Below are 130,849 nucleotides of genomic sequence, written 5' to 3' on the forward strand. Positions count from 1 at the left end.
TTTTGAATAGTTTGGGTATACGTTGTTCCTGCGTAAAATTTCATACAGAAAAAATTATTATTTAGAAGAGTATATGAATGGAGCGTACATTTCTATTACAAAAACAATTTTAGAATAAAATGTTTCGCAAAATTTTGATCCAATTTTATTATAAATACACGTGCTACTAAATATGCTGAATAATACGTAGAAGTATTGTACAGAGCTATAGTACGTCAGGTGTAAATAGATTACGCGTTGAAAGTAGCATTAATTATATTTACACTCTGAGAGTTCTAATAATAAAATAAAATATAATGACTATTAATTGTTTCGTAATTATTCATTATTCAATTATTCATTTTCAAAATTATATGCTTCAAGAAATATAGGTCTTTCATACATCATCAGTTACGTATTTAAAATGTGCCTAGCATATATCCAGAATACAATAATACAATATTACGATAACCATAATAAATGCATACAAATCCCCCAGTCATATTCAAAACAAATAACAATATTAAATTACTAAACAGTATTAGCTAACCTAAGTCAGGTACCAACAAACAACGGCAACGTATACCAATAAAGCATGCAAGAAGGTATACTAAATTACCAATATAAGTTGCTACTTCGAATACAGTTGCGCTATCACTACAACTATATTAACTGAAATATATAGTTCGCTTTAACCAGCCTCTAGCACTACAAAAACCGTACCTACCTATTATTTTATATTTTTCTAGTTCACAGACAATAAGTCTCAAGTTCTCAATAATTCTCTGTAAAAACGTATTAATCATAAGTCATTATTAGAAAGTAAAGTGCTATCTACTATTTGTAATTAACTTTACAACTTTCTAATTTCATATTTTCAAAAATTTGATTTAATATTAACAAATAATATTTATAAATCAGCTAATATTTTATATATTTTATAATATTTTCTTTTTCCTAACTTTATCTAGGTATTACATTTTTATAAATGTGTTTTGATTTATTTTAGATTATTAGACTAAAAAACTACTCGACCGATTTTTACGTGATTTATTACCAAATTTATTGTGTTGGCTGGAGAAAGTCCATTGAAATCCGTTGATAACCGATCTACCATCGCCGACAATCGGTATTAGGTATTTTTGTACCTTGGTAATATGGATGGAAAAAAATAGTTTTTAATTATGAGAGTTATTTATTTGGCATATGACAGTTTTGTCAGATTGTATGTTTTAGGTAAAAGCATGTGACAGAGTAAAAACCAGCTTCAATAAAAGAATAAAAATTGTAATGGCAATCAACAAAACTCGAGGGCAGCCACAATGCGTTTTCGGATTAAATTTAGAAAAATCCATATTTTTTACAATGTCAACAACAATATATTCCTGTTCCAAAACAAGAATTCTAAAGCTCTATACATCTGTACACCATATTAGAAAATCAAAAATATTATTAATTCACTCGAGTTACTATAGTAAATGTCAGCATTAGTTTAAATTATTTTAAGTTATTTCAATTATATAGGGAATCGAATAGACAAAATTATTTTTCATACAAGAATGAAGTGTAATTAGCGTGAAGTGTAATTTATACTAATAAAAATAATGGAATCTCATCAGTATGAGCTATCTTCGATTTTGCCACATTTCTATACAATAAATTATAGATACTAGATTATGTACAGATCATCCATCTTTGATTTTAGAGAGGTACATAAATAAAATCAGACGGGACAATAATTTAAATGTACTCTAGAAATAGGAAAGCATTACCGGGTTAGCTAGAGTTAATATATATATATATATATATATATATATATGAAACAATTTATATTATGTTAGAATTGTTAGATAATTGTAATATTAATATTTTCCAAGAATGAGGAAATAAATATATCGTCTAAAATTATGAACTAAATAAACAGGTGTGAAATATTTTTAAAATTAAAACTACATTTATTGAAATATTCACTTTTTTGTATAAGTATATCGTAAAGTAGCGTACGCTGTTTACTGTGGAAAAATATTCTGTATTGCTGAACGCTACTACCAAAATAAAGCAATATATACTGCGCAATATACCTTGGTATATCGTTCCAAAACAGTAAAGTCATTATAATATACTACCAACACGCTACTTCTAACCACGGCTATTGAATATTATATGTATCTATAGTATAAAATAAAATTATATTATGCATCTATTTAATGAATGATGTACCTACTAACTATATAATTAATTAAGCTATATTCATTTAACTTTAAATTATATCGCTTCAAAGGCTATAAGTACAAGTATAGCCCGTTCTGTTGAACATGTTTTTCCGAAAAAGAGAATTAATGCTAAAGATAATTTATTCAAAGAAAAATCGATAAAATAATTTATTAAATGTAATAAATAGCTATACAGTTCTTATATAATATTAATTTAAAAAAATAAAACAATAAAATATGTACGGTTTCATAAAAAAGAATTAAGTCATTTGTCAAATGTATTTCACCCGAGACTAGATCGTATTTTTATAAGATTTACGTTTTATACCAAAAGTAAATCTTTATGAATTATAAGGTAATCAAATGTAAATATAATTTGCTATTGTTCAAATCACTTTCAAAAATAAAATACAGACATGCCAATATTTTCTTATAATCATATTTAATTCGAATTGATAAAAATATATTTAATGCTAATTGATTTTATAGATATTATTATTAATCAACAATATTCTGATCATCTAAGTTTAAAATAAGCAATAAGTATAAAGTTATTAATAATTGTCAAAATCGAAAATATTGATAGGATACATAATGTTCACGTAAAAATAACGTTATTTTTTTATTAATTAAATGAACGAGAACTTTTATTCTTATTTTTCAGAGCAAAAATAGTACTTGATGTCACAGAGTTGCAAATTAACGCACTGGTCAATCCGTAAACATGAACATATTATAGAAATGACGTAGGTTCATATTGGTCCCTACCTACCAAAAATAAATGATTTACTTTATCTACGTGGATTACTCAGTGACCAGTAGCCAGAGTCAAATCCAATTGGCAATAGTGCAACGGTCAAATATTTTTTGGGTCAAGCCGAAGTGGAATTATAAGGTTTTCCTTTTTTACTATTTCTTTTCTATAGATAATATAAACGTTTCATTTCGTAAAATTAAATTCGGTCGACGGCATTTTAAAAACATTTTTAGACACGCAATGGTGGACATAGTATTCTTTCATGGTAGGAGCTATTAATGTTAATAGTTATTCCTAATAATAATCTTTAATTTACGACTTTAGGGTGAAAATAAACTAATAATTTGTGGTTTAAATGTCCAAGAAAATCAGTTGAATTATGTGCAAATAGTTTGTTAATTTTCTATAAATATATGAGCTCCTTTAACCCTTGGTCCACTCTTCATAAATAATCATCATACTTAGCAAGAAAATTAATGTTACTTTTTTAGCACATTAATTTTTTATTAACATATAAGATGTAAAACATGTACCTATATAAATAAACCACTTAAAAATTATAAACAATACAAATACACCTATAATTTATATACATAATAATATCTAAAAATTAAATTTAAATTATCAATATCAATTATCAATAATTCTGCAGAAAATAAAATTTTCAATTATTTTTGGGATGTGGCTGAAATATCAGTGCTAGAATCAAAAATTAAGCTAAATAATTTACAATTTTTCAAGTCTTCAATAATACGGTAATAAATATCTTTTGTAATATTTTCTATATGCGCAATGGAGGTAGAATCAGAGAACTACATTTTTTAATTTCCCATACTATTCGATTTTTATTGTTAAAGAAGTAGCAGGACCATTTTTTTTAGGTACAAAAAAATATTCTTCTTCCTAATTAATTTAAAACATTATATTTTCTTCAGTATTTTTCCGTTTATTTTTCGAGGATACGCCTGCCATAATGATACAAAAACATTCAATATAAAATTATAAATTTATATTTCACATAACTAACAATTAAAATAAAATAAATAAAAGTGACTTATACCAATGCAATTGCAAATTTACAATATAACTAACCATTCATATAATGTGTATCTACATATGAACCATGATCAGTTTAATGATAAAGTGATAAAATAAATCCATACATTTATAAATATTATAAATACCAAAGTCATAATAATTTTTATGGCAATTGCATACGATTTACATTTACATTATATATTTATAATATTAGTTTGGAAATTTATATTTTTGTATCAATTTAATGAATTCTGTTTGGGCTACATAAAAGTCATTGATAGGCTACATGTTGAATATCCCTGCTATAGAGCAGGGGTGGATAACTGGCGGCCCATGCTTTATTTTCAAATTATATTATACAGTTTTAAAGTTTTTCGTCTATACTCTATCTTATCGATATAATAATTGTTATCTGGTATTAAACATCTTTAAATATCTAAATGTCATATGTATGTATAAGCATAGCTTTCAACCATAGCTGTTTGTAACGCATTATTTAACTTAATTAGTTTTTTTGTATTATTCGTGTCGTCCTGTCGTGTGTGTTGAATTTATTATTTTCGTGTATATAAATGCTAATTAAAATTCATATTTTAAATAACCTTTTTTTTTCTGCGCTCTGGCCCACTAGATTTGAATTTTTTAAAAATTGGCCCTCTAGTAATTTTAAGTTTCCCCTCCCTGCTATAGAGTATACATGGTGATATTTGATATCCAATTAATTTATAACACTTCAAAATAAGTTTAATACACAGAATGGTGGGTGCTTTAACACCCTACACACCTTCCCTAAATCCGTTACTGGAGACATGTCAAGATTTTCATAATAATTATGAAATTATCAATTATTAATCACTGATATTTATTATTGGTTAATTGGTTAGTAGTAGCGAAAAAATAAAGAAGATTGATGTTGTTGTGATTCATTTCTTGTTCATTAGGCAGATTTTATTAATTTATAGTTAACGTTTTAAACTGATATCAATATCACATTTCTTTATATTAGTTTTTATACTTTATAATCATCAGTGGTTATTGTAGATGAAACATTTTGACTCACGAGCACATCATTACTACAGGAACCACATTTTGATTTTGATTAAACATTTTTAATTCTTAACTGTCCAAAAATATTCTACATTTGTTTTCAATTTCAATTTATACAATATATTTTAAAATTGAATTCCAATTAATTTTTCAGAAATATCCTATGAAATACATCTTTCATCAAACAACATACATATTAATTGGCAATCATATTCATTACTCCAGTCCATTTTGAATACATAAAATTAAAAAAAAATTAAAAAAATTACTTGTATGATAAATGCTTGCACTTGAAAATTTATCAGTGATTAAAACAGTTTAACTAAAATGTAATACCTAACATTGAAAACTGTCATCAATGTCTTGTCTGAACTCCACTTACATTTTCGTTATTTATGGTATTACGTCAAAGTAACTATTTTGAGTCTTGATGAAAGAATTTAACAAAATTGAAACTTTCAATACATTTTACATGCAGTTTAGACAAGTAATGCATCAAACATCGGTTAATTTTTAAGGAAATTATGTGGCTTTTAATGACATCATAAAAGTAGTCGTAAAATTAACAATGATTACCGAGATGAATACAAATAATTTGAATTAATATAAATTTGTCTAAATACTCTGCTTCGGGGCTGAATCATTTTTAGTCGGAAACATTATCATTGCCAATGATAATGCACCTCTATATAGAAACTATTTTGTAAAACGTTTTGAAAATAAATTTATAAGTTCCCGACAAGGAGTAGCTTGTCAAGAAGGATTTTATTTGTTTCAATTTAAAACGGTGGTGGGTTTCCAGGGATTTAGAAAGTGAAGAAAGGTCGAAAGTTTTTTTTATCTAGTTTGGAGTGTTTTTGAGCTATGAAAGAGAATTTAAAATTGATTTTGAAAAGGTAATAATACAACTTGAAAGATCACCCAACAAAACAATAAATAAATTTTCTTCAAGAAAAGTTAATTCTTTTTTTTTTGTTGTGGGTGGTGGGTTCAACAATATAAATTATTGTTCTTCGTTAGTTAATTAAGTTCACCACACTACTGTCGACAAGTCTCGTGTAAGTACCTTAGATATTCATACGGATTTAAAAAAAGCAATTTGATTTCGAGTTAGTTTAGTTATTATTTATCCCCATCGTCAATCATCACCACGCACATAGGGTCCAGGTACACACAAGCCGAACCAGCGCTAGCAAATATTGATGAGAGGGAGTGGGTTGTAAATATACAAATTTGCCGACTACTTGCTAAAACAAAATTCTACAATACCAATATTACTTAACTCGTTGATAATTATCGACTATACAAATAGGTTATTCAAGGGGGTATGCATGCCCTGCACCCTAAGTCCAAATAATACGTACAATAACCGAACAATTTGGTACTCTTAAATTTCAAGTTGGTATATTTGTCATAGGAAAAAAGAGTGAATCAAAAGATTTAATTTCAGCTGCCTTCGAAGCTGGCAATCGTCCGCGAAGACGCACTACTAAAACTCTACCCTAAATGGCAACCTTGCATCACCCACAGGTGATCAATCAAGTATTCCGCCTCATTCGTAAAACGCTTCTGATCGACTTAGTGATTAATTATAAAATTATGAACGTCGCGACATGCATTTACACCGTAATACGTGATTAACAATATTGAAGTCTTGCACGAATGTGTTTTAGTTTAATTTTTACATACCTATTATTTTTATTTATTTATTTTTATTTTTTGTCGCTCTTACATTATTCAAGCCTGTGATGACTACGGGATTCGAGGTCATTGTCAAGCCATTAAAACACATCGTGCGTATGGTCTAAAATAATAATTAGACAGTGCTGCGGTGCAGTGCATTTTATAAAGAATTTTCACTGGGCGACAAAAAATGTTTTTCTCAAAATAGTTAATGTATACCATAGTACAACTATAGTATTACACGTTTGTTCGCATTATTTTTCCCAATTTTTTAAAATACTGTTGACAGAGTATAATCACTGGGCGACATTTGTGTCACTTAGTTAACTAGTTAAAAAATGCACTGATGCGGTGCGTATTTATATGTATACAGCGCCACATTTTGAAAGGCTGCATATTTTTGCATACATTTTCCAGTCTGATTATGGTTTTGACTCTCGGGCGCTTAGAATTTACATCTAATATGTCCATCCCATAAAGAACATCCATTTTCAACATTGGACGAAATATGTATGTATAATAGTATTATCAACACTCGGCGGTTCTACGAATATTTTCCCGGCGGCCGATTATTCACCTGATCTGACAATTACATTACTAAAAATGAAATAATATCGAAACACAGTTGATTGATATCGCTGACTTTGAAATTTAATTTTGGATACTAAGTACATGCGTGTATGTTTATTCATAAAATTTCGAGCGACGATTTTTCACCGGCCTACAGTGGCGGTACACGTGTAAATACGTCGTGCACAGGTGAAACGGAGGTGGCTTGAAAACAGCTGACACCCGCGCCGTTGAGGTGATCGGTGATCGATTCGTTGATCGGTTTGACCATCGGGAAGTCGAGTCCGGAGAGATCGGTCCGATCGAATGCTTGTGGACTGTATTTAGAAGATCATCATGGCTGACGTCGTACGTTTTTATTTACGTTTCGACAACGATTCGGGTGACTCAGCGTTATCACAGAAGAGAAAAAGAATAACGTTGATCGGTCGGTCACACATTATCACATCGCGGATGAACGCCCTCTTATCATACCCAAGACTCGCGGAATGATAACGTTTTTTTTTTTTTTGTTAATTTCTCTCTCATGTTCGACAGCAAAATTATTACTATTATTATTTGTTTATTTTTTTTCCCAGCGCGTTGTACGTGTTAACGCGAAAGCCCAACGGTCGCAACAACACCCGTGTAAACGATAAACAGTATAAACAGGAGATTACCATGTTTAACTCGCCGCCGCCGTTACTGTAGTGTGATTGTGGTTGCGATGCGCTTTCGGTCGTACGCCGCCGCAACGCAATCGTCGTCGTCGTTGTCGCCGCCGCCGTCATCGTCGTAACAATACACCGTAATAGACAAACACATTACGTCCGCGTCGTGCCCCGCAGAACATGGCCACCTGACGCTCTGTCAACACACAGTGGTAATCGCGCTCGCCCATCCTCCACCCGTTCGCCCGCCGCCCGATTCCTCGGCCATACATAATACTTGAATGGTGGACGCATAGGCAATCCGACAAACTGGACAAGTTACCCGAGTATCTCCGCGACACCGTGGACTGGTTCATGGGGTAAGTGTATCAATGTCATCATTAACTTCTGTTCAACCTTCCTCAGTCCCCTCCCCCAGTAAACTCGTCCCACCGATCGACTGGGGTTTTTCTTGTCACTGTTAGGTTTGTTCTACCCATCGGATGGTCTAATATTTCTGGTAATAAGCATAGTTGATGACTAATGAATTGCAGGTGTTCCATTGTTTTTATTCATGATTTTTGTAGAATCTGATTGAGACAGATGATTCTTCTCACTGCAAATGTAATAAAAATAAATTTTATTTTATAACAATGTTGGAACCTAGCAGATGTAATCTTGTATTAAATTTATTTTCATTATTTTTATCATACTTTGCTTTGGATACAACTGAAATAAGCATATTAGTGAAAATTGGATTTATTGCTTAATAATTATTTGTTATAATTACAATACTTTAATTAGATTTGCAGTATATTAAAACTAAAATAAGATATATACCTGTTTCAATTATATGAAACTTATAATTTAGTTATATACCTAATTATACTTTTTTTTGATTAATTACTTATAAAATTACAAAATATTTACTTATTTAAAATTAAGTTTACTTTTACTTTAAATTGTATTTTTACATGGTTGGTTCAAATTACAATATTTAATTTAATTCACAAAATTAGATGTATAACTTATTGTTCATTGTTTCACAAAATTGAAAGTACATATTAATTATCATTTTAGGACAGTTAACCAACTAAAATATACTTTAAATTACCCAATTTTTGTGTTTTATGCCTAAGATATACATTTGTTTTTCTATTATAATCCCATTATACATATTAAATTTAGTATTTGTAAATTTAAAAAGAATTGTTATCTTAATCTTGTAAGGTAATTTTTTTTATAAGCTTGAATTATTTCCTGTTATTTTTTGTTGTATTAAAATTAGTTTTAATTGTATGGTTATAAGAAATATATTTCCCTTTCTCATTAATTATTATAGTAGGTTACTAAGTTTACTGACTTTTAAGTTCCATATCATAACAATTATTTAATTTTTTAGATGACTGTAGTTTTTATACTTATATTTTTTTAGATAAATAAGTAATTTTATGTTTATATTCTTAACATTCTTTATATGTACAATATATATATATATATATATATATATATGTACCAAATTAGATGAATAAACTTTCTTTACATTATGCCGTCATAATATTTACATCAAAGTAATAAAACATACTATAACAATAATGATCAAGATATAGTGGCTTTCATAGAAACTTTTTAATGTTGATTTTAACTTTGAAATAAAAATGTAACCATAATCTATACCATAAATTAATTTATGAAAACCTAGCCATGGTGTACACAATCACTGTTGATTTATTGTATTATTAGATGTATTTCTTATAACTCGTAATAACAATACTATAGGTAATAACTAATAATTTAATTAATAAATAATGTTTATTTATTGACTATATAAATAGCTCAATGTTTAAAGATTGAAATTAAAACAAACTGCAATTATTAATATATCATCGACAAAACATTATTAAAATGTATCAATTATTTACTACCTATATTTTTTTTTATAAAATGTGTATGTTTATTGGTATATTTTCTACTTAATTATTTTGGTTTTCTCCTTTAGTAATTATAATTCCTAAAATAATAGTCATGGTAACAAAAACCTGATAAAAGATTAATTATTTAGTATTTAAGTATTATGAGTTATGGCAGACTGTTTATCTCTTATTTGATTTTTATGACAGACTTCTTTGATAATATAGTTATTATTATTGTGTTTGAAATTAATTATTATTTTAATTTTCTTAAAATCTAATTTTAAAATGATCTGACATTTGCTTACACTTTTTTTTACTTAAAATGTATGATAAAAAGATATTTAAATAGATTTAAATAGATTTAAAATAAATGTGTTAGTAAAAAATTAAATTTGGTAGACTAAATGTAAATTTAAAAATAAAATTAACAAAATTTAGAACTCATTATAATTTTTATATTGTGTAACAATATTGATTTCTTCATAGTTTATTGCTTAGCATTAAATTAAATTGATTTTCAAAACTATAAACCTATATTGATTATGAAATATTAAATACATGAATGCCTAAATACTAAGAAAAATTGCTCATATTGTTATATATTTAACATAATTTTATGAGCTTTAAAATATTGGTCATAAAAATAGTTATCTTAATAATAATTTAAAAATAAAAATTCTATATGCATTAGTCAAATAATATTGTATATAATTAATATATTATATATTAACTAATATATTAATCATTTTCATATCTATTAATAGGAAAGGCCGCAAAACTAAAGACAAGGAATCATTATGTAGTGATGATAACAAATTGTATTTAGAAGAAGCTGTGTTGGAAAAAAAGTTACCAGATATTGATCTTAGGATATTAGTTGAAATACCGAATGGAATAGATTTTAATGAGTGGCTTGCTTCACATAGTAAGTATATCACCTGATTAATATTATTTGAAATTGATTAATATTTTTATTTCATTATAGCAATTTCAATATTTGACAATACCAACCTAATATATGGCACTATATCAGAATTCTGTACTATTTCGGGATGCCCTGATATGGTTGGACCAAATTACAGGTACTTCACGAATTATAGATAAATTGAGATTAATTATGTAACATAAGATTTTTAAGTTATTTATTTCGTCAATAAATTATTGAATTTTTGAAATAATTACATATTGAACATATTATTAATCAAATAAAGAAAAAGTGGTCGATTATTTATAAGTATTTAAATTTAAATGAAATAATACAGTAGGTACACTAATAGTTTGCTAAGTATCTTTTGTCACTCCATTCAGCCTTCGTAGGAAAGAATGATAAGAGTCCAGAGAGACTTTTGGATAAGCTTCTTTTTTTTTTTAGTCAAAAGTTTTGATCACAAATGAGACATTTTGGTTGTTCTATGGTTTTTTGGACAAATGCATAAGTATTACTCATTTCTTAAACTTCTATTTCCTCTTCAATTTTAAGCTTTTTGTTTATAGACATTTTGTTCACAATATTGCTATGTTTTTATATGGTGGAAAATTTATAGAAATTAATAATAAATATTATGGGGAGTCATTAAAGATAAAATTTTATTTTATTTTTACCTGAAATAAATATCATTATTAAGAAATTCAGGAAATATTATCACTATAGTAACATATAATGTAATTTATATTTTACGGGTCTCGATATTGATGCATTTTCCAAAGAGCCATAGATTGTATGTTAAGGTGTAACAGGTTCCTGACTCCTGCTCTAAACTGTAATTATTTATAATATACTATTGATTTAATATTTGTAGTATATTGAAATATAATAATAATAATTTTAATATTATTTTATTTAAATATTAAAATCATTCATATTACCTATAAATACATAATTGTATATACATATATATATATATATATATATTTGTTTCTCATAAATTTATTAAATACATTTTTTCTGTGAAATTAATCGTGTTGCTTAAAACTTATATAAAATTAAATTTAAATATTTATTTTAACTATAAACATTAAAGAAGGTAATATGTCTTGTTAACTTATACAGAGTCTACAGAGTAATATTTTATTGTTTATTACTCTAAATAAAATAAAATATAGTATGATAATCTTTATAACTTGAAGTTCAAAACATTTTAATTCTCTATGATTCTAATAGCAATTATACCAATTTTAAATTTTTAAATAAAAAAAATAGTACATTTGAATGTTTTGATTTAATTATTAATTATTAATAATTATTTTATTTGAAAATGTATAATGTTTATATTTTGATTTTTTTAGATCATATTTGTGGTTTGACGAAAAAGGAAAAAAATCTCGAGTAGCTGCTCCTTTATACATTGACTATGTCATGACATATGTTCAAAAAACTATTAATGACGAGACTATTTTTCCAACTAAATATGGTATGTTTGTTAGTAATAATTTGTGAAAATATGATTTCTTTTAAAGAATTATAAATATATTAATGCATAAATTATATACATTATTTCAGCTAATGAATTCCCTGTCGGATTTGAGGTTGTTGTAAGAAAGATCTTAAGGTTGTTATTTCATGTTATAGCTCATCTTTATCATAGTCACTTTCGCGAATTAGTACTTCTAAATTTGCACTCACACTTAAATTGTGTGTTTGCTCACTTGTCAGTATTTAATCATCGTTACCAATTAATTGAACTACGTGAAACTGAAATTCTACAAGATCTTGTGGTAGCATTAAAAATTTTAGGAAATGATGGAGAGACAACTGCTGACGATGAATCTTCTGATGAATATAAAGGAGTCATCAACAAAGAACCTACTATGTCTTATGCTGATCCACCTATTAATATGTTCCCAAATCCTTCTCCTACTAATACACAAACCTTAGCTACTCATATTGATAATTTCTAGTCTATTAAATACAATGTCATATCACATTAAATATGTTTGTATAGTGAGGTTAGAATAATATATATGTATCATTTATATTTACATAAAGTTTCTAGTTAGAATATACAGCTTGGCAAACAATACACTATTGTAAAAGATTTGTAGTAAATAAACTCCTAGCTAAATTTAAAAACAAATATTTACTAAAAAAAAAAAAAAGATTTTTATAATACAAGAAAATTCTATGAATAATTGTTCCTGTATTAATATTATTCAAGTTTTATCCTAATAGTAGTAAACATCTTCTATTACTTTTATTGTTTGTCACTTTTTCCTATAGCTGTTTTAAACTTTTAGAATATATTCTAATTTTATTGTGAACTCAAAGATTTACATTGTTATTTTACTAAAATTTTATTTGATTATCTAAATTAAAATTATTTATACATAGACATGTTATTTTATTTCCTTGTAGATCTTATAATACAATATTTTAAAAACTTTTCAGCTCAAATATTTTTATTTTCTAATAATTAAAATTTTTAAACGTCTCTGAATATACTCAGATCTATGTGTATAGCTTTAAAAATGATATACAAATGCTCTTAATAGACAATTTGTTGAAATTTGTAATTTTTATTTCGTCTGTCTTTGTGATGTATTTAAATATTGTGATAGTAAAATTATACCCTTTAAAAACATTATTTATTTTCGGAAATTGTACTTATTATAAGTGATTGTTTTAATGAATTGTTTTAGGCCACAGGTAAATTGTAAGATTATATACAACCATTTGTGTAGAATATAATAATAATACATGTGTAAGCTAACAAAAATAATAATAATAATAATAAGTATTAATTTCAACTCATTTTTATTTTATTTTTTCATAGAAATTTAGGAATTTAAACTACCAAAAATTTGAATATATTGTCATAGCATGTTAAAATATTACTATTGTTTGTTTGTTTTTATTTATAATGGCCAATTATTTAACCGTCCAATTTTTTCATTATAGAATACTTTTTTAGTAACCTATATAGGATTATGTTAAATGTTATAATTTACTTTGTTATTAACTTTGTAATCTTCATTATTCTACCTTATTTTAATTTTGTGAGATAATGTATTTTCAGGTTGTTATATTTCTAACCAAAAACAAACAGCACTTGTTTATAATAGATTTGAGTTACCTAATTTTTTACAATATCATTAACCTTATTTATTTTTATTGGAATAGAATCCTAAAGAAAATTGGTATGTCAAGTGTAATACTATGATAATAAGACAATTGTGATTTTTTTTTTAGATAACTAATATTATTTATTTATTTATTTAATTAATTTTAATTTTCGTGTAATTTAGGTATATATTATATTTAAATTAAAAATACCTGTATGTTAGTAGTTTACCACTTCTTGTTTCGGGTGAAATGTTTATGAGTGTTAAAAAGAAAAAATATATTTTTATAAGAAAGTATTTAACAAAAAAAATTCCAAAAAAAAAAATTATTTAAATAAATAGTTATATAAATATTCAAAAAATGTATTATTTTAATTATTATAAGGCTGAATGAATGAATTAAGGTATTTATGAAGTTAAAAATTTAAATAATTATGTTTTTATGTTTGAGAGCACTATTATATGTAACTATGGTATATATATTATGTAATTTGTCGCTTCAGTGCTTTATTAGGTTATATCAATATTGTATGTTAAACATTTATTGAATCATATTTATATAGTTTTTTTTTTTTTTTTTTTTTTTTGGCTATTTTAAAAAAAAAAATTCAAATTCATAAAATTCATGCAAAATACTCATCAATTAGTATCTAATAATTTTTTTACCTGATTAGCATTTTTCTTGAGGTTGGCAGTTGCTAATAGTTTTATTTAAATAATTCTGGGTTAGTGTAACTACCAAGTTCCTTTAATATGTATCTTAATAGGACCTATATCATGTTAATGTTCATGATATTAAATAAATATATTTATTTGAAACTTAAATAATAATAAAACATTGTTGTAATGTTAAGAATAGAAATTTGTTAACTGTGTTATATTTGTTGTTTAAATTAAAAATATATTTAATGTATACATATATATCTTATATGTATATTTAATATGCTATACAACTATATTGTTTTTACTTTTCTTTAAAAAAGTATACTATTTTTAATGAATAGTATATTCATTAATTGTACTATGTAGTAGTATAATAAGATAATTAAAATGTATATACATAGACCTGAACTAAATGTAGTAACAATTATTTACAAATTATTGTAACTATTTACCAAGATAAAACCCGTTATACATTGAATTGGTTAATGAAGTCTGTTGCCTATTAAAAATGTACATAAGGATTACTCTTTAATTTAAAAATTTCACTACATATTTGAAGTTTTAAATATAAAGCTTGAACTAAATTATTTAATATTAATATGATATAATATTTTATAAAATTATTTGATATGAATGTACATTGATCTATCAATGAGCTCTATTTCTAGTAACTTTCTAGTATCACGTTTTGAATTTGGTTTGATTGTTTTCAATTGATAAAAATTAATTATTTATTTTAGCTAAAAAAGTATATATACTATATTAATATGATTTTCAAGTTTTTTTTTAAGCTTTTTACAACACATAATGTCCTATAAAATATCAAACAGTAAACTTATTAAAAATAATTAATAATTTATTAAATCTACTTTAACTTAATTATATGTTAAATGAACAATATTGCTGAAGCTGTTGTATCCTGATATTATGGACATGTATAAATGTTAACGAATATCATGACACAAGGGAACCACACATCACATCAAGTATTTGAATAATTTTTATTTAATCAATATACATTGGCACCAGTAGTATGGTTGCAATAACCGAAATATCGGGGGATAAAACAAATATGCAAATATAAGTCATATTTATAAGTCGATATAATTATCGTCGTTAAATATAAAAGTAGTTATGTGATTCGCAGAAGTTCCTAGGCTAACCACTCAAGCATACAACAGGAAATCAATATAAAAACTCATGCATTTTATCAAAGTGGTGTAATAAATAATTTGGTACTTAAAACGAGGCCAATTAAGCTCTTAGGAAAAAGGAGAACCACAGTTTCACATAAAACTACGTATAGGCCCGAACAGACCAATATTTAACTGTGTCTTAATAATGTGTTCGGGCATAATAAGCACCTTCACGTCGGTTAATGAATTTAAATGTTTTGAACATAGAATATTTTAAAATAATCGGTTAATAATTTAAAATCGAGTTACTATTTGAACACATTTTCATTCATATTCAACTTCAGTAGTGCTAAACTTACGGCACGCAACACTGATAAAAGTAAATTATATTAAGTTAAACGTTTCATAAAAGTTGAATTTTATTAATTTGTTATTTAAACATAATATTACGAGTAGATTATGCACTTTAAAATATGATAATTGAGCAGCGGTTTTAAAACATTTTTGTTTGCGGATCCCTTATCTTCCTAAAAAAAAAAATTGTGGAGTCCCAAAAATCAGGAATTTATACAAAACAATTAATACAGACAATAATAATTAACAGTATTTTATAATTCCATAAATTATATATATATATAATTATATTATATATATATATTATAATTATATTATATATAATATAATTATATTATATTATATTATATTATATTATCCATATATTATAATTCCAAAATTTAATTTTGTCATTCGTCGTGGAAACTATGGTTATTTTACGTTATTGACCAAATATAACCAAATTTTACCAGAAGTCCGAGTTGTAAATTAAATAGATGTCACTAAAACGTACAATTCATTACACAATTCAAGTAATCATACCAGTATTTGTCCTCGATAACTAAGAAATATAATAATATTTAAATTTAATTAATTCAGATATGCCCACGGAGCTCCTAGAGTTATCTCACGGAGCCCTAGAGCTCTACGGAGTACAGTTTGAGAACCACTATAATAGAATATGTATCTGAGTATGTTGGTTTTAAATACAATATATAAACAAGGATTGGCATGTTATTATCTTTTTAACTCATTAAGTTGAGTTAATCTAAGAAAAATTAAGTCAAGTTAAAAGTCAACAGTTAACCATATATATTTTTGTTTGTTAAGTCAAAAATGAATAAATAAAAAAATTAACTTAGTTCATTTCTTATTCAAGTTAAAAATAATTGTTTTTCATCGGTAATAAAAATAGAATTTCTATAGATGATATACATTTAGATACTTTTTAAGTTCGGAATTATCTTCAAATTTAGAAAACAGCACTGAGTGTCCGATCAACTCATCATATGGGTAACTAGAGTTGAAAAAATCTATACTTTTTCAATCATTAAAAAGTTAATTAGTGCAACATTTTGAACAGGAGTATTTTTATAAATACAAGTAGTATTATATTATTAATGTAATGTTTCAATATATATATATATATATATATATATATATTATAAGTTAACATGTTATATATGCTAAAAAATTAACGTATTAAATTAAAAGTTAGTTCCAAAATAAAGTAGCGAATCATCAACTTAGTTAATATTAACTTAACGTTTAAACTTGATTTTAATTTTTAACTCATTAATGCCCAGCCTTGGATATAGATATGTGTTATGAGTATACTGCAGTATACATGTATACACTACACGTGTACCCATTTTATCATTTTCTGTTATAATCGGCTGTTCTTTTGTTATATTATTTTAAAATATGTATTTACCATAATTGAAACAGCTGCATGGGTACACCCAGAGGTGGAACTAGGAATTTTTACGACTGGGGAAAATGTTAAAATTACGCCCTACCATAGACCAATAATCAAATACTTTTCTTGAGAATTTTTTTCTAATAATTAATATACAATCATACTAATTGAGTTTCAACTTAATATCAATATTTAACAAAGTTAAAAATATCAAATTAGATGTTAATAATTACAAAAATTACATCCTCTAATATTTTACGCCCGGGGATGAAACCTCGTTTTTCACTTCCTAGTTCCGCCGCTGGGTATACCGTACAAACTGCACTGTTACGTAATACGTACAATATTTATCTATAAATTAAAATAATGTACCTATGGATATAAAGAGTAAACATTGAGGTTCAAATGTTTGATTTAATTTATATTTTTATAAACAATAATATTTTTCAATTATTTTGATAAAATAAACTATTATACCATAATACAGTTTTAAATCAACGAATAAAAATCCTTGAAAGTTTGAATTTTAAACGAATTTATCAAAAGCTTTACAATTATTATACTAACGTCATAATACTCTTCATACTTAATATGACAATTTTGCAACGGAATTTAAAATTAAAATGTTCAATTGAGCTTAATCAGGTTAATCAAAAGGTTATTGAAAATAAAGACTATATATATGTATCAAATTTATCATATTTATAAATATATAAGTTAAAATATATGATCAGTGGCGTATTTAGACCTGTATTGGGGGGGGGGGGGGGGTAAATTTTAAATAAACAAACTGGATGACCTGAACATAACAATACGTATCATTAGGGTTGGGATTTTGATACAAATGCATTTTTTTTTCTAATAACCCAACACGTAGGTCTGTAAGCAGAAAATGTGTTTCAGGGGATACTGATTAATTTAATGTAGTATTTATTTTAAACTTTTGTATTTTATGACAAATTTAACTTTAAATACATTTTTATGGAATACCTATTTTGATGTTTTTATGGCATTTTCAGGGTTTTAGAGCATTTTTCAGAATTTATTTATTAATTCTTAAATATAAGAGTATTTAATCATGTGTTTATTCGATCAAAACTTGCACATTTAGTATGCATCTACTAAACTGATAAACTAATAAATACGAGCATTTCGGTCCATGTACATATTTTATCAAAAATATAATAAAATTAAAATAGTCGAAAGAAATGTTTCTATTTGTATGAGTTCAATGACGATTAAATTTTAATAATGTTAAATAAAATATAAATATTAAACAAATAGGTACCTATTTTATTATTATTATATTAAATAAATATAATTAAATATGTATAGTAACATGATTTTTATAATTCATTTTTTATTAATTTGAAAACATTTTGCATATTTTTTTTTAGAGCATTAAAATCTCAGCCTTACATATCATGTAATTATTCATTTATTTTTAATTATCATGTCATAAAATAATTTATATTGAAATCTGGTTTTATTAACCTAATTTACTGTTTTATTTATTTAAATAAAAAAAGTATAATTTTGGTAATTTTGTAATAAATTAACCTCACTGTTTTGAATTGATATTTCTTTATTGATATCCAGATGAATTATCTAATCCTTTTAGTCGATTTTCCAACATAGAATATAACTAATTAATTAATTTCAAAAATTCCATTCTACTTGAACACTGACAACTTTAACGGACACAACGTACCATCAATTTTAAAATATTGGTTTACTTTAGGGAACAGTAGGCCATTATAACAATTTATTTTATCGATAAAAGGGCAAGGGAGTATATTTGCGGCTATAAATATTTGTTTCCATAGTAGAGCTTCTTTACTTCAAATATTGTCATATGATCTTATAACAAATCACCGAAATTGCTGAAAATAAAATTAATGGTATTTCAATATAATTGTACACATATAAGTTGGCCTTAAAAATAACAAGGGTATTTAATTTGAATTCAGGAGCTCTAAAGACTTTCTTATGCCCCCTAGTTGCGCCTATGAGTATAGCTCGAGTTAAGATCTTACTTCAGTACTCATTTCTGCAGAGTAGATACATTATGTGTCCTATATAATTATATTATGTCGTTAAATTTTCATCATCGGTGCGCTCATCAATTGTGACTGAAAGCTTTATGCTGGCCGCTCCAAATTAACCCAAAACCAATAAATAAAACTAACAAAAACTAACCTAAAACCATTTTGATCGGTTATACCCATATAAACTTTGGTTTATATGTCTATGGTTGTACCAGAAATAATTAAATGTATCGAGCTAAAGCCATTGATTAACAAATACCTAGCATTCTTATCATTAAACTAGACAGATGTGATATATGGTTGTCATGCAACTCAACTAGCAAAACTTATGGCTAAATTTAAATTGATTACCTATACGAGTAGAATGTTAATCAAAAATTGTGTGTGGACTACAGAATACAAGTAAAGCAAAGAAAAACATTTACTCAGCATGTAAGTTAATGGAAACAATTCAAAAGTATTGTATTTTGAATGCTTGAAGGTTAAATAATTGAAGACTTTAAAAACACAAAAATATTTAAAGAGAGGTACATAGGCATTAAAATACTAAATGTGTACAACACTGCTGGTGAATACTATCACTTTTCAGCATAAAAAGTCGTAAAATTAGTACAGGTAAAAATTATTTTTACTTGTATTATATTAGTATAAACCAACTATAAAAAATATAAAATTAAACGTTTTATTTATTTTGTGTTACAGATACGTAGGCTATCTATCTTCTATTAAAACCAATTTATAAAAATGTGATTTATGGTTAAAACAATAATATCAATGGACAATGGAACATATACCAAATATGGTATTATTATAATGTAGATTAAAATAATTTCAAAATCTGCTTTGTCTAAATAGTTATTGTTTAAGCGTCGAAAACATTAAACTTCTACAATGGACAAACGGCATACAAAAACATACTTTAAAACATTATACTATATAATAATAGTAGGTAAGTATTTTGACTGTTATAAATAAATTGTATGTGCATTGTGCTGGCAATATTACTGCTGTTGACGAGTAGTTGTTCCATTATTACAATGTACGTAGATAACGTAGGTTAGTACTGTTATAGCAATAGGTACCTACTGAGTTAATCTAAACCTTCGTACGTAACACTCCCCATCACTTTTACGGTTAGGTACCGAAATCGTCTGACTGCCGAGTTACCGCAACGTGCGTTATTATAATTTATATATGTAACAATAATAATGGGCTTTATGAGAGATACTCGTATTTATAACTTAATATCTATGTGCTATGCAGGTTGTATAGAGACATATCATAATTTAAATATTCATACTATAAGTATCAACATGAAATATACAATATGACGTATGCTGCGACGGTACACTCGAGCGTTTTATGCGTGTACGAGATAATTATTGACAAAGAGAAAAGGTGAGCATGTTGAATGAAGTGAATATTACTTCATTCAACCTGAAGTTAATATAACTTGAGTTAGTACAAGAACCAAAAATTGGATCCTATTAAATCCAGTCCAAGTGTAACCATTTGAGCATATCAATTAAAAGCAACTAAAAATATTGAAATACATGACTTTTTGTTTTTAAACTATTAACCATTTATTATAACGCGTTTTGCCAGTTACAATTAAATCTTATCACATTACAATAGTTACTACTAATATTAACTTGTATAACTTATTAGTTGGTTATTTTCACAAGATACCTACAGATTGTAAGTTTTTATCTAATTTTGAAATTGTTAGATATTTTATAAAAGTGTATCGTACATCAGACATGTCAAACCAAGGGCGTATTTGGGGGGGGGGCGGGTGGGGCATTCGCTCCCCCCCCCCCCGGGGGGGGGGGGGGGGGGGGGGCGAATGGGGCATTCGCTCCTCCCATTGCTCGTATTTTTGTTGAATATAATATGTACAATGATTTACTTAAAAAATGAAATGTATAAATAATTAAGAATATACGAGTAAATTACTAGTCTATCATTATAATATGTTATCATGATGATAGAAACATAAATTGTAGATTGAACTGTAAATTATTTTTAAATTTGTACATAAGAAAAATTAGTTTCGCCCCCCTATGGGCTCAACTCAAATATGCCTTTGTGTCAAACACACGGCCCGCGGGTCTCATGTGGCCCACGGCTAATTTTTTTTATAACCCGGGGCTACCATATCAATCGAAAAAATAGAAAAATTAATAGTAAAAAAATTATAAGATATTAATGTCAAGTCGCAACTATCTTAGACTCTTATAAGAGTCTATATAATTTCTACAGAAATTGTTATACTTGGTATACGTCATTATGTCTTATATTCTGATAAACTGTAATCGAGTAAGTTTTATTGATGGTTTTATATGTATACATATGTAATAATTTAATATTTTTTTTTCATTACATTTTTATGTGCGGCCCACTTAGTAAACTATTTAATATATTTGATACTTGATACTTGATATTTTTAGTTTGACATGCCTGTCGTACATGATCGAAGGTTGGCCAGCAAGTTTTCAGTTTTCAACACAATTGCCCACCACTTTATGAACGAAAATAATATGCTTGTTCAAGGTTGATAAATGTCAAATCTTCATCGTGTGCAGGTGTGGATATAAAGGGGGAGGTTATAGGGGCTGAAACCCTACTCAAACATTAGGTATAATTATATCAGACGTAGGTACTTAAAATATTAAAAAAATTAGACATAAGAAAGACTTTGTACGAATCGACATACGCAACGAATTATGGCAATAACTCAATTTTCTAGTCTCCCTCTTTTTTCATTTCTAAATTCGCGTCTGAACGTGCATACTTACAAACAGTACATAATTTACCTATTTATAATTATTATCGTATGATGTAGTTTTATGGACCAATATAATTTCCTTGGAAACCGGAAACAGAGTTCTCATGGGTCGACTTCAGTTATAATGGTGACAATGCCGCGCCAAACACATTATTTAGTTAGTATCCGGATGTGCTTACGTGTTGTATGATTGCCCATTATACGAACACTGTTTTGTTCGTTTTTTTTGACATTTTTTTTTATTGGAATTGGAATATAATTTTTATACACCAGATATTTATGAATAATGTTTTAAATTTTAAAACATTTAATCAATCCGTCTAGAATAGTCTAATCTGCAATAGTATTTTGAGACATGTAGACCGTATAGTAAATTCAAACGATATTCGATGCCTCAATGGTTATACTTTACAACAAACTCAACTGAATGAACTACATTGTTGCATAATTGCCAATATCAATCTTATGTGCACGGGTTATGTCTTATTGGTACGACAGTCATATTCCATATTACATAATTACCAACTATCGTATTATATACTCTAATTATATTACGTTTTAATATTCAGTGTATCGTGTTAAACGCACCAACGTACCGCGTAAATACACAATGTTTAATATAATAAATATATAGTTATAATGACTGTAAGTACCTACACTACGTTCAGCCTTGCAATAGATATACGGTTTTGTTGGAAAATTATATGTTGCGTCTGATTATGATTGTTCGTATTTCTTGAAAACTTGAAAAACTATGTTTGCTGAATATATGTAGGTAAAATACAATAATAGACGACTTCAAGTATTTAGTTGCAACATTAAAAACAAAAAACGAATGGTCAAAAGAAATTTACATCCGCTTGAACAAAGTTGAAAAAACATTTCACGTTCTTGTGACATTTCCTAACCTCTAAATTGTTATCTAGAAGAACAAAAGCCAAGCTATATGTAGCTATAATAAAGCCAACACTAATGTACGTAAATTTGTGGACCTATATTAGGTATCCACTCGGGAGAGTGACGAAGAAGATACAACCGAGAATTACAGGATATGTTGAAAATAGAACTGATAATTAACTTTATCAGAAGTCAGACGATACAATAACTTGGACACATAATGCGTCAAGAAGAAAATGAACCACTAAGAGTAGCTCTTGAATGGGTACCTCAAGGGAAGAGGCCACGAGGCAAACAAAGAAAAATATAGCTGGATGGAGTAGAGGAAGACTTGGTAAAGTGTTCACTATAATTTAACGTTTATTACGGTTTTGTTGATTTTTTTAATATCTTTATTAAAAAAATATATCGAATGCATAAATGAAAATTATTTTGCAAACTGCACTTAATTAACTTCTTATAAATTGTAACAAATAAAACGTTCGAATTGAGTGAAATGATTCAAAGTAAATTCAAACAATATTCAGAATCGAAAATATAGTAGAGTTCAATAATTTTAAGTTGTCATATAAACAAGCATAAACATTTACTTTTATTTAATTTCCGTACTCATCTAACGGTCGGTAAAAAAAAGATTATTATTACAAATTAATTTACATTGTGTCATTATTATTATTAAGGATATTTGGTTACTTTTTAAGTTCGCATATTTTAGTAGGTAAGCAATATGTCAGTTACATAATAAAAAATATAATTGATTAGAAATGGATAATGACCCTTCACGTCGAGATATTGAGACTTGAAAATACTCATTAATCGGATAATAGGAGAACTAAATGGAAGAAAAATAATTAATGTAACTTTTTCTATTCCGTAAGTATAATTAGCATATATATTCATATTCAAAGTATGAGTATAATCTAAATATTTTTAAATAATAACATTCGTTATTATGTATGAAATATTATATATAAATAATATACTTAATAACAAACTTCTCCGGATCAACTAGAAACATTTGTTATTAAGAAGCTTGTCATTGATATAACCTATTATATTTAATAATTATTTTAAGTTAACTATTTGGAATAATAATTATTTCAATATATAAAAAAATAAAAATAAATAAATAAATCAATACTAAGTCTGAAGTAGGTATTATTGTTTTAATATGTATATTAATATTATATTTTATCTGTCGTACTTTATACTTATAAGAAAATTCCAGACTAAGATTTATTTATTTTTCTTCTTCTTCTCCGTTAAATCAGCTCTTAGGACCATCCATACAATCTTACCTCCATTTTTTTTAATCCCATGCTTTTGTTCTTTTGTATTATTTATTTATTTCTATATATAAACTATTTGTTTATTTATTTATTTATTAGTTATTTATTTTATATAAGCTTATAGATAATACAGTTACAAATATAATAGATACTTAATTATATTATATTATGTAATTAAATAAATGCCATAACAATTATTGTAAACATTATTTTATCTCTTATAGTTCTATCATTAAATTAAATTTAGTTAAAAATTGTAAAACAATTTATTTTTATTATTTTTATTTTATATAATCATGATAAATAATTTAACTATTTTTATTTCAATTTATTGAATTGTATGCTTAACTCTGTTCTGACTTTAGTGAAAATAAGCTTCTTAAGTTTATAAAAAAAAAAAAGAAAAATAAATTACATTAAATATTATCATTATACTGATACATATCAAAGGCATTGTATTGATATTCGAAATTTGATTAACTATTGAAATTATATGTAGTGTAAATAGGTATGAGTACGTGCTGAATTGATGGGCCATTTTACTGTGCTAGAATTAGTTGAATATTTTGTTTTTTTATATAATTTTTAAGCGTTGAAAACTAAGACGCCATAAAATTGGTTATCTGTTTTTTTTTATTATAGTTATGAAAACGAGAGGAGCATTGCAATTCATTTTTTATCGAATTTATCGTGTACGAAAAATCAGAAGCCAATGATCAAAAGTCCCAATTATAAGGTCATTTAAAATCTAAACGTGATCTGTATTGCCACAATGGTTCACTTAGTTTATGATTAATTTAATTGATTTATATTTAGATTGTGATCGTAGCAAAGAATCTATTAGTTGTGTATTAATGATATATTTTCTGATTTAAAATAAATCGAGGAATTCATTCGTCTGACTGTCTGAGATAGATGTTTTTTTGTATGCAAATTGTTTTCAGTAATAATATGCATTAAGAAATTCATGTATTACCTCGTGAAATATGAATTTGTTTAAAGAACGTTCGTAACATAATCTTATAAGATTTGTAAGAACAAGGCATTGAAAAAAAACTGCAAAATGATTAATTTTTTCCAGCAAATTTGGTTTTTATATACATTTTTTTAATGAAGCAAATCATTTTATGTTTTCAGAATTGTATGACTAGTACATGATAATTTAATTTATCACATTTAACATAATATATTATATTCTATTACATATGAGATATAATTGTATTGTTTGATTTGTAGCCTAAGTAACACACATTTCAATAAAATATTAATAAAACTAGATTATAACTATTAACATTGTTATAAAAATAAAACATTTGATTTTGTGTTTTAATTTATAAATTTTCACAACGTAATGTTTTTGATAAACATTACGTTACGAATAATGAACTAGCTGTTCATTATATAATCGTAGAAACGTAATATTTCTTAATCATTGAAAATAGTAATTTTTAAAATTTAGCGTAAATATATACTATAACATATAAGTAAATATGACAATGATATGTATAGTTTATGTAAATCGAAGCGACCTTCCTTTAAAATTGTTTTTTAAATGTACCTATTAAATATTATACTCGACTTTTCATGGGTTTCAAATATAATCATATTTTATATATATGTTTTAATACAATTCATAATCAACCAAATTTCCCTTTTAATTATTTTCGAATGCATAAAATACACAAATATTTAATCAACACGTCCTAAATGAACAGTCAGCTAGTGTAATAGCTAATGTAGTAGTCTAATCGACCATTTAAATGTCAGTATTTCATACTAATTCTGTATTAATTTAATTAAAGTTTTTAAATTATTGCATGATGCATTTTATTATATTAGTTCTATATTATGAGTTTATTCATAGTATACTGTTATTTTTAAATCTGTGAAAATAACAAAGAAATGCCATATTTATATTTTTTATTAAAGTAAGTAGCTTCGAATTTAGTAAAGTGCACATTGTGCTAAAAGAAATATCAAGCTAACCTATATTTTTTGTCAGTCTCAATGACTATATATTTTCAATTTAAATCTAAGAAAAGGACTAAAATAGCTATATATGTTAAAAATATGTTTAATAATTATAAATTATTTTTAGTCGTGTTATTCAACGTATAATTTTTTATTTTTTTATAATTGAGGTATTCAATAGTTATCGGTATATTATATCATTGGTTATAAATACTAATACTTATAATCAATGATTCTATTTATTATGATTTTCTTTAATCACATGCCTAAAACTAAAAGTTATCGAATAATCTGTTTTATTGATAAAAGTACCTATAGAACCTATACTTATGGTTAGTAGTATCTTTTAGTAATTTCTTAGTAATTTTGTCTACATATAAATTAATAAAATACAATTTCGTATTTAAAAAAGTAAGAAAATTTTAATATTCACTTAAATTAATAATATTTTTAACAGCATTAATATTAAGAGTATGGGCCTTCTTATCTTTCATCTAGACTGGTATTTTATAAAATATTATTATATTTCTATTTTTTAAAATATTATTTTATGCGTTACTAATTTAGGAATGTCATATATTTTATCCTTTAAAGCAGTTATTGTGAGTTAGATGTTCGCTTCGGTATACGCATTGACCGCAGAGGGATTATTTTTAATTCCTCGAATCAGCTATGTGTAATTTTGTCATATCCAATTTTAAGTCCATTTATCAACGTTTTTTCTTTTTGTTGGTGTTATATAACAGGGTTCTAAGACTACGTTCTGATTTTCAGTAAGATGTTGAAGTACGAGTAGACTCTGATTCCTAACATAAGATAAGTAAAACGTCTTCATTACTTTAAATAATTATTTATTTAACTATTGTTGGTTATAAATCAGTGGATAATTTTCATGTTATTTGTCTGGTCAAACAAAAATCATCACGATTTTAAAATTCGATTAATTATATACTGTAGTTACGGGTTTTAGATAAACGATGTGACTGTCTTCTTTCTGGTTACATTTTTTTTCCTGATACAAAATATACAAAATACTATAGAAAATGATTGGTAGTAACAAAGTAAAAATAAACATTGCATAAACGTCAATCATAATGTGTCTGCACTAATTGAAGCCCATAGAAATACGAATAATCTATTAGTTTACGAACATTGATTAAAAATGCATTAAATGTTTGATGTAAGATACCTACTGAGGCACTCACTCAGTTTAAATGTTTTATTCATCAACACAAAAAAACCTACAAATAATGTTTTTTAAAGCACTGAAGAGCATATTTTTTTAATTTCTAATGTTCAATTTAATAATTTCAAATGTTTTTCCGTTAATCGTTTTCTACTCAATCAACAAGAAGGCGAAAGAAATATGTACACCAGATTCAATTAAATGTATGTATAATTAATAAATAAATGCGTAATATGTACGTAATATACTCGCTACAAATAATAAATTCATTTCGATTAAATAATAATTACATACATTGTTATAAAAATGTTCAAATTTCTTAACTCGAATTATCTATTTCTTTTTTCCCCTAGACAATTCAAACCCTCTCCGAATCAAAAAGCTCTTTGAATCTAATTTCGAAATCGATCCCTTGAACATTGAACTATCGAGCCTACCGTACCTATGTTGAGTGTAGACAACGAAGACGCGATAAGATTTGCCCTTAACAGATTTTCGCATGACCTATACGAAGCGTTAATCAATCACGTTGATTGAATATTGTGCACCGCTTGCACAGTACGTTACCGTTACCGGTTTGTCCATTTATCCATGTATCCGTTATCTTATCCGTTGTTTACCGTTTATCGATTGTTTCGGTTTCGCGGCGACGAAAAATGTATATTGTATTGAATGTCGCGCCACGTTAGGTCAAGGCGACGAGGGCTGGGGCGCAATGTCTGAAACGGGCGCGGATCGATGAGAGTCGGTCGCCAGCGGAAGCACGAGCTGCGCGCATTCCGCCCGCCGCCGACGCTCGTGCACAAAAGCGGATTACGACGCGGACGGGTGGGGTACCGTTTGATCGCGCGCGGTGGGAGAAATTTACGACGGCATTGACCGGCGGGCGAGAAGAGGGCGCGCCCGTACAGGAACTTTCCACTGTGCTGCTGTACCACAGGCGCACCACTCGTGCCATGGCGGAAAAATAGTAAAAACACGGTCGTATACGGCCAACCCTTACACAGCTGAATCGTTAACAGCCGCCAGTAGTACATATTCTTGTGGTTTATGTGCACCTGCAGACGAATTCGCAATCGTAAACGCTATTCCAGCACATCGATTTGCGTAACAACTCAACCGAGGGGGTCGCGCGTTCGTCGAACGAAAAACCGCATGTCGGTAGGGTACAATTCCCATCACGTCGATGTTATAATTAACATTAACGGTTTTGCGCATAAACTTCATACCTAGGTCTGGTCGTCAGATCTATGGTAACGATCGTTGATCGCTGTTTGATCATGACTAACATTAGTGCAATGTTTCGCGAGAACGTTATTCGTGATGATTTCGAAGCCGTGAACGGTTTACCGACAGGTAAAATCACGAGAGACGCGCAAATGTGGCCTGCCTATGTGTCGTTAGCGTATGGACTTGTGAAACTTATTTTATAAGTATTTTGTTGAAAAAAAGTAAGAAACACGCTCTTTATTTCGTAAAAATCATTATCACGTTCTTAATTAAATCTTAATAAACAATCGTCGAACGCGTAAAAAATAACGTTATTCGATTGTTTGCTGGAAGCGTGACATCAATCCCTCTGGTCGTATTATAACGGTAGGAGGGGTATGGACACTTGAATTGTGACGATATTGTAAATGGCACTGAGTAAATGTGCTGAAAAACGTGACACACGTAACTTCAGAGCCCAGGTTAGGTTAACCAATTAACTGCTAATCAATTGTTTTGATTTGTTCGCATCGAGTCGCTTGAGTAACACTAAATTATCGATTGTTATGGGACTGTCAAGTTGCATAACTTTAAACGAATTTTTCTCCGTTCGATTTCGTAGTCCCTCCTATTATTATTCGTAATAGCGATGCTTACAGAGGCATAACCTAGTGAATGAAGTGTTGGATCAAAAATCTTCTTTTTTTTTTTTTTTTTAATTTTTCGTGTTCGGATATTCTGTTCAAACACATTGAGTTTTATCGTTGTGCCACTCGAAACCGTATTGTTGCGTTTCGACGGAGGTCTGTGCAGCAATATAGCAGAAAGCATCGTATTTTAATTTTGTCCCGAGCCGAAATAAAACCGCTAAAACTTAAAACGCTTTTCAATCGAAAACATGGTGGTTGCTAATAACTGGTACATCGTACAAATCCGTTTTGTTGTTAAACTATTATACTCTCGCTCCGAGTTGTAGTTGAACGGCGGCGTCCAGTGGATGGACCGCGGTCTATTTCGCGGATGCTCGTCGGAGGAACCACTACAAGATCGGAGAATACGCCGTCGACCTTATCATCGCACGGTGTTATCAATTGCGCGAAATACGTGCACATGTGCAGAATATGCCATCAGCTGTCGTTACAGCAACCGACACCGTTAATTCAGCCGTTATTATGTAACGCGTTCCCGTGACTTTTTCACACACCCCCCATCCCATCCCCACGGCCGCCTACCCTACGCCGTCGTAATGCCGGTACCATCCGCGTCGCGCTCGTATCGTGACACCCTTACAGCACGCAGACCGGCTCGGCCTTCCGTACCGCGAGTATTCGCGCGCGTTCCGCGTTTGGTCATCGGCGCGCCCCGTCGCGGCGTACGTTGCTACCCTTACCCTGAAACGGACGCACATCTACTACTGCTGCGCGGCTGCTGCTGGCTGCCGGCATGGACACGGAAATGCCGCGATCCAGGTACTTACTTGACTGACGTATTTATTTTTGTTTCATCCCTGCGCCCGGTACTTGACGACCACCACCACCATTGACCATTCGTCGTTGAGCCTACTTCGCTTTTTGTCCGCCACCAATCTTTCACGCGTTTGAACTGATCCCTATACCTATCAGCGCTTTTCCATTATTTCCTTAGTTGCATGTGTGTAGGTTATCAGTGGATATGTGTGAGACGGTAAAATCTGCATAAGAAAATCGTTATTCGAATTGTAAAACATTGTAATTTATGTTAACAGGGGGTGGACGTAAAAATATTTCAAATTTGTTCGTTGGGTAAATTAAATTAGTACTGTACTGAATACTTATTTTTAAAAGTTTAAATGCTGTAGTAAATACAATCATGTTCTTTTCAATGGCATTTTCAATAGGTATATAATATACCTAACTTGTTTTATGGCATCTAGTTTAAGTAACTGGAGGTATTTAACTGTAGCATAATTAAAATATTTTTAAAAATAGATATCTATACAGTTTTAATTATATTAAATTTTTCGTAGTAATAAGTTATTTTTTTATCTTAGTATTTCGCATTATTGTAATACATTTAAATACCTCCTATTAGTTTAACAATGGTATTTTCTTAAAACTGTTTGAAAATATATAGCTTTCATGTTAATGATGGATACTTTCTTATTACACTTACTGTTCTTATTTTGAAATAGAAACATTTAATTTCTTTTTTATAGGCTTAAGAATGTTTGACTCTTAAATACACATGTATGTATATAATTAGTTTTTTATTTTAACAATTATATTTTTAACTTACATAACTTTTAAAGTATTATTTTAATTTAAATGAAGTATTGTATTGGAGAAACTTGTATCAAGAACACTCACTATTCATTACAAGCTAATTGAAATATAGTAATTTATTTGTATAATATGAATTTCATAAATTAATTTATCATTAACCTTGATGTCTTACAATTCATTTCAAACCAGTTTCTCAGCAAATTAATTATAAATGTGGTTTAATTTTTATAAGAGTTATGAAAAAAATGTAAATTGATCAAGTTGAGTTAATTTTTATTTATTAATTATTTATATAAGTATCACAACATAATATTTTATGAGCCTTTTGAGCTAAATTTATTTATCTATTTAATTTGAATACTTTTTATAGTATAGAATACCTAATCAAATGTTATATATCTACTCTTTGTATCACTTTTTCCAGAATAGCAGAAAATTACAATTTTCAAAATGTTTATTTTATTTTATTTATATAAAAAATAAAAATATATTTAACAAATATACTTGCATTCCTTTGAAATAATTATGATTAATATGCATTATTTTGTAGTTTTTACCTGATACTTAATGAATGAAACTCATATTACCTTTACTTAAACAATTCTCTTAATAATTTAATTTTGTTTAATATACCTACCTATTATGAATATTTTTCTGTCTTAACACTCAATAAAGTAAAGATTTACATTACAGAAATTAAAAATATTTTGTTAATGTTTATTTATTGTAATAAATTATTTTATACAAAATAGTGTCTATTTCTAATTGGTAAGAATTAGATTATAATCTAAACAACATAGTTATTATTTACATTATAGACATTTAATTTTTGTTTTTTATAATTTTTTTTTTTTTAATTTTAATATATTTTGATTAAGCTCTGTTAATTAGTACCTAGTTAATACTGTGAAAATAGTTATGTTAAAAACATAATATCAATTTAAAAGTACCTATATATTATTCATTATAGTTAAAGATGATACATGATAACCTCATGAACATAATGTATGAATCACAATAAGTATAGCAACAGGAATTTATTAAATTGATAACAATTTCTTTTAACATTTAAGTATGTATTGTAATTGTACATGTAACACAATAATGTACTACTACTAATACCTTTAGGTTTTTTCTTTTTTGAATCATTGACCATTTATGAGGAATGACATTTTGATGATCATATTTTTCGTTATAATTAATATTATTATTTAATAAGTTATGAGAAAATGGTGTTTAAAATATATGAGTCAAATATATTAAATAGTGAGTAGTAGACAGATATTACAGAAGTAATATCAGAACAAAGGTATCTAGTTATTGACAGTTTTAACCAAAGTTTTAATTTAATCGAGTCTTATTTTGTTCCATTTAATTTGCCCTATTTTGTACTCATATTTATTTATTATTTTATTTTGTTTTTAATTTATGACTATGACTTATATATTTTGTATATTTTAATTTTAACTTTATGTATCAATATTTATGATATACTATCTAAAAAAATTAGTTCATTTTGGTCTTTAGAGTTTAAATTTGGCTTATTGACAGTAATATTTTAAAAATATATTCATTCTGTTCAGTATTATAGTACTTAGGTGTATGTTTTATTTTAAATCTTCGTCAACAATCAAAGTAATTAAATCATCTTAAATTTAGTATTTTAAAATATTTTGTAAGTTAATTTATTTTATAAACAAATGAGGTACTCATCCAATAATAATTAGATCTGTTTTTATAAGTATTTTTAATTGTATGCATTACAAAATAATTTATACTAAAATGAAAAAAAGATATTTACATTAAAAAACAATGTCAACGTAGAATTTTCTTTAACGGTTAAGGGACAAATCTATAAAGTTAACAAATGTAATTTTCTCTTCTATTAATTGTGTTTACTAATTTGTTTTGAATTTTCTTTTCAATAATATCAAAAATAAATTAGAACTAGGCTTGATAAAAAATATTTTTATTAGTAACAATTGATTCAACTAATAAGGCTAATGTACACAGCATGTATAACGCAAGTAACTGCCCATGTGATTTTAATACATCAGAAGATGCTTAAATCTATTAATAGAAGGAAATTAATTTGTTATATGTCACTTAAAAAACGAAAAATATAAAATATCAAAGATATGCTTCACATTATATTTAATACAAAAAAAATTACATTCAAACTATTATTCTTTCATATTTTTTTTCCTTCTTCATTGATAATTAAATTATAAAACAATAAAAATTTCTCTACCAGAAAAGTGTGTAGCTATTTACATATTTTAATTTAAATATTTATATAATATTTCAAAAGTTAAAAATATTGAAACTTAAATTTAAACAATTGGTATTATTTAAGATATATTTTTAATTTACTATGCAATGTTTTTAAAGAAAAAACAATTCCAAAATTATATTGAAATAGTATCTTAGTAACAACTACCAAAAATCATTTTTATTTATTTTTAATACTAGATTAATTAGGTTGCACAACTATATGAGTTAAATAATTGGTTGTACTTATTAATATAATACCTATTTATCAGAATTTTTTTTATTATATACCTATCAAATCTGCAATCACTATAAAAGAAGCATTCATCTACTTCTGGTAATACAATACAGTTATAAGATTATTTATTTTATTAAATATAAAATAATTATTTTAGAAAGAAACCATTGCATAGTGAATTGTATATGCTATATATTTAATATTAATAATTTTATGCTGAACTTGGTATTAAAAGAGGTATTAAGTGATTGAAACCCAATAATTTAATTTGTATTTTATTATTTAAGATATTTACATGTCTGTTTTATTTTATGAAGCTTATAATTTAAAAGTAATAATTTAACTAAAACTTTATCATGCACATATGTTCCAGTCAGGGGCGTAATTTCAATGAAAAAATTGGGGGTGCTGAAGCCCTTCTATCGTTTTCATGTTCCTTAATGGTTATAGACACCCACAACCCGTACAATTCAACAGTTACTAAAATCTTTGGTAAATATATGAATATTTCTAAATTTAAATTGTTCACTTTGATTTTATATTTTTATTGCCCGTATAACGAATTACCTGTCTGTAAACACAAATGTTTCATCACATAATCACTTTTAGATTCTGACTAAAGCGAAGGTATAATGTTTTTATAATGATGTTTGTATCTTATTTTTTTAACACTTTTTCGGATAGAAATATTGGACCAAAAGTTTTTTTAGGACCTTTTTTAGATTTTAAATTGGCATACGGTGGTACTTTAGATAGATCATTTTTTAAATCTTAAGAGTTTTTCCAGGCGTGAAAAAAAATTATATATAAAAAAATGTATATATTTATACAATAAAAACTCTGTTTTTTTATACATAATGAGTAATGAGTATTTAAATGTAAATTAGTAAATTAACATAAACACATTTGGAGGTGCTTATTTCGAAAATGGGGTGCTAAGCACACCCAAGTCCCCCCAAATTGCACCTATGGTTCTAGTGTTTTATTGATATTGGAGTGTATTGATAATTTTTGATATATATATATGTTAAATTTAATATTGTAGTTACTTTTTATTGTTAAATGTTTAAAAAGTATTACTTTGTATTATTATTGAATATTCATTGTTTTAATGCGCATATTTAATATTATTCTTGGCCCTAATTTACATATGACTTATATTTATACAAAAACGTTTTGTATATTATTTAACTTATTCTACTCTAATACTTATCAATCTCTAGAATATATTTATTGAACAAAGAAAAATATATAAATATAGTATATATATATTTAATAAGTGTCTTAGTAGAAATAGTAGATAGTAGATAGAAATATAGTTGTATTAACAATTTTTAGTTTTTAATATTTATTTTATAGGGTGGCGTGATAAAATTTTAGGGGGAGGGGGGGGTATGAAAATGTTGAAAAAAAAAACACGAAAAATGAAAACGTTGCCGTTTTCTACGCCGTGCCTTGCCGCTGTGTTAGTCGCCGCTTTGGTCAATTTTTTTTATGCAAATATATTAATTTAATATTAAAAAAAACTTCATTGAAGTCGTATTCTTATTAATCCAATAACAAACGTTAAAGCAGGGACTGGTACCTTTATGTTTTTACGGTTCCGGTTCTCGATTATTTTATTAAAAGTTTCGGGTTCGGGTTCAGGTTATTGAAAAATACAAAATAAGGGTTCGAGTTCGGGTTTGATTTCTAAATAAAATATTTTAAAATTTTTTCCGTAGTATTTTTTGATACATATTTAAAAATTACATACATTTTACCGGTATTATGGCATTATACTAAGCAATATGGCATTATATACTTGTATATGTCTCAAAATGTCTCTCTTCAATTAATTTATATATTTATTTATATATATCGCAATAAGTTTTTTTTAACAGCTATATAGTGATTAAATAAAATAAAATAAAGCAAATAAATAAAAAAATATGCAAAATAAAATTTCATTTTTGAACTTATGTTGTGATTCAAATTTGTATCTATAATAATAAATAATAATAATTTATTTGGTTAAAAACAGAATTTGTACATATTAAAGAACAGTAATATGTATAAATTAAATTAAGTTAACTATACATAATAGGATATGTTGACCAATTCACCGCTGAGATAACTCTCGTAGTGGAGAAATTGCAGTATTAACCTGTTTAGCTTTTAGTCGTTCGTCTGTCAGCACATAATATTAAAAATTAAGATTAAGAATAACATTTTTAAAAAGTTTATAACTCCAAAATTGATTTATGCTTTGACATTTTAAGAATAAAAATATAATTTATTAGAACCGGTTCGGTTCTGGTTATTTGAATATGTAAAAATTCACTTCCGGTTCGGTTCCGGTTCCCAATATTTTAAGGATTCTTGGGTTCTAGAACTGATTTTTTCGGGTTTGGTTCCAGTCCCTGGATTAAAGTATAGTTTACGTATAAATATTATGTATACATAATAAAACATGTAAAATATGTATACATAGTAGGGGGTGGGGCGTGAACTCATAAAATAGTTTTAAATGGGGCGCGGACCTCAAAAGGTTGAAAATCCATGGTTTAACTAGTTAAAACTAGTTTTGATGTAATTTGGTTTTTAACTGTGACACCAACATTGAAATTCTGGTTAATTAGTCAATATCAGTTTTGACGAAATTGATTTGTGAAAACTAGTATTAACTAGTTAAGACTAGTTTTACGAATTTTGGGTTTTAACTGTAACATACATATTGGTGCAACTTGGAGAAAATTCTAGAGGAACAGAATTTTTTAAAATTAAAAAGTTCAAGAATATTATGTATCTTCAGCACTTAGTACATTTTAGAACTATCTGCTATTTGTGTCTTTTGCGAGACCGAAAATGTTCTCCTTATGATATCAGCCTGTTAGACGTTCTATCTATAATTCTATCGATTGAACACTCAACCTCTCTACCCCATTGACATGCCCCTGCCCATAAATATTAAAAATATGGGACATGAAAGACACGACGTCGATTTGTTTGTAGATATGAAATCATCTATAGTAGAACATGAGGAGGAAGTATTGGCAATGACGCAGTGTTCATAGGTTTGATTTTTTTGTAAATTGAATGACAGTTATAAATAGTTAATGAGGTTATTTTACGGGATAGTCTTAATGGCCGATAAACTTCAAAGAAGAAAAAGAAGAATGAAGTTATTTTAGTTTTTGTTTAATTTGAGTGTTTATTACATACATGTAGGTATTCATAAATTAATTACTATTCATCCTTGTTGATAAACGGAAAATATTGCTTAGGGATACTTAATTTATCTAATATGTAGGTATTTATTATAAATATATTTTGCGGCTCATAAGTGTTTTTCTTATTTATGCAGATAATTGCATTATTTTTATTTAATTATTTATTATGAGTATGAACAAATAAGTTACGGTAATTAAAATTTTAGAGTAGGTACCTAAAATATTATTTGATATATCGAGGATATTGAGTTCCTATTATTACGACTCTGCTGCATATAATACACTTTATAAATTATGAGTTAATACAAATGTTTAATCATTATATCAATACAATAATATATTGTTAATTGTTGTAGATATGTAATTTTGTACGTAATGTTTCAATTTTTTCAATTTGTTAGTGAAATTATTTTTATATCGATTTTTTTTTATTTTGTAAATTTGTATGCTTTGTTAGGGTATTATAATATGTATGAACATTCTATAAGAAATTTATATTATAAGTAAATGTATGTATACACATTATTTTGTATATATTTCTTGCAGGTTTTTGATTAACGAAACAATCAAGTAGATGTATTAAATCGTTGTTGCCCATCAAGCACCAATTTGTCATTCTATACATTTTGAAAGCTTTCATACAGATCTTCCAAACATTTTCAACTATGGTCTATCTTACTTTTTGTAATTTGAAGGATGCTGTGTAAGTAAACTATATTTTATTATTTTATCAAATAATCAATTTATTAAAATAATATAATATAACCCGTACTAATTAAGAATAATATATGTGGTTACGTATGACGTATGGTGACGTATGAATTGTCACTAAAATATTCATATAAATAAAGTACCTATACAAATGTTATGTAACACCTATATAGTTACATTTTTACAGTATTATTTTTGCTTATGTTAATTAGTATTGTATTTATCTTAAGAAAACGAAGTGAAACATCTGTAATGGACTTTAATGATATGTAAGTTCAATGTTCAAATTTTAGTTGGTGTAAAAAAAAAATAATAATACGTTGATACAATATTTTTGTTTCTTAAATAGTTAATTATGAAATTTGTATTAACTTACAACGTTAGTGATTTAATGATTAAATATGAAAATATATTTTTACTCTATTTAGATTTGAAATGTCACACTATTATAAAATATATGCGTTAATATATTTTTATTAAAATTAAGTACCATATGTTAGCTTCCTATAAACCAATTATTTATGACTCGTAAACTGTTTTCTATATAGTGAGTAGAAAAATGACCTTTCCTTCATACAAGACCCTTTTATATCCTTTTTAACTGGATGGTGTTTATTTTTAGCTCAATAAAACTAAGTGGTAATTGTCGTTAAATTCATCAAGGTTAATCGAATGAATCTGCAATATCAAAGCTAAAAAACAGGACAGGTGAAGTACTGCTGACTAATATACGCAGTACCGTAGGACTAAATTAGGTCTATATACTATTGAAAGTTCTAGTGTCATTAGTTGTTGCTCAACATTATATTTGTTTTATCTAGTACTTACTGTTAGGATTTTACCAATATAAATTGATTGTTGATAATTAATTTATTGACATTTATTTTATATTTACCATAATATTAGGTACAATATGGTATACAAGTTAACAATATACAAGTTTTTCGTTGGATTAGAATCTATCATTATCATTCGAAGTACTAAATACGAATGGTTTATTGTATAAGACACATTTTGATTAAAGGGTTATAATGCAATAAAAGCCAAAGTATTAAAGTTGTCTGATAGGTACTCTGAAACCTGATCATCAGTTAATATAAGATAATAATTGTTTATTAAAAAAGAACGTTCTTTAGATTATTGAAACCTTTTCGTCATCAAAAAATGTGGACATTTACTTTTTTAAATATAATTTTTTTTTTTTTTTTTGATAGTAAAGTACATACTTGTATTTACATTTGTATGAATAAATGAATTACTATAAATGTCCAAATATCGTAATTATTTACTAAAACAAAAGTGAGTTTTTCAAGTAATGATTTATAATAAAATTAAAATGTATAAGATTTAAAGTATTTTGATTGAAATTTATTCGTAAGTAGTAACGTAACGTCGTCGTACAATGGTCTTGCCAATGAGTTTTTGACACATAGCCAAACGGTTCAAAGTCAAATGAACACATTCAAAATGAAAAATAACATATTTATTTTTAAATATTCATACAATTATTAGGTTTTGCTGAATTTTAAATATAGTTTAAGAATTAGTATGTAATTTTTACGTATTAATATTATTCAATTTTTTTACGAGATTATTCTCGTTTTTTATTTCATGAAATTATAGTTTTATTATAATACAATATAATTATAAATTGGTTTTTAAATAAATTATATAAATATTTATAGCATATGATTATTAATGAGTGAATGCAAAGTTGTTCTAAACAATTAGTACTTTTGAACATTGCACTCTAACCTGCAATGTTACCAAATGCATTATATACTTTTATTTATATTATGAAAAGTTTGTTGTATAACATAATACCTTCGATATTACCTATGTAGTATAAAGGGAGATTTTGAAAATATTTTACTCATACAAGTATTATCTACAAGTGTTGACTTATAGTTATACTGCTTTATATACACTGATAGATATACTCATCATTTTTTTTTTAAAGTAACGAATGTCCAATCACTTATACCTATTATTTTTTTCTTTTTTTTATTAGATCTTTAATTAAGAATCTACATGGCTTATTTTTATTTTGTTAATAATTGTGTCAACTAAGCTTACGTAAACTTGCTTATTACCAATATTCGGATAAAAGTTTTAATTGTTATTTTTATTAATATATTAAAGTATATTTTTCTAAATTGTATCTATAAACAGCATATTCAAAACATTGATGCTTAATTTTAACTTAAATAATTGATTGTAATTTTTTAATCTTTAAAATATTTTGTACATATTTAATGATTGAAATAATAATAGCCAATAGGTATACATGGATATTAAAGTGAAATGATATAAACTATTTATCTATAGGTACATAAATAAAATTGATGAGTCCGAATTACAATTTAAATATATTAGAATTTTATTCGTGTTATTAAAAGTATTATTAGCTTAAGAGTTATTGGTGCAAAAAAGTAAGCAAATGTCTCTCCTATAAATTCAAAATTAGTTTTTCCTACTTAATTTGTATTCCTGTCAGTTTCATTGAAAGATATTTTTCTGTATTATATTTTTTTTAATTGTTATTAATAGAAAATATTAAATTAATTTTAAAAAAATAGTGACAAGCATTTAAAATCGATTACTATTGCCTTTGTAACTTTTACCATCTTAGACATTAGTTGAATCTTTAAAGTCAACCAATTACTCAAAAAAAAAAATCCACTTTTGTAAATTTATCAACTTAAAGGATATGATTACTTAATGATAAGTATGATTTTACAACTTTTAATTGTGTACTATAATGAATGAAATAATGTTGATTCATAAGAAAAAATGAATGATTAAATTAATGAAATAATGAACATTATGTAATTAAAAAGTAAATTAATTTTAAATTATAAAGTTGTTACTATTAATAATTTATAATTAAAATATTTTACTATAATATGATATGGCCACTATTGCCCTATAAATAACCTTATTTTGCCTGAAAATAAATTCATACCTACTAACTAGCTTACAAAAATAAACAATATTTATAATTTCGTTTGCTTCATTAATTATGTTATTATTTTCATTTATCAGTTGGGAAAAAATATTTATTTTTTTCTGTGGATTTTTTACATAATCTGTCTTTAAAATTCAGAACAAAATTATAATCATAAACTTTGATTTATTTTATTTATAGCCTGTAATTTTTATTGATTGTAGGCATACGTATTTATTTTGGTTATAATAAGATCAAAAATAATGGTGGCTTTGATTCTTTGCCCAGAACGAGGAGATTAATATTATTTGGTATATATAGTTTATCAACAACGCGTATGGTCAAAAATGGTTATGACTCGTTTGCGCTTATTTATCTTTTATGATTCGTTTGATCACAATAACGCATTTTCTTTTACACTTTATTTTAGACTGAGAACTATCTATTTTGCAGAGGCATGATTAAAAATTTAGGTGTGCGTTTTTTTTTGTTTTAAATAAATATATAACTATCCTATTCATAAGTAGTTATTGTAGTCTGTGTCAGTTAATTTTGAAATTGTATACTTCTAAATTAATTAATAATATAGTAGGCGTCGCTTTTAAGGCTCAAGGTTCAGCCAATTATTAGACTCAAAATCGTCTGAAACTGTCTGGACGTATCCAAATACATAAAAAAAAAAATCAGTTATTAGATTTAAATTACGTAAAAATGTCATAGAAAATAAACTTTTGTGTTGGTTATTATTTATTGACGTCATAGTTGAACTACTATCAAAGAAAAATATTTTAGAGACTCTAGACCTGTTGAGGAGATCTACTCATCACCGAGTTATTCATTTTAATGTACATTTGCGAGTACGAGCAGTATTTTTTGAAAAATAGTTAAAAAAAATAATTAAAAACAAACTAAAATCACAAATGTTTTTAATAAAAAATATAAATTGTTATAAATAATAATATATTTATTTTGTTATACGTATTATGTAATATTTAAGATTTAGTAAAAGCAAAAAAGCAAAATAAACTAAGTAATTATATTCATATTTTTGTTTATATTTTTTTTTTACTTTGTCTATAAGATTCATTCGGTGTAAAACTAGTTCTTATAATGTTTGTGAAAACTTTCTGCACCATTAGTAGTCTTAGGATTATTAATAGGTTCTCAAGCTTGTAATGTCGGAGGCAAATTACTGTCTGATGTAATTTAATTTTCTAAAATATAATCGGGAATTTTAGAAGTAGTTCTAGACTTGTTACTAGGTGCTATCGATATAAGATCACAAAATTCATCCGAATTTTCTTCAGGGGTTAAATAACTTTTTACAAAAAAATATATCATTCGTTTATCAATTTCAAAATCAGTGTTTTGGTAATCGGTCGTCGCGGTATTAACTAGTTGGGTCTTGAAGACCCTTATTTAGTCTAGTTAGGTTCCAGTGTTTTTCAGGTACTTAGTACACTAGATGGGTCCCACGATTTTACAAGTAGGTACTACTCTAGTTGGATCCATATAAAAAAAAAAAAAAAAAAAAAAAATCGCTTATCATTTTTACAGACTTAGGACTGTCAGTTACTTATAAATTAGAACACATGTATGATTTTTTTTTAAGTTTCTAATATATGGTATATAGTTATTAATTGAAAATATTATATGGTATATGGTAAATAAATAAATAAAATTATTAAACAATTAAAAAATGTACATAATTGGTAAAAATTTAAATGGTAGAGCTTTTACAAACTCAAATCTATTAATTTTTTTAATATTTTCAATTTTATCAATACTTGTAAGTTACAGGTTTTATTGTCATAGACCGAACTAGTATTTTATGATTTTTATAGTGGGACCGAACTCGTATGTTATTGTGTTTATAATCGGATCCAGTTAGTTGTTTATCTTTATCATAAATATTATCTGGAACCCAACTCGGATACGGTCGACGAGTCGTTCTTTTTAGTTTAACGGCGGGTTTCGTTGCGTGCAAACGAGATGCACCGGTCAAAAATATCTAGGGGCGCATGGTACTTGTGTGCTCCTTTCTAAACAACACCACTGACTTGTAAAACGTTTGGTACACCGAAAAAATTCCGGAGATTATGGTAAAATGTCAATAAGAAGAAAAAATATTATAATTCATTTTTTATTGTGTATTAAATAAAACAATGTTGATCAATTACAGCGATACTTAGACAATAATTGTTATTGCTATTTATTGAGTTATTTTATCTATAATATAAATTAATATCGTTTGAGTTTTAGTATTCTCATTCAGAAATAAATAAAATAAAAATAATTAATTTTACAAACCTTTGATTTTCCTTCAATTATTTGTTTAGTGATAGTCGGGTCGATAATTTAATTTCTGACGTAGTTAATAATAATTCATTTTTCATTTATATGTCAATAAAATGTCTTATTAACTGAACAATTTTTCATTTTCATTTTCTTTTAAATTTTACTTTCATACTATCTTATATTCTTTATACTAATTTGTTAGAACTTTTAAGCAATCATTTGAAGTTTAGAAGTATAAATATTAATTTTGACTCGTATAAAATTATTGCATAAGCATCAGTTTTTATGATCTTTAAATATTATAATGAGATACGCTTTTAAAATTTTATAATTATAATCAGTATAAATATTAAATGCGTAGCAAATAAATTGTTCATATTAATTTATTTATCATTATAAACCAAGTTTTTATTGAATTTTTTAAAATTTATGAATTATTTTAAACTTTATAAGATGAAGTATTAGCAAAGTAATTATAATCGCTTTTAAATTTCAAAAACAATAATAGAAAATCTGGTGTGATATAAATTTTTGGAAGTCTGAATAATTATAAAAAAAAAATTTACTCCTAAAACAAATTTGAGTTCAGTTAAATTTATTAGAAAGCTTTATAAATAATTTTATTAACAACTTCTCAATGTAATAAAAACAAATTTTCTTTATAAATACCTAATAATTTTAAATATGTGTGTATTCAAAACCTCGTCCTTGCATCTTAAATTGTTCTCATTGCTTATAATTTATCAGAATTTATATTATTCTCATCAATAATTTCAAGTCTTTCATTGTCGCTAAATTCTTCACTCGATATCAGTATTCTATTAAATATTTGTTTATTGTATTACTGGTATTATTTTATATAATTTTCACGTTATTTTATATGTGTGCAATATTTTCACCTGATAAATTTTTCGTCAATTATGTTGATTTGTTTAATAGTGTAAGCTTGATTTGACAGGTATTAGGTTATTAAATATGTGTATTGTTATATCTTATATTGGTTATTCCATTTAACATTTTTGTTTCTGCTTATAATCATTAAATATGTTTTTTTCATTTTATAACCTAACCTAACCTAGTTTTTAAGTTAATTATTTATGTATTAAATTTAAATCTGTTTTTAGGAATTTATTCTAGTCTTTAGTTGTTTTTTAGAACCTTATTTGTGGCTAATCAGAGTGTTTAATTTTTTTTATATATATCTACTTTATTTAGTATCGTATATGCAAGAGAATGTATATATTATGTTTTTTATAAAAACATTTTATGTACACTTTTTTATTATAATAATATTAATATATTTTTTTAGTTCCCATATTTATTGAGGCCGTCGAGGTTTTGGAGAAAAATTCAGTCTTTTTAAAGAATCATCAATAAGTGTCTACAATTTAAATATTTTTACTGGTTGACCTTTAAACTTTTTATTGATTTTATATTCTTCGTTTTGTAGAAATAATTAATTATATACACTGTATTTTGTTCTTGTTTGATGCAGTAATTATAATCCGTGTACTTTTATTTTTATAATTAGAACTTTTTGCCAAAAATAAATTTTGACCTTAAAACAATTGAATCTTAACAATGGTAAAATTATGCGTGCTTAGTTTATTTGTATAAATATGTACTTACATAAGTAAATATGTTAGGTAGGATATAAATTGGTGAAATAGTTTTAAAATGACAAAATACAATTATTTGTATTTGTTTAATATTTATTAGTGATTTTACATTTATTCATAATGTTCCGTTATGTTTGATATTGAATAATTAATATGACAATCGAAATCCAGTGTTGAGTGAGCAAATTAGTGTTCAACTAACTTTTGTTTATCATTTAAAAAAAGTTTTTTTGGTAAATAATCATTCAAATATTATAATAAAATACAATTGTTGCTCAAATATTATCTTTGTATTTTTATATGTATACTTTTTTCTTTTTTTTTTTTGAATAGTGTTATTATTCGTGGATATCTAGATGAAAGTGCGTTAATCACCGTTTTTTTTTTTTTAATTGGCCATCATAGCTGATGTGGAGGTCGTTTTCCATGTACCACCGATTTCTATCGAAAGCAATTTCATTCTTTGCTTTGACCTTCCCAGTAATTTAATTATATTCACTTTTTTTTTTATTATTTTTACAGATGTTTATAGCATCATTATTGAATTATTAATGTATTTATCGATGTGGTTTTAGTGTATTTTTCTTGTTTGACTTAAGTTGTATTAACATTGAAGCATTTATAACTATTCTCAGTTTTTAAAACTATTCATTATTTATATTAATGCGGATATTATGTAGTTATAATATTCTCTTGTTTTTAAATGTTTGATTGTTGAATGAAACTGGACGATGAACAAATTATTTTAAGTGACGTGAAGTATATTATAATTTGAACGTTATTATACAAACTGGTATTAAATGTTTTTGCGTGCCTATATATAATTCAAGGTTATCACTTGTACCTAAAGTTTAATATTTATTTGTTGATTTTCACGTTAAAAAAAAATATAAAATGATTTTTCATGTACTTCATATTAATATATAACCTGTATTTTATTTTGTTTAGCACTCGTGTGTTTAATATAATAATTATTATATTATAATAATATCGATTTATAATATAATTTATGGTTTACTAATTAATGTGTATTTCAAAAGTTTTAACATGAATTAGTTATGTATATGTATATGTATATTCTGTATTTTTATTATAATATTCACTTAAAGAAAAAGTATGTAACGAATTTTAAGTCACTTGTGTTCAAAACATAATAAATTACGTTTTGTTAATAAAATATTTGAAATTAATTGTAATTTTGAATTTATTTAAAAGTAGTAGCCAGTAGATATTCAATATAAGATACTATAAATAAAATCATTTTAATGCACATTGACGTTATATATTACTTTAGGAATATATGAACAGTTTTGATCCATTTCCCATTACTTTCAAAATAATTAAGCTCTTGATATTTTTTATAAAACTTCCCGTGTATACCAAATTAATTGTAAGCGTAACTAAAATTAAATTTTTAGAATTCTTGAATCTTTAACATTTGGTTATTTTACAAAATTGATTAGTGATTTCTTTTATTTATTTATTTATTATTTTTTTTCCGAAAACATTACAGCAATTCAATTAAAAATATATAAGGGAAAAATATATTAATTTTTATTTAAATTATTAGAAGAAATATATAAAACTAATTATATAATAAAAAATAGGAATGAAGTGAGAATTAAAAAAATTATTTGAGTCTTGAGTGAAATAATCTAGGGAAGATAGACATTTTTATCGTACTTTATTTTTATACATTTACTAATAAATTTTTAACATTTTTCACGCTATAACTCTAATTAAAACTCTATAATTTTTAGTTTTTAAATTAAACAAAAAAAAAAAAAAAAATAAGCGCTAAAATAATATTTAATAAAATATTTATTTGTTATATTTAAAATAGTATCTGTAATAATAATATGCGCAGCCTAGCCGAGTTTAGCTCTATGCCGACGCTCTTTGGCAGGTATTAGAAATAACTAAAATATCTCATTTACCTGTTGGTTGTTACAGTTATCATATTTAACTATGTTTAATATACAATTGTATGACTTATAAAATGCCGTATAAAAGAAAATTATGAAAATATTATAAAATATTATATAAATATATATTTATATTATATAATATAAATAATATTATAAAAATATTGAAATTACTCTTAAACTTTGATTTATTTAAGAATTCTTTGGTTTTTCGCAAGTTACTTAAAAAAAAAAAAAAAAAAAGGAGAAATACAGGGACTGTAGCACGATTGTGCCCGTCCTACCTTTTTACACGAAAAAACACAACATGATTGCGTCCAGCTAATTAGCTCGATAGCACCCGGTTTTACCTATTTATCTGTAAAAAACGCAACACGATTACGCTCAGAAAAGTAACTCAATAGCGCTCCGTGAAATATAAGGTTTTGCTTTTGTAACAATTTTCAAATATACTATTTAAAAATACAGTTGAAGTGTAAAATTCAAAATTTAAATTAGGTAAAATTATCATTTTAACAATTTTCCTTCCCAATTTTACAGTCTTAGGACTGACAATTTTTTGTGCTACGTAGTTCTTTTCTAATTATTTTATTCGGTCTCGTAAAGAAGTCGTTTTCATATTTTCTTTTTATTCTGCAATTTATTATTTGTTTACTGTTTTCTGAAATTATGTTGTGATTGTGTTCATTGAGCACGCTAAGATCTTTTGTCACATAAATACTCGATGGAAAATTTATAATCTAACCTGACTTAAACTTTGAGTTTTGCACTCCGACTGTATATTTGAATAGTATATTTGAAAATTGTTAGAAAGGCAAGACCTTATATTTCACGAAGCGCTATTGAGCTATTGCAATCGCTATTGCTGGGCGCAATCATGTGGCGTTTTTTGCAAGTAAAAAGATAAAACCTGGTGCTATCGAGCTAATTAGCTAGGCGCAATTGTGTTGTTTTTTTTTTATATATAAAGGTAGGACGGACGCAATCGTGTTCCACCGAATACAGGACTAGCAATTTTAATATTCGAAAAAGTATATCAGTTGAAGGTCTTATTTGGACATACTTCTTTTATTGTGATAAATGTTACTAAATTGTTATAAAATAAGTAATTTCAACAAAATATTCTAAAAAATACTTTTCTGAAAAGGTTTATTCATAAAAATCGAATGTTGAAACAGTAGTTACATGACTATAAGTAGGTATTTAAAGTTAAGATGTTTAGAGTAATATATTTACAATATATGTAATGATATATTCCCGAAATGTAACCTTAGTCATTCCACTACATCCATATAAACTTTAATTACTCACAAATATAAATAACTACTAGTTCAATACAAGATTTTGGTTTAACTAAATTTTTAAAAAATTATTCTACTTCGAAGTATGGTATTTAATTTTTTTGTTACCATCTAAAAAATAAAAACACACGTGTATTTTGATAGTAAATACCTATGGTTAATTAATTTTTATTTATATTAGTAACATTTGAAATATTTTATTGAGTTTTGATAATATAACTAATTATCAGTGAAATGTGTTATAAAACAAAGACATTTTATTTGAAAAGTATATTAACTGCATATAGCTGTCATAAATGTAATCGACATAAAATATTATGCAGTATTTTAACCTTTTGTTTAAATCAAATATTTTTATTTGAAGATTGTACACTTTTATTTTGAATTTCACACGTTTTTCTTACTTGTTTTTAAAACTAATCAATATTCACTTCTATTAAATTCAATGGAAATTTTAAATAGATTTATACATTTTATTGTAACGTGTTCAATAGTTGTCATAGAATTTTTGACTGTTTTGGGCCAAAAAATATTTTATGTATAAAAACGATAAAACGAATAACCATTACAGTTTAAAGAATCAAGGACCAACTTGTCATGTAATTTGACACTGCACGGTTTATCATTTGCGCGTTGCATTGTACCTACATGTGTACGATATTGTGTTATAAATTATTTCCTGTAGGGGTCAAAATAACAACTATGACCTTCAAATCAATTCAGAATTTCTATCAGTGTCAATCCGTGATGCTTCACAGATTACTTATTTCAATTTTATTAGATTGTTTGCTGATTTTTTTCTCTACATTTTCAGGGGAGTTATCTAAAGATGACAAATTAGATTATCCATTTATAGTTCATTCATCATACAAATTAGTGACCTCTTGTAGCAGTGGAAAAAATTTAATATGTTACATTGTACCGGAAATAAATAATTGTCTAAATTTTTCCGATGACGTATATTGTTTAGGATTTAACATTACATGCTGCTGTCGTATGACACAATAAAGGTTTATATCAAATGCGAACCATACCCACACCCAACGATTTATTGTTGCGGTTAATATCCTAGAAATCATTGTGTAACACATTTATACTTTAAGTACCAACCCGTACGTTTAACGTGTGGCTAATAAATAGATATGTTGACGATAGCACTTGGAGGCAATAAGGGAATTGGTTCATTGTTGCATATTAATTTTTTTATTTGTATACAATTTAAAACAAAATAGCCATTATTTATTTTTCTACTAGAAGGTAATTTATCATTGAATTAAAAAAATAACGTATTTCAAATATCAACAGTGTTCGATTTAAAATCACATAGCCTAGAACTTATAAAAACCATATAAATGTTCTTAGAATTTGTTTCATATAAAAAAGCATAATGTTGTACTATTAAAATATGCCTTAAGTTAGTATGAGTTTTAATCCTTAAACAAAGTTGAAGCTACCTATGTCAATTTGAATATATGGTTTGCTTATTTAATATTACTTCGTCTCTGTAACTCATTAAAATTGGTATTTGGGATAGTAAATATTAATTATATATTTCTATTTACGCATCTATTTACTTTAATGACGTGTTCAATTTCGTTTAATGTCGTATTTTTGTTCATCGACGTTTTTGGGTACATTTAAAAATATATTTAGTTTAACTATTGTATTTGAATAAATGAATGCTTTTTGGTTTATTTCTGTATTAGGATATTTGAACTGTGTAATGTATATTAAATTATGTATTATATCATTTACGGTAAACAAAAAAAAAAAAAAATAAATAAATAAATAAATAAATAAATAACTTGCTCACGAGAGCTAATAATTTAAACCTTCTTTAATATTATTATACGAGTAGGTACATTTCGTTTTCTAAAAAAAAATATCTGTTTTTAATTTTATATTGTGGGTTATGTAAGTCATTTTCATTTAGTACCAACTTGTGATGTGTCTTATGCTTAGAAAAATATTTAATTTGTTGATGCTCCATGGGTCATGATGACCTCGTCTGATAAATTATTATTTACATCATATGTTCTGTTTTGTTTTACTTAACTGTACCTACTACCAAATCAAAATCCACTTTCAAATATTATTGTTTTTGATTATGTGTATGGCATACATTTCAAAATATTTAGTTGTCAATAGGATATGATTATTGTATGTAAATTCCAATGAAGAACTAACCTATTTGAAACATTTTTCCAATAGAAAAGTTATTTAACAAATATCATTACATGGAGTCATTTCTTTTAACGAAATACATTCATAGTGAATTTTTGTGAATTATAGTGTATATGTGCCTAAATATGTCTGTATAAAATGTATGATTTTACAGATGTTCATGAAGTATTTCGTGCATATGACATAATCATATTATTATTATTATTATTTTTACTATTAAATATTGATAGTATAGTATAATTAAAAGTTAGATAAAAAATAGATATCAATACATTATTCATTCTAGTTTCAAATTATTGAAATGCTTATTATTGAATTTACTTATTGCACAAGATGTAAAGAATGTTAAGTATGGTTTTTCAATAAAAAATAACATTTATTAAAATGTATCGAAATTTTCTTTCCAACTCTTACTGCATCATCTGAAATAAATATCAAGGAAATATTTATCTTTAAATTATGTTTTTTTAGCTAACCTAACTATGTCTGAGTATGGTTACACATTTGTAGTTTATAGTGTCAAATTATTTTTCAAATAAAAAAATACTTTAAATATTTGCTAAAATTAATTAATTTAAAGTGTATATTTTTCCATTTGACTTTATTTAATTTATAAGTTAACCGTAAATTTATGTAATTCTTTAATGTATTACATTTTCAAAGTTTAAATAGGACCAACGTCAATAAGTATTTCCCAGAATAACAAATAAATTGTATACGTAACAAAAATTTTTTTTGTACTTCGACTCTATTTACTTGAGATTTTTGTTCTTTTAACATAATATTGTGTGTATAGTATAACTTTTTGTTTTTTTATTCTCCTCAACTATTAATTTACTTTCAGGTTCATTATTTAACCAGAGGGTATGAGAGTTATTAATTAATAATCACAAATTACTTAGATGTATCTTTTAAGGTTTTTACATAACGGAAAAAAGATAACAATATTAATGTGTAATATTAGGTCACTTAATGTTTTGAATTTGTATTATTTTTGTATAACTTACTAAGAATTTCTCATAAAAACATACTAAAATATATTGTTTTTTAAAATGTTCATTGCCAACGTTAAAGAATTGTATTTTTATTATTAATTATTAGGCATTCATTTATATATTCTTCTCTATCAAAAATGTTTTACATACTTAAATTATGTTTTATTAGCGATAATTCATTTATCTATATTTTTGTTGTAAAAATAAGCCTTTTTTAATTCAAAACTTCTGATTAAATTGTAAAAAAAATTGTAATTTTTCATGCGGAAGTATTAATATTATTACGTGCTTAAATTTCAAACAATGCGTTGCATTATTTTCCTATGTACAACGTGATCAAATTATGGGGCAATATTAAATATGGAATAGATATACTACCCACTGCTTTAGCAGTGACTGTATTTGGCACTCGTCTCGTTTCATACCATTGGGTGTTATATTGTTATTATACATTTGAAATCAATGATAAATCTTGACATTCACAATTATAGGATTTGATTTTCTGTATAGTGTTTACGTAAGACGTTTTTGAAATTCATAGTGTTCATTAAAATTTTAGTAGAGAATAGATATGATGATAACCTTGTTTTAAAATTTCAAGTTAACATAATGTTAATAAAACATGAACTAACTTAATCTGCCCTATCCTTATTAACAAATAACAATGGTTTCATAGATATAATATAAAAGAGTAGAAGTAATTTTTTTATATACCTACCAGATTATCGAAAAATAATTTAAGATATTAAAATAAATTGAATAGAATTTAGTTTTTATTTAATTCATATAATTTCAATTATAATGCGGTTTTATTTTTCAATTTGTTCATTACAAATAGTTATCAAATAGTTATTGCACAGAAATTAATTTTTAAATCACTTTAATTTCTATCTATGCAAAATGTATTCAAGTTAATAATGTTCATTTATTTTATCTTATGCCTAATAAGTAGTAATGGACAATAAAAGTAATACATTTTGATAGTAAGTCTTACATTATATATGAAATCAAATTTTGATGAGCTTGTTGCATAATCGTGCCTAACAATCTATATTATCAGTATTTATTTGAAACAAAAAATATTATTTTTCCCATATTAATTGAAACCTAAAGATTCATTTATAATTCAATATTTATTATACATAATTCGGTATTGTAAATAGTTGAAGTAAATGTAATTTAATAATTCATGTTTCCTCTTATGTTATGCAATTGTGATGACTGTTGCAGTATAATTAATTAACCATATGATAATTGTACATATTACAATATCTATAACTATTTTTATAAGATGCAATATATTACGAACAATCGATAGAAGTTGTAAACGTATAAAGTAACGACTAAGAAGAATTACTTATAAATTAATTAGTTATGCATATATAGTGCTAAATGATATGTGCTATCATAGACTTTTTGTATAAATCCGAAATTCTAATATCTCGTGAACTGAATATTACACAAACATGAAAATCTAAAATTATTATTTATTGAATATCACTAAAATTAGAGCTATGTAATGACTATATATTTTTGGGTTATTACAATAAAATAAAAAAAAAAAAGTACCTATAGATTTTAATAATTTCTATTATGTCAAATATTGAAAATGTAGAAACTGTTAGAGTATATTTATTTGAAATAGTAATAAACTTATATATACACGAAAAAGTTTAACACTTTATAAATTTAAAATTAATTAACAAATATTGCCTTGTAGTAATGTAGTTATTTTATATTAATAATAATTAATTCCTTCAGAGCTTGGAAAGCGTAAAGTATAATTTTAAGTAATATAAGTGTCTAAAAATGCCATAATTTTTTTGACGGTTTATTGATCACAGTAAAATACTGTTTATTTGTTCTTAGGTATTAATGTATAGTTGTTATAAGTATCATTTACATATATTTAAGCATGTTAAAATCGTTAATATTATAATATTAATTTAAATATGTCAGTGCGACATAAGTTTTTATAATTTTATATAAAGAATTAATGTAATGTAATTAACTAATAGTGTTCTGAAATTTTTTAGTTTTTATTAAGGATAATGTTATTTTTGAATTTTTGGATTGACACGATACATTTTGTTGTTGTTGACTTTTTAAAATCATTGAGTTCAATTTAAAAAACAAACAATTTTTTTTTAAATGCGTAGAACTTTTAAATTATTTTAGATTACTTTTAAATTAAATTATTTACAATGATCGAACTATAGAATAATAATTCTTCGTTCGATAAATTCCGTATATAGTAATGAATGATAATAATACACGAAGACAAACAATTGCAAATCATAAATTATTTTAGGTATATTGTATAAACAAAATGATTAAACATTAACTAATTTTGTACGTAATTTTTTTGGACAAATGTATTTTTAATTACTACAGGATGCAATTATCTGAAGTTTTTAAAAGATTTTATAGGAATATTGGTACTAATATAACAGAAATGTATATTATGATTTAATTTACTCAATTGTTTTTCAGTTCACTGTTGGTGTAGAACCTTGACAAAATTCTAGTGTTTTTTTTTTTAAAAAAATTGTTGGTATATTGTTGATACGTATGATGATAATAGGTGTAAACTATGATTACAGCGCAAAACATTTATGAAAAGGTTTATACTGGATTAGAATACTCATTGAAGTTTTTCATTTTTAGTTTAATATTAAATAGTACAAGTTTATCAATCATAGCCTTTGTTGTATACTTGTAGAAAGTATGGAATAGAAAGACAAAACTTAAAAATGTATGATATAATACCATGAATCATAATTCAACTTAATTTAGTGTTCAATATTTATTGATATTTATTTTATTATTTATTTATTGTTATTTGATAGAAATATATTTATGATAGGCGTGCCAAAGTTCAAAATTAAAATACTAGATGTTTAAAAATAAATAATAGATTAAAAATATCAAAATAATCTTTATTCAAATCTGCACTAAATATTTGTACATCTTTTTATAAAAATATATTTATTTTCAACTGTAGTTCAATTAAATTGAACTTAATATTTATGTAATTTATAATAATGATTATTATAAAGTGATAGATTTTTATAAAATAAATAAATCAAACATAATTATACCTTGAACTAGTATAAAATGCACGAAATTAGGTTACTCTGTTATAAAGCGTTACACAGTATAATAATTTAAAAAATGCGGATTACAAGAAAATCGTTTTTCATAAAAAAAAATTTACAGGAAATCAGTACCATAAATGGTATTGGTTTTTCCTTACTAAATTTAACATACATAGCATAATGTACATTATTATTTATTTCCCATAAATGTTGTAGTTTTAAATAAAATAATATATATCAACATATTTAATAACATATTACATCGTCATTCACGGGAATAATCTCCTATGTGAAAAAACGCTACTTTTCAGTAAAGTCATAAATCTTTAACACTTATAGTTATCCCTGCACGTGGGAAATTATTTGATTTATATTTAATTAATCACAAAAAAAAGTAAGCATATAGGAGTTTTAATCATATTAAACCCAATTTTTTCTGAATCCAAAGATACCAAAACCTCAATTTGCCTTTTTTCACATGTAAAATTTATTTTCTTTAACAGCGATATATTATAATTTACTCACGCTGAAAAATAATTTTTTGGAAGAGTTTCATAAATATTATGTTTAATATACATGCTGTTCATTTATATTTTAGGTTTATATTTTCTTGTTTAAATTGTTGCTTATTTTACAAGTATGAGGTAAGTTTTTACTAGAATAAAAAAAATATACATTACATTGATATTTTCATGTTACATTGAGATTGCATTTATAAAATGAAGAGTGACATTAGTTTCATAAATGTAATCAGTTTTTAAATGTAACAAGAATTAATATTAACAATATAATTCAGTAATAAAATTATAATAGTTCGATTCTATTGTATATTTTAAATGATTAATTTATATTCTTTAAAGTTAGTTGCTAAAATAAATATTTATTAATTTCATTGGTTATTTAATAATAAGAATTGGTTAAGAATGTACTAGTTATTAATTAATATTATTTATTTAATTTTTGAATATATTTTTTTATAAATTGCATTAGGTATTATCGGTTAGTACAATTATACCTCTATACTTATAATAAGCACTTATATTCTATACATTATTTAATGATAGATACATTTAAATTTCTTTTTTGTATGAATATAACAACATAAAAAAATTAACCACCTTGTAACATTATAATTCAAGGATTTTATTTTTGTTTTACTTAGGCTTGCATAAATAAAAATCAAAAATTTTTTCATTAGATACTTTATAAAACAAAAAAATTCTACAAACGGGTAAACTAAGGCAGTATGATTATTTATATTAATTGATTATTTTAATCTATTATTTGATTATTCAATTATTTTTAACGAATGATAAATAATCGAATAACCCTTTATCAATTAATAATCGGTTAATTGAATAATCGATTAATCGGTTATAATTGAAAACCATACAGATATTCAATTATTGTGGAAAAAAAATAATTGTGTAGCACTATGGTGAACACTTTTTTTTTTCATTAGTAAAGATAAATATATATATATATATATATATAATGCAATTTGTTTTTTACACTAAGTTATTTTAATAAAATATGTACATGTCATGGTAGCATGTGTAAAGGGTGTAATCTGTGAAACTATTTTTTATTTTTTTATTAAGAGTTAACCATGTGGCAAATTTCGTTTGGGACAACGAATTTTCTTATTGCTTACCATTCGTCTCGGTTTTAAAATCATGTCCCGGTATCCCGGTCAGTTATCATGTCCCGATTAATAGAAGCTAATAGAAAATAATATTTAATATTGTATTATTTAATAATAAAACATAGAATAATATTGTACACTATATCACTATATTATGGTTATCTAATCGGTATAATTTTATACAATATTAATTTATCTTTGAATTAGCAAATAAATATTTAAACCACAAAAAGATATATTTATTTTTATTTCCATATTAGCGTTACATTATAAAAAAAAAGAAAAAAAAGAGTATTTTAATAATTAATATTATACCCCGGCTTTAGGATTTAGAAATCGAGTAACCCTAGGTTAGTGAGAGGAATGAAAAATTACCTATGAGTGTATTAAGATGGTTAAAGATATCTTTGTGATATTTTTTTTAGTGATAGAATGCTGCAATGTTGTCAAGAGACATTAAGGAGTTCAGTATAGGCAAAAATGTTCACATATTGTGCAAGCTTATGATCTTTTGATTCTTATATGTAATGTTTTCGCTCATAGACCTACAGTTTAAAAGATCCATAATATCATTCACTGCTCTGATTCGCTGTTGGGTTTATCCATACTTTATTCCAATAAAGTGCCTTCGATCTGTAATAATACGAATTTATATTTTAAAGAACAAAACACCATTGTTTATATACTATAGATTTTTATATATTTATGCATTCGAGTGAAATGAGGAATTTATTGGTTTTATCATAAAATGTGTTTTTTTATATTAGTGTTCAAGATTTTATCAGGGATGGACTGCCCAGAAGAAAAGAGACAAAGGGGTAGTTGTTTCCCAAGCTCTCGATAATTTAATATTAATAAAAATGATGTATTCTCAATGTATTCATAATGCAAAATATAATAGTAAAACAATATTAATTTAATTTTAGAGTATTTGAATTGAGATGAAGTCAGAACTAAAACTATATATTGATTGAAATGTGATAATCAGAGCTCATCATTTTTAGTATTTGCATAATTTTTTTGGAGAGATTCTAGAGATGCCTATGTGTGATGCCTAGAGTGCTTATAATTTTCACTGAACGCTTATAACACCGTTTGCTTTAGATGATATAACATTTAAAAGATTTTTTCGAGATATTTAAAGAAAATTAACATTTTCATGTTATTTTCATGATTTTTTTTGAAAATGTTAATAAAATAATTTTGATTTTAATTTTAAAAAAAAATTTAAGATTTTTTTGAACATAAAATTTCGATAAAATCCGCAACATTTTTGCTGTCGAAAATTTATTAAATTTTAAATTTTTATGCTTAAGGCTTGAACATTTAATGTAAAATTTTCTTCGTATCAAATATACTGCAAGAACGTAAAATGGTTTTATAAACATTACAAAATTAAATTATTTCAACGAATATCCATTAAGAGATAATAGTGATTCAGATCTGATTTCATAGTTTCAAATTATTTGATGTTTATGATGTTTATAAGCTCTTGAAAATTTAACTTTTTAAATTTTAGATATCTTTGTTTTTGTGAAAGTTAGAATATTGAAAATTTAATCTTTTTTATTTAAAAATTTTGTTCTTCTACCATTCAACCATTTTATGAAAATAAACTAATCCACTCCATCTCGTTTATTCAAAATCGTTTTATCGAGAGTAGTGGTATATTAGTTTTAAGTTTAATAGACCAATACAGCAATACGATTCATTAATTCCTGTAACAACCCCGACCAGGGAGTTCCATCCTTATATTTAGCATAGTTGAACGTAGTTAAAATAATTAGAATATGCATACTTAAAAATCAAAATTTTTTTTGTACTTATAGTGATGTCTTAATATCGAATGTATACGATAGGTATGTAAATAAAATATATTTTCAAAATACTTATTGAACCACCAAATCAATTGATGTTTTTGAATAATAATAATACGATTAATATATTTTTAGTCATTAAAATTGATTGATTTGCTATAAACTCTTGATTACAGATCAGAAATTAGAAAGAGAGGTTTCTGTTGTAATGAATTTTGTTATTTATATAATAATAATTAATTATTTCTTACGTTACATTTTCCTTCATTCTCATTAACTTTTAATCGATCTGAACATCTAACCTGTTTGTTGGATCCAACTTGCATAATATACTGTTGTCACTAACTGCTCCTTATCTATTCAGAAAAGTATTTTCTACAATCAAATACATTTATGATTCTGTAGTTCTAATTAGGACTAACTCCGTGGTAATCAACCAGTGTGTCGCGATACACTATTGTGTCTCGTATTATCGTGGTGCGTGTCACCAAAATATTATTAATTAAAACCGCAAGCTTTCATAATGTTATGTCCCGAATATCTATGGACTAATACAGTTTTTATAATACTTAATTTGAACTAATTAAATTACATTTTTTTTTTTAATACAATTTCAGCATATTAATGTATTAATTTACAAAGGTTGGTAATTCTTAAATTACAAAAATCCATTAATTATATTAAGTATGTCGCCATTTTTATGAATCTAAATTAGGGTGTCGTTATACAAAAAAGATTGAGAACCACAAACTAAAGTCACTAACTAACCCCACGATTCTGTTTAAATTTCTTGGATAGGTAGGTAATTTTTAATTATATTGCCCTTCCAAATGTAGTTTAGCGCCACCACATTGTACATATTGCAAATTTGTCAAGTAAATTATTTTTATGGCTGGTATTCTTAAAATACATATTACGAATTAAACTAACCACTTGATGGGCTAGTTTTGCACTCCTGACACCTTGATGCGGTAAAAATGTTTTATCCTCGACAATACACAGTGTGCATCGACCTAAATAGAAGTATTCCAAGGCTGAATAAAAGACCGCATGGCCCACTGTTTACCGAGTACCATGTAGCTTCAATCCATTGCAGAGTCGTGGGATCGAGTATTGTGTGTAAACGTACTTACTCATTCTCGTTTGTTTCCCATAACCCATACTTAAAAAACATGTTATCATTCGCTAAATTAATAATTGACCAAAATATAAACTAACCTGTTGGACTAACGTAACCAATAAAATTAAGTTGAAATCCCGAAGCATAATTTCCATTTGATTTGAATAATATAGGTACAAAATTTCTTGCCAGAATTGCATTTATTATATAACTAGGAGTGAATTATAACATATTATGTATGATATATGTTACTATATAACACTTTTCCTTGAAAATTATTTGTTTCCTCTTCAAAGTGTTTTATGACAATAAGTAAATAAAAAGCCTAAATAATGGCATATAAGGCAATAAAAAGTATTTGAAATAAAATAAGTTTAAATACGCCAAAATATGACTGAAATGACGAAAGCTCATGTTAAAAATGTAAATTGTCCTTTTAAAATTTATAAATGCTAAAATGTACACTAAAATAAATACTGTAGTATAATTAATATTTTTAGTCGCAACGTTATGAAGTGTAATTTGAACATAGCTCATCGTTCACAGTATCACTAACCAAAATCAATATTCAAATGTATCGTATATAAATTCTTTATCACTATTTTGATCGATGGCTAAAATGTATTAAATAAGTGATGTTTGATTAACATAATTGAAATTAAATGATCACTTTTCATTTGAAATGCCTAGTCAATCTGTGGTTTTTAATTTTACATTTTCGCATTATTTAAGGTATGACTAAATTTGGTAATTGGGATACCTACTTTTTATTTTGTTGGTGTACCTCCATTGTATGATCTCTGTTTCATAGTTAACTTTGTGCCACCTAGTAGTACTGTGTATTTTTAATTTGTATTTTATAATTGAACAATATATTATTATATATAAGTATTATTGAAAAAATGTTTTTTCATTGGTTAAATGTAATTGCCTGCCTTGTTCAAAATTTGTCATTGCAACTCTGTAGTAGAAAAATCAATTAAAACAAATAAATAACAGTGATGATAAACAATTAAAGATATAAAGAGCTTTGTGATTAAATGTTGCTGATATGTGATAAAATAATAAAATAACGTATTGTTTGTATTTAAAATACAGATGATTTGTGGCTTCTTTCATCTAATTTTTAGCGATTTTATATATTTGCACAGTTAGTAAATTTTTTTTTTATACCGATAAGACCTTACTTTTTGATTTGATTCTATTGACCCACATAGGATCAAACTTTTCAACGTAATGGTTCGTTTTATTCATATTGGAAATTTCGTTATTTCTACTTTATCAACAAACGGAAGCTTCGTATTGAGGTCATCTGATTTATTACCAAAGTTTTTTGTGTTTAAAAACTATTGTTTCATCAAAATTTTGCAATTGTATTGTCCCATTCTAATTATACTGTTCTAGCTATTATAATTTAATATTGTGTTGGTCATCATGAACACCTAAAGATATGTTTTTTATTTGATACAGTTTATTCTATATTATCTATACAATTTGAAAAAATGAGAAAAACTCAATTGCTTGTACTTTACTTTAATGTATTTAGTATGTATATGAAATTTAAAACGTAATATAACGTTTTATTTGAACTAAAATGGCAAACTTAGTAAAATATTTATCAATGTAGTTTTTGCTTATCGGAAGTACACGAATTAAATTAATTTTTATTTCACATATTTATACATTTATGGATACTTATGTATAATATGCTAATGTATAACGATTAATTTTTTTGCATATAGTTCTCTATAAAACAGGATATTGTCAGGTTTTTTGTTGACATAAATAAAAACACGCCTACCATTATAAATAATACATAACCCGATAAAACGATGACTGTCAAAAAGCTGTTCAATAAGGATGTCTTACCATACTTATTCATGCTGAAACATTATAATATCTCAGAGAAAATTTAACGATTAATCTAGGACCTTAATTATTTTATAGTGCTTTTAGATTCTCCTAGAGTCTCTGAATTACAATTAAAGCATTTCTTATATTATGAGTAGTAAAACTAATTTATATTTATACACACATATATTTTTTCAATTATTAATACTTTTATCCTTCACAATTATTTGAATAACATCAAGATAAATTACAGGCGTAAATATAAAAAACTATTATATTGAAAAAATGTGTACCTCTTATAATTTATAAAAGTAAAGAAAATTATAAATACAAAATCTTATATAAAAAACGTTTTCTATGTCGAATTGGTCTTATAATTCCGCATTTGTTATTCAAAATCACTTTTGCAACGTTTTAGTCGTTCAATTTTTATTTTAAATTATATTGAACACGCTCGGCTGTAAGAAACTATATTTCTACCTAACAGTTTCTTGTTGACTATGTTGGTATTCACGCCGATAAATAGGTACTCTTAATGCGATATCAACGCGTATGGGTATACGGTATAATTTTCTCGTAGTTAGAGTAGTTTCTCGTTTTGAAGAAATCATCATTAAAATATTCATAGTGTAATAATATTATGGGATTGTACGTGTTCCGAAAACTCTATCCATTGTCGAATCGTCACTACCCCTAAACTAAACGCCACCAAAGAAACTCGTCCAGTAATTATAAATAATAAACGCTTCTAGGCAGGTACCGTGCATGTGCGTGTTTATATGTGTTTTTGAATAATATGATGAATGTAGTCGTTTGATAATCAGTCGGTATTTATACATCGTCATCTCGTTTTCTAGTGTTTTATTTTACTGCAAAACAATAAATTTTTTCACCAGGAAAAGAACTGAACGAAGGCTAAATCGATTTAAAATAACACTCGCACGCGCGAGAACGCGATGTGTGTTGAAGTATGTTTAGCGATTCGCGATACCTGTACTCAAATGAAAATTGGCCAGCGAGAAGTCGGTTATGGGTATTCAACAAAAATAACGTGTGTGTGTCTTGATAGGCACGTGAAATATAACAATTTTGATGCCAGCACTTTCATTTTTGCAATTTACGTATACAACACGTATACTAATGTGTCAGTGCCGCGAGTGCGTAGAAACAATCGAACTTCGGCATGCGTATTCAGTGTTCAGCGTAAGTGCGCCCGACCGTGCGAGTATTCCGTCGTCGGCGACAGTTTGTGGTGGGGAGACGATTTTTTTTTGACCTTGTGTGAACCTTGGGAATTGAGCATCATTATATTACATTTTATTTGTACTGTCGCAAGTTCATTATTATTATTATTATTATTATTATTCAATGTGCTCTCCCTGTGCGAAATTAACCTGCCGTCGCACAATTTCTCACCAATCCATATTTTTTACGGCAATAATATTACTTATTTAATTATTGTCTATGCTTTGATGAATATCTTCAGACACGAAAAACCGAATGGGCAAACTCCGTTGCGCCACCGCCGCATTCATACTGCTGCACTATTCACCTACAGTACAATCTGTTCATTTTTTCGATTTATTGTTTTTCGATTGATTTCTGCCTACTACTGTCTGTTATATTATATGGATTCATTTGGTCTATTATGATTAATGTATTTGATATTCTTCCGACGGGGCGTATACGAGTACAAATATTTTTATTTTCATCTTTAGTCATCATCAGGTTCAATGATTGCTGTCGAATGTGTGCGTGTGTTTTGTTTTTTTTTTGTTTTTCGTATACCTATAGACTTCTTCCTCCAGTCGACATGAGAATTCCAGCGGTGACGAGCATTGGCGTCGGTATGAGAATTCCAGCAGTGACGTTTCCAGTATTGGCGTCGACTTCGATGTAGTGGTTTTTTCGTTTTACAATGTTTTATAGACCTCCTCATTCAACCGTAATATTTCAAACGTACACACTAAATCAGATTCAAGTTATAGCATTATTAAAAAAAATTAAAATAAAATTGATCCTTTATTAATTATAAAATATGGTTCTTAGTTAGGGACTCCATAATAAATGATTTGCCTTAACATAGTAAATTAGACATAATTTTAAAACATATTTTGACTCTCACTCATTTATTCAGTTTAACTTTCACTATCTTAATTAAATAGATTTAATTTTATTAAAAAATCCTAGGGATTTAAATATAATAAATGATTTTGAAAGTCTAGAGTATTGTCATATTTGTAAAGTACGACCGATTTTAGTCGTGATTTTATTGAGTTTGTATATATAAAATTAAAATATTATAAATATACCTGATGATTAATTTTTAATTCGAAACCAGTCGTACTTTACAAATATTATAATATTCCAGACTAAGCATTTCTCATTTTATTTATTTATTTTTATGTTAAACTATTTATTTATAATAAAATAATAAAAAAAATAAAACAAAAATTAAAAATTATTAAATGGGTATTTCTCTCGTAAATTAATTTATAAATAATTGATATTTTATATAAAGAAATAAAAGCTAGTTATTTATAAAATAAAAATATTTATTTATACCTATCTATATTTGGTTTTTATATTTAATAATTATTATTTATTTTTATATTTTTATATTTAGATTCATTTTCTATAGAATTATGTGATAATAAATAATTAAAAATAAAATTGTGTGAACACGGGGAACCATCTTGTTAGATTTTTCGAATTTTTGTAACTGTGTGATTCAATTATTTTGATTCTATTGCATTGCGTGTTGTTTTCCCATGTCATTATATAAATAAACATAACAAATTAACTGCTAATTGCTGATTTAGATTTACGAGTTTCTATTGCTTTTTGTTTTGTGTTTTAATTTATTAAAGAAAAATGTCTTCTCCTTATGTAATGACTAGGGCTAGGAACTTCATTTTCTAATATTACCTTAAGATATGCATGCATTTATGCCCTTAAAAATGACCGTATATGCTCTAAAAATATGCAAATATGCCCTTAAAAATATTTTATTTTTCATTTAAAATACAAAAATTACAAATGTATTTCTTAATATTTATTATTTAAATTGCCTCTTTTTTAAACTGACCTTAAATAAAAACAAAAACAACAAAGTTTCAATTATATATGCATGTAGTGTTTATGATTTAATAATTTTTAAAATCTTACCTAAATGAATTGCATTGTGTGACTAATATTTGTCGTATATTTTCAAATGTAAATGAGCAACGATTATTCGCTTATAAATGTTTGTATTTTGAAAACAAATACTCCACGTCAAAATATGTTGTTGCAACGAATTTATAAATATTATAGACTTAGAAGTTGTTGACTTCCAAGTCTTTAAGATTTTCTATTAAATCGTCTATTCCTTCTAATATATTAGAAATATTTACAATCATTTCAAATTCTTCGCTTTTTAACAGTACGTTTACTAATTTTGTATAAATAGCTTTTCTCTTTTCTCCTTGTAAATTTTGTCATTTTTCTTTGACAGTTTTTACGACGGAAATAGACTCAGATAGTATCGTGTTTTGTTTTTCCAAAAGTGTAATATATGTTGAAAGAAAACTATAGTTTGAAGAAATAAATGTTAAGTTTGCTTTCAATTGTGGATTCTTAAAAATGTCTTTAGTTTTTTTGGTACTACTTGCGTCTTTTTTATCCAACATGTTTAAAATATTTTTTATAATTTCATAATTTTCACAATAATAATAAGCTGTATCTAGCCATGTTTCCCAGCGACTTAAAATTGGTTGTGGTGGCATATCAGGAGCTTCATTTTTAAGTATACTTGTTCAAGATAGCGCTTTCAAAAAAACTTTTTTCACACTAGATATTAGTTGGTCAACTGCGTTAAAATATGAAAGTACTTCTTCGGCCACACTTTGAAATCGATTTACTATACATGTTACATGATCCATCTTTGATTAAAGTGCTTGGATTGCTTTTCTGGACTTTACTATATACCTAATCTAACCTAACGGCACAGTGTTTGATAAAAATAACAAAACATTATCATGTTGTACATAAAATATTCATAGTTTATCAAAAAGTTTAAAAATAGTTTGGTAATTGGTCTTTTATAATTTTTATGTATTTAATAAAAATATTTCACCCGGTCCGTCAGTTAGTAAAACTCCTACAATAACATTGGCTACAAAGTGACCTTTGACGTCGGTCGTTTCGTCAATAAATACCCAAATTTTGTTATTTGATACGTAATTTTGTATTTTTATTTAAGTAATCTTCATAGCCTTTACGAAGAGTGGCCACATTTGAAATTTAGTTTCTTGTATACTCTTGAAAAAATGCTTTAAATCTAACATTTTCTATTATGTTTATAGAAATATTAGCAAATAACATAGCTTTACATGAATGTTTTTTAAACTGACATTTTTTGGTCGGTGTATTAAATTCAAGAAGCTGTTGACTTATTTTTAGCTTATTGATTCAGTTAACTGACTTGATATGTTTTTCGATTTTAAGATGTTGTAAAACAGTAAAACGTTTTTCAGCACTTACTCAAACATCACAAAACTTAAAAAATAGTACTAATTGATCAATTAAAAACACCGAACTACCGAATTCTTAAGCATATGACTGAAAGGGACTATATGTAATTGTTTTTCTTTAGGAATTTTAAATTGATAAAAAAAAAACCGTGCCTACTTTTACTAGAATATTATACTTACTATTTAAAAACAAACGAATTATATATTAACGTAAGACGAAAATAAATACAATTCGAAAATTCATTATTCAATTATTTACAATAATTACAAATTCATTATTCATTAATAAATACATTTTTTATAATATTATAAAAGTAACGAAATCGCAAATAAAATGCATTTTCGAAATTTCGGTTGTGCCTTAAAAGACCCCAGTGTACAGACGAAGGGATAAAATACAAATATAACAAAATATGCACAAAGAGAAAAAGAGCTGAGTCAGTAAAATACGCAAAATAAAAATGATTGCTAAATAACTTGTAGTACTATAAAACAATGTTTTATATTTCTCTAAAATAAAAATAAAACTAAAAATATAGCAAAATATAGCTATGTTTTATATTATTTAGCCATATTTTGAATGATGAAAATTGAAAATGCAAACTCCTATAAGTCTCTAGCCTTAGTAATGACATGTGCGAAACGTAGTATTTTGTTAGCCTTATACATGTTGCACAATAGGGAATACCGATAGTTGATGAAAATTGCCATCAAGTTATTAGTAATTCGTTAGATCTTGTAGAAACATTGAAATAATCTTTTTTTTCTATATCATTATATAATGTATATGGTATACAATATATGTAGTATTTTTAATATACATATCTATGAAATATATATATATATAGAAGTTAAAACCAAATTTTCGACCCTAAGAATATTTATGTATTAAACTAATAACAGTCTAAGTTATAAGGTTATAAAAATTCCAAGCTAGGTATTATTTGTATTTATTTCTTATGTTTCTAATGTATGAATATATATTGTTGATCTATAGTTGAATTAAGCAAAACTATTTTAACTTTTCGATTAACAATGATTATTTTTAATTTTTTATGTAATATTTAAATACAAAATAAAATGACATTAATATATATATTTTTTTTTTTGAGTAGATACATCAAAATTTAATTAAAATTAATTCTGAATTTTCTAATCCAATACATTTCACATACAAGTTATACATGAATTTGTACTTTTGGGCTGTTGGAAATAATTGCGTATATTTTATGTACGTCAAGAAAAGTAATTCATCAAAATTGACAAGAACCTATATCATTTTACCAAAATTCTGGGTTGGACACACATCACTTGGATTTTTTCCAATCACCAAATTGTTAAATTAGTTTGCTTCAATAACTTCTGCCACAATTTAAGTATTATGTTACTAAAACATCGTTTACATTGTTTATCTTTAATAAACGTGAAACGCTAAAATATTACTTCCCTTATAAATATCATTGAAACATGACATCTAAAAAATTTACTTTTTAAATTTATTATGTTTACATTACGATCATATCAATTGCTATTTTATCGGTGCGTAGAAAATATTTCCACTAGGAATTGAATTTGTGATAACACTTCTTCGAAGTTAGTTTATTTATCACTAAAGAGGTGTCAAATGACAGTTAAAATGAGTGAAGTAAAATTGTAATAATACTTTTCATAGTCAAGTACCATACATATAATGTATATCTTTATAAACTAAAAAAAATGTACATGTTATAAATTGGAACTAATTAATATTTGTTTTAAAAAAATTGTCTATTTAGATAAATTTACTCATTTTACTTAAGTTTTTGTAATTCCAAAATAGAAACAAAGTGTACTTTTGGTATTTATTTTATTTTTTATACTATTTGTACAAATGTACATGTATAAAATGTATTTTACATTTTTGTATTCTAAGTAGTTTTATGTTTAAGGTTTAAAAAAATGTTAGCTTTGTTTTCATTTTTTTGTTTAAATTTGGTACTGAATTATTTTACAATTTTGACTTGAACTTAAATAACTTTTAATGTATCTTAAACTCAGTTAATGAGTTATTACTAATAATAATTATGTGAGAAAATATTAATTTTTTAATTTTTCATCCGTAGTTTATATTTTAAGGTGTGCATTCGTTTATACTTTTAAAAATGTTAGGGTATGAGTAAATTAAGTAACGGGGCAATTAGAACTTTTAATACCTAACAATAATAATAAGGTATGATTGATGTTCTACTAAATCAAATATTATTATTTTTATTTTACATATTTTCCATATTTATGTTTTTGTTTTTTCAAATGCATATTTTTAACATTTTGAGAATATAAGTGAATATTTCGGTATATTTTCCAATTTTTTTTAAAAATCATTTAAATTAACGGATATATAAATGATAAATTATCGACTCCTATAATTGTATTTTCCCAAATATTTTTAGATTCAAGTTTAATAAAATTAAAAACTCTTGTATCATATTATAATACTCATACCTATTGTAAATAGTATATACTATTATTAAATAAATATAAAGTATAAAAACAACTAAGGCCGTATCTAGAAATTTTTTTGGAAGGGGTCCAAAACATGTATATTGTAATTTTATTGAATTTAGATTTTAACTTTTGATATTTGGTTAAAAATAAGACAGAAAAAAAATTAATCTTCTTTTATTAAAACGAATACCATATTTTTATATAATATTATGTTATAAAACTAAAAGCAGTCAATGGTTAATTGGAGCTTAAGTCATTTTTGACTGAAAATATTTATATTGTTATTCAAAAAAAAAATAATGATTTTAAACATTCGTAAAATATCGAAGAAATTTCGGTGGGGGGATCCAGACACCCTGGACCCCCCCCAGAAGCTGCCTTGAAAGCAATTGATAAAAATTAAATACTTTTTTTTTTAAATACATGTTTTCTTTTAAGCTTAAATGCATATTTGGTCATTTGCTAGTGTATAAATGTATACTTCACGATTTAAGATTTATAGGTTACTCATCTCTATAGAAATTGGTTTTCAGATTGGTACGTATCGTATATCACTGCTGTTCAGCTGTTCTTTTCAGCTTTTTTGCTGTTCTGCTGTTCAGCACAATGAAGTTGACCGCTAGCGCTCTCAGTGACAATAGTTTTAAACAATATATTAAAAAAAAATTATAATATAAAATTTTAATATGACTGAATAATAATATTATCATGAGATAAAGTATTTAACTACATTAATGACCGAATGGATGCTAGGTATATATCCAGAGGTAGATATAGGAATTTTTACGCCCGAGGAAAATGTTAAAGTTACGACCTCAAAGACCAATAATCAAATACCATTCTCGAGAATTTTTTTCTAGTAATTAATATACAATCATACTTATTGAGTTTTAACCTAATATCAGTATTTAAAAAAGTTAAAAATATCAAATTAGTTGTTAATAATTACAAAAATTACACCCTCTAAAATTTTACTCCCGGGGATGAATCCCCGTCTTCCACCCCTAGTTCCGTCTCTGTATATACCTCACATTCCATATTTGATGACAAACTCCGAGCACCAAAATGTATGATATGTTGAGTAATCTTTATATCTTAAATCGTATGATAAACATATTACATTAATTTTAAGTGCATAAACATAGTTATTATAACTAAATACATATTTAAATAGTCTTACAATTAATACGTTTATAGTTAAATAATTATTTTAGCAAGCATATTCAAGTAGTTTTATTTATATTAGTAGTAATAGTGGAACAAATGTTGTTATATAAATCACCTATTTAGAAACTTATTAAGGGAAGATGATTCAGGAATTTTAACTTAACGTAAACTCGGGGGAATTCCATCCAAACCACTGACTCGAAACCCGAACCGTAGTAATATACCATTGCGGTATTAGTGTGCAGGGTTACATAACGTTAAGAAATCGTGTGTATCTTTAAGTGGCAGTTCAGTGATCAGCAATCGGTCTAAAATCAATACGGAAATTCAACGGCTGTGACTAATCATGAAAATGGCACGACGACGAGCCGATTAAAATAACGAGCTGCGTACGCGGGAACAAACTCTCTTATCATTCACGATCGAAGCCATGAATCGTTGTGCATGTAATACTTCTCCCACTTGTGTTTCTTAGTTATTAGAATTACGACGGCGGCGGCCCCGTAGCCATAGGAAATATAATTAACGTAATAAAGTAATGATATAGTTGATTGTCGTGACGACCATAGTTTTCGTAGTTCGTCTTTTCTATTCATGTTTTTTCTCTTTCGCTCAAACGTTCTTCGTTCAATGATAAGATAAGTTCGTGTCGATGTTGACTGGAAGCGTTCTCGGCGATCGTCATTGGCACTGGTGCGACGGTGACTTTAACATAATTATATGCGCTGTTTGTTTAAGATATTCCAACGTTACACATTTCAACCATATGCTGCTTACTGCTGTCATATGTAATTTTTTTAGCGATTAACCAACACAGTTATCAATTTATAAATTAATTGAACTTAATATGAAAATAATTATAATAGTATAATTATCTCAAAATTATGCATCACGATGTAAGCTTAATGTAATCAAATAACTTCGTCTGAACCAGAAGCACTATTATATTTTTATTGTATATCATTTAGATAAATGAATAAATCGTATACAATTCAGTTTTCCTTCCAACAGTGTAAAATGATTATATTGTGAACGCGTTGACAAAGTTTATTTACTACGGTTAAAGATAACAAATGATTGCGATATCTGATAAGACAAAAATAAAATGTTCGAAATGGTTTGCCCTTGAAAGTGATAGTCTAGTAATTTGGTCGATTTATAACAATATGACTGCTGTAAGCACTTAGGTGTGACGCGACAACAGAAAAAATAGTACGTACCAAAAACAAGTTGGCTGTACAGTAAGTGTTTGCAAAGTAGTTGCGATAAGTTATTTAATTATTTAAAAGGTTATTATTAATTATTTATTTATTTATTTTTATTGAACTTTAGTTTCGATAGCAACGGTCATTAACTTCTCTGTTGAATATTTGCATTATTTTACATTACGTTTGATATTTACAGTATTATTTATTATTAATTTTCCAACGCATAAAAAAAATTTATTTTAAAGAAAACACTGTTTTTTAATTTTTAATTTAACAATTTATTAGGTAGGTGCCGTTTTTCACTTAACGTTCGCCGTGTCTGCTGTAACAGGTAAATTGTAAATCTGTATATTGCTGTATTTTCATGTTTACATAACCACGTATTTTTGTGAATAGATTACCGGTGTATAATAATTTCTTCGAATATTATAAGAGAAAAAAATAACGTAAATAATTAATTATGATAAATCTAATAGTATTAATAGGTATACTATTTTTTTTTTTTTTTTTTTTTTAAAAAGAAAATATCGTTCATTAACATAAATATATGCATATAATATTTTGTTAAGCTATTTTTTTTGTAATGTTAAATTTTTCAATTGTTTAACTATTTTATTATTATTATTTATCACCTAAGGCAGTGTTTTAATAATTTAATGTTAAATACTAATACTTACTTAATGTTAGTGATGACATTTTTTTCGGAGAAAAAATTATGAATTTTCGATTGGTTTTTAAAGGTGTATAAATTTCAGTTCCGTTAGTTATTAAATAATTATCACTAATCCGTTATAAATTTAAAAATTATCACACAGGATTGAATAACACATACATTATAATTAAATAGTAATAAGATCTGCCGTTAAATATCGAATATCTAAATGCTATTAGATTTAGAATATAAATTTGGATTTATCCTCTTTGGTGTTGATTAAACACATTGTTTTATTTTAGAAGCGTATGACAATCCAGTGATACTTGTTGTGATATTATGTGACGTACATTTTAATAATTAATTTCTTAATTAAATTTAATAATAATTGAAGCGAAATATCTTTAAACAGCTTTTCTCAATTGCCTAAAAATATATTTATAATAATGTATCATAATATTGTTATAACCGTGAAATATAACCTGCTTACAATAGTTCTTGATTTTATCGTGTAATATATATTGAACAAGTGTTATGAATGATATACTTAATTTTAATGTATGTATAATGATTGTAAATCATTGTTTATAGTATTTGTTTGTTTTTCGTTAATAAAAAGAATATGATAATTTAAAATGGAAATTTACAAGTTAAATTACTAAGTAGTTATAAGTAAATGTCTTTATGATGAGTTCTGATTGATAAATGTTGTTTAACGTATACGATTTTTAAACTGTCGATTTTATGTAAAATTGTCAAAAATTTTCCTGCACGTGTGCTTAAAAAAGAAAAGGAAGTTTATATTTTGAAGAATCATACATGTTGTTTCCCCAACTAAGGTTAGGGTTATGAGTATATTAGACATATTTCGATAATTTCCAGTTTATAATAATATGTGTAGAAACACTTCAAAAGTAGGTACCAAATATTAAGTAAAAAGAATGACGATGGATATGAATTTTGTCGATTTCAATTATCATATGTTACTATTCTCGTGTTTCTAATTTAGACTTTATATATCAAATTTATCAAATTAAAATTGCTAGCATGAAATCTGAGTTATTTAACCACTGTGTAGGTAGACTAGTGCATACTATAGTATAAATATATTGTGACTTATCTGTTATTATATTAGTTATATATGATTATACTCGTGACTCAATAGTAATAAGTTATTATACTATTAATAATGATAAATATCAATTATAATTTTAAAATACGGATACTTAATAATTAATGTATAATTTGTATTTTAATTTTGATCAGTATTTTTTCAATTTAAGAAGAAAATATTATTGATAGGTGTATGCGAATAATTTTCTTTGTCATTGTATACTCGTATAACTCGAGTTTTTTTTACATCTATATTTTTTATAGTTAATTCTTAATATATTATATTTATTTGTCACTAAAACTATATGCGGTGTAGGATTCATTTAGAAAATGTTTAAAACGTTACCGGAAATTTAAAATTGTTGGCAACACATATGTGCCCAGTTATTGAAAGCATCAGCCTCTTAAATAATTTGGCAAACTATCTTTATCTTTATTTATGAATTATGCATTAAATATTGTTTTAACTTAATATTAAGTGAGATCTAGCTGTACAATTTTGTTTGCGCATAAATTGTCTCAGACAAAATGAATCATAAATCACAATTATAAATATTTGAACCGTTTGAATATTTGTTTAGATTTCCATTAATTTAGAAAATATTATAGATGGTATATATACAAAAAGTACTTAAGCATCATTCAAGTATTTGAAAACTGTCTATGTCAATTGGCTTCTTGTTGACCTTATGGTCTTCTAGCACAATTATCCTCATTATCTTACATTGGTTTTTATCAATCAATGAACGCCGCAATTCACGGTAATTATTTGTCGTACACGTTGTAGACTAGACACGAAAGAATTGAATAAAGTATAGTTCATTAGTTGCTTCCAAGTAATTTTGAAGTCTGTATATTTTCAGTACTGATACTTTAAATGGATTAATAAATTTTTTTTTTTAAATATGTACGTGAATCGTCTTCGATAAATGATAATTCGCTTTACATTCATACAAAACTTCTGGTTATAAAAAAAAAAAAAACGACATAAATATTTTTTATAGTACTGATGATGCATAGTATAATTTTCATAATAGTATTATGCCCATATTTTTTTCACTGTTTCCATTGTGTTTGAAAGATAAATAGCTTCCTGGTTTTGCTACTATATAAAGGTCTAAGAACTCCACTTAAACTTATCTGCGCATCAATGTTGTACATTTTATGGGAGTATCTACGTTATTATTAACGAAGGTTAGGAAAACCATAAAATATTGATTAGTTTTCACTTTCAAAAACACTGTATTATTATTATAACTAGTTATTTTTTTCGTATTAGAATAATAATATTGCTAGTACAACAATGGCTATTTTGAAAATAATAGATTTGATTAAAAATATTTATATAATGATTCTCAAAAACACTTTATAATTGAAATATTTTTTAATATTATAAAATAATTTCTCAATTTCACAAAATACATGTCTTTTTTTATCTTATGCAAGATATTGAAAATTTGTTGTTTTAATCCTTACAGTATATTTTTATTAGGCTTTCTCTCTATCTATTAGCGCTATGCGTGTAATGAAATCTTTTCAATTGCTGAATTTCTTGCCAAATTTTCATGAATAATGAGATTACCTTTGTTTCAATATAATTTAGTTTGTAAATTATAGTATTACTTGTGTTATGGAAATAAAATGAGTATTTACAGTGTTTCTTTAAAGTGTTCTCATCAGTATTTGACATATATTTTTTTAATAAAGAATACTAATTTTTTTTCAACATTTTAAATAATTTACTTTAAAATATTTAATAATTGATGACAACGTATGTACTACAATTAAAATCAAAGTACTTGAATGAATAGTTTATAATAGTTTATTAAATTATCATACATTTTTTCTGGTTACCAAAATAATTTGATATTATTGTTTAACCCTTAAAAGACGAAAAATAAGTGGAATCCAGTGATTCACAATCCCATCCTCTAGTAAGAACTTTAGATGTTTCCTTCTAATTTCAATTTGACGAATAAAGATTATTTGCCAGTAATTATAAAGATGAATATTAGGTATATATATTATCAAAGAAGGATTCTTATATAAGTCGATTACTCTATAACTGATCAATTTAATTATAACTATGTGAGTTATAATTTATTATAAGATTATGTTATATAGTATTTTATGAGATATTTATATAACATGGAAGGAATAGTTAATATCTTAGACTTCTTTGATGGAAGTAGGATAATGAGGATTTTTTTTGTATTTATTATGTCGGTTGAGATGTTTAACTTTATCCCATAGATCAGTGGTTTTCAATTTGGGGGGAGGGGGTCGCGAATCATAGGTTTGGGGGTCGCCAAAAATAATGGATGAAATTATTTTTCCATATTATTTAAAAAAAAAAGTAAATTATTTATTTTGTGAAATTTTTAATTGTCAAATTAATTAAAATTGTTTATCATGTAAATATTTTATCGGTAATTAAATCAAATCTTGATGAATAAAACAACATTTTTTTTTTTTAAATGTTCGCATTACAAAAAAAAATAAAAAATGGAGGGTTGCGATCCAAAAATGGTTGAAAACGACTGTTATAGACTATGACAAATTTAAGAGAGCAGGTACAATTTTTCGCTATTATATTATAAATAAGCAGTTAGCATAATTTGATATTTTAATTGAATTTTTCCTGCGATAACCTTATCAATTATATGAAATTATTTATTAATATGTGTTGAGATATTCTCGTGCATTTAAATGGTGTTGGACTAACAGGAATAAGAAACATAACGAGTGATAATATAATAATATATCAAGTATTTTTATATTGGTATTAATCGATATAATTATACAACATAGTTAATATGTTTATTTATAAAAAATGTTGAATAGGCGTTGGAGTTCTTCGTAAATAATTTGAATAAAAAATACACAAATTATATTCTTTACTGTCTCAGTAAATATAATTTAATGGGGATAAAATTAATTAGTATAACTGTAAATAAGAACAATTTTTGTATATTTTTAATTTTATTTCGAGTTCCACTATATTTGATTCCGACGATAATATCATATTCTGATGTCACGACGAATTTACAATACATTTTCGAGCATCACAAATTTGAATTAACAAACATAGTATGTTAATAAAAATATTTTATAATATTTTAATATTAATTAATAATATTATTTTATATTATATTTTATATGTTAATCAAAACAACTTACATATATTATTTGTAAGTTATTTTTAGTTTGGGCTATTTATGTACGTTTTAGATAAGTTAGTTTTTCTTTTAATTCGAACCTCAAAAGTTGACACTGGTGGCTAGAGTTGTTGACGATATCTAAGATACTGGCTTGAGAATCAGATGCAATAAGGAAATTTTCAGAGGGAAGAAAATCTGATGGAATAATTGGTGGCTTCTAGAATAGCCCAGCATTCCACCGTAAAAAAAGAGACAAAATCAGACAGGTTGGAGAATGATTATTCGGAAAAACCATAGACGAACGCAGTTTATACCTTCAAAATTTACATTTTTAAACCGGTGTAATGTTTTTGATTGTGTAATTAATTTATTTAATTTTATTCTGATCTTATTGATTTTATTGAATATACGAGTAGTACAATATAAATCAATAATTATAATTACATTGAAACAACAATGTTCATCATAAAATATAAGAACTAATTTCACACTCAAGTTAATTTCTTGAAAATCGAACACGCTCATGCCTAGTTCACACAAAATGAGCGCGTTATTCCCCATCACTGTATGTATATATATATACGTATGCTCGTATTTCTATGTACCACGTTTTCATTGAGTTAACTAACCTGTTTACATATAATTTAATGTTGATAATAAATATAATAGGTAAAATATAAACCATAAACTGTGTCTTAATGTCTGACTACTTATTATTTATCTCTTACAAGTATAATAAATGGTATTATAAATTATATGAGACGTATATAGTGTAATATGTAGGTGAATCCGGTTTTTTATATCCACGAAATTAAAAAAAAAACCTTATCCATAATCCTTCTAATAAATAATAATTTACTAAATAGTTTTCAATCTATTTCATTAAATAACAATTAAATGTGCAAAATACAAGCAGTAATTAAAGAAAATAAAAAAAATAAAATGTAGTATAAACCTAAAAAGAACTAATTTGTTGCCTTTGATGATTTTTTTTTTCTACGAACGATGATATAAAACCTTTAAAACATAAGATATACTAAAATTGTAAGCGCGTATTAAGAATGACTCCAAAATAATAAGAAATTAATAAATACGTATTTTGTTATTTATGATAGATTTTGATTGTGTTATAATAATTATAACACATTATATAATTGTGATCTTTGTAATTATTATAAAGATCACAATATTATTTGTTTAAAATGTCTGCGGATGAGTGAAATAATAACATTAATAACTGTATGATATTGCAAATATTTTCACAATGAGTGGTAAAAGTTAAAACGATAAATAGCTTTTAGGTATTTTTGTATTACATACTGTAAAAAAATTAAAGTAATATGTAGAAATTAATATTTAAATTAATATTAATTGATTAGTAATTAAAAATAATTTTTCTTTAGTTTGAAGGTTTTAGATATGAATATTTAAATATTATTTAGTAAATTTCAATGCATCTGTGTTGTAAAATATGTAATGATGGTGAACAAAGTTAAATCATGACTGTAAAATATCACTCGTTTTGCTCAAATAAAATAATATAAAATACATAGGTACTACAAAAATAAATAAATAAAAATAATAATTTGAATTTAATTAGATGTGATTAGATTAGAACTGTATTCGTTGATAATTTAACCAGGACCGAAATTTCAATTTAACCAAAATCAAAATTATAAAGTGTAATGAAATAATTTTAAATTTTAGAGGTTTTTAAAAATATATAAATCTTGCAGAATTAGATGAACAAAAAATGCTTATTTTATCAAAAATTTAAAAAAATAATTCTTCATACTTAATAATAGTTATAAATATTTACTTAATATTTGTTTCTCGGATTATTTACTACAATTTATCAACATTTGTTAGCAAGATGTAATTTATGGCTCAATTGGTAATTATTTTAAATTAAAAGACTATTATTTTTCAACTTTTATAGCCAAATTATGTAAGATTTTTAACAAAAAAAATCTTATTTCGTTCAGATTCGATTTATTAATTTAAATAATCGTTATTTATAATTATTTTTTTATTATATGGACTAAACCGATAATTTTTCTCCTTATTATTGAACGTAATGTACTTATATTTACATTGTTTTATTTTCCGGATGGTTTACTGTAAAGACTATGGGCTTTCTAATAATAAAATAAATGATTCATATAACAGACGAAATCGTATGATTAATAAAAAAAATTATTTTAAACTATAAAACTAAACAATGTATGACCAAATATTGTAAGCTTATGATTAACAATGTATACATTTTATGTGTCTTATCTGAAACGATAGCAGTGTAATAATTTATGTGGTTCTAATGTTAATTCAATTATTTTAATTATTAAATCACAGTTAATCTACTGTACAAAAATAACAATAATATACTTTTTATACGATTGTACTTATCAGGTTTTTTACTAATGTATCTATTTTTTTCAAACTGTTCTTAACAATTAAATGATAAAACGGTGTTTTAATTGTTCTAATCTTTCAGGTTTTGTAACGCTTATTTTTAATATTTATATTTTTTAAATATATATATATATATATATATATATTTTTTTTTTAATGTAAAATTATCGTATTTATTCTACATATGGTAAAATGTTATAAGTACATATATTATTCACGTGTAGGTTTTATGATTTTTGATATGTTTGATATTTTGATGTTTCTTCTATTTAAATAGATACTTGTATATATATAAAAAAAAATGTTTTGAATTAAGATAAAATAAATTTGAATTAGGTATTATGTGGACAAATAAAATTGAAATACCTGTTTACCGAGTTACGTACACTTTAAAATTGATTTTACCTGTTTAAGAAATCTTGTTTTAAATAATAATAATTTAATATCAAAGAATCTAACCTGATTTTTTAAGTTACTCAAAATTATGTTATTCTTAATTTATGTTTTTGAATTTAAAATCATTATATGTACGTTTTTGAATGATTCGCGAAATTACTTTTATTAATTTCTATTAGGTTTGATAATATTTCTTTTGAGCCTATAAGACTGCGTGAAAATATTAAGGTTTAATTGGTTAAATGCTCATGTATTTTTAATCTTATGTTTTGAAATTACCCGGTGCTTATTTTATAAATTCGAATATTGCATCGTGTGTTAAATCATTGGACAAATAATTGATCTATACTCGTGTAAATGAACATAACACTATAACATTACGTAATTCATCAAATATAATTGTTATTTTATTAAAAATATATATAGGATTATAGGATTTAAATTTTTAATTAATAGTATAGCTATAAAACTAAGTAAATTTTCATATATATTTTGTCAATACGCATTGTATCCGTTTATAGTTATTGTAAATCTAATTTTTTTTTATAAAAATATTCCGAAATACACTGTGATCAGAGATAAATTATTGCATGGTAACTTAAATGAGTAATTTAAAAACAGTTTGCTGAAATTTTAATGGTTGAGGCTATAAAAATATTTAAAAAAATTAATTTAACTTTATGGTTGCTTTTTCGTGTTTATATAATATCCATATGTAATTTTAAATACTGTATAAATTGTATACGAACAAATTTATGTCACGATGTTCAACAGATTTTAATGATTTTATTTCTTCGGAGTTTATAGTCGAATACTAAAAAACTTTCATAATATTATTTTAGGTCATATATATCAGAATAGTAGATAATGAAATAATAAATCTTAAATCAATTAAAACAATGAAAATAATGAAATATTTTTTGTTAGTATTACATTTCATGCATATTAAGAACTAATGTATTTATTTGCATTTATGTAAATAAATATTTAAATTAAATAGTTGTATCAGTAAGAAAATAGCACCACAATGTCTAAAATGCACTGACTTTCATTTGATCTCATGTATTTACAATTACTTTATATTATATTTTAATCGATAAAATTCAACAGAAACGTTTTTTGTGTTGTAAAATATTTTTTACTAGTTTAAATGAGGATAGTTGCAGAAAAGTTTCTTTAAAAACATGGTATGTTCAAAGTATGAAATTGGTTGTTTTTTTTTACGGTGTAATGGTTATATACTTTTTTTTTGTATTATTATTATTAAAAATTATATAAATTATAAACACATATCAGAAGTGTAGTTTAAACGAACAGATTTTCTACCTGTTGAACATAAAAATACAATAAATACTAACGAGGCGTGTAGATGAGTTTATTATTTTATTCGGGTCCGTATTACTATATGTTACTCGTATTATTATTTTAAATAATTTCTTTCGAGGTCGTAGTATATACTTGTAGTTCCTGTTTTATTGTATTGTTTTATTTGTTCACCTATATAATGTCTCCGTATCCAAATAGTAGTTTACAACATAGAGCACACGACATTTTAATATATTAGTTGTATTAATAAAACATAATAAGTAAGCAATTGTTCGAAGAAAATGGTATTTAAAGATCTTTAGTTTTTCCTTGAATCTGCCATTGCTTTCAAATATATTTGAGGTCAATCATAAGTAATTATCGTGTAGGCCATATTCAAAAAAACCTCAAAATATGTTTCAAGTATGCATAGTGTGTAAGTAACTCATGGCTATATATTATTATGTTTTACAACACTCGCGACGTACACCTAATCATTTTGAAAATTAATTTTTAGCTCGGTGTACTGATTAAGTTAATACGATTTAACAGTTTTTCTGGTTTTTATTCGTGAAATTCAGTGTCATTCTTTCATTCGTTGCGACAGCAATTATTGCATTTCGTAGAACTTATAATTACAATAAATATGATTAGGAACGGTGAACTATTGTTTTATGATATAAACGGTCAACATTTTGTTTATATTATTATCATTATTCTAAGTGTAACCTGTCGATTACAGTATTGCAGCTAATTTCATTGGACGCAATACATAGACATGACCGAATTTCATCATGTGTCTATGCAACGGAACAATTCACTCCGGTATCTTCTCTTATTATTCTTGGGTAATTCATGTTTATATATGCGCGTACCTAGACGATTTACACGGGTCGACGTTTAAAATGTATTCGAAATGAAATGCGTGGAAGTAAACGAATTAAATATTTATCGTTTACTTATGTTGTGCGGTGCGAGGAGAAAAAAAATTCTACGAGGACTGATATTATTTTTCATTGAGAACTTAAATGGGTCACATTAATGGAGTTTTCGCGTCGATTACGGTCGTAAGCCCGGAGGGTTTTACTGTTTCCAATAAATCGAACGATTACTGCGTTGATAACTATATTATACTATACGTATGCTGTCCATTAGGTCTACAGCGGAATTCCAGTTTAATAGCGTGAAAATCGCGTAACACTGCGTTAATGGTACAACGACATGCATATACACTGCGGGCTGGCGCGTTCCTGTATAGGAATCGAAATCCTCTCACGTCACATCTACTACTACAGGCACACGAGGTCGAGAAACTATTATGCACCGACGAGCGCGTTTTTCACAGGGAAAAATATCGTACTGCGCGTAACCACACTATATACATGTCGAGTACACGTCTAAACGCGAAGGTTCGATTTTTCCGGAAATGCGATCCACACACACACACACACACACATACTAATAGATAATACACATAGAAAATCGTATTTAGGTACATATAGGTACACAAACGTCGCGTATGTTACGGTTGTGCAAGCGAACCGCGAGTGATAGCGGTTACGATAGAGATCGAATAGTTTTCGTAACAGAATGACAAGTCCGTCGAAATACCATAGATATCGTATACAAATTACATGACAATGAATAATAATAATAATAGAAATAACAATTATAATAATCGACCTGTAGGTTATCTGGGTGCGAGATTGAGTCACCGCAGCAGCGTACACGGTCGTCAAGCGCGTACAGTCCGTTTTAGTGTGCTATAGTACCGTGTAGCGTTCGGTTCCTCGTTCACGGTTTGACGGGTTTATTTTTGGCTTGTAAAAATATTAGTTTTAATAAACATCAATATAAAAGTCGACTCGGACGCGCAGGGTATACATTTGTAATATTCGCATCCTACATCTCGTCGATGATGATACACCGTGGGTATGTCGGCATTTTTACGTCAAAACAATTATATGGTGTCTGTACGGATAACGAACGATGATAAGTTATCATCGATAACCGTGTGTAGAATTTACCATACCGAGCGAGTGTGTGTACTGTGTATGTGTGTGTGTGTGTTTGCGCGTGAGCTCGTACGCGTGTATACGTGCGCGCGCGCGTAATTGTAAACGTAAGTGAGAGTATGCGTGTGTACGCGAGTATGTGTGTGAGTGCGCGTGCCAATGTACTACGTATGAGTGTGCGTGCGATTACAATCTCCCTCTAATTTATGCAATGGCAACAATAATAATTCGCGACGTCGGCTGTACGGTGGTAGGGATATTTAGTGAACCAAGGCAGAATGGCGCGGCGGCGACGATGACGGCGGCAGTGGACTCGGCTGTCAGTGCCGATTCTGTGGAGTGTCTGCGCCAACCGAAAAAAGCACAGGTCCACACACAGACGAAATATATAGTAAAACATATATAAATAATTTTTTTTTTTTTTTAAAAAAAAATACACGATTGAAAACATTATTATTTGCGAGTGCGCCGTTGACGACGACCCGGAACCGTGCGCGTGGGTGTCTCGAAATAAATAATAATAATAATATTAATAATAATAATTATTATATTAATAATAATAGTAATAATAATAATATTATTAATATATTGTTCTCTGTGTGTGTGATTTTTGTTTGTTCCGGCGTGGTGTGTGTGTGTGTGTGTGTGTGTGTGTGTGCGCGCGCGCGCATACGAGCACTGTATTTTCTCCACCGGTGGCCGTGGATAACTGCAGACAGAAACGAAAATTCCAATTTTTGAAACGCTCAAAAGTTTATAATATGTACACATATGTTTATTGTGTTGGTTCATAAATAGATATATTTCATATTAAAACGTAGAAGTTTATTGATTAAAATTTTATCGAATTTTATGTCGAAAGTCGATTGGGAAAATAAAACTAATTTCGTCGAGAAGATACACTATAATATAATCGTACTGTTATTATTATTGTTATTTTTGTCATAATTACTATTTTATTAGATTTTAGTTTTTTCTATTCTTTTTCTCATCGCATCGAATTGTCTGCTCTGTTTTCAGGGCTCGAATACAGCCACTGAGTCACCGGCGCGTTAGCAAACTGAAGACACTAGTCAATGTTACTGGAACGCCAGCCGGCAAATCAGCATCAAAGATTGTTACAAGGAAGTAAGCTCTCGAAAAAACAAAAATTTTCATCCCCGTTGGATTCAAGAATATACTAACTTACTTATCGAGGCCAAAAATTAATTTTTTCATTAATTATTTATATAAAATAAAAAAATAATAATTTATATAAAAGCTTCAAATTCATCGTTTTGCTGGGAAAATAATCTTGATCTGTGATAGTGTTATTTTTATTTAAATATCGTATTTTGAGTATTATTACGATCACTTTTAGTTTTTGATTTTTTGAATTTTATTTTTTATTTCACTCCGTTAAAGTCATTAAGAAAAAAAATATATAAAATGCCTCAAAGTGCGGGCGTACTTACAAGTTTTGTTATGATAACTTTAATACTACTGATGAGTTCCTTATACGGATGTTGGAGTTTGGATGCGGATCAACATGTTGCTTTGTCGCCCACATGTGAAAGGTAAGATAGGTCTCTATATTGCATTTTTGTTATCTCCATTAATTGCATCAATTTGACAAAAGCTATTTAGTATAATTGATTTTAAAACTGATGTATATTGTTTTTTTTAAAAAATTTCTTTGAATCAAATCGTTAGATAAATATTATTTATAGTAAATTGTCTTCTATTTCAATAGAATTCCAAAAAAAAAAAAAAAAAAAAAGAACTCGCCTTATAAACATTTGGAGGATAATAATGTTGATTGGCCTTCCTTGCGCGAGTTATTTAAAAAATTTCCATACTTCGTTTGTGTTCCTATACTCTCGCGTAATGTTACAGTAGTTTTTTGCTATCATATTTAGAAAAGTATTCTGCACTACTTGTACTCTCTTCTAACAATATAATTGATAGTAGGTACTTACTGTCCGATGAGATGAAAATAATTGTAAATTATTAGGTATGCACATTTTGAGTTTGATATGGATTCCTACGCTAAAAATTCATATATAACTTAATCGCAAGTTATTTAAGACTTTTGGTCAAAGTCTTTCGGTAAAGTGAAATAATAATATCTTGAAAATTATAATTTATAAATAAAATATGAAGTTATTTCGCAATTTCCAACTATCAATCGCATTTTATTTCCTAATTCCTGCCCGTTATATAGTGTGTTATGCATATCACGAAATTTCTCCGTAATTCTTTGATGACTGACATTTTATTATTTATACCTATCCCTTCTGAGATCGAGTGTTTTAATTCATTATTTTTAACAAGTATAAAATAATCAATATAATTGTGCAGCGGTAATTATCAAAAAACTAAAGCTTCAGGCAATTTTGCCGAATAAATTTAATTCTAATGATAATTGGCCTATTTATCCCTTGTCTGTCTGCTAACTTTTTGTTTCTTTTTTTTTTTTTTTTACTTCTCCTTTCTAGGCGATCTCTGCCTGTACATATTATAACTCGTTTAATACAAACCAGCTCCCGCATTGCAGCATTAAAATATTAATTCAAGGTTCGTGGTACGATATTTATCTTGGCCGACACTTGTTTTTTAGTGTACTAACTATTGAAATTTCAACTCCTCGCAAATTATACTTGAACGTATTGCAAACACGTTCTCGGTGAATTTTATATATAATATATGACCGATTTTTTTATTATTATTTTTTCGTACGATTTTTCAGTAGGTAATTAAAGTCTGGTTGGTGTTATTTTTTTTTTTTTTGGAAAAAATGTCCAATATATTTGGCGATGGGTGCCAATTTAAAGTAAATTAATTCGTACTTTATCTGCTTTTGTTGTCGTCAAAACGTACGCTATAGCGGTTCCCTGACGTCACTAACTAACTATATTGGCTACTCTCGTAACTTGACAATATACATTTCCTAAAATTAATCTTATATGTCAGCTATGTAGAGTAATATTATTTTTCTGTATTTTTCTCTCCCTATTTCTATTTTCGCAATACTGTGTGCACCTACTGTTCGTATCTATTTTTACATTTTTAACTCGACTTATGCGTTATCTCAACAACTTCATAATCAAATTCTAGTTAAGTTTCACCAGAGAATGTTTAAAAAAAAAATAAGGCTTAATGAATATAAAAAAAACACATGTCGATTATTTAATTGCTACATAAATTATCGGTAATTAATCTAATCACGAAATTTTCTTATCGCATAAAATATAAGCCAATGCTAATTACCCATGGCTTATGGACACTATTTACTCATGTAAAGCGTTGTAGGTTCGAAGTATATGGGTTCATAGTTTAAACTTATTACTGTTTTATACTCATTAGTACAATCAATCGTGTTAAATGTTACGCACCGATAAAAAGCTTACGTTTATTAGAAAGTCCTATTAAAGAATCTACGACAAATATTGTCATATTTTTTTTACGGTATCTTTCGGTTTTTGTGGCGTGATTTCAGCACTCGTCTATTTATACCGTTTTACTTTTTTTTTCCTATTCTCGTGTTCACAAATATTTTGGCAAGATTACAAAGATTTACCCTAGTATAGCTGGGTTTTCTTTCAATTTTATGTCATTCAAGGTTTTCGGAGTAACCAAAAGAAGAAAAAACCGTGGCACTTTTATGATAACTAAGCAATAGTAACACTGATCTTGCTGATATGACACTTAAAAATTGCTGTTATTGTCTTTTTTTTTAATATACGCACGATAATCAAATTAAAAATACTACTGCAGTTCGTCAGATTTGGATTCGCGGATTTCGAAGTTTTAGTCGTGAAACAAAATATGAAAGCATACCCTGGAGTAGTAGTGGAATTAGCTGAAATAAAAATACTTATTATAACGCCAGTCATCTGTACGTATGATATTTACTATTTATCAATACAATGATATGGCTATATGGATAATAATTTTTACTTTTTCTCTCTCTCTCTCTCTTTCTTTATCATTATTTAAATTCAATTTAATGCTTGTGAATAGTCGCACAGCATATTATTTGAAAGTGAATTGTGTAGGTCAAATTATTCGAAATCGGTTCCATTGATTAGTCTTCGGTCTATTAGTTCCAGCGATCATAATAAGTTACGTTTATGACTGGCTTTATTATTATTATTGTTATTAGTCATATAAAACAAATCCTACCGGTATAGACTACCTTCACATGTGCCAACGAATCGTTTTCAAATCTGCACGCAGTTACCGTTTGAAATTTATAGGCACATTCATTGTAACGTGATGTATTTTTTATTTATTTTTTCCGATATTATCTCATACGATCTTCCTCCAGACGTTAAGTGCGTATACAACCGATACCTATACGTGTTCTCAATCGTTGCTGTGTTTATTTTTAACGTTATTTTTGATTCACGGACCTAGGATGTGGGTCATGAAAAAAATATAATAATAATAATAATAATTGCATGTGTACATATTATATTCGTATGTACTGTTACTTATTATTCGTACCTGTGTGCGTTTTGTCTTGTGGCTCGCGCGCGACATAGTGTATTCGTCTAACGAAATAGCTGTGTATTGGCAACCCGTCAATTACTACGTGCGTGCGTGTGTGTGTGTGTGTGTATGTGTGTGTGTGTGTGTGTGTGTGTGTGTGTGTGTGTGTGTGTATGCGTGTGTGTGAGTGAGAGAGAGAAATACTAGTTACATATGGCTGCCTGTCGTTGATGGGGTTCTAATTGATGTCAATGTCAATCAAATCCGTTTTTCTTTACCTATTCTCAGATAATAAGCTGGCAAAATTTGATAATAATATCAAAAATAAAAATAGTTTCAAAAGTTTTACCACCCGATCCATATCTTGTAATAATCTGGTCTTAGGATTATTTTATCGATGCGAGAGTGACGATATGATGCATATAATATTCTATATTTTTATATAATATTTACATATCACATATAAATAGTAGCATACATGTATACATATATACGAGTACTACTAATATAAATTATAAAATCGTTACAATGCTTAAACCACACAATTTGCTACTTTGAATGCGCGTGCACACTCGCGAAACCGTTTTCATATATTATTACGTCTTTATACCATCCCCATCGCAAGTGTGACGTGACCTTACGTACATCCTAAACTCATAACCCATGTAGACGAACCATATTATTATGCAATAGCACACCTAGTGCCAATTCGTTGTTATTACTATTATTATTATTATTATTATTTTATTAACAACACAATGTGTAGAAAATATCATAAGAATGTTGGCGGCATAGTGAGCTGAGCGATTAGGACACGTGAAGAATTATACGTTCGAATTAAATTTGAATTATAAATATATGTATTCTTGTGAGTAAATCGCCTTTTAAATTTTATATGTATTTAAGGACAATAACCCTTAAAAATTAAGGTCATGTTTTTAAAATGACTTTCTTGTCATTTCCAGTTGATAACTACTATATAGATATCCAAACCGCGCGACTGATTATGTACATGAAAAATTAGTTGGATATGTCAAGGTTACCTTAGACCTCGAACATGTACAAATTAATGTTGAATTATATTTTTATGGCTATTAAAATCCTATAGTTCTATCATTTTTCAAAACAAAGAGTTTAACTCAAAAAATTCTGTCTAATTGATCATTAGGTATTATATTTTTCTATAAATGTATCTTGGCTAACTTATATAAGCAATACATTTGATGATTAGGAAAACAATTGTAAATATGTTTAATATGAAGGAGCAATAATACAATTAGTGCATAAATAAAATACTTATTTGCTTTCACCCTCAATAGTTTCCAATTTAATTTTTAATTACTTGACTTTCAATATTTATATAAAACTGTCTTTCTGTTTTTAAAAACCTACGTGTACATTTGTTTTTTTTACCAATTTTGCAACAAAATATTTATTAACGTATAATGAAACTATTGTTTTAAAAATGTTTTATATGCGAAATTGTATTCATTAAAATTTCTAGAATTAAACAATAAAAAAAGTCAATTTTTTTTTTTTTTTTGTAAAAATTACATTAGTATTATTTAAATATTTAATTCAATTTAATTTAAAACTAGTTCCTAAGTTGATGGTCAAATATTACTTATCTATTAAAATTAAAATTTTCCATGCGTTTTAGAATGTTGGTTTCAATTATTAATATTAAGTAATCATTTCCGGGCTGCTATAGCTACTGCTAGAATTATTCTTCATTTTTATTTTATTGCGTATACTTAAATTAAATTTTAAAAGTAATAAATTGGTAATTATTGTAAAAAACTTATAAAAAAGGTATTGATTTTTTTATATTGTTTTATTTTTAAATTTTGATTCTAAGTTATCATAAATATATTTTTTTCTTATCACATTAATAAAATATATAATTTTATTCTAGTAACTTATTGACCAAAACAGTTCATGTAAAAAAAATATAGATTATAGGTGTTAATTCAAAATATAAAATAAACCTACTGTAAAAGATAATAAATTTAATTATATACTTTTTTTTTTTTTACTATACTTTTATATTTTTAGGATATACTTATTTTAAGGTTTTTATAGTGGTCATATTATAATGCATATTTCAGTACTTTTCAATGCTATAAAATCCAAACCCTGATAATAATATTTTAATATAGAGTATATTATTATTATACATATTATAATAATTAATTTACTTTTACCAAAAAAATTAAGAAACCTCTATCCCAAATATAAGTTAAAACTTAAATCGTTAGCTCTATTTTATTTTTGTTTCAACCAAAAAAAAAAAAAAAATTATATTTTATGTTTATAATTAATTTTTTCGTGGTGTACTAATAAGTTATAAAGAGCTATTTATATTACATTTTTGAATTACTGTTTACTATATTTTAATATTTATTGAGATGTGAACTTGATAAAAATTAACTTTTTTGTGCATTTAATAGGTAAATTGTATCTTGAAATAACATAAGATTCTTCTTTATTCTTATTTACTGAAATCTTATAAAAATCTTTAAAAATATTGATTACACAAAACCGAAGTAAAATTTCTATATTCATAACTGTGACCCCTACCCCGTGAAAACTGTTTCGTTTATAAGGCCTGCATGAAGTAATTACTATTTATAGTAAATTATATGTAATATATTATTACACTAATAAAGATTAATTAAAATTGAGAGTTTAATTGCAAGACTTTTAAATAAATTGTAGTTATTAACTTTTTTTTTCTAATCGTTAAATTTATGTTTATACTAAAATGTAGTTACTTTTTTTTTTACGTGGTTTTACTGAATTAAATGATTCAAATAATTCTCATTACTTTAATACAAGGACATTCTGTACATTTTTGCACATTTCTTAGCTGTCTTAATCTATCAGAATGAAAAGTGTGACAATACTTTCAATGACAAGTGTCCTTGTGTAATAATATTATAAAACACTTATTAATTTAAACTTAAAGGTATATTACACAAAATAACTAAAATTTGTTTAATATTTAATGATGTTAAAAATTAGCTTAAAATGCAACTAGATCAACTAAAATAATTTAGTTAAATTAAATGGTTTTCGAAAAATAGTAAATAGTGTGTTGAAACGATTAAATTTGGTCTTATGTTAATAAATAATAACTTGATGATCTCATTTCAGTGATATATACTGCTATGGGCCATTACTGCACGTGATTCAAATGTCTAGTATATTCCCGGATTCGAAAACATTTGTGGATATGAAAATGAAACACTCTCCAAATGAAACTATGAGCATATTTTTGGAAATGATGAAGAAAACGGGACAAAGACCGTCTAAATTAGAATTGGAGCTTTTCCTAAACGATACTTTCGAGAGCGAAGGCAGTGAATTTGAAGCATGGGACCCGTCAGATTGGAAGCCTGAACCAAAATTTATTAGTGGTATTAAGGATCCACATTTCCAAGATTGGGCCAGAGGCTTACATTTGCTGTGGAAGCTCCTGGGTAGGAAAATAAAAGACGACGTACGCCTGCATCCTGATCACTATTCTATTATTTATGTACCGTATCCGGTAATCGTACCTGGTGGTCGGTTCCGTGAATTCTATTACTGGGACTCTTACTGGATCGTTAGAGGCCTGTTGCTTTCCGAAATGTATACTACAGTCAAGGGAATGTTGAGTAACTTCTTATCGATCATTAACACCTATGGTCATATTCCAAACGGAGGTAGGGTTTATTACGCTATGCGGTCTCAACCACCAATGTTAGTGCCGATGATGCAGAGTTACATCGAAGCAACGAATGACACAATGTTCCTCAGAGAAAATGTTGATATATTGGAAAAAGAATTCAGCTATTGGATGCTAAACCATACAGTTGACATAGAAAAGGACGGCAAAGTATATACGTTGGCCAGGTATAAAGATTCGTCTACGGGACCTAGACCCGAATCCTACAGGTGAACATGTTTTTTAATTATTTCTAAAATATTATAATAATATAATTATTTATATTATAATATTATAATATATTATACTATTCAAAATATTGTAATTTTAAAGATAATCAAATATTAGTCAGACAAATCCATAGAAAACTATCATTTCATTACTGTAACATCAAATTATTTTTAACATTCTAATAAGATATTAATAAGATATTCAATATTTGAATTATAATACTTAAGTGTAATTATAATATGTATAATCATGTTGTACGTTTTCACAGGGAAGATATCATGAGCGCACAAACATTCAAGACCGATAACGACAAAGAAAATTACTACTCTGAGCTAAAAGCCGCTGCAGAATCTGGGTGGGATTTTTCAAGCCGTTGGTTTATTCTAAATGGAACCAATAAAGGTAAATCAATTACTAGTGTATGATTTTTAGGCAATAATTTCTCTTCAGTTTAAATAACACTAAAAACTATCTTCCGTGTCTAAAAAAATTTCTGTGTTTACTTAATTACTGATTAAAAAATGTCTTGTTTCGTTGCTATAGGTAGTTTATAATAACAAACCACCAATTTGATATCACCTATTAGATAAACTAACTAAAACGCCAAGTCATAAATGTATTTTTAAACAATAGTTTTGGGCTCAGTGTACACTCTATACTGCGGATACTATCTATACTTATAACACTACCGGATATTTTTTCTTTCATTGCTCAAGGTTATATTACGCATTTGGTTTTTCTTTTCTGATAATTTATTTATTATGTTTTTTTTTTTTTTTTATCAAAGAAAAATTTTTTTTATAAAATCATGACTTGGTCAACCATGACCTGTGGTGGTCTCCATTGAGATTTGTATCCAAGAACTTTTACTTTTATTCATTTATTACTCTTTAATGTAGAATAGTTTTCTTTTCTTTTTTTTTATATAAACATATGTGTATATTACATATGAATATAGGTTTCTATGGGAAATTTTTGTTCATATTTTGCCCTATAGAACCTATGCAAAATGTTTGCCAGAAATGTAATAAATAACAATACGTTATTATTTAATTGTAATATAAAATATAAAATGTATTATTTGAAAAATTCACGCTATATTTTTAAGTAAAGGTTTCAATTTAAAAAATTAAAGATTTTTGTTGTAAATACTTTTCCGGTATGTACGTGATAACATTTAGATAAATACTTTCATTGCAGGAACTTAATAAAATTAACTAAAAACATTAGTTTTACAAACAAATTGTCTATCTATAAAATTAATAAATTATCAATTACATGAAAACAACTTTTGAAAAATTGTATTTGACAACTTAAAAAAAATAATTAAAGTAATATAATTTTTATAAATGTAAATTATTTAATTTGTTGGGTTTTCACATTTTATCAAACTTGATGGAAATTAACAATTTTAACAACTAATTTTTAAGAATCTAAACAAAAATGTATTCATTTTAACTCAACCTAATTGATTTGATAATAAAATAATTTATTAAGATAAAGTATGTTTTTAAATGCATTTGTTTTCAGCTACATGATATAAAAACTTAATTTGGATTGTATTTATCTAAAAACAATTAGCATTGTTGACATTTTGATTTTCGATTAGAATTGTTTGGTTAATTTTATACCATTTGTATTCTTAGAATCAAAAAATTATTTTATAATATTATAAAAAGTGAACATAATTTTTTGACAATTGTAATTAATACACCTTACACCTCTACTATCAAAAAATGTCAAAGTGCTGTTAAATAATTTATGTCTACCTCTATACACTATGGTAAAAAAACCTTGAAAATTATTATTTTAGAAATAAAATATTTACACTATATGAAAAAAATAATATTTAATTTAACACTTGAAACTTAAAACATTTTTTTCTTTATGAAAATGACAGATAATTATATGAACAGTATTATATTATAATTAAAATAAATAAGTGTGCTAATTTAAACGCCTGTATTAAATCTATTTTAGTCTTTATTATTTCAAAATTTTAAGTAATTTAATACGATAGTTTAATGAATAAATGAATGAATATCTTTCAATCGTGATTTTAATACTGATCTCGATTACTTAGTATAAATTAATTACATTTTTGAATTCTTTACTAGTTTAATTTATTGATGATTTTTGAAAATTGTATGCGTTGTGGAAAAACTGTTGGTAAAATTAAGTTTATATAATTTTATGACCTTGAAATACACCTTACTGTATATTATTTTATATTATATACTTTAACATATATATAGTGTATATGTTTAATTAAACTTTAATTGCTATTTAAGTCAACAGTTAAATTTGAACCGGTTGCATTATTTTTACTAATGTATGTAAGTATATCACATCTCATTCGTTTATATTATTTTATAATTATCATTATTATTTTTACAATATAGTTTTATAATATTAAAACGGTTTTATAAATATTTTCTGATTTAAAAATAAAGTATTTGTTTTTTGAAAACTATATGTAATTATTTGTAATTAGTCGAAAGAATTATTAACATTTAATGAATACATAAATCTAGCTTGAGAATTTAATGCATTTCTATTTATAATGTTTATTGTACATTTACACTTTAAATTAATTAGCTAAACGTTATATCTCCTTGTATATGAATTAAATATTTATTGTAAGTATCATAGTTTGATGTTTTAATTTGTGAATAAAAACTGTCTATAAAATAAAAAAATATTTAAGCTTAAAATAGTTGCTTGGAGTTTGTGAAACTAATAATGTAAAAATAGTTTTTTCATTTACTATAACAATTTAATATAAGAAACGTTTTCCTCAAATATAGTCAAATAATTTAGTATATGGCTCTGGTCATTAGTTTGTTAAATATACATATAAATGCGTAAGTCTAGAAACTGTAGTGATATAATTCATAATTGTTTGCATATCATTCTTATCTAAAATACTTAATGATTGTTGGGCATTATAAAAAAATCTAGTTTATTTGATAACACTGAAAATACTATGATTATCTGGTTAAATGTAATCGTGAATGAACTACTAAAAGGAGTAATAATTTTCCACGTAACGAACCCCGTGGCACACACTAGAAGGTTCGAGGGTAAAACCTGTTATTCTTAAATTTTTGTAGTTAGGTGGACCCCTAGCCCCAAAATATTCACATCAAAATTCTATTACGTATTAAAATAATAAAAATAAACTATAGAATAATATAGGCATTAGTTTATTACCTTATATAGAGTTAACCGACAAAATACTAATGAGTATTTTATCATCCATAATAACACAGTTAATTTAAGACATTTGCCAATAACAGTAATATTATTATAAAATGCTTTATTATATTAATTTTTATTTGTTTACAAAAGCTTATAACTGAGTCCAAGTATACATAAATTGTATTTATAGTAAAAATGTTGTATTATTAAATATTATTTAAATATAATTATATTTAATAATTACCCAAGAACCTATATTTTATTTAAATTAACATTCAATTTCTTAGTATTAAATTATTTAAATTGAAGATTAAATAAAAAAAAAAAAAAAAATTGAATATTTTATTAATATTATAGTAATAACTATTTACAAGGTTTTGGACCTCTATTTAAGGTGGTGTGGGGCAAAAACCTCTTCGGGTCTGTTTTTGAAAGTGGCTTAGTGGGTGGGTGGTATTTTTTCTTTCAATATACTACAACTATTTATTTTTGAATGTGTGCCACTGAATATACTTGTATAGTGGTGACGATCAAAAAAATCGAAAACATTTTGGAGAACAGGTCATAAATGACTGTGCAAATGAGCTTAGGTATCTGGGATCGTATTGATAAGTGGTGACAAAATATAATTTTCCTAACAATGTGGGTGTGTAAATGTTGAATGATGAGTGTACCTACATACCTCACCATTCAATGTGTCATCAGGTTTAGAGGTGGAACTAAGAACTTTTATGCCCGGAGAAAATGTTAAAATTATGCTCTATTGTAGACCAAGAATCAAATACTCTCCTCTATAAATGTTTTCTAATTATGAGCTTACCATCATACTTATTGAGTTTTAAATATATTATTAGTAATAAAGTTAAAAATATCGAAGTAGTGGTCAATAATAGATTATACACTAGAAAAATTATACTCTCTAAAGTTTTACGCCCAGGCATAAATCCCCTTATAGTTTTGCCACTCAAGTTTAGCTGATCAGGTCTTTAACCGACGTGTGCGTGGTATGATTGCAGGTAATCTGACGAACTTAAAAACGCGGTCGATCATCCCGGTGGACTTGAACGCCCTGGTCTATTGGAACGCAAAGATACTGAGCCAGTTCTACAAGGACCTGAACGTACCGGACAAGGCACTGAGGTACGAAAACATCGCCAAAAAGTGGATCGAAGCAGTGACAGCGGTGCTGTGGCACGAAGAGGTAGGCGCGTGGTTGGATTACGACATGTTGAACGAGATCAAACGCGATTACTTTTACCCAACAAATATATCGCCGCTGTGGACCGGCTGCTACGACCCAGCCAAGGCCGAGTACTTTGTGTCGCGGACGCTCAAGTATCTGGAAAAGACACAGATCATGAACAACCTGGGTGGCATTCCTACCACGCTGGAGCACTCGGGCGAGCAATGGGACTACCCCAACGCGTGGCCCCCGCTCCAGTACATAATGGTCATGTCGCTGGACAGCTCCGGTGACAGCTGGGCCCAAGACTTGGCGTTCGAGATAGCTGAACGGTGGATGCGGTCCAACTACAAGGCTTACAACGAGACCAACGCCATGTACGAAAAGGTGAGTGTTACGGTTAGCGGAACTTACACTCGGAGTACTTGCTGAAGTAAGTATATCTTCAGGTGAAGTGCTAAGTCAGGGTGGGGATGTTTAATGTTACGGTCGACCGTTGAATGTAACAGTCGAAATGGAGACATAAAAAAGTCGACAAGTCGAGGGAAAACGAAGGAATATCAATAGCGATCCATACGGGTTTCTCAGTTGTTCTTTTCAATTGATTTTCAGACAAATTTTTACTAACCCTTGGGCAACGAGACAACGTACTAAGAAAATCAAAATCCTCTTTAGGAAACGTACTATTTATATTGTTCAATCTTAAGTTGTCCTCAATATTATAATTTTTTATCAACGTGATATTATACTGAATAATTCATTTGATGCAGTTGCATGAAGAGTGTATAAATTACGTACAACTTATTTGCTTATACGATGTGTACCACAGGTGTTCTCACGAGGGGGGGGGGATATGGGTTACATGGGAACATAATTTAACGGGCAATACACTAATAAATTATGTATGTATATGCAATTACATACATGTATACATATATTTTTTGCTACTGAATTTAATTTAAAAAAAATTGTTATTAAATATTTTATTATTGTTTATTAAAAAATTGATATATTTTTGTTTGTTTACGATGCTGACAATGTGTTTCAGCAAGAAAGTTTTCTATTTTGTTTAGACAACCCAACATTTCTTCAGAATTTTTTACAGAGGATAATACTTTTCGAATTTCTGTTAAGTGTTGCAAACACGTAAACAAGTAAAATTTTTATTTTTATTTTCACAAACCTAATAAAATTTATCATAATCTGCTAAACAAAAGAGCGTTTTATCCAATAAGATAGAGAAAAACCGAGCGTTTGAATAGGTGATTTTTACATTGATTAGTATAGGAAATGTCTAGGGAACGACAAAAAATAGCGTCTTGTGCGGGAAAACGTCTTAAGCGAGTTTTACTGTATTTGAATATTATAATAGAACAATAAATTGATTTTAGTCATTTCTAACATATGAATGCTAAATAATTATGGTTATAATTATATTGTATATTTTTAATTTTTATAATAATACTGTATTTTATTGGAGATCCATTCTATAGGCACTACTAACAAATTATTAGTTGAGTTACTGAAAATAACTAAAAATAACGCTTTCATTTATTTTTTTTTATACCGTCTGTATAAAATAGTTTTATACCACTGTAAATTTAAACTCACATCTCTAGAAATTGGTATACAAATTACAGATTATAGACCACGGTTACAAATTAATATCTGTAACCTAATATTATATTGATGTAAAATGTAAACAATAAATTAGTTTCACGATACCATCGATTATACAAGTGATAACATATTTATGTTTATCAATTGTTTTTATCTACTTGTATATTGTATTGACGAGTTACGACTAACGACTGACTTGTATTTTTATTTTTGATCAAAATGAAACAAAGTAATTCAAGTATACTAAATTTTTTTTCAAAAATTAAAAAATTAATATTATAACTTCATATTTTTCATAACTTGATGTCATTCATAAAATGGTCTTGACGGATTAAAATTGTTGGTTGTCCATAGAGAAATTCCAATTAATTCTCAAGTTCTCGAAATTATGGTTCAAAAATCAAAAAAACTATGTATTATTTCGTAAATTTAATATTTTAACTGACAATTTATTATTTTTTAATTCTCATTTAATGTATAATGTTTTTATATAAAAAAGGGGGTATGGGGGCTTGGCCTCCATGGTTATCCTTTTAATGTATTTTCATTTCCCCCCTCCCCACAATAAAAAATCCTGAAAACGCCTTTGATGAGTACACTTGATGTTTATCGATAAACTGTCGAGATTTTTTATTTTTGAACGATATTATTTCTTTGATGAAATTCTCGATGTTAGAATTCTAGAATAAATATATACATTTCAATTTGTCTCGGTTAGATTGTTTCTCGTATAAATATTCTATGGATGGATCGGAAGCTTATCTAAAATAAAATGTTCCGTTTGATTCGAACTTAGACCGTTTTTTCGCTATATCACAAATGTTTGAAGGTTTTCCGTCTATCGAAAAAGGTTCATTGTTATGTATCTATATATTTGGTAAAATTTCTAACCGTAGTTGAGTCAACAGAATTAGAAATTTCCCACCTAGTTTAAAACCTAGGCTTTCTTTGGGAAAAAATGTGTATAACTTAACTACTCGCATGGGTAGACGAAAAAACGTAATATGTCAAAATGGGCCTGCGACATTTTACCCATACAGGTTTCTATGTATTAATTATTTATTTATACGTACAATATGCTGCATTTATCCCACATAATTGTTTATCGTTTTATTTTAATATATACATTTGTTGACAGTATGACGCCACCGTTACTGGAGGACACGGCAGTGGGGGTGAGTACGAGGTACAGTTGGGTTTCGGCTGGACCAACGGTATAATCATGGAGTTCCTGCAAAAATACGGTTCGCGGGTCACGGCCGAGGACAAGTTCGTCGGTTCGGCGCAGGTCAGTGCGGTCGCGGAAGAGAGCACCGCTAGCAGCAACGACTACAGTACGAAAACTGTATCGTCAGCGACGCAGGTCATGACCGCCACACTTGCAATACTGGCCACGATATCGGCCGGATGTATAGGGTGAGGTGAGTGTCGATTTTTCTTGTGAAACCTTATAACGGTAGCCATGTAAATGGATAAAATTAGTTTCAAAGTGCTATTATGCGACGGGTGGTGTCGATGTTTTTACTGTTGAATACCCTAACGAGTCCGTAGATGGAACAGTAAGAGGGATTAAGAGTGTACAATATGTCATTTTGCATTTTCGAAATCCGGTGAAAATCAAAAAATTGAATTGTATTTTTGTTTTTTAGCTGACATGAATCAATAGTAATTTATTTCGTTAACTATAAGTTCTCTATTACGGATTAATGAAAGTCAGGATTAATTACATTTCAAAAAATAAATAACTTAAATCGTATTATTTGCAATGCGAAATTTCAAAAGAATACGATTATCCAATCATTTTATCGCTCATAATTAAAAATTAAGGAATCAGTTTACATAGAATTTTTTATACCACAATGATTGTGCGTATTCATTGTAATCAAATTAGTGGACTTTCTGAATTCCATTACAATTACCTAAAACCTCACTGGGCATTGTGTAATAAATATGAGACCGTTGTATTACTTAGTTTTAGCATCACAAATATCCCCTTTGTTTGCTTCTCGTCACACTAAAATAATTAGTTTCTACCTTCATTTTTCACACACCCATAAAACAGTTAAATGTAATTGTTATAAAACTGTGTTAGCGAGATAAAATAAAATAAATGTCAAATGTTATCGATACGATTCGATAAGTTTAATAGGATATTATTTCATCAGCATATAATAATATGATAATTGTACGTAGGCGTCGTTCCGCTAATAATTGTAATGTTATCGAAGCTGAACAATCTCGGTTATTTTTCTTTTCGCCGTGTTCCGTCGGTGGCCATGTATTCTGTACTTTCGTGTATGCACAATAAATAAGTATAACCTATTGTTGTCGTGCAGGAAAAATAATAAGGGCGACACTCACCACCACTTCCCGTACGTGCGTGGAACAGGCGCGTTTGACGGCCATCGGTTTTCTGCGGAACGGCGAAAAATGCATGAGCAGCGTAAAAACAATAGTAGCCGTCGGCTGCGACCGTCCGTACGCCCGGTTTGAAATAAGCGACAAATAGTTTTCGAATAACGAGTATGCCGTTTAACATTCATTCGAATAGTCACCTACCGTTTGCAAAACATTGAATTGTAATCGGACGATAATTACGTTTGACGCGTTGTTCCACGGGCGGACGGACAATTATGTTATTGCGCGTATCACGGTTAGAACGTGTCAAATGCGTCCTATGATAATCCGATCTCGAAACAAGTACGTGCGTTATTCGAAAAATGATCCGGAGAGACGTTTTCGAACCAACCGCGGCAGTTGCTTGATTCTCCAAACACCGCGCGGCTATAATACAATTCATAACAACTCGCGATTTTCTCCAACGTTTTACCGGAAACAATTTGGCTAGCAGACAATGCGAACGAGAATTCAACAATCGGATATCCGCGTCGGTTTTACGTTATTACAAACCATCTAATGACACTCTGCGTACGAGCACTGAATATTTTTGTAGGTACCGGTGCGTGTTTTATCTTTTAGTAGTTCGCGAACAGTTTGTGCATTACTTATTGTACAGTTTGATTTTTTGCTCTCAATATTGTTCAATTATTTCGCACGCCGTTTTATATAAAAAAAAAAAAAAAAAATACTGATATCGTACGCAGCACGTTATGTTAAACTGTATTAAATTATGTACAGTATGTCTGTGTTCTTATAGACTTACTAACGATACCGTTCGATTCGGCTCCGTTATGATATCATTGTTCTATAGTCGAAGATAATGGAGCCACATTGTTTTACGTACGTAGCAACCGATTCGTGAGTGCGTTTCACGTGTATTTCAATATTCATGAAAATATTTGCGCTGTAATCTGCGTTTAAACGTGAACTATAAATCATACAATATATTGATTTGTTAGAATTTTCGATAAACAGTGGAAAATAGATTTAAGTTCCATATACGATGATCGCTAACGTGATACAGAGCTAACGACATTTTAAGAAATAAACAAAAATCATCTTTGTATCATATATGAAAATAAACTTTATATTTAAATTTCTTTGAATTGACACGTTTTATTAATCATTGTTTGAGACTTATTAAATAATATTATTACCTAATTGATTACCTTATTTTGATTGTTTCTTACATTGCTTTTTGGTATTGATGAAGAAGTCAAATTATTACTCATTAAAATTATTTTTGTAAAGAATTCTTACAGTGCTCAGAATATATTTTTTCAAACAACTGTATTCGTGTAGTGGCGATTTTGTAACCAATGAAAACCATGTAAAATTTGATCATTATTATCATTATACGGGAAAACATTGTAATATTTACTTGTATGGAAAAACATAAATCGATTGTTGCACTTAATTTATTTATTTTTGATAATTGTTTCTAAAAATTACACTAATTAAAATGTTTGTATTTTTTTCAGATTTTTAGAAGTTATATTAAATAGTTAAATTATAAGAACATTCCCTTATGAAAAATCGGATGGATCTCTTAACTATCAGGTCAGACGAATTTAACAGAGAGGTTTATTTAGTTGATCATTAATTTCATTTTATGCTATCATATATTAGCCTAATTTTGTTTTTATTTTGTTTTTTTTTTTTGTTTATTTTTTTTTTTTTGTTTTTGTATTTGTGAGTTAGTTAGTGTTTATGCTTTAATTTATCCACACATACAATATTTATGTTGCCAAAAAAAATCATAATAATAACAATAAAATAGGTAAAATAAAATTACATATCCTACGAAAAAAAGAACTTACCAAGCAAAACGAAAAGACCTATGGATAGATTTAAAGTTTATTATCTGAATTTATTAATTTTTTATTATATAAATAGTCTATTAACTATTAATTAATGGAGTTTAAGTTCCTTCGAGCAATCGTATTGCTGTGAATTCAACCAAAATTATTAGAGTTGTTTGCACAGTATATTTGCTTAACATTTTAATTGAAAAATAAAACAAAGTGATGTAATATGTTAAGGTTTTAAATTATAGTTTAGCACGTTTTAGTGAGATTTATACAAATTGCGCGTCTTTTATCTAACGAGTAACAAAATGTGTACATGCCTCGTATAGTCGGTTTGTATGTTTCGTTCTTTTTTTTATTTTCTTTATTATTTTTCTTACGTGTTTGACATTCACTCCAAATAATTTTAAACAATAAGTAAACATTATCTTTCTATGGTCGATTTGTTCACTCATCACCCACTGGGATACACATAACTAAACATCAATATTTATATCCTATCGTATAGATATATTATTTATTATTATATTTTTAAGTGATTATATTTTACATATACTATTATTATGTGTATTATGTATTACTAGGTATATATAATTATTATGACACTTTATTATTTATTTATTTTTTATTTATTCCAATTATGCTAAGCGTAAATATTAATTATTATTTTTCATAAATTTAAAGATAGCATTTAAAACAAGCCTTCATAAACTAAATTTAATAATATTTTTAATGCGTGTTAAAAATCATTGTATCGATAACGACGAATTTTATAGTTATTTTATATCAGTAATAGTTAAAATATTAAGTTTCTTTTGAAAAAAAAAAGTAAAACATTTTCCAATTATTTCGGATGTGATATATAAATATAAATTCATAAAAATAAGTCTATGGTTTCGTGATATTATTACTGCAAACATTGCGCTTATTGGCACATATCTGTTTCTTGATTTTCGGTTGGTCAATGTATAGTATTGTTAAACCAATTATGGTGCTGTGAAAGACTAATCGAAAATGTTTATCTCAAATTAGTTTTATTGTCAAGCATTTTTTTTTCTTGGCACTACCGTTATTATATTCTAGTGCAAATATAGGTTTTTGTCAAAATATACACCGCTTCCAAGTAGTTCCTATGGTAGAATCCTAGTAATTTTAACACGTAATAAATAATAATATTAACTAACACCGTCATTAACATTTTAATTCTGTTGTTATTATACATAACCATATACAACATACATACATGATACACGTACACTATATACATGTAAGACATATATATATGGGTTCTTTTTCACTTTCGCGCTGTAATCGAATCTAGTCAATCGTCAATCGTTAACACCATCATTAACGTTATGAGCTGGATCATTCTGTCATGTATGTTTATACAATCACTTAATAAACCCGTTTTCGGTTCAATATATTATTTTATAGTAGTGCACCACAGAAAAAAACCGGTAGTAAGAGGGACGGAGAAATTATTTAAAACAAACGCGAGCGAATTGCTAATTCAAAAAAAATTCGGAATTTTTAACTGAAGGGTATGAAAAATGCTTTTTATTGTAACACGTACAACGATTTCGTAATTTTTTTTTTATAGTAGTCGTTTTAAAAACACATTTATAAACATAAAATCAATAATATATACATGGTTGTAGAAAGCAGAATGACCATACAAAAACCCTCTCCTTTCGCTTAGATCCAGTTATTACAGCGTAGTTATCTTTGTAATCGTTTTCAATGAGATTAAATATTGAAAGTTCACACATTCTGTTACTATGCAACATATTTTATTCCGCAATGTCAAATACTAATTACGCTATCGTTAAAATTTAACACAAATCAGGTACCGTTACATTTGTTGAATTATTATTTTTTTATAGATTATATTTCAAAAAATTTCTACCGAATGAACAGCAATATTTTATACTGCTGTGTAATATACACACTTTACATCTATACATGTATATATATATATAGTCCGTAATAAAAATTAAAAAAGTAAATACCGTCGTTGTGTTATCTTGACATAAATATTGTTTGAACGTAACTCATAACGTGCCTCGTTGTTTTACTCTATAATTATAAATACGATCGTAACATAAACCGATTAGCGTTACATGTGCTTTAAGATATTTAATTTATTTATTATTTAAATAAATATATACATATATATATTTATAGGACTTTTTTTTAACAAAAGAGATAAGAGAAACAGTAAACATTTTGCGCACCGACTTGTACCTGCTTGCTATGTTACCATTTTTACTTTTTAATTTAATAATAATAATAATAATAATATATTAATCAAATATATAAGTTTGTATATTATTATATATTATACATATTGTTTTATCTGCACGTTTTATTACTGTTGTAGGATTATACATTTAGTATTATTTCCAATAGTTATACGTTAAACGTATAATGTTTTAATAATTTTAAAAAGTTTATCTTGTATCTATTAATTATTGCCCATGTAATGTGGTTTTATCAAAAGCCTGTAATACGTAACGTCTACCCCTTCCCCTCCCTTGTTATTAATATTATTACTATTATTATTATTTCGCTATAATCATTATTCATTTTAATTTAGTTTAGTATATAGCTGTAATCTATTAGAGAACGAACATATTTATTTAACATTTTTTTTTTTTTTTGTACAAAACATGATGCAATCACATTGGTTCGGTGGAGTACGCCGTACAATTACAATAATAATGTAACGACAAATGTTCAAAAATTATAATAATAATATCTACATATCCGGATATACATACGTTCGAGATACATATTGGTACAATATAATACATCATTGAACCGAACCATATTAAATCATTACCTGCTCAGTTCGCATGTATGATAATATGACTCGTTGTGCTTGTATTGTAGAAAAAAATTAACGACGATCATCCACCGAACCAATATTCCCATCGTATTTTGATTATTACCGTTAACCTTTGTAGTATAAAGTTTGATGTGTTTTTTTTTTTATCCGTTTTCACCCTCTTAACATAATAGTGTGTACATAGTGTATGTATATGTGTACACCTATAATAATACCAATATATACATGTAGCGTAGTTTGGTCCGTTAAATATATGCCCAACGAGAGATCGCCTATAATGTTATTTTATACGCGCGACTTCCTGGACATTATGTTTTGTCGGACGATTGTAATAGTCTCACTATGTTGTTTACCAAATAATTTGCATTGTATCATATATTAATAATAATAATAATAATATTATACATATATATATATATATACGTATATTATTATCTGTACATCTTTTTTTTTTTTGTTTTGTTTTAATATTAAACTTATATCCAAAATCAAAAATTATATAATATATTTTATGTATGTGTATGTATGTATACAAATATACATAATATTCCTATACAGAGTAATTTTTTATTATATTACACGTATTATAAATATATTTAATATCTGTTATCGAAATAAAATAATAAGTAGACGTGTTTATACCTATTATACATACATATATACACATAATGTGTTGAAATGGTTAACACATACATGTTTATTTTTGCGTGTTTTTTGCATCACTATCATCATATTACCTCTGCCTACCTGCAATATCAAGTAACGATTTGATCGTAAATAATAAAATATCCAATTTTTCATTCCCTAGAACATTAAGTCTACGTAAAGAAAAAAATCTTTTCATCGTACTTCCATCAACGTATTTTTTACTATTTTTTTTCAAAATACATGTTAATTTTGACAATTCTTGTTTTAGTTTATTACACATAATATGTAATGGTTTTTACAAACTCATTACTATACGGTTTACAAGTATATTATATGTAATTAATTTCATTTTTATCAATACAATATATAGTAATTATGTTTTTAAAATTATATAGAGTATTTACGAAATTTTAAAATCCTATCGCTTGTTTAAATACATTTATTTCACTAATGTGTATAACTATAAATATGCAATAATAACAATGCATATTTTCATACCTAATGATATAGTTTCACGCATGCTTGTAGTTTGTTTGGTGAATAAAGCACCATTTCCGTTTTGAGTCATTAAGGCTTAAATCATTCGTTGCATACAACATCTACATAGCCGTCATAATCAGGTAATGTAACAATAATTAATTTATACATAGTATTTATCTTATTTGTACATTTAATAGTTTGATAAGTATTTCATACAACATACCATCGTTCCCCTTGTAGTATTTACTATACTAGGATAATACGTTGTACAGTGACTAGTATACTAGCATACAAGTGGTATGCTGGCGTTAGCAGATATCATTTTAAACGAGACGTTAGAAAACGAAAATTATTTTAGAATCGTTGCGATTTTTTAATACCAGTTGCATAGGACTAAATAAATGTTTTCGATTATCTACCGAAATCAGAACATGACTTATTCGTCTACCAATAATATCAATACCACTTACGGAAGACTTAAAAATATTTCACGTTCGATTTAAATCAATTATGTATGAGTGGAAAAATTTAGGATTTACCGAAATACGTTCTGGATTAAACTTACCGTAGTTACTAACTTTAACCATCCGTTAAATATTTATAAAGGGTGTATTAGGTATTTAATAAACCATTAAGAAGTTATTGAGTTAACCAAGCATTTATACTTTAAAATTAATTTAATAATAATTAATTTAAATTTAAAATTTGGTGCCATGGGTCAACAAACCGTTTTAGGATGTACAATTTACCTACCTATGAAAAATAGTTTACGTGGATACTAGCATTGAAACTATATAGATTGCGTGGTACAATAATTGATTCCTATTGTTTTTTCATGAAAATTACTTGAATTCCTTCATATACCGTTTTACTACTTTTACTCGAATTACCTTTAGTTAGCAGCTTTAGTTGATAAAAACTTATATATCGAAGTTATTCAATTTTATAGTGTGTCTAAGCATCATCCTGATATTAATAAAACAATTGTTTTTATTCCAATATAATGACTATCAATAGGTATTTCAATCAGTGTTTTTTTTTAATTTAACTTTGAAAAAGCTGGCAAGACACTAGAGTTTGTCCTTCGTTATGTTAATTGAATTATTTGTAAACGTCTGGAGACAATGATAAATCATATTCGATACACGATTTTCAAAGAAGGTCAATGTTAAATATTTAATAACTTATCTTCTATTAAATTAACTGGAACAATATATCGTATAATAAAACAATTAAAATTATATATTAAAACACAAAATTAGTAGCCTACTCAGTGCAACAACTACAAAAAAGGAGGCTCGTGTGCGATAATTATATTAGGCCCTTTCCTAGGATTTATTTTTGTTGTACGTCTTATTTATAAGTATCAATTTTTTAGGTTTTAAAACACGTTTCATATCAGTTAGTGTATGATATATATATATATATAAAATTAAATACCAACAACTGTTGTATATTATACTTCACTACATATTTATGTAGTAAATTTATTTAAGTAGTTTAGGTAGGTATGTTGTATGTCTACCCGAATACTCAATGGACTTATTGTTAAATAAATATTATATTACTCTAAAATATTATGACATCCTTACCTGAATTTTAAAAAAAGTTACTTTATATTACAAAATAATAATATAATATTATTAAATAATTGTGTGTTTGTAAAGTGTAGTTTATTATAAGCTGGAACTAGGGGGCCCTCCAAATGTATGTAAGCCTTGGGGTTCGTGTGCACGGCACACTCTGCACACCCGGTTTTTGCGGAACTGAGCCTACTATAGTTATATTCAAAAATGTTCACAAAAATAATACTTTAAGATTAAAACTAATTTTTAAAAATAAAAGTTTACCGAACGGAATCTTTTATGTTATTTTCAATTTTCTGTTAGTCATGTGAAAGGATATTCGAGTAAAAATAGTAAAATCTAGATAAATAGATTTGAGATTTTAGAATCTTGGATCAGTGAACTGACATTCATCCATATGTATATTAAGAATAGTTATAAATATGTCCTGTCTCAGGATTATAAATGAAGGAATGAATTTTAAAGGAACGCCATTACACCAAAATTCGTTTTCTTTGTCAAAGGCGGAAATCGAGGGGAGGGGCGGGGGATTAGCCCTTTAAAATTAAAACCTTATTCAAAATTAAATTATTACTGTTATATTTGTCTTAATAATTATTTATTCATTCAATTCAATAAAATATCTGCCCATGTTCTTTATACATTACATGCATATTTGATAAAACAGCACTTATACGAATAATAATAGTTTAAATTAACGTTAATAGCTGATAGGATTATTTTAAAATTGCGATACTTTTATTTTTAATTGAAAGAAAATATGAATATTTTATGAATATAAAATTTCAAAATATTTCACATTTAGTCAACCGAAGACTTTAAACTCAATAATTAGTATGCCAACTACACGGGAGATGAACTTTAAAGATAACTTTCGCTTAGGTGTACTATTCTTAATCGGGTGTTTACATGATGTAGTAAACAGTTTCTTATATAATATGTAAAAAAAATATTTCACTTTGGAGTCAAAGTAAAAGAAACTTAGATGCGTCAAAAATGAAAAAAAAAATGAAATGAATCATTTAATTCACTTATCATTGTCCACAGTGATAATATGTTGTTAGCAGGGACGGAAATGTCATTTCGAAATCACTTTCAATTACGAAGGTGTCGAGAATAATAAGTACTTAAGGCGGAGAAAATTAAAAACTTAAAAATAACCACAGATATACAGTTCGTAAAGTGTTTGCAAATTTCCAACAGGTTGTAAAAATGTGTTCTATAAATCCCACTATAAATGTTTCTATACTTCTGATTTAGGCGCATGTGGTGAATTCTGCCTCGATGGAAAAAAAAATATTCGTAATGGATAACAGTTCCGACTAAGTAAAACATTTACACGAACATTGCTTGACTAACAAAGTTAGTCACAATTTTGAGGCTTCGACGATCGATGTATAGTATTTTATTAACACTACGTACTTCCCTTGAAAGTTTGTTCCTCTTAAAATACAGTAATAAGTCAATTCGCGTAATATCCTATTGTTTTAATAAAACGAAAATATTCGATTACAAATGCGACCCCGTGGGAAAAGCCGGATTCGATTATTATTAATTCAACGCGAAAAAATCTGGGTGACAATGGGACTGGGACGCCGTTTTGGGTAAGTACCTAATAGTTTTTACGTCGGTGCGGAATTCACGCGTACCCGCCTAAATCTTGCGTACAAACGGTGCTCGAGGTAGAATTCACGATCACCCGGCTCACGTACAACCCCTTTAATCCCCGTCCCTTTCCATCGTACTCTAATGCCGGAACGGTGGACGTTTCTTTTTGTTTTCGGTCTGTCCAGGTTCGCGGTTTACAAGAAACGGTACCAGATGTATGCGACCGACCGGGCCCTGTGCAAGAAACTGTGCGGTGGTTACACGGAGCTCAAAGACCTGACAAGCGACTAGAACGACTGCCGCCACCGCTGTCCGCCGTTCATCGTTACCAGTTCCGTTCGCGTACGACCACCACATACACGCCCATCAACTCGTCGTGCGTGCGATGCCGTCTCCGCCGCCATCGTCCCTTGCCCTTCCCCTGGTTGTCGCCAGTCAGCTACTCAACACACCGTCGCACTAGTCGACGTACACTCTGCCCACCCTTAATCGTTCCTTCTCATCCCTACCCCCTTCCCACTACCTCAATTTCATTGCTAACCGCTGTGACGTGCTTTCGAAGAGTACCACCGTCTATACGCTGTTCACTACGACGTACCGATGATGGTGTTCGCGCGGTCGACGTACCTATTAGCTATAATATTGTTATTTCCGTCTTCGATGTTAGGTTATGTATTATTTTTGTATTATCATGTTTACCGTATACAGCGACGACGTAGTGTTTCGATTCGCGGTCGCGACGTATACAGTAGTCATATTCGGTTTGGAAAGTATTTTATCGTTTTTTTCGCAATCGATTTCAAAACCCCACGGACTCGGCCAATCTCGAACGTTGTTTTCACACCATTGGTACTGCACTGCCGTGATAGTTACCGCGCAAACGGCCTGCCCTTTGAAACCGGCTGCCAGTCGTTTTCGAAGACCGTTCCGCGGTAAATATATTTTCCAGACTTGTGATGTACCCAACGATACGAGTACTTTATATTTCACTGTGTATTTACTATACTTAGTATATTATAGCGACGATGATACATGTGTTACGTAACCGTAAATTTAGTTTTTCCTATGCGCTGCCCTCGTGTACGCCGAAACGACGACTGCAACGATTTCCTGTTCAGCCGTTAGGTTAGGTGTTTACGCAGATGGATACGATGTCGTATTATTTATTTGATTAAACGATTCATTTATCATGTACGCAAAGATGTTTTCCCATTATTTATACAATACGCATCAACCTTGTTCATAGAGACAACAATAACTGTGTATGGTGTGCAGACTGTTGCGGAAGAGAATCGTGATACCATGTTTACGCGGCGGTACGCAACACCGACCGTGTCAAAGTCGTACGATAACAATACAGAACAATATGTCGTGTACGAGCGATAATCATAGTTGTTATGTAGTGTCGTGGACGTGGGGCGGAATAAAGAATGCACGCACTGTAGTGAAAGTGCAAGGCAAGGGTGCCACGTTTCCGCAATCTTATCAAGTCGAGTCGACTATTATTGGCTAGCGAATATCGTGAGCGAGTCGATTTTATGACGAAATGCAAATAAATACATTACGTACAGTTTATGTAATTCAAATAACAACATGCGTCTCGATACGCGTTATGCTTCGGTGCCTTTGTGAACGTGTTGTTTTTCCACTTTTCTCCTCCTCACCCTCTCTTTCTCATCTTTGGTCCAGATATATTATTTTCAACGTGCGACACATCCCGCTCGACAGTGGAGTATTATATTATTGCGTATAGAAGTGATACACGTTTGTTTTTTTTCTTCCGTTCGCAGTCGGATCGCATTGGTCTCGGTGTTTCCAATCGATATCATGACGTTATTCTGTTTTTCTAACGCGATGACGTGCACGCGTGAGAATTTCGAAAAATGTGCACCAGCAAATCGCTCGTCGACTGTTTCGTGATATTTTAAGTATCATAACGTGAACATACCAAATCATATTTCATACGTACAACTACTATTATATTATTCGCAGTATTATCTCGCTTCTAACGAAATTTCCGTCTTCTAATATCATAGTTGTACAGCTGCATTAAGAATATAATAAAATATTATAGTACGCGCAGTTTAGGAATAGGCATCGTGCGTTACCAATCGTCGGTTGACGATTAGCTGCACGCGTTTCACGGTCGAAGACAATAATTATTGCAACGTCTCGGCTCGTTAATAATAACTATACAGTGTACCACTTTTAATTGTGGACTTTCATTAATCATTGCCTCGAAAACAAATAATCGATTACCATTTTCCAACACGATTTCGGTAATCGAATTTGTTGTACTTTTGTTACATATCTGTGCGCTTGTATTTCGTTTCGAGCAATGTACCACCTATTATTATTCGTCGGTTGAAAAAAAAAACTAAAACTAATAATAATAAAAATAAAAAACCTTAAGTATCTGCCCACGTATAGGTGTTACGTTAACAATAATGTACTGCACGTGCCGAACGTCGTTCCGAGATAACTAATATGTTGCCGTGTGGAATTTACCGTGTCGCGTTCCATGTATTTCCCCCTCCTCTCGTAACGTTATAGGAAACAGTATTATATTATTAGCATGTCGGATGCCCGAAAGAAATATTCGGAACGTAGTCAATTAATAAATGTTTTATTTTTTATTCCCGACTAATGTGAAAATGTGTAATAATAATGCAGACATTATGATACATGAATAATAGTGATGTTTACTGCGAAAAAAAAAGAAACAAAGAGCAATAAGTATGTCATATCTACACCCTTTCGGTATGTAGTTATTTTTTCAACTACACTCGTTCCCCCGATCGATTCTACTTCTACGGTTATGGGGTCAGTCGATTTGCGATCTATTGAAAAAAATGATTTCCATATTGATTCAAGTTTTTTTTTTCCAAAATGGCAAATAACTATCAATAGAAAGTACATTTTTTTAATTCTATATTCCGAAGCCTGATAGTTTTGCTAAAAATTTCGACTCGTCTGCTGCCATTCCACTTTGTCCGTCAAATATGTAAATGAATCGCTAACTGCAGGAAAGAGATTAGTATATTATCATCAACTTCGATTTTATCATCAAACACACGTAGATACAGAATATAGCTTACTGCAGAAAATGTGACATGAGCAATATTTTTACTACAGAAGAAGCGGGATATTTCTGTTTTTAGTTTATTATACCTCTTGAAAAATTAGAAAAATCGAACTCGTCCCCTGTTAGGAACTAAAATATTTATATTTTGTATGCATCGCATTAGTTCGATACATGAAATGAAAAATGAATAGGTGCGTAGTGCCTTCTAAAAAAACGATATAGTAATTTTATAAATTATTACCATGAAATAAACAGTAATAAATACCGTTCATTTTTTTTTCTTTCGCGAAAACGGTTTTACAACTGCGTAACAACGTACGCACAGGCATACGCATACATTGTACACGCTTGTGTAAATAATTTGTATTCGAAACGCATACATTTGTACGGAAACGCTAACGAGAGCTGTTTGACGTCGAAGAATATTATTTTTGTGTACATACCCAATATAAACTCGCGCACGCGTGCGAGTGCGCGTTACGCCTCGCGAATAAGGTACTCGCGGTGGATACGCGAAACGCTAAAATTACTTTCTGTCATAAGGAATCGATTTTTTTTTTTTTTTTTGTATCGCTGCCGACAACGGAGTAGGTAATACACGGTTTCTTTGTTGATGAAATATGATGATGATTCGAGTGCGCGTGTGTATTTGCCCGCAGTCGATATACACATTTGTTGTAGCCCTCCTCGTACGTGTGTATATGTGCGATTTGGGACAAAACGTTTATTACTTTTTGACGTTCGAGGCGAAGTCTCACAAAACGTTCGAATGTGTATAACACGAGTTGAGACTTGTCTGTTGCCTTTGTGTTTCGAGTACAATTTATTATTATTATTATTTCCACATTCCGTGTGCCTACGTATTCGTACCGTTTTAGACTAGTCAGTACGCATCGCTCCTCAATCTTTTTATTGCTACCCCCCCCCCCCCGACTTAAGTAAAAAAAAATAAACTAACCCCTTGCAATGAATACCAACGTAAACCTAACTATTGGTCATGTATTGTTATGTAATAAATAACATTTTTGGTTGTATACTTGGTACGATAAGGAAACGTTACCGTGTATGTAAATCTTTTTTTTTCTGTTAATTATTGAATAAAAGTTTGTTTTTTTTTCGTACATAATCGTTCAATTATTTCTGATCGAAGCCACTTTTTGTCTGTGGATCGCGACTATCGGTGGACAGATGTGACTAATTTCTACCGATTTAGTACTGTGTAACTAATTTAGTTATTCTAGGAAGTATAGGCATTATAGTAATCATTTGACTAATATTTTATTCGACTAATTCTTATTATCTACTCGGCTAATTTTTATTTGATAAACCATTAACTAAATATATATTTTTTGGATTCATTTTAGTAATAATAAAAATCGTACACCAAAAACTGTTTTAATACATTTAAATTAAGACAGTTGAATGATAACTAAGGAATTTCTTTAGGGTATTAAAAATATATTTTCATATAATCTATGTCAAACACTATTATACATAGATTCATAGCGCAACAACATTGACTCCGATAATAGACTTTTGTATATTATAGTGTGCATGTTATTATCGGTATAAATTTTGTATGACCATTTTGATTAGCTTTATATGGACTACGAATTATCGACTACAAAGGAAGCTTATTTTAAATTTCTTAAAATCAGTCGGTAGTTCGGCTTCGGTACTCTGCATTCTGTAGTAGATGCTCAGTTGTTGTTCAGTTGTCTATTTACAAAACGATTAAATTAATTTCGGTCGAATTAATCCGATTAGTTTTTAATCGAATTAGTCGACTAGTTTGATTTATTTATATTAGTTGGTTGTGCAAAATTTAGTCGAATAGTTAGTCGGTAGTGCATGATGAAAACCGTCTAATAGTCAGTAGTAACGAATAGTCGTTTCTGTCCATCAACAATCTCGACCCTTCCCCGATTCGAGCAACGACGTACGTTTTTAGTAACGTAGGTATGCGAAGCACTGCGCAACGCGTGACTGCTGAATGTACGCACACCGAAAGCGATATACAATGTATATTACGCATACGTGCACGTGATTCGCGCCCTCGCCGTTGCTGCCTGACCGTTGTCCGATCGCAGTGTTATTTTATTATTCTGCCCTCGAGATCCGCGACCACGGTTACGTGTACGGTACGTGTTACGTGGTGCGTTCGGTGCTCGGTGTATTTGAACGATGACCAAGAATAAAGTGTGCGTGTATGTGACGTATGGGAACGATGATTATTATTTAGGTTTCAATTGAATTTTTGTATTGCGTGTGTGATAAATGTCGTGATGTTTCGATTGTTATGAATGTTTTGTCAAGAAGTTGTTCGACAAAAGATATTTCCTCGTCATATTTTATTCGGCCAAGCGTTCACTGAGGTACATTAATTCCTAGTGTTGACTACGTATATAAATACGAGATTAGAGTAGTATTTCGTTGGAATGTTTATGCTGCGAGTACGGGTCGACGAGTGAGCTGTATTTAGTGACCTCTCGTTGTCCGCAAGGTCCAAGGGCCTGCTGCGATCCGCGAAAGGGCAAACGCGTGATTTGTCATTTGAAACGGTACGAGTTTCATCGAAGGACATGGCTGACGGGTTCTGTCGCGTAAAAAGGTATTTTCCGCACGACCAGCTTTTTTACGTCAGGAAAATAAGTACACGCGATACAACCGTACACATCGAATTAGGATTGTTATCGAGTGGATTTTTTTTTTTCGATTTCCGATAGGAGAACCGGCCAATATCCGTGGCTTAGTGAATTCTGTTTTCTCGCGCGCACGCGTTGCCAATTCCGAAATAAATCCTACTGTTGTTTTTTCCTTTGAAATATCACATTATATCGTGTAAGAATCGATTCAAAAGCAACACTTTTCCCGAGAAAAGCGGACGAAGCGATAAGTGCCCTGTTGTACAGGGAACAGTTGATGGAATTTCTTTAATGCAAAATAAGTATGTTATGTATGAGCTGCCGGTTTTGTATCCACCGAACATGTTAAATTGAATTTGTTCATCCATCATTGTTCTTTATTTTTTAACCTTTTTAGTTAGATTATATGGTTACTTATACGGCCAAGGTTAACTGTATATTTTGAGATCGGGTTGCGTTTCCTGTCGGGTGCGGAAGAAACTCGCTGGTTCACTTTGGTACGTTTAGCGGTTGGGAAAACAAATAACAAATTTAAAAATCATTTACGTTTGAAACGCCGATGCTGTTGTGTATATTACTTGACACAGACCATACGGAAACAGTATTCGGAAAAGTATAGCTTGAATACCTTTAATAATGTCGTCCCCGCGGCTTGTACCGGATCTGCTCGTATAGACTGTGTATCGTTTATAAACGCGATCTACCCGTTCGCTATGTTAAGATACGAGTAGTATTATCCATGGGTGCACAGCGTTCGGATATTTTTGTACTACATATTATTATAAAAATATTTACAAATCAGATGTATACTCGCAATGTGTTTGTATTATTTATTTATTAATTTTTTAACGAGTAACGATTAGGTATAATACGTATGACGCTTTACAATAATATAGTGTATTATATGTTTTTATTTAAGTACTTGTTTTTTTTTTTTTTGTAAATGACGACTGATGGTTTATTAGATCGATAGAGCGTTATTTATTATTATTATTATTATAATTATTATTATATATCTTAGCATACTATTTTGTGAATTGTTAAAACGTGTTGTTCGTGTACAAGACATCAGTCGTGCCTATATGTAAATGTATTATATATATATATATATATTTATATAGTTAGAAACGTGCTATATTGTTAATTCGTTATGTTTGTTTTATTATTATAATTGTTATTTTTGGTCAGGTCGTCCTCGAGCGCAATATAAAATAATGTGCGGTCTACCGGGCTGTCACGATGGGCCGGCCGAGTATCTTTTAAATATATTTCACGCAACACACTAGTGTATCGTACTCCCGTATATACCCATTCCTAATATTTTATTGTTTCCATGCCGTAGCCCTTCTCCTCGGTTTGACGACCTTTTGCATTAATATGATATACGGCAGGTTCACCTTAATTATGTCATGGACAATATACTTAATAAAAAATATAATATAAATACATATATATATATATATATATTATCAAACCGTGTAAACTTATACACGAACTGGTATAGATTACCTATACATTGTGACTGTTTAGAATATGATGCATGCTAGATAAAATTTGTTCGTACGCAACGTCATAATCAAAAAAGGAACTTCGTAGAGGTATACATGAATAAAGAGTTGAGGGACGGGAGGGTGGTTAGAACAAGCAATAGGGATAGTATTGTTTTTTTACATTTCTACGTTAAAAAAAAAATATTACTGTATTCGGTTTGTTTCAGCTTTATATTACCTTCACGATAATATAATTATGTCAAATCAAATTAAATATTTCTAAAATGCTTTTACGAAGTTATTATAAATTTATTACGTAGTAGCATTCATTACGAACATGTAGTACTATTCGTGATCAATGGTTTTTGATAATGATCGGACGTGCAAAGCCATTAAATAGAATATAATTTGTTGTTCACGTGCTCGTAGCTGATGTATAAAAAAATGATTTTTCCTTTTTCGATAACCTGTCAGCTTTTACGTTTTTATAGTTGTTAGTTCTACAACGCAAACGCATATTTCTATGTGTACCTACTATGTGTCATTTGCACTAACTAACACGAGTGTATTATAAGCGAGCTTCATCGAAGTTTTTATTGATGTTGAATGATTACAAAAATATCGATTCACGGCTACATTTTACGAGGGAAAAAAATGAAGGAATTCAGAGAAAAACGATAATAGTCTATATTCATAAACTGTTTAGTATTGTAATTTTAAAGTTTCAGAACTCAAAAATTGAGACACAAAATACGAAATAACTTTTAAAAAAATGATTGTACTAATGCAACTAATTTTTAATAAAATTAATAAAAAAAAAAATGTATTTACTTTTAAAACCAATGACAAGGTATTTTTATTTTTTGACTATTATCGTTTTTTTCTGTAGACCTTCAAATTATTAAACGTAAAATCAGAGGAGTATTTTACACCATAAGTAAATTTTTGAATGTAAAGAGTGGCACAAAATCTTTACAGAGTTTCAATGCGTTGATTAATCGGAAGCTCAATACTTAATTACGCTTCATAAGGGTTTCGAATTTTTCTTTTTAACCGCCTTTATTGGAACGATTTATTTTTTATTTTAACTGGTGAACCACTGCGGCGTGTTAAACAAGATTTTCCACGTAAAATAAAAGCGTTTGTTACACGTGGAATTACAATATTATATAGCAAAAACGTATATGTATACTATATATCTGTTAAATCTATATGGTAAAAAAAAAATAAAAGTAAAATCGGAATCTTTGTCACGTAATTTCACTAGAAACTACTCATTCGATTATTTCAATTTTTTTTTTTCAATAAACAAATGATTATATTGCGTATCACGTTTTAAGCTTAATTTCAATTTTACATGTTAATTGAATAATAATTTATTTACAATTGTTTATTTTTCAATAACTTACGGCGTGACGCGGCAAAAAATACACAGACGTGTGCTCTCCCCTCAGTCAGGCGTCCCTTTTACTCACCACCGTCTAACAACGCCGCCGACGCCGTCATGCCAATACTTAATACAGAACGTCCGGTGATTGGTGACGTTCTTTTTGTTAGGCGTAAATTAGTCCGATAAATTAATTATGTAAAAACACGTTTTGATGCGCGAACGTTATAGCAGAAACAATTAATTTAAAATGTAACTATTGTCATGCGATAAAATTGTCAAAAGAACTTTCAGGTCTTAGCTGTTCTGGAGAAAAAGTTTTTTCCCGGTCTGAATCGATAAAAATTCTCTTAATCGTTCTCATCAAAATTCAAAACTTTTCGACATGATTCGTCTACAATATTTGGCATTTCAAACGAAATAGTCTGGTGCAACAGAAATTAGGCATGGTAACTTTAAGTCGACATTTAAAGTTCAAGATCAAGATTTGGCTGGTTCTCTATTACCCAATAATCCAGGAGAATCAAAGTTTTTACAAGTATATTTTTTTACATGTGTAAACAGATATTGTATGATTAACAATACGACGATTATATATATTTTTTTGTATTTGCTATAGTACTCTAACCTAACATAAAAATAAGCATTTCAGGTGAAGCCGGGTTAGTGTTATTATACATACCCACACGTACAATAATAATATGTTATATCTAATGAAATTGTATTTTTTTATCCTCCTCCCCTAACCAAAATGTAATGATATATTTAAATTACATAATATATATATGTTATTATCTATTATGTATGGATATTTATTATGTATAATTACGTATTATATATTATTATATTATATATTTCCGATGATGAATTGCGATTACTGTTGCATTGTTGTATTTGTTACTTTTGTTTTGAAATCGCAACACGACGGCGATGGGACGTTGAATTTCAGCCGAGTAGCATGTGAAGTAACACTGACATGGTTCATACACTACATATATATATATATATATATAATCATCCGTGTTATATACATATAATAGATTTATACGATTAATTTAAAAAAATTTAGTGATTTACTTTTATTTATGTTCATCCTAGGGACATTTAACAAATTTGTTTGGTCCATATTACATAACACTGCGTGCTACAAAAATGTTTTATCGAAATTAGCGTAAATCTACGCGTAAAGACAGTTTTGATCACGAACTCGACCGAACCAAAGCGGGGCGTTATTACCTTAGAAAGTCACGAAAATTAATGTCTTTGTTTATTTGCTTTCAAGTCGAATAGACTTGACGAGTAATATTTTTAAGAATTCCATCACACATTACCGTGCATATGTTTACGTTTAGTAGCGTGAAACGAAATTGAGACAGCCAGTTCAAACAATTAGATTTACCCACCAACCTCTTCCTATTTACTACCCATTCAAATACCAAAATATTTTTTTTTTTAAACATCTTTAATTATTAAAGTAAAAATATTTAATTATTTAATATACTATTTTAAATAGAAAATACTTGTCAAGTAATATATAAAAAAATTAATTTTAATTTTTTTAACATTTAAATTTTTTAAGCAGTTCAATTGAACTATCTGAGATCGTGTTCGGCGCCACTGTTTACGTTTAAAAAAGTTATATTTACGATTGAAACGATTAAATGTAATGTTATGGTAAAAGAAAGCTTGAAGCAGCATTTGCAGGTGATCGTAATTCGTGGCATATGTTCGTATTATGTTATTAGGTATTATTAAGTTAGAACATTAGTTGTATTGCACCAAGCTGCTAAAACAACAAACCTACAAAAGTAACTATTAAATATTATATTAGTAACAATCACTTAAACCATGAATGTCCAACTATTAATTAAATATGTTTCTAAAATCGGTAAAATTTGAAGTTATCAACAAAAAAGCAGGTATATAATCGAACGTTCCCCGTCACTATTCTTTCAATTGAGAATAATTGTTGTACCTAAACCATTTTACATAGAAACAACGGATTCCCGATACGTATGAATTGCTGACACACTGAATATATAAATATTCGAATTCTCCGTGATCGCCTTCGTTAACTTCTTGTCTACAACGTTGTATTTACATATTGAATAGTTAACCGTATTCGTGAGAACCGCATTTGACGAACTAAATACGTGAGCATCAAACAAAAAAGAGGATGACGTTCGTAGGACAATTGTGCACTTGGATTTTCAGCAAAGCGAACCGCGAAAATCGAAAAAAATTAACAACCATTTAACCGGGTGGTGTGTCCAATCTCGACGGAACAACAACCGTACATAACGTTCGTAGAAAAGCCAAACGTACTAAACAGACGAACCGGCATGGGCGCAACTAGAGCCCAAATATTGGGGGTGCTGAAATTGCTGAAAATTAAATTAAATGTTATTTAACTGTAATTACTATAGATTATATAGATCTGAAAAAACAAAACAGGAGTGCTACACTTGAAGTGCTAAAACTCTATTGCACCCACAAGCGTCTATGCGAACCGGTCCGCGCGTACACCTTTTTACCGTCGCACGCGATCTTGTTGTACCGACATCGCCGCGCACGATATTTATGCCGAGGCCCGGGTGACATTTACTGCTGTTTCCTTCGAACGCAGGACCGTGCGTAATGCGAGAGGGGGGTTTAGTCAGCTGTTCAAACATTTGTTGATATTTATTAATTTTTGATCACGGATGTTCCCAGACGCGTAATCAAGGGGGCTTTTAGGGATTAAATTTCCCTCCCCTCCCCCCGAAACGCGGCAAAATTATTAAATATGTTCTTACAGAGTAAATGCGGTGTTAAGATTATAAAAGTATGAAAATGTACAAAAAGTTATACGGATTATAAAAATAAACAGCCGACGTCGAGATTCGACGTCTACATAGATGTAATATAGGTAGGTAATGTAATTTTACACCCGATGTTTTCTAGTTTCTTATACTCGTACTGTGTTCTATTGAAACGAAACGTACATTGTACATCAATACCATACAATAATCGTACAGGTATTTGGGTTTAGATACAAACGGCGCGGACGCGTTTACAAACGTTGTAAATCACACAACGATCGGGCCATAAAACAGTCGATGGCATCTGGACGATTTCCATTCCCCAGACCGGCCGCTTTACGCCCCTGGACGTACACGCAAACGTATTGTTAGGTACGTATTACCGGGTGGTCGGGCGCACACCGCGTTGTCCCGCGCACATTCCGAAACCCGTTGGCTGATCGGTCGCGTACGGCCGGTGGGCACATCGGAACGCGTCCGCGCCGGAGCACGTACACATCGTACGCTCGTGTCGTGCGTGCTACGAATTGCGAATGCGAATCGGTCGGCTCGCGTTACGTGACGATCACCAACGTTCACGGCTCGGTATCGTACACAATCCAAGTGCGCGTCTACACCGAGCACGCGAGACGCACACCGTGAGCGCACATGCTCGGTCTGCGCGTGTTCCAGTGCGAACGCGGCTTAACGTCAACCGTTACGTGTTCGACCCCCGTCTTGTTGAACACGTAAACGGCGGTAACGCGTACATTCGAAAGCGGTGCCCGACGTTCGAACACGTTGCGATCGAAAATCGGATCTAACGCTGACGATGTGTTGGTGGCCAGATAAAACGATTGTCGCGCAATCGCGATCGATCACAAAATATGCAGCACTTATCCTGTCATGAAATGTACGGAAAGAATAAATAACTAGGCAATACTTCGGGGATAAAAGTAGATAATCGTCAGTACTTATAAAGAGAACTGATGTTTAGCGAAAATCGAATAATTGTTATTAGTCGCGCAGTACACTTGCAATATTACGTTTCATAAAAAAAAAAAAAAATTAAAATCGCTTGTTGGTTGAAATTTGATGGTTTTCAGTTATTCCTTCGTATCGGATAACATTGTGAAGGAATTAAAAAATAATCTCGTTGCTGCACCTATTATCTGCGTTTATTTTTCGATCAGCTGAAATACAAAACGTACTAATGACATAAAATATTTACATCATCAATAAATTCCTAGCTTTTTACCAATGAATTGAAATTTAATTTTTTACATTTTTTTGTGCCTTTTTTGTGGTTAGAAAAATCTGCATGGTTTAATTTTTTATTTCATGATTATTTTTCTATTATTCAGACGTACAATATTGAATGATAAGATATGTTAATTATTATAATTTGACTTTGTATATATCAGACAATGAATTTTTTATTTGAAACCGGTTTGACTATACAAATATAATAAAACTTCAGGATATGCATTTATTATTATTATTTATTATTATTATTATTAATTATTATATATATAATAATTAAGCTGTTGATCAACGAGATTGAAAAATTAATTTTTAAATATCTTTTACAATGACGTTTTATTAAACTGATCGAAAAATCATAGGAACATTCCATGATAATTCAATAAATAGACAAAATTAATCAATCAGTGTATATAGTATTTTTTAATATTAATATTATAATAATAAACATAGTATAGTAATGTGTACATGATTTGATTTATAGCAGTTAATATGATTATAATAAAAATAAAAATGTTATAAAACATTACAGTTCATATTACACATAAATAATAAGTAATAATAAAGTAATGTTTTGGTTTTGCAATAATTGACTTTTATAGGATGACTTTCATAAAAATAATGTTATAGCAGTCCTTACAATGTTTATCAAACATAACAATAACAAACATGGGCTTAAACTTCAAACATAAATATCATTAACAAACATTGAGTTTAACAATTTAATATACCTACAACAGTAGTTTTTATTGTTGTACAGTATAACTGACTTCTGTGATTACATTAGTTTCATAATTATAATACGAGTGAAGTGCAGGTATATAGGAATACACGGTGAATCAGTCTATAATATGTATGTAATACATTAACATAAGAAACATGAGAACGAAAGTGTAAAAAAAGTGTAGAAATTAAATAATTGATATTAAATTGGTAACGGAAACGTAAAATTAAAAACACAATCATACTTTGTACTAAATTATTAAATGTCGGCTTCTTTGACATATTATGGACATACATGTTTGGCGAAAACTTTTGAAATTGCTGAAAATAAAACTAGTTTAAATGATTTAATAAGATAAGATTACTGTTTTGCCACAAACAATGTAAATATCATTATTATATTTAAGTAACGCTGCTTATTATGTCAATTATTGTACTTAATTCGGTTAAAATTCAAATATTATGATTTTATTAGTTGTATTCTTTGTTTGAATCAAACTTATAATAAACTTAAACTTACATACAAAGACTACAAAATACACCCCTAATAGTCTGAGCAAAAGATACGTGTGCCCACTCATCGGTTTCTTCTGTAATATCAAATGTGGAAGTAGGAAATGTACCTTTAGTCATAAACAATTCCAGGTCTGTTTTAGATAAATCATCACGGGATTGGTTCTGAAAAAAAACATTTTAAATTTATTAATAAAAATAACAATAAATAAAATTTTACTTACAAAATCAACAATTCAACATCTTAACTTATTAATGCTTATTAAAACTTGTTATGAATATTTTCTTTCAGGAAAGTAATTTATAAAAATATTTTAAAGTTTAAAATAAAATCTAACATGTTAAATAAATGTATTGTGTTAGGGTGGAGTGCATAAAATTATACTGAAAGTATCTCAGACACTTGTTGATTTTGCATCCATTTTTAAGTGACTTATCACCGATTGATCAAATGTATTGGTGTATAGTATTGTATAGCTCAGCTAATAGTGGCTGGTATCGCCGCGCAAATACTAGTGAGCTATGTGATGGTAATTTTTGTAAATTTGTTATGTGTATTTGTGTCTAGGTACTTAAAACTACTGAAAAATTATAACTAAATAAAGATAATCAATTTTATACAATAGTAATTATATCGTTGTACTGCGATAAATAAATAAAAATACAATAAATAAATGACAGTAACACAGTAAGAAAAATATAATATAAGTCCTTTGGCTTAGTATTAATATAAATAGTAACAAATGGCCCTTTGGTCAAACAATGATTAAAATAAGTAGACAGATACAAATAAATATATAAAAATAACTTGTTATTTTAGCAATATAAGCAATACGAGAATAATAATAAATTAACTGTAGAAATAAGTGCACACGTTTAATAATAACACAATAAAACTGCACACATAAAATAAAAAATATAAATAACAAAAACTCAATATTTTTAAAACAAAAATGATCGTTCACAACCAAGATTTTAGCACTACAAAAATTATAAAATATGTATTTTTTTCATTAATTTTTTAACTCAAAGAAAAGTTTAAGTAATTTAAGAATGAAATAAATAACTAAGTTATAGTAAGTTTATTAATGATAAAAAAAACATTTGAAAAATGTTCTTGTACATGTTATAAAAAACCAAACAATGTTTTTTCAAGATTTCTGTAATTATTGAAATTGATTGTAAGCAATTCAAAACTTTAAACACGAAAAATCGTTGAAAAAACTACTAAACCATAATGTGTAAAATTGTAAATAACTGGCAATAATTTTAATACATAATTATTCTTTATTTATTTACCTTAATTGTTTCATACGAGTCAATTATCACAGACAGGAACAAATTTATAACCACATAAATAAACAGACTTATGAAGCAGTATAGGTATAAACGACTGAACCACCACAGTAATGATGATTTTGTAGCCATTATTGTAAATGTTGCATACATATCATCACCATTGATTAAAGAAAATAAGCATTCAGATGTACTTGCCAATGATCGAAACTAAACATAAAAATAAGTAAATTATATTTAGTTATAATCGTATATAATAGTTTAAATTATCTACTAATACTACATGGAAAACAACATAATGTTTAAATTTAATAATAAAGTTTTGACATTTTGTTACAAACAAATTATCAAGATATATATATAAGATATTGGTAAGTAAGATATACAAGGTAAATTTTATTGCATTAAAATATAGATATTACAATTATAAAATAATAATAAAATCACTATCTCCACGAAGAGTTAAACAATTAGTTAAAATGTTATAAAATGTACTTAAAATATTAATAATTTAACATTTAATTTTGTTTTTACTATTGAAAAAAAAACAAGAAAAATTTCTTTATTTTAACTCAACAAAAATATTTTTAATACTACTCATGTCACATTTTAAGTTATATATTTAAATAATAAATCTAACTGAATTATTGAAAATTATTAAGTTTTCTTTGAAATCAAATCAAAGATGGATGGATGAAAATGTATTAAATATGGGTATAATTATAATTCAATCAATTATTATTATATAACTTATATCTTTAAAAAAATATTAAGTACAGCTGTTGACACATATAATGTATAATCAACAGTAAGTTATTGCTCTGACTTTTCTAAATTTATAACAAATAATAGATGTCAATACTTACTTTCATATGATATGGTCCCAATACTAACCAGCCACAAAATGTGAAGCCAGCATATAATAGAATCGCACATAAAATAAATCTTGAAGTATTTGGAAATGCTTGTCTTAAAGTTAATATTACACCCTGAGGATATTTAAATGTAATGAAATAAATTTTTTTTTACGAAATCAGTTAAAATTAACATGTAATCATTACAAACATTGTATGTTTTGAAGAATGTTAGATATCTTAGGACTCCAAACCACACAAGTAAATTACCAGTGCCTAGTAATACACTGCATAAATTCCACTGATCTCCAATGAATTGCTATAAATGTAATACTACAGTTATATAACTTGTATGTATACAATAAATTTATATAATAATTAATTATTATCATAGCAATATTACTCAGCAAGAATATATAATTATTTTTACCTTTCTTTCAATACGTTCTTTTATTCCTGAACCACATATTATAAGTATGTCATTAACTATAATCATAATATACCAAAAATTCCAAAATGCCCATCGTGCTTGATGGCTTAATGTTGACTTTAACATATCTTCAAAATATCTCATAGTCTCCTAAAATCAAAAACCAAACAACATAAATTTAAAAAAACCTAATAAATTATATTTAAAGCAAATAAATCAGCAACACTTACAAATTTTAATATCTGGGCTCTAATTATTGCCCTTGAACATAGTATCATTGAGACTGTGCATATTATAATAACAAAATAATTTAATAGACTTCTCAAAAATGATTCAACTTTATTATCAGCTAAAATTAAATATAAAATATTAATAGTAAACCTTATTTACCATAAAGTTTAATATTTATTTACATGTACTTGTCTTACTTATGTATTCTACATCTCCTTTACAATTTAATCTAAAAGGATTCACTTCCAGATCCACTAAAACTTGTCCATCCATATCTTCATTGTTTAATGTTATCTATAATTAAATTTGTTAAATGTACAAAAATATTATTTATTAATCCAAAACACTTTTTTTTCTCTTTATACAAACAATTTTGAAAGAAAACCAAAACATAAAGTTAATATTTCTATTTCAAAATGTGATGGTCTTTTATATAATTTCTGAACATAATATACTAAAGTAATTGATTAACTTCACATTTACCTGAATATCAAATTTGTAACAATCAGGTGGTGAATATTTTCCAGCAACCCTAAAGTTTACAGTCTTCAATGCAAATTTAAGTTTGGCTTTCAACAACGATGAAAACAGTATTGTTTTGTTTTGATTAATTAAATAATTTTTTATGGAAAATGTATTATTCCTTACATTATCTGTTATCGGGATGTTCAGACATTCTAGAAACAAATATTTAAAATAATTAAATAAAACTTAAAACATAAATAAACATATTTACAAATACCTTGTATTATCTCTCCATCAAAAGTATAGCTTTCATTAAACCCAAACACTGTACCATCTTTATAGTGTACTGTGCAAAATGATGGATCTGCCACTTTATTATTTTCATTTATGTAAGAGTAAGATCCAATGGCATTTTTGATATTAGCATACTACATGAAAACATTTTTTTTTTTTTTACTTTATTATATACATTGTTAATTAAATGCACAATACAAACATTTATACATTCAAATATACAGTATTATTTATTGCTATTGTATGAAGAACAAAGAGATCAATCAAATCTGTATTAATAAATAATTATATAAGCAAGTAATAATTGATATTCTAGGTCAGTGTTTCCCAACCTTTTAGTAATGTTGAGCCACAAATGTACTGCTTGTTGGTTACCCCCACCAATATTTAAAAAAATTTAATATAGTATTATTAATAGTCATAGTACTGAACTACCTGATGAAATTGATTAACTGGTACCACTAGCTATGATTTTACGAATAGTAAATTTAGCCATTAAAAAATCAAAACTTAATACATAAAATTTGAGTATTTAAAAATTAGTGTCTAATCGTAAAATAAAACTTTTTAGTTTATACATACTCTAGTAGTCTTGATGTACTAATTATTGCTCAGCTGTATGGAAAATCAACTGATACTACACCAATTGTCATTAGCAATACCATTAGTAATTAATATTGTATATATAAGATAAAAAAATACAAATTTTACTAAAAATATATTGATATTTATGTCCTATATTTTACATTGTAGAATCTACAATACTAGAAAAACTTTATATTATTGTCATACATAGAGGTATCAGATAAAACATAACATAAGCATTTATAAATTTACGACTAAAATTATTTTCATATATATTTTATTTATGAGTCACCAGTCGTAACTCACTGGTTGGGAAACACTGCTCTAGGTCTATACAATTTGATATAATAGTGAGGTAATCATTACACACCACCTATCATAATTTAAAAGTATAGGTTTTTATTAGATCAATATTGAATGAGATATAATAAATGATATATCAGTTATTATATTAACATTAATGTATATTGTTATTAATATATTATTATATTATAGTAATATATTAATAACAACAAATTCATCTGATTAGAAAAATTTTAGTTACGTTTTCAAACAGGTTGATTTTTTTTAAATAAAAACACTTTATGGAGATATTAATAGTCACTATAAATATTAGTAAAGGTACGGTTTCCCTTGCGCGATCGTGAACGCGAAACGCAATCCAAGATCGCGCGGCTGCTGATACAATGTAAAATAAATAGCGTTAGTTTCAAGGTACATTGGCTTTAAGAGCAGTCAAATCACGTTCACGCCACCGATTAATTTGTTATTTTGAAAAAAAAAAATTATTATATGACATTCATTTATGATTAACTACTGGTTCTCTAAATTTGATTTCATTATTTTTCAAATGACCGTTGATTAGTATTTCATAATAACCTTCCGTACTTCTCTTTGTAAATAACTGATCATGGCCTTTTCTTTTTTCTTCTAACAAATACAAGAGCAAAACTCATCATCATCTTCTTCAAAAAGAATTTTCAATATATTTACGTCGTCAGATGTATCCATTATAATTTAAAAATTCACATATATGAATGTTCGTTCACTAGAGTACTTCACACATCAAAATATTAAGTACGACTGAATGATGAGATATAAATTAAATTATTACTACCTACTCTATGTATTATTCTTGATCGTGATGTAAGATCGTTCAGAATAAACCAAGAAGACGCGAACGCTATCTTAGTTCATCGATCACGTTCGCTGACCGCGGTTGCCGACCGCATTCACGATCGCGCAAAGGAAACCGTACCTTAACAATGTCAATCATTTTATACATCGCTCAACCGGAAGAAAAATGACACAAGTCAAAAATTATTAATTTTTAGTTTTTTCTTTATACATAATCATTAAATAAAGTGTATATTTTACTGTGGAAAAACGATACTTCAATAAATAAAAAATTCACTAATAGTACTTTGATACTCAATTATTAAATAGAAAATGGAAATATTATTATTTTTATTGAATGTGATAGAAAATTATAAATTATATTAACTAAAATTTAGGAAATAAATGTCTATTAAAAAGAAAAGAAAAAAAATATTTAAAAAATTCTACAACCTAATAAGATTTTAATCATAAAATATAAATAAATAATAAAAAAATGTATTTGTTATTATTTAATTAGATTTATTATATAATTATTTAAAGTGGTTTTAAAAATATGATAATGTTTAATCAACTATTTAAAAAAAATAAATAATGTATAAGTCATTAAGATATTTTTTAATATTTTAGTTCTTCATCTTAAATAAGTCTAAACTTAATTAAGTCATCAAAAAAATTATATAAATATTAGTACAAAATCTGTAATTTTTAATATAAAAATTATATACTTACACCATGTAATGCATAGTCTATAGTTGAATAAAATGATTCTAAATTATAAATAGCTAATGGTCCTAAAGCTGGTGGATAAGAGACTACTTCTCGTGCAGGATCCCATCCTTTAATAAATAAATGTGAAAATGTCATTCTATTTCCCCAAGTATAATTTACATGGCTATAGCGAGTATGAGCAAATAAAGAAAGCTAAAAAATATGTATAATAATAATAGCAGCAGTAAATAAAATATTTGTTATAATTATTACTTGAAGTGTAACAAGCACAATTTTAATAATTTGAATTAAAAATTTGTATGGAAATCGCTTTCTTGTCTTCCACTTTTCAATTGGGTTCATAAAAAAAAACGATAACCGATTACGCATTTTTCTTTCCAAAAAAACATATTCATCTGAATAAGGATGGATATACTCTTCTTCATTATTCAATAATAAGTCTTCCTCTATAAAATATAAAGACTTTAAATTATGATTTAAAAAATAAATGGTTCATATTAACCAGAATATGAAGGTGAAAAAATAATTAAATGACAAAGTCTACACAGATAATGCTTTTAAATACAGATAAAAACTTATTCTTATATAAAATAATATTTATTACTCATAATTATGAAACAAAGTGTGAATTTTAATATAAATACATAGTTATTAAATTTTTACTGATAAAAGGTGTATATGATTTATAATACCTTAAAAAAAATATTATTTAGATAATTTTTTATTTAACGATACATTAATTATTATTTTTAAGATATTTGAGGACACCTAAAGAAGTAACATAAGATCAAAACCCAATGAATCACTATCATAACTTAATAGGTAGTATTGAAATAGTTGCAATACTATTACATACATATACTAAACTTTTCTAAGTCTCCAATTGTCAGTGGTTTCAACTGCTTTCAAGAAACAAACAATGAAGATAAATTTTTATTAAAAAATAATTGTATAGTTGAAAAATTCTATTAAAATTAATTATATTGAATATAGAGCAAAATTTATAATTTTGTATATGGCTAATTTAAGATTGTTTGTTAAATATTTTATTTCTATAATATTGTATTCTGATGATAGGATACATTTTTGTTTTTAATTATCATTTAATATCATCTGTATTTAAAAATATACTTATTGGGTTTACTTGCAACTTATTTTTTTCTTTTTTCTAGATTGTTTTTTTATTGTTGCAATAAATATTTAGATAATCTGCTTTTTTATCCACACTTTAATAATAAATTATACAAATTACTAACCATAAATTATTTTATATAGTCATTTATTAGTAAAATGTTTAATAAAATTATTTAAGTAATCACATTGAAAATTATTTTTCAAAAACATTGCTAGAAATCATCCATTATCTAATTATTGTACAAATAATCTAATAATATTTAGATGAAAAATTAATTTAATGTGATAGATTGTTTAAATGTAACTTAAACCAGTTTTCTTTAGTTCAATCTTAGTGGCCTACAGTATAAACGAGGAGCACAATTTTCCATAGGCTTTACTACTACAGATAACTCTATATATTTCAATAGACATGTATTTGTATATTACCGGATGATGCCTAGTAAATGTTCAAAATAAAATTACAGTTATTACACAAATGGCTTATGTGGTGATGTCAACAATCTCAATACATACCAGTATGGTCTTTGTGATCGGTAAGAGCTTGTGATCCGTTCATCGCGGCGACCTCGTTTGATTCAGTTGGAACAAGCACCAGAAACAACAACTGGGTTTCAGGGATGAAATGTAAGAAACATGTTACATCGTCAGCAATGATAATATGTCTATAACGTTTCGCACGACTTGATGGTGCGTACAAAAATCACCTGACAGCATTCACAGCACGATATTGAAAAACGCACGTGTATCGACGATAAGATCAGTGAATATCGTAATTGTTATTATTGTCAATCCGCTGTAAAGATTACTGAGCAGACGCAATCCATCGTTGCTGCTTTGAAGAAACGGGTACGTGCATCGAGAATATGGGTATCGAAGCGGACGATCACTCGTTGGTCAGGTACGCACAACTAAGAAGAATAACAAGAACAATAAAAATATACAAAGTCAACTGTAATGTAATTAATACTCGATCAGGAGCGTACGGACGGAGTCAACGTGCGTCGCGTTATCAGAAGGGGAAAAATAATAATGTAATTTATGGTTTCCCGTTGTTATCAACTGTAACATTTAGAAGCCTCTGCGCGCGTAGTATCAGTCCCTATTGCGATGATTATATATAATAATCAAATCCGTTGTATTTGTCTCCTCGTTACATTTGAGCGTCGGCCGGACGAGTGTTTAAATTGATCGATGAATGCTACTGGTGAAGACGGAACAATGCCGGCGAGATGACGTTTCCGGGGGGTTATAGTATACGACAAGAATTTATATTTATGTATATTCATTGACAAGAATAACGGGCCAATGGATGGATATGATTTTCGATTTGGAGTATTCGAAATTGGAGAAGTATTTCGATTTTTAGCTCTGCGTCGCTAATTTTTTCCGTCCCATCGAGTTCATTATTTAGTAATAAACTTTATTTTTCGATACAAAGGAAAAACTAAAAAACATATGGACATTTTATTACGTTTTGTACGTGGTTATCTTCAGACTTGGGTAGTATTCCGAATACATTATTCGGAATACTTTTTAAGTATTTCAAATACTTTTTTTGAAAGTATTCAATAAAGTATTTTGAATATAAAAATACAATAAAATAACATATATTTAGCCTAAAATTTCAAATATTTCTGTTGAGTGGACATCTATTATTTTTATAATATGAAAACTAGAAGTATTTTAAAAATATTCAGAATACTATTTGTAGAAAGTATTTTAATACATATTCGGAATACTATTTTTTGAAAGTATTCGAGTATTTATTCTAAATACTTTTAAAAAGTGTTTTACTTACGTCTGGTTATTTTCGAATGGGATAACTCTGGATGCGAACACTATTTTTTTTTGAAATTAATGATTAGAAAATTCTTTCCTAGAAATTAATTTCAATATAGCTAATGGTTGTACGAATATATGTAATAAAAACTTTTACTTTACTGAACATGTTCGATATTTTTGAGCTTTTATATACAATTGCATTTTGTCCGGAATCAACCTCATTATAGGGAATTCTAGACGTCCGCATAAATTCACAGAAAAATGATGTTTTAATTTTAATATTGAGCCCTAACTATATTAACCGTTTATAGAAAATTATTTATTTATTTTAAATCGAAAAAAAAAATTTCAATTAAAAATGTTATAAATTTTAGTTAATACAATCAGGGGAAGGGGGCTAGAGGTGCCTACGCTCCAGCGCAATTCCTGGAAGGGCGCAAAAATGAAAAATTTGCAATTTAATTGTTATAAGTTATAACTTATTACTTATAAGTAAAAGAATCATTATGTATTTATGTATTTATTTATATAACTTATAAATATAATTAGGTATGTTATATCAATGCACCAACTTTAATTATAATGTATATTTATATTTTAATAAGTTATTTATTTAAATAAAATTAATAGACGCTTCTAAATAATTATTAAGAAAAATCATTATTTCTATTGCATTTAAAAAATATTCAGTTTTTTTGTGAGTTTTTTTTTATAAATTAAAATACTTTAGGATGCATTTTGAAGTTTCTCCCCAGGCGCAATATTTGATTGTTACGGCCCTGAATACAAGAGCAATAAAATTAATTGGTTTATTAATATTAAAGCCTGATAGTAATATTTAACAAATTATAATTGATAACACATAAGAATAAAATTATTAAGTAGTGTTATTTATTAATAGGTACCAAACTCTGGCAATAACATTTCAAATCTATAAAATGTTTATACAGTAATAAAATATTAATGAAAATATAATTTATTATGTAATATCAGCTCATTTAAGTATTTACTATTCATTTTTTTAAATATAATTACTAGTATAAGCCTGAAATGTTGAGAAAGGATAACAAGAATTATAACTATTGTATGCCACGAGTGCCGTTCTGTTCATTTTTAGTATTTACTGCCCTAAATTCTAATTCATAAGACATGGATGTATATATTCTATAAAATATAAATTTCTGTAGGAATTTAGTATAAATATCTAATTAATATTTTACCATATCTTAAATGTCCGTTGAAAAGATTGTTAACTAAAATTATCTTGACTCAAATAACCTTTGTAAAATTAAATTACCAAGTAGGTAAAACTTTATCTAAATATTTAAAATAATTTGTAAATAATCTCCTTTCAAGTTTATAATTTTTCTTCGTGCATACAGTCAATTTAAATAAGTTATTTACATATTTAACATATTTCCTGAACATTTTTTTTTTAAATTAAAGAGTATAACAAAATTAAAATATTTATAAATATTTAACAAGAATTCAATCATAT

General features: G+C 27.3%; 3 protein-coding genes across 14 annotated transcripts; 2 read left to right on the forward strand and 1 right to left on the reverse strand.

The window, feature by feature from the left end:
- The first annotated feature begins 7,552 nt into the window (after window positions 1–7,552).
- On the forward strand, window positions 7,553–12,920 carry LOC112683384 (MOB kinase activator-like 2). Its single transcript, XM_025554407.1, has 5 exons — window positions 7,553–8,296; window positions 10,594–10,754; window positions 10,815–10,911; window positions 12,116–12,240; window positions 12,330–12,920. The coding sequence occupies exons 1-5, from the start codon at window positions 8,292–8,294 to the stop codon at window positions 12,725–12,727; spliced, it is 786 nt and encodes a 261-aa protein (XP_025410192.1). The 5' UTR covers window positions 7,553–8,291; the 3' UTR covers window positions 12,728–12,920.
- A 17,208-nt stretch (window positions 12,921–30,128) lies between these two features.
- On the forward strand, window positions 30,129–107,737 carry LOC112683376 (trehalase-like). 9 transcript variants are annotated; one of them, XM_025554386.1, is made up of 8 exons: window positions 30,129–30,297; window positions 37,357–37,513; window positions 81,769–82,304; window positions 88,378–89,160; window positions 89,430–89,563; window positions 93,379–93,932; window positions 96,304–96,581; window positions 106,729–107,737. In XM_025554386.1, the coding sequence occupies exons 3-8, from the start codon at window positions 82,177–82,179 to the stop codon at window positions 106,832–106,834; spliced, it is 1,983 nt and encodes a 660-aa protein (XP_025410171.1). In that variant the 5' UTR covers window positions 30,129–30,297; window positions 37,357–37,513; window positions 81,769–82,176; the 3' UTR covers window positions 106,835–107,737. The 9 variants fall into 9 exon arrangements, with proteins under 9 accessions (XP_025410171.1, XP_025410174.1, XP_025410170.1 ...); XM_025554389.1 differs by lacking the exons at window positions 30,129–30,297; window positions 37,357–37,513 and adding an exon at window positions 80,509–80,665; XM_025554385.1 differs by lacking the exons at window positions 30,129–30,297; window positions 37,357–37,513 and adding an exon at window positions 81,057–81,244.
- An 11,924-nt stretch (window positions 107,738–119,661) lies between these two features.
- On the reverse strand, window positions 119,662–128,734 carry LOC112683401 (mucolipin-3-like). 4 transcript variants are annotated; one of them, XM_025554437.1, is made up of 14 exons: window positions 128,274–128,734; window positions 128,083–128,173; window positions 126,685–126,878; window positions 126,433–126,624; window positions 123,983–124,133; window positions 123,724–123,917; window positions 123,423–123,534; window positions 123,240–123,358; window positions 123,010–123,159; window positions 122,791–122,898; window positions 122,592–122,714; window positions 121,729–121,935; window positions 120,437–120,594; window positions 119,662–120,237 (listed from the first exon to the last, which is right to left on the reverse strand). In XM_025554437.1, the coding sequence occupies exons 2-14, from the start codon at window positions 128,123–128,125 to the stop codon at window positions 120,168–120,170; spliced, it is 1,821 nt and encodes a 606-aa protein (XP_025410222.1). In that variant the 5' UTR covers window positions 128,126–128,173; window positions 128,274–128,734; the 3' UTR covers window positions 119,662–120,167. The 4 variants fall into 4 exon arrangements, with proteins under 4 accessions (XP_025410222.1, XP_025410221.1, XP_025410220.1 ...); XM_025554436.1 differs by having other exon boundaries at window positions 128,083–128,477; window positions 128,537–128,733; XM_025554435.1 differs by having other exon boundaries at window positions 128,083–128,733.
- Between the last annotated feature and the right edge of the window lie 2,115 nt (window positions 128,735–130,849).

The sequence above is a fragment of the Sipha flava genome, unplaced genomic scaffold (assembly GCF_003268045.1).
Source record: "Sipha flava isolate LNK unplaced genomic scaffold, YSA_version1 225_pilon_pilon, whole genome shotgun sequence".
NCBI lineage: Eukaryota > Metazoa > Arthropoda > Insecta > Hemiptera > Aphididae > Sipha > Sipha flava.

Coding starts and splice junctions, on each gene's coding strand:
- LOC112683401 (XM_025554437.1), bottom strand. CDS start 128,125: ATGAACGGATCACAAGCTCTTACCGATCACAAAGACCATACTG. Junction 126,879..128,082: donor CGATCACAAAGACCATACTG/GTATGTATTGAG, acceptor TATATTTTATAG/AGGAAGACTTATTATTGAAT. Junction 120,238..120,436: donor GTATTTTGTAGTCTTTGTAT/GTAAGTTTAAGT, acceptor TTTTATTTTCAG/CAATTTCAAAAGTTTTCGCC.
- LOC112683384 (XM_025554407.1), top strand. Junction 10,755..10,814: donor TGAGTGGCTTGCTTCACATA/GTAAGTATATCA, acceptor ATTTCATTATAG/CAATTTCAATATTTGACAAT. Junction 12,241..12,329: donor TATTTTTCCAACTAAATATG/GTATGTTTGTTA, acceptor ACATTATTTCAG/CTAATGAATTCCCTGTCGGA.
- LOC112683376 (XM_025554386.1), top strand. CDS start 82,177: ATGCCTCAAAGTGCGGGCGTACTTACAAGTTTTGTTATGATAACTTTA. Junction 89,564..93,378: donor TCTAAATGGAACCAATAAAG/GTAAATCAATTA, acceptor GTATGATTGCAG/GTAATCTGACGAACTTAAAA. Junction 96,582..106,728: donor ATATCGGCCGGATGTATAGG/GTGAGGTGAGTG, acceptor CGGTCTGTCCAG/GTTCGCGGTTTACAAGAAAC.